The sequence below is a fragment of the Dermacentor silvarum genome, chromosome 1 (assembly GCF_013339745.2).
Source record: "Dermacentor silvarum isolate Dsil-2018 chromosome 1, BIME_Dsil_1.4, whole genome shotgun sequence".
Taxonomy (NCBI): Eukaryota; Metazoa; Arthropoda; class Arachnida; order Ixodida; family Ixodidae; genus Dermacentor; species Dermacentor silvarum.
Genome location: NC_051154.1, coordinates 203,715,772 through 203,859,950, shown reverse-complemented (window position 1 = coordinate 203,859,950; position 144,179 = coordinate 203,715,772). Strand labels below are relative to the sequence as shown.

The 144,179-nt window shown below is 45.3% G+C and overlaps 3 protein-coding genes across 3 annotated transcripts; all 3 read left to right on the top strand.

Moving 5' to 3' along the window:
* The first annotated feature begins 52,417 nt into the window (after positions 1-52,417).
* Positions 52,418-62,706, top strand: LOC119436661 (sulfiredoxin-1). The gene is made up of 2 exons (XM_037703618.2): positions 52,418-52,881; positions 61,965-62,706. The coding sequence occupies exons 1-2, from the start codon at positions 52,573-52,575 to the stop codon at positions 62,172-62,174; spliced, it is 519 nt and encodes a 172-aa protein (XP_037559546.1). The 5' UTR covers positions 52,418-52,572; the 3' UTR covers positions 62,175-62,706.
* Positions 55,730-110,426, top strand: LOC125941726 (uncharacterized). Its single transcript, XM_049659539.1, has 2 exons — positions 55,730-55,781; positions 101,725-110,426. The coding sequence occupies exon 2, from the start codon at positions 107,100-107,102 to the stop codon at positions 108,186-108,188; it is 1,089 nt and encodes a 362-aa protein (XP_049515496.1). The 5' UTR covers positions 55,730-55,781; positions 101,725-107,099; the 3' UTR covers positions 108,189-110,426.
* On the top strand, positions 80,003-82,924 carry LOC119436546 (sulfiredoxin-1). The gene is made up of 2 exons (XM_037703423.2): positions 80,003-80,364; positions 82,518-82,924. The coding sequence occupies exons 1-2, from the start codon at positions 80,092-80,094 to the stop codon at positions 82,725-82,727; spliced, it is 483 nt and encodes a 160-aa protein (XP_037559351.1). The 5' UTR covers positions 80,003-80,091; the 3' UTR covers positions 82,728-82,924.
* Positions 110,427-144,179: the final 33,753 nt, after the last annotated feature.

The following is a 144,179-nucleotide window of genomic DNA, read 5'->3' as shown; positions in this document are numbered from 1 at the left end:
TGCTCAAGAGATAATAAGGGATATCAGGTACCAAAAACTCATGTCTGAGGAGTGCATGGGGTGTTCACTGCAGCCTTTTCTCCTGATATACAGCAACTCCTCAACAGGGCAGGAAAAGACCAGAAATTAAGGCACGTACCTGCGTGCATTTGCGTTAACGCTGTACTTCTATGCTCCGTCAGCTTATGAGTATGTATGTACGCTCGAAGTTTAATGGAGCACTGCCAGCAAAGCGCACTATACGAGAATAGTGCAGTTCCATCAACGGGGATCCTGGCTTCACAGCTCAGTGGCTGTCTTTCTTGAAAAAGCTTGTCCAATGCCGCACGGAGACTCTGTACTGTACTTTGATTATCGATGACATGTCAATCAGGAAACATGTTGAGCCTGTGGGCGACACAGTGGTAGGATATGTGGACTTTCGGACTGGAATGCATGATGACAGTGTGCCTGAAGCTAAGCATGCGTGTCCGTATATGCTCGTTGGCTCGAACTTGCGACTTAAGTTGCCAGTTGAGTATTTTTTAATTGATTCATTCACAGGAGCAGTGAGAGCCGAGCAAACGAAACATTTTATTGAAAATCTAACGTCAATAGGTTTAGCTCGTAGCTTACACGCTACCCGCCATGGTTGCTGTTGTATAGGAAAGAAGATGAAGATGGTGGCGCTGTGACACAAAATAAAGAAGATGATGTTCAGGCATCGGATCCATCGTTCCTCTGTGTTCTAAATACAACATATTGGCGACGAGAATTCAACCCATGCAAGTGCAACAGTCCTGGTAATTTCTGTTGCATCACCACAATGAGCATTCTGGGATTGCAACCGCCACCGCCTTTCCTGCCTTCGCCTGGTCATCCGGCTGTCCCATATGGGACTAGTGGAAGCAAGCCTTTCACACGTACATGGTGGCTTCTGAAGCTTCAGAGCTTCCAGCCGAACGCCGAAAAGCTATCCTTCTCACATGCCTTGGTATAGAGGGGCAGCGGATCTTCTCTATACACTGAAGCCAGCGGACTTGCAGTCTGGCTCTGCTCCCGCTACTAGTCCTTCGAGCACAGGTGACACCGGGTCGACGAATGACGCGTATGACTCTGCAATCGCCCTGCTTTCGGATCATTTCAAGCATTCAGTCAACGTCATCGTGGCTTGACAACGGTTCAGTCACCTGCATGCTCAGCATGCAGGTGAGACAGCGGAAGAATACGTCTCTGCTTTACAAATCCTCATTGCAGACTGTAATTTCGGAAGCCTCGCTGATGAGATGCTACGTGATCAGTTTGTCTCGAAAACGACGAATCATCATTTACGTGAGCGGTTACTTTTTGAGGGCTCATCACTGACGCTCTCACGAGCTATAACAATTGCTAATCAGTACGAAGAAGCCGTGACTCATGCTAAGGAATTTTGCGACGATGCTTCAGTTCATCACGTCAAAACCGCGCAAAGCTCTTCTCGGTCTTCTGAACAACCAAATGAACGCACAACTTGTAATAAGTGCAAAGCCAAAGCATCTGAGCATCCCGTACAAGGTGCCACGAACCTTCGAGCTTGCTATCGTTGTGGAGCGACTGATCATCTTGCGAACAGTCCTGCATGTAAGGCCCGCAAGCACAGATGTCGTCGCTGTGAGAAGATTGGCCACTTAGATTTTATGTGTAGGTCGTCTCGATATTCAGCTAGAGTTCGACAAGTTGATGACGACGACGACGCTAGCTCCCAGAGTAGCGGAAAAACAGTTTGTGTTGGCAATGGAAACAAGCATGGCATTTACGCATCCGTCGCTGTGGAAGGTCACCCTATCTCGTTTCTAGTTGATACGGAATCTTCTGTCACTATTCTGACTGAAGAACTCTATCACCAGTTTTCTGCAAGCACTTACCCTTTGAAACCTACCTCAGTGCAGCTTTTCGACTACTCCAAGTCAAAGATAAGAGTTCGAGGATGTTTTGTCGCTTCAGCTGCGTCCCAAGAGAGAACTGCTAGCTTGTATTCTTCTGTATGTTGTATCTGAAGGCACCACTGTACTGGGCTTAGACGCCATTGCGGCACTACAGATGAATATTGAAGGTAAATCGCTTCAGTGTCTTGCATTGGCCTCCAGCACTCCTACATTGCCAGCTGAGCTACGTTCAGAGTATGAACACCTCTTTGACAAACAGCTCGGACTTGCCAAAGGATTCAAACACAAAGTTAAGGTTCGTGATTCCGTGCCACCCGTTGCCAGCAAGCTACGACGGCTGCCGTTTACCCTTCGTGAACAAGTGTCGGCTGAATTGCAGAAACTTGAAACCCAAGACATAATCGAGCGCGTTGACGCCTCTCAGTGGGTTTCTCCTATAGTGGTTGTTCGCAAGAAGGATGGTTCAATACGAATGTGTGTTGGTCTGCGAGAGCCCAATAAAGCTATAATTGTTGACAGCTTTCCACTACCACAGACAGACGAGTTGCTTCACAGCTTAGCTGGCGCCAAGCGATTCTCGAAACTGGATTTGGCGTCTGCCTACCATCAACTAGAGCTCGATCCTGAGAGTCGTGATCTCACTACCTTCATCACGCACGACGGGCTTTTTCGTTTTAAGAGAGTATGTTTCGGCTTGGCTTCAGCCCCGTCAGCATTTCAAAAGATGATGCATCTCATACTGAAAGGGTGCAAAGGTGTACTTTTCTACATCGACGACATTATCGTATATGGTCGTTCTCGAGAAGACCATCTTTCAAACCTTCGCATCGTTTTGCAACGACTTTCTAAAGCGGGCCTGAAACTCAACCAGAAGTGCGTTTTCGACGTCACGGAACTAACGTTTCTGGGACATGTGAACGGCAAAGGACTCTTTCCACTATAGCGTCATCTATCCAAGCGATGAAAGAAGCTCCGGCGCCTTCAAACATCAATGAAGTTCCCTGCTTGGTCTGGCGGGATTTTATTCTAAGTTCGTTCCCCATTTTTCGGATGTTGTGGAACCTTTACGGGCATTGCTTCGTGGCAACGAGCCATTTGCTTGGACGCCAGCTGCCGAATAGAGTTTTGTCCGTTTGAAATCACTACTGACAACTTGCAAAGTTCTACATTTCTTTGACCCGAACCTACCCGCCATCGTCACGACCGATGCCTCCGGGTATGGACTGGGTGCTGTGCTGCAACAAGATAACAAGGGAATTCTACAGACGGTTGCCTTTGCCTCCTGTACCTTGAGCCCACAAGAGAGGACGTACTCTGCAGGCGAACGTGAATCCTTAGCATGTGTTTGGGCCTGTGAACATTGGCACGTGCACCTTTGGGGTCGCCCCTTTGTCTTGCGAACCGACCACAGTGTTCTTGTCACCTTGCTGTCAACCAAAGGTGTTGGCCATCGGCCATTGCGAATTTCACGTTGATCAGCGCGACTTCTTTGTTACAACTACACCGTAGAGTACCGTAAGGGAAGCGATAATGTGGTGGCTGATGCGCTCTCTCGACTGCCTTTGCAAGGAGAAACCAATGAGGTTGCCGAAGATGAGTTTGTTTGCCTTCTTTCTCCGATGTTAACCATTGCAGAATTACAAGCGGAGAGTGCATCTGACAGTACAATCGCAAAAGTCATGGACTTTGTTTGGACTCTTGGCCGCAAAAAAAATCTCTGGAAGTGGGGCTAATGCCATATTTTTATGTACGTGCAGAACTATCCATTGTACACGACTTGCTTTACCGTGGTGACAGGATCGTAGTTCCAGGTATCCTTACTCGTCGTTTGATGGAAGTCGCACACGAATCGCATCCGGGGATTAGTCGTACGAAAAGCCGTTTGCGAGAGTTGTACTGGTGGCCTCGAATGGATAACCACTTAGAACAACTGGTTAAAACATGTGTTGTTTGCCAGTCATGTGACAAATCAGCACGGCCAACCGTAGCACCTATGCAACCAGTAGCTTTCCCTGACAACCCTTGGGAGAAGATTGCCATTGATATTATTGGCCCATTTGAGCAAGCTCCCATCAAATGCCGTTATGCAGTGACGCTCATTGATTATCACAGCAAATGGCCAGAAGTTTTTTTTTTTTTCAAGACAAGTTTCTACGGCGACGGTCAAGAATTTCCTGCTACAAGTGTTTTCTCGTGAAGGCTACCCGAGTGAAATAGTTTCCGACCACGGACCGCAGTTCACCTCGGTTGAATTTCAAGAATTCCTTCAGGAACGTGGCATACGCCATTGCTTTTCTTCTGTTTACCACCCGCAAGCAAACGGGTTTGTAGAAAGGTTCAACAGAGTCCTCAAATCTGTTGTCCAGATGGCAGTATACGAGCGGCGTGATATCCGTGTCGCCGTGACAGACTATTTGGGGGTCTACCGCTGCACACCTCACGCCACAACGGGAGTTGCACCCGCCGTTTTGCTGCACGGACGACTGCCACGAACACGCTTAAGCATTGTTGGATTACCGGATTCTTCATTTCACGAAAATCCAGCACAAGCGATGAAATGGCTGCGCCAACGTGTCAGACAAGACCAAGCATCTTCCAAACTTTACACAGACTGCCGTCGCGGAGCCCGGACAAGACACTTTGCCGTCGGCGACTACGTCCACGTGAGAAAGTCGTCAGTTCACGGGAAAATATCTTCGCGCTTTTCGAAACCGAAGCAGATTATTGAGCAACGAGGGCCAGCTTCATTTCTTTTGGATGACGGTCGAGTGTGGAACGCCTCCAAATTTCAAGCGATGCACCCAGAAGCTAAAGTTCACAGGCAATCGACCTGGTATTCTAGAATGGACTCTACCACTACCTGACGAGTCTCTTCAAGGTAGTGCATTTCCTGCGAGTGAACAACATGCTGACTGTCAATCTACGTCACGTCAAGAAATAGCTTAGTGGCTATGGTGTTGGGCTGATAAGCACAAGGTCGCGGGATCAAATCCCGCCCCCGGCGGCCGCTTTTCAATGGGGGCGAAATGCAGAAAACACCCGTGTACTTAGATTTAAGTGCACGTTAAAGAACCCCAGATGGTCCAAATTATACCGGAGTCCCCCACTACGGCGTGCCCCATAATGAGATGGTGGTTTGGCACGTAAAACCCTATAATTAATTTTTTTTCACTGATATTTGATGGCGCTATATCAAACATCATGGCCAAGTGGCCGAACTTTACATAAGCATCAGACTCCATCGCATTACGAAAGACTGAAACAGGGAAATGCGTGCTGAAAAAGGGAGGTCTGCTCTTACGAGGCTGATTATTTTTAAAGAGCAGTGATACAGACCCTTCACCGGTGTTCAAGCTTACAAGAACAACACCAAAAGAAACAAAATAAAGTTGATTGCATTGTTATCAGCCATTTGACATTTCACTACTGACTACTTCCCCCGTGGTGCTCGCGATAAGCGTTAAAAACTACCGCGGGGAGACGCAGTCAGCGCGGCGAGCGCGCCGGGGCTCCCGTTTTTTGCCTATGGCAAATGGCCGCCGCGCGCGCGGCGCGGCTTCACCGCCGCCCATTGGTAGGCATAGGGGACCTCCGCTCCAGCAGGTTTATTTAAACCTCCTTGGCCCCGCCTCGCTTCTGCCGATGAGGAGCCAAAAAAGGGGTTTGAGGAAGAACCAGCCCTTTGTGAAAGAGAGTCGTCTCCAGCCGCACTGTCAGTCATTTTTATTTCGTCGCGGTGATTAGTCTTGGTGCTCAGAAGAACGCAGGGGGGGACGTCGTCACCTCGATGATACATGCACGCGGTCTGGCACAACACTCCGTGGATGACACAGGATCACGGAGGAGGCGACCTCTTTTCGCTGCCTTGTGGAAAGGAGCCAGCAATTGGAGTGCTGGTCAATGGTAGAGGTCGTGCGGGTGGCGGCGTCACGTTTGCCACGTGCGGTGCACCGGCGACTGAACGAGACTCCAGTCGCAGGTTCTCGAGCAGGCGGATGGCAGCAGCCGTGTCTGACGATTCGTCAGAGAAGCCGCTGTCGTGTCCCCTCGACAGGTCTGCGCAAGCACACAAAGCGGGCGTTGTACACGTAAATCCGGCTTAATGCACCGTAAACGATGTGTACGGACGAATGGGTAGTCGACGAACGCAAGCATAACGGAGCGGTGTTGTTGTGTGCATTTGTTAGCGAATTACGTTGGTCGAATCACTGACCCTCGCTATATAGACGAACTGTGCATCACTCTCTTTGATGGCCTATAGGCTCTTCCCCTCTGGATCTGCCAGTGTTTGCATGCGTGTAAAACAATGCGCGGTGATGTTGTATCACACTGCTCTCCTTCAACGAACACAACACTCTACGCACGTCTAATGACATGCTTGTCGCCCGTTGTTTCATTACTTGTGCTGTCACGGTGCATCAGACAACTGAAAGCCGATGTTTCTCATATACAAGCCTGTCAGCTGACCGGACGTCCAGTCACGGGCAACATTAAAGGCATGTAATTAATAACGTAAGTAATCCTTTATTTTTTAGCCAACCGGACTCAACGCCACCTTTATATTTCATTTTGTTTAGAAAAGAGAAAATATGCGATAGTTAGTTCGATATTCGGAGATGGCTTTTCTCGAACATTTGCCTTCGATTCGATTCGGAAATTGAAACAGTCGAACACCCCTAATAATTTATGAACAGTCCTTTAGAATATAATACGTTGTCTACACAAACAATAAGTGCTATCAGGCCGATGCCTCGCGTTGGCATTGAAGAGTGCTGGGTACATGTCTTGCTGCCGGGCTAATCTGACGCTGCTCCACAAGTGCCCAAACACGATCGAAAACAATCGCTTTGTTAATGCAAGGGCAGAGGTTTGAACAAAGTGAATGTAGTGGTAAAAAATCACGGACAGCTTCATTTCAGTTATTTTTCTCGCTGCGAAATTTTTATGAATCCGTGACCAATACGTGTGCAGCTCAAGACCGTGAACAGTGCGTAAAAATGTGCCAACTAAACTGGGCCCGGCCCATATTCACAGAAAGCTCTTACACTGTAATTGTTCGTAATACCAAATGCTAGCCAATCTTTTATGCTGGAGATATTATTAGCGAAGGCGGGTAGCCGGTAGCAAAGAGGACCTACGAACGAAAAGCTTTGCGAATTCAGCCCTTGATTAAAGCTATGCTGATTTTTAATTCTGTTACTGTTAAAGCTGCTTGACATGCTCCGTCTGAACCCCCCCCCCCCCCCCCCCCCTTCTTCCCTCTTTGTGGGCAGCAAATAAAAAATAAGTCACCGACAGCCAGCCGGTGTTTTCCCGTCCGGTAAATGGCGCGTTGTTAACGAAGTGGAATACAATCCGCGCGGTATTGTACCGTGCTATTAGAGGTCTTGCGTAATCCAAGTTTAATCGTCAGCAATAGCTTCTCCGCCGACCCATTCAACTGATGTGATAAGGCGTTGCGCGTAAGTGATGAATTCCGTTTTTATGCGATGAAAGACAAAGTGCGCCTACGTTATTTGCGGTCTGATATCCCGGCCAACAGTTCCAGTAACGCCAAATCTATTAAACGTTGTTTGTAATGCACCGAGTCTTCCCTGTGCTAACCGTCTTCAGCAGGCTCAACCTCTATCCACTTTTCGAGAGTCTATTGCGATGGGCAACACATGCCCGCCTACAGGGCCGACATATACTCTGTGCGCCCACGACGATTTCTCCTGTGTTTCAAGCCACGGAACAGGGGCCGAATTCGCAAAGCGTTTTGTTCGCAAGTGTTCGTTGCCATTGGCTGGCCGTCTCCACTAATATTTCCAGCACCAGGAGTGGTTGAAATTTGCCCTTACGACCAATTCTAGCGTAAATGCTTTTTGTGAATACTGGCCCAGATGTTATGGCCGGTGGCATTGTGAAACACTGCGCACACACAGAGCACGTTCCGACAAGAAATTCGCGGTATCTCTCAATATCATCGATATCATCCCAAAGGTAGACTATGCTGATTTTCGATATCTCTGTGCAGCCCCGAATGCCACAGAGGAGCGAACGAGCCAGATATACTTAATCGACGCGACTGCTTGGTGTGCGTCGTGTTATACATCTAGCATTATATTCCGCACGGCGACTGGGATTACTGCGCGAAGGCCTCAGTAGATGGGGCCATTACTACTCTCTATATAGTTCATGCCTCGTTAATATGAATGAACTTAAATTTTCATTTCTATTGTGTATGTAATCAGTTATTTGTTTGAGAGGTCTATTGGCTTCCGTTATCATAGTTAAATCTCTTGACGACACGAGCGTGGTGCCAAGATATTCCTCGAGAATTACGCTCTCACAAGTGCCGTTGCTTAAAGGCACCGCAAAACTGTCTCCATGGTGAAGCTGTGCAGGTAGGCGGATCAGGGCATCTGCAACGATGCGCGATGCTCTTTCGATGACGAAGCTCTTTCTGGCTTCGTATGACCTTGATATATATGGCGTTGAGCAGAAGGAACCAGCGTTGAATCTATAGTGCACTGCTGCCAAAGTGGGTAGAGGCTTCTGCGGACTGAAGGTCGCATTATCAGCTTGAAGTCCAGATAAAAGGCACTTGTGGAATTCGGACACTCCAAACACAAATACCAGAGCCTGCCGCTCACAATGGGCATATTGCGCCCCCTGATAAATAGTCAGCGTGCGCGTCCGGAAGCCGACTGGCTTGGTTCCTGTGTTGATGCGGTGTTATGCAAGCGTGCACCACAAGATGTGTCCGCTTAGGAGGTATATACATCGTACACTGATCCGTGGACAGAAAGCTCTGAAAATCTTTATCTTAATGGCAATGACGTCATGTATATGCCTGTCAATGCATATGTTGGCGGCTATTGTACCTACGGCGCATTAATAAACTTAGTCATTTATAGACTCTAAGCCGCGCTCAAACGAAAATTCTGCCCCATTACTTACGCAGCTAATACCCAGCGGTATTTGTGGTCTTTGATGATGCAGAGAGAACTGCACACATTTCTTCCAAATCTCAAAACAAACAAAAGAAACCTTCTTCGACAGCCAGCAAGACATTAGCTACTGGGCTTCGGAGAACTGTCCATGCCCGAAGAATGCCACACCGTTGAATTGCTGATGGCCATAGTGGCCAAGTGCGGCCTGCGACATCTGCTCGATAACCTTATCATGCGATAGGACCTTGCATTTGTAGCACCATGTGAAAAGTCGAAGAGGAAGGCCAACACTTGCCGAGAAACTACGGGCGCTATAACGTAGAATGATTCCAAACTGTTTTGATTCCAAACGCCTGACGTCAAATTTACGTAACCACCGACGCAAGCATCGGGTGGTGACCCGCAGCGTTGTCTGAATAACCCAATTAAACACTCTCCTCGTTTGTAGCAGGTCACCTTTGTTCGCTTTCAAAACCAATAACATTGTCTACACTCAGCTGTTTTTCTTATCTAATTTTCTGACAAAAGGTGAGGAGAACGCTCTAGTGGAGACGGTTTCGATGGGGCCGAGCCAGCACAGTGAAAATAGATAACCGCATGAGGAGGGTGGTGCCGGCTTCTCCGATTGGTCCGCTTCGCCTTACTTAGCTTGCGGTTGCTGGTCCAAAATCGCGGCGGCGTGCAACGGAAGGATAAGAATGCCGCTAAAACGGATCCGCAGCAAGGAAGAGTTGGCATAGCGATGTCGCATGCATGCCGAAAGGGCTCGATAACGTTTTACTGCCACGCAAAAATGTTTATCATGCGCTAATAAATACTTTCTCACCGGCTGGTGCGAGTTGCGAGGGCCTGAGCGATCGGCGGGCAGCCATCATCTATTCCTGTCGGAACGGGGCAGTCTGTGGCTATTCAGAAAAATTTGCAGTTTTGTTCGGCATATTATTGCATTTTTTTTGCGTACACGTCACTTTAACGTAGTGAGTTTTCGCGGTTTTGTGAGGTCACATGGCAGACAGGCGAAGTGGGCTTAGCCAGAAAGCATTGACTAATAGCAGAGGGCTAATGGTGAAAAGGCGTCGAATCAGGAATGGTTATTTTTCTTTTGTGCGGTATAATCTTGCATAATCAGTGTGCATGTACACATTATATCAGATGGGGAGCTATCGCGGTTTTCGTGACGTCGCGTGACAGACAGGCTAAGTTGGGAGTGGCCCGAAAATGTTTGCACCAATCGCGGAGGATGATTGCAGAAATTGAAATCAAAACAGTTTGGAATCATTTTACGTTATAGCACCCTACGTTTCGTTATTCTCGTTTATAAACTTCGTGGTCGTGCACCTTACGTGACACCAGCTGTATGGTCTGTAATTGAATTTGTACTCGTTCTTCTAGATACATTATGCACACAATAGATTTCATGCACATATATGTATTGTGCGTGCATTGTAATTTTTGCGAAGTGTGCGTAATAGCGTATTAGTTGTAATAAGTGAATACTGTTCGGCAAGCTTGCTCTATACACAGAATAAGGTTCAGCGCATATGCATTCAACGTCTTAAGATATTACGCGAGCGAGCAGAAAAATACCTACGAGGCTGCTCTGGTAAAAAAAAAAAAAAAACAAGAAAAGAAAAAAAAAACCGGGCGTTAAGCGGAATGTACCTGAGCATGTATTACGCATGTTGCCTTGCGGCTATTTTAACTTAGTCACCGTGACACCATAGCGACGGCGTCATAAGAAAAACACAATATGCGATCGTTAATCGGCTCATTGCGATGCGCATTCAATTTATATCAATATATTCCTAAACTGCAAAATAACGAAGCCGCTCGACAGCAGACGTGACATGGCTGACGCAATACAACGCGAATCGCAGGTTTGAAAGATACTGGTGGTTTCACGGTCCTTATCAAATGTTTAATACCCAGTCCCCACGCTACCGCACCCGACTTCGTGCCACTTTGTGGATCTTATCTGCATTTCTCCTGGGAGGCGTGGGTAGTTCCCTCTTACGAATCACTAGAGAGCAGCTGATGATGCTCAAATAGGGCATGCGGGTAATAAAGCAGGGGATTTCTTATATGAATGTTACTTCTATCACGCTCTTGGAGTTACACAGGGACGACAGGAAGAAAACCGATAGCTCATTTCCTTTCTCTTCTCGTTTCCTTTAGTCATGCTGGTCCAACCTGCGGTCTCTTGGAACATTGATCGAATGGTGTGCAGAGTGGCCATTCTAGAACACCGAGGGCCGTACTTTGTAAGGATTCTTTTTCGTCGACTCTATTCATTCCTTGCATATCCATCCCGCCAAATGACCGATCCCGGTGATACGGGGTGCGCTGCTTCACCCGAACCAATAACGAAAGGTGAAAAAAAAAAATAGTCGCAGTTTCGCACGAAAGGCGAAGCATCGTTTGCGATAGCAAATTAGTGGCCGTATAAACTTGTAAACATAAGCATGCTAACTAAATTAACAAGCATGGTGCCACGCGTGCACAAGCAAACATGAACATATCTCACTCGATGACCGCGGTAACTCGCTGTGAAAACGCTGGAGGGAGAAAGCGCGGTAGCAGCAGCGAGCAAATTGACCATCGTGCTGCGTCTCGCATCAACGCGAACTAAGCCGAGAAAACACAGCGCACGTGGACTGTGTTCCCGTCGCAGACAGCTTTCAAGATACAGCGGCCCAGGCTGGCGCACGCGGCCGGCCGGGTAGCCCGGAATAGACAGTGTCATTACAGCAATTATGCATTTGAATTTTTATTGCGATAGCAATTATATGGACACTTCAACCGAATTTCTGCCGTCGGCGTCGCCGTCGCCGTCGCCGTGAGGTTCCCTATGATAAAATTTACGCCGCGCGCCGTATGCCCAAGCGGAAGCGTGCGGGGACGCGCGCTATCACGGAGAGCGAACGCACTCAATCTCCCACGCGCAAGCAAGGAAGCAGGAAGCCAGCGCCGGAAAAGCGGGGGGGGGGGGGGGGCACTTCTACTTTGCCAACAACCGCGCTCGTCGCTCGTCCGCACCGTCTCTTATCTCCACACGGCTCTGACCTTTATGCGCCGTGCATTCGCCGCTCAGTTTCCGTTGAAGCGATACACCGCACGTACCTTCCGCCGCTGCGGCGTATGGGCTTGCTGTCAGCGTTTTGACAGTCGTTGTCTGCAGTCATTCAGTGTGATCTATTCGTGTTTGTTTGTGCGCGCTCACACCACGCTTGTTCATTCAGTTAGTAATAGTCGGGTCACATTTTCCAACGCACGCTACACATGCAATGCTGCCCGGATCGGCAGTGCAGCGCTACAGGTGTGTCCCTTCGCACGCGCTGCCCACGGGAAGCGCTTCTCATCAACACCACCGTTTCACACGCGCCTTCTCGTGGTCATCGAGTCTCTCTTCATGTCTGTCTACTTACGCCGCAGCACACCTGCTTACTTAATCAGCTCATGTTTACTACAATTCATATTGCTGCCAAAGCCCCTCACCTTACTTCGTATGACATTGCTGTGTTGCTATCGCATTCATTGCTTCGCCCTTAGGGCGAAACTGTGACATTTTTTTTTGTGCAAGTAATGTCCGCCTCTTTGAGTAGACCAGCACATGAACTAGAATTGTGCTATCTGCCACAGGCAACCTTTAAAATTTTTTTTCAATGTGTTTGCTGAAACACCCCGTATTTATGGCCTCTGCATGCAAGAGGCGATGTTTCCATCCCTAATGCGTAAATGTTGCAAATAATTAGAAGAGCTTTTTAATTTATTTTTTTTGTCGCCAGTCGTTAGCATATCCTACTGGAAAGAGCATCAATATTGAGACACCTATCACTCGCGTGCTTTTCACACGCCGTAGATAGGTCACTGAAGTCTGCATATGTTTTTCAGGGTCAAAAATGCACGGCAAAGTAATTTAAAGTGAGGTGAACATACATCAACATATTCATTCTCTAGGCATAGGCTATCCATTTAGTTGGCTACCTCCTTCTCTTTAAAAAATATAATAAACTTTGTCCTGTGCATATATTTAAATATATTGTGTCTGTGCATGGTGTTGTCAGCGGAAATTTAAAAAAAATGATGTGAGGAAACACGGATGAGGTAACTGCCGCTAGTGCTTCTAAGGCGATTGTCCTCCTATTAGCAGGATTTGCCGAAATAAAGCGAAAGTATAAATTAAAATCCGTGCACGTCCGCGCCAACAATGCTGTCGTAAGCTTTTAACCACAACAATAGTGAAATGGTAGAGCCAACGCGCAAGAATCCTCAAATCATGTGTGTAATAGAACTCCGGTAATGACACTCTAAGGGCGCGGGGGGGGGGGGGGGGAAGGCTCTGCCCTCTCCCCCCCCCCCCCTTGGGAAAACTGCGGAGGGGGCTCGGGCCCCGGAGCCCCCCCCCCCCCCCCCGTAGTCGGCGCCTATGATGTGATGCCACCTAGCGAGCGAAAAAAAAAAAAAACGCGGTTGGCTCCGAGGTTCACATACATGCTTACGTTTCCACGCTCTCAAACGTGGCGCTACCTCTGTCTTTGAGCAAAGTGTGGAAAAAGGTGAGGCGGTGCAATTGTGAAAGTGGGTGCACTACCGTACCCCACAACTATGAAACCACAACAATGAAACTAAATCTATCGAACCAGAACCAATGACTCTTTTCATGCGGCGCTTCGAGCGCCTACTCTGTTCTACAGGAGAATAGGACCCCACTTACTGACTTGTTCTGAATAGTGCAGTCAAGTTGTCGGTTGCTGCTTGTGTACTACACGCCGCATATGGCAGAACACGGCGCTCATTGCTTCGCATCAAGTTCAGCGTGTGCGCTTCATTATGAGCTCACCAGGTATGTAATATCTGTATGCCTTGAGTTATAGATATGTTAGTACTACTAATTTACAGACTCACCCGTCGTGGTTACAAAGTGAATTTGGCGTTGCGCTGCAAAGTGCGTGATTTCGAAACCATATATCCTGACCGCGGCGGTCGCATTTCGATGGCGGCGAAATGCGAAAACGCTTGTGTACCGTGCATTTGGTGCACGTTAAAGAACCGCAGGTGGCCGAAATTACCCCGGAGTCCCCCACTACCATATGCCTTATAATCATATCGTGGTTTGGACATGCAAAACTTCACAATTGTTACTGTAGTGCTTTATTCCCGGTTATTTCGACGCCAGATTTTGGGCCGACGCGGAAAGCAAGGCGGCACGCGTTATAAGCGTCGACCAGCTGCATAGGACTGGTACTGCTTGCGTATTGCTGATGAATGACGTGCTGCTCTTTCAGTTATCACGCTTCAACCGTAAAGAAAGCATATGTATTTAAGAATAAGAAATTATGTTGCTTACTCGGCCGACATTGTTTTAGCTTCAATGAAGTGCGGTGACGCCAGCAGACATAGTGGAATGGCGCAGCCGGTGAATGAATTCGACGATCGCGCTTGCTGTGCCGCCGAGCTCTCTTCACTTTTTCTTCCTAGCACAAGTTAAATTGCTTGCAGTTTATTGTTCAAGTTCGTCAACCTGTCTGACTACCTTCCTACCATCACAGATGCCTTCACAGACTGCCTTCATACCAACACAGCGCGTGGTGACATTGCTTGTGGCAGTAGGCAGTCATACTTATGTCATTTATCTGCCCCTCATTAAGTGCATTGGTACTTGCATTACAGGTGTATTGGAAGCTTCAGCATAATGACAAGTGGCAGTGACACTGGTTAAGAGTCTTCAGACCGAAAGAAGAGCAGTCCAAAACCGAAAAAAAAGAAAATACCAGCAAAGTACAAGCAAGCTTGGGAGCATGAGGAAGCGTTCAAAGTTGGCTGCAACCAAGCAAGAAGGGCAACCGTTATGTGTACTGCAAGACATGCGATATGAACCTAATTGCCGGCAAGAAACTGTTGGAACAGCACATGAAATCTGCGAAACATGAAGAAAATAAAAGAAAGCTTATGTCCCAGCCAACGCTGACGCAAGCAATGCCTAGCATTGCTATCTCTTCACAGGTATAAGACGCTGAAGTAAGAATGGATACCTTTGTCGCCGAGCACAACCTGCCCTTTACAGTCATGGACCATCTGCCAAAGCTCGTGAAAAAAAATGTGCCCGGACTCCGATATTGCAAAGCAGATTGCCTGCAGCAGAACAAAAACATCAGTGATAAAAAAAGGTTGTGACAGGCGAGGAGAGCAAATTGCGGCTGTGGAGGCTACTTCGAGAAAATAAATTTTCAATCATGGTTGACGAGTCAACGAACGTCAGCTGCAACAAGCACTTGTGTGTTGTTATACGGGTTTTCGAAAAAGATAAAGTGACTGATGCCTTCTTTGATCTCATCCCTGTGACGGATGTGAGTGCCAATGGCCTTTATAGTGACCTTACTGGTACTTTTCAGAGAGCGGGTGTTCCTTATAAAGACAATCTAGTTGGCTTTGCTGCAGACGGCGCAAGTGTCATGATGTTTAGTAAACATTCTGTGATGGTACTGCTGAAGAAGGAGATTCCCGGCTTGTTCATACTTAAGTGCACGTGTCGTTCATTTCACTTGTGCGCATCGTACGCTTGTTCGAAACTTCCACGTGTCGTTGAGGATCTCGTGCGGGACGTCTACAGTTACTTCAACTCAAGTCCTGAAACAGAGGGCATGTTGAAGAAATTTCAGGCCCTTCTTGAACTGAAGCCGCACAAGCTTCTTCATCCAAGTCAAACAAGGTGGCTCTCATTGCTTGCTGCGGTCGAACGCTTTCTAGAGCAGTATGATGCCCTAGAGGCATATTTTGCATCTGCGGTTTCCATAGACAGGCTTTTGGCATCGGAAACAATCTACCAGAGGCTGCAAGATCCTCTGAACAAATTGTTTTTGAAGTTCCTCAGCTTCGTTCTGCCTCTCTTTAAGAATTCGAACAAACAAATGCAACGTGATGCTCCACAGTTGCACAAGCTCTTGAGAAGTGCAGAAGCCTGCGTGAGAACAATTATGGATTGTTATCTCAAGCGATCCTGCACACAGGGAGTTGAGGTGGCAAAAGTTGAATTCAAGAACCCCAAATGCTTTGCGTCTTTGGAAGACATGTACGTCGGCAGTCAAGCAACTGTATTCTTGTCATCCAGAGAATGTTCAGTTACCACTCAGCAACGTCAGTTCTTCCGCTTAAGGTGCCTTGATTTTTGCATTGAGAGTGTCGACCAAATTCTGAAGCGTATCCCCTTTCATGAGCCGATTTTAAAACATCTCGAACTCCTAGATCCTACTGTGTCCATGACGGGGAAGGCAGCGTCTCTTGCCAGGGGCGTAGCCAGAAATTTTTTTCGGGGGGGGGGGGGGGGGGGGGGGCAAGCTTCTGCTTTCCTCTACGTCAAGTGATCGATAATAAATATCGGTAGTTTAAGTATATACATGTATATCATGTCTTTGATATACATGTATATCAAAGACATGGGACCGCCCCCCCCCCCCCCTCGCGTGTGCGTGTGCTTGTGAAGAAATTAAGTAAAAAGTAAAGTAAGCTCAGTAAATACAGTAAGTACGACAGGTACAGTGGGCGTTTGGAGCAACGGTCTCTCATCGCGCCACTGAATGGACCAGTCTTCGAAAACGCATCATTGAGACGACCCGTGCGATCGGAGAAGACATCATTAATTGTTAATTTCCGTTAAGCGTACATGGCGTCGTCCTCGTCGGGGCGAAGTGCGTTTCACAAGTCAAGGACGGCTATACGCGTGAAAATACACGTGTGACCAGGCTATACCTACTCCCATAGCTATAGCTTGTTCGCTGCGTCTTTGCGCTAGAAAACTTAAATACGCGCAAAAACGCGTAAGGCTTTTTTTTTTTTTTTTCGAAGCTTTCGTCGCCCTACTCCCTCATACGAGAGGGTTGCATTTCCTGCGGCAAGTGCATAGACCGCTGTGTCTTCCGCTGTGTGCGAGCGTGCAGCCGTCATTTGCCTTTACGTCAACGGATTTAGAATTGTACAGAATATTTCACCGCACAGCATAGATATGGCATGTGTACGCATTTTAAGTAGTGCGTGCAAGTCATTTCTGCTTCACTTACGCAGGTGCAAACAGGAAGCGGCCTTGTACCTCACAGAATCTCGACTGATTGGTGTACTATAGTGATGCAGGAATGAACTCCGGTCTTGTTCAGTGCATAGTGCACATAATCCATTTCTCAGGACGCGTGAACTCCGATGAGAACTGTCAGCGCCTGTAACAAGAGTTTACTTACGCTGTACTGCGCACAGCAGTAATTCATGCTTGTCGGCTGTCTGTTTCGTGCATTCTGTTGCGAGTCGGTGGAATTTCACTCTGTCATCAACCCCTTCGTATGTACATTCCTGGTTTGGGATTCCACTACAAAACAGCAACTACCAGCCTTCCGTAATTGCTGGTTTGGGATTCAACAACACAAGAGTAATTACCAGCCTTCCGTATATAGGGGCGCAATCGCAAACAAGAGACGTTTCTCGCGCAGACTAAGATCCTGCGCGAGCGCGGCCTAACCGGCACCTTAAGGGACGCGCCGGAAATGTATATACCGGAGAATTCGACCACCTGGGGTTTTTAACGTGCACCTAAATATAAGTAAACGGGCCTCGAGCGTTTTCGCCATCATCTAAAATGCGGCTGCCGCATTTGTTGCTTCAGTTGTTGCGCATTTGTTGCTGCAGAATGCGGCCGCCACATTCTCGCCCAAAACTTCACAGAGTGTCAAAGCCTTGACAAACACCGTGACAGTTTTGTTCCATATGCAGACATGATTCGCTGTAAATTACCAACCCAAACGGAAGCGCCCAGGAATGAAATTGTGATAGTAGCACCGGTTTCATGAATTATGTCAGCGCGAAGCGACGAGAACAAAGGATGGGTAAGTGAGGGGGGGATATGCTTAAAATCGGATATATTGGCGGGTTTAGAAGTTAACCAAAGATCAGTAGGCCGGTTGGCATTGGGAGCACACGGTAATACGACAAATGAGGCAGTGCATGGAGACATGGGTTGGGCCTCTTTTGAAGTCAGAGAAGCACAAAGCAAAGTTAGTTTTGAAGAAAGGCTCAGGAACATGGATGAAAATAAATGGGCGGCTAAAGTGCACAAGTATCTCTACATGAAAAGCGTGGACACAGAATGGAGGAAGAGGTCAAGGAAGTTGGCAACTAAGTACAGGATAATCGAAACTGTAAATAGACAACCAGGGGTCATCAGAAAGAAAGTGAGAGAAATAGAGACCGTGAATTGGATGCAAAGAATGGAAACGAAAAGGACAATGGAGATTTACAAGAATGAGAAGAAAGAAATTAGAAGGGAAAATCTGTACGATAACACAAAGGGCAGTGCCTTGCTATTTGAGGCTCGAGCCGGTTGCCTAAGGACGAAAACATATCGGAACAAATATTTGGAACTAGATGAGACATGTGTATGCTGCAGTAAAGATCCAGAGACCACTCAGCACATCCTAATGGAATGCGACGGGATCCACCCAGCGAGAACCGTAGGTAACGTGCAACTCCCAGAAGCGCTTGGGTTTAAAGTGGAAGGAAACATAAACAGATCAGCCGTAGAGATCAGCAAGAGACGATTAGAGTACTGGTGGAAAAAAAGCAGGGAAAAGATGGATACGACCTGATCTCTTAAAATCATAGGCAGCGGTACAAGCTAAATTTTTGAAAAAGGTATACAAAAATGCGAGATAAAGAACATGTGTAGTATACCTGATTAAATCAAGCAGGCTAGGTGACTATTTGTCGCCACCCCGTTTCAAAGGGGATGCCAATAAATCATCATCATCATATCGGAACAAATATTCGGAACTAGATGAGACATGTGTATGCTGCAGTAAAGATCCAGAGACCACTCGGCACATCCTAATGGAATGCGACGGGATCCACCCAGCGAGAACCGTAGGTAACGTGCAACTCCCAGAAGCGCTTGGGTTTAAAGTGGAAGGAAACAAACAGATCAGCCGTAGAGATCAGCAAGAGACGATTAGAGTACTGGTGGAAAAAAAGCAGGGAAAAGATGGATACGACCTGATCTCTTAAAATCATAGGCAGCGGTAGAAGGTGAATTTTTGAAAAAGAAAAATAATGAGAGGTATACAAAAATGCTAGATAAAGAACATGTATAGTATACCTGATTAAATCAAGCAGGCTAGGTGACTATTTGTCGCCGCCCCGTTTCAAAGGGGATGCCAATAAATCATCATCATCACCACATGCGTTCCTTGGCCTTCGCTATCACCTCTCTAATCGGCTTTCCCGGAAGCGCGCTAACTTGGACTCGTTCGCCTGCACCTACCCTCTCTGTTATCGCCGGTTCTACTCTATGGATGTTGGAATCCCCAACAAAGACTACTCGACGCTTTTCTTCCCCCTCACCGCCGAAAGCTGCCCCCGAGGTCACAATGCCCTCCCCTCCTGTCTTATCCTTGCCCTTGGCTTTGTTCTCTTCCGCGGCTGCGTCAGTGGTATCCCCCTCGTGATTATCACTGACGGTTCCGCCACTGCCTCCCGGCGTGGCGGGTTCGGCTGTCTCTGCACTCGCATCGGAGCCAGCTCCATTCACGGTGCTCGCCTCGATGGGTTCACCATTGCTTTGCTGAATGGTGGCCCTCAGCTGCATCTCTACGTTAACTAGCTTTTCTTCTACCTCCTCCCTCTGTTTCTGCTCACTTTTTAGTTCCTTTTCAAGCTTTCCAACCCGCTTAGCTAGCTTATCTTTCTCTTGCTCGAGACGGTCTAGCCGCGACCCTAGCACACACATCCTACAGATAAAATCGGCACCGTTCGCTTCGCGTGCAGACTTAAACCGCGTTTCTTCCAACGCGTAAGAAAGCTCGCACTCCGAACAACGCACGCGTGGGTTTCCCCGGGTACCAACCATCATCTCGTACTATCAAGGCGTGGATGTGACAAAAAAAAAAATTTTACCTACTTTTACCTAAGCTCGAAGACCAAGAAAGTGAAAAAGCATGAAAATAAGTTATAAAGATTGCTTGGCTAGGCTAACCCTCCTACAAAAACAAAACAAAGAGGAACTATAAAATAAGAAAACTTATCTCTTTGGCACGCTGCTCCTGCTGCGCTGAAACGGCACCTCAACTCGACACGTCCGCTCCTGTCGGCGAGCGCATGAACTAGGCGGTACGGACGGTGCGCTTTGTTGCACTCGCCAGTGTGCGGGAATGAAAAAATATAGGAGGCTATGGTACAACCCAACGTTACTATAGACTAGTCTAGTAACGTTGGGCAAAACTCACGGTGTAAGAACATTTAGGTGTTGACCCTGCGCGCGCGCGAGCGTCCAGAATATGTTCGGCAGCGCGCGGGCGCACCGAGTAGCTCTGCTGCGACCTGATAGATGGCGCCGCGGTCAGCGGTCTCAGCTTAACGGCGCCGGCGGCTTGACATTTCTCTGCGCCTCCTAAATTTTCGTTCATAGTGGAGTGAGTAAAACTCAAAGCGCGAAGGAAATTCGTTATTTCAGATTAAAGGATAAGTATACCAGGCTTAATGCTTCGCTAACTTGAAGGTTCCTTGTGCAGGGCGTGAATGACATGAACACGGATCTATCGGGCAGCACTCAAAGCCCACTCAAGTTACGCTCGCGCGCACAATTTGTTTCGTGCGGTCTAGCCTTTCATCCAAGCATAAAAAAAACATATAAAGCGTTAGTTCACGTGCTACCCCTCGATCAGAAGAAAATAGTGACTGCACCGAAAAATGTATTTCATGCTTATCGCTGCTTCCATTCACACTCAGAAAACCGTTCAATCATCGTTGCGCGAATTCAGTGTGGCAGCGATATAAATTAAGAAATGAAACAGCGCATGCTCGCGATATGCAACGCACTAGAGCGAAGTGGCTGTTCATGGCTAGAACTTAAGATGAGAATGCACATCAGCTATGTAAAAATTCTTTCAAATGGGAATTTATTAGGCGGGACGAAGGCAGGCGTCTATCTTGGATTAGAGCATCACTAATACAGTTTACTGATGAAAACCTGAGCAAATGCCTCTTTTATTCCAATTCCACTTAACATAGACCGTGTATATTATTCATTTGGCTTTCGTCCATTGAGGACTGAGTGGCTCTTGCAAGATCCAAAAAAAGAGGTGACTTTCTTTTTTCTTAAATTGCATATGAGAATGTTCTAATGTAAGCGTGTTTGACAATGCATGCTACAGCCTGTCCACAAATACACTTACACCCACCACACAATAATCCTATAAACCTTTTATTTTATTTTGGAAAGACACAATACGAAAAAAATTGTGCATGAAGCAGCTCGATAATTTTAATAGGGGATAACCATCCCAGAAGCTTACGCTCTCATACACTCCCACAATGGAAAAGTGTTGAATAAAAACATGAAAGCGTGTAATATACACCGCACGCGCATTGTAAAAAAAATTCAGTAGCCAGGGGTGCTATGCAGGATGTGCCGAGTTTCTCGTTCGCACGAGTTTTGCCCGAGTTTGCTCGATGGCAGTCAGTGAACGGAGATAGCAAGGAAAGCGCAAGAACGGGCTAAAAAAAAAAGTCGAGATAAAGCCGCGTATGACAACATGAGCGCACCCTGCGCGGCGTTTCAAGCACAGAAGACTGCGCAACGAAACGCGCCAGCGCCGCGTATTGTTATCAACGTATTATCGCAATTTAGCAATACTGTCACTGTCCCGCTGTCTATCTGCACACTTGCCGTGAGCCGCTTGCCACGCCTTTCTCGGGCGCGTCAAGGGCGTGCCTCCTCTTTCGGGCATTATCTTCTATCCTCCGTCGAATGCGAACAGGGCACATGCTGTGCATTCTTGCATCTACACTTTCCTTCAATCGAATACTTTAAAATACAACAAATAATATAACGAACAATTTATTTCTTAAAGTATCGGTTTTTTGTTTTGAATGTTATAAATTTCTGATGGCAAACGGAGATCGAACGAATTATTAGATTTTGCACTTTTTTGCCGTGAGTGGCGACAGTGAGGCGACAGCTTACAAGCGGATACATTCTAGAGGGTCGCACACACGAGGGAGTTCATACGGTGACAAGTCGCCAGGGGCGTTTCAGTGTTATTGTCGATGAAACGATAAAATCGATGCGATAATGACGCATAAAGTCAGTCATGACAATGATCTGACTATTCCCCGTCTATTAGGGGAAGGGCAGCGCATCGCCGCGGCATGGCTGTTCACCGCAGGCCCTTCACTGAAGCTATAAAGGCCGCCGCTTTACCAACGAAAAACGAGACTAGCCATAGAGAGAGGAGCAACGGCTGTCGCTGCAAAATGGCTGTACGGTACCATGTTTATTTCTGTGCGCGAAGCCTCCGTGATGCATTGTGAAGAGCGAGCTGCCCAGCGTCACAATTAATTGCTTTTCATTGCTTGCCCAGTCAAGGTGCCTCTGTGCGCATATACGCAGTATTTTGAGTGTGTTGTGCACACCAAAGTGCTTGCCTATTGTTTGTGCTGTAGCTAACAGCGATCGCAGATGGATATCGTAACGACACCGCAACAATCGCATTTTGGCATGTGAGGGCTCTAGTGTGCAGTTATGAAATGAGACTTCGAACGCAGGAAAGTGTTGCAACTGTTTAGTGTGCAGTGCTTGTGATGAAGAAATATCATCGTAATGGGTCTAGAAAAGCGGGCGATGCCCGACGCTGACCGTGTTAGCGACACGACCGCTCCGATACATGACGATACAGATGACAGATCAGTCATCTCAAATGACAGCTGCGATACGTTGTCGTTGGAAAACACTACGCACTCCTCAGCATCATTGTTCACCACGGCGCATCGACACCTTGCCAGTAGCTACAGTGACGTGCCGATAATTATTTGCTGTGTGCTACGTCGCCACAGTGCAGGCAATGAAGCCATGTTGTGGGGCCATCACAGCCCGAGAAGATATACGCGTATGTATAAGCCAGCGATAGTGGGCGCTCAGTACATCACCGATGACAGTGCGTTGTGCGTTTTTTATCTCGGCGGTCAAGACATGTCAAGATTGTTGATGCCTCTCTGCTCAGCACCGGGTCACTGTTGCCGAACAATAAGTTGGGCGTGGCTCGACTGTGGTGGGTGCGCGCACAAGAGTTACATGCTTCGCGTGGGGCGTGACCTATGATTTTGATTGACAGGCGAACTCGTGCCAAACTCGTACATCGCGAAACCCTCCCCGAGTTGAACTCGGGAACATGGCAGTGGCAGCAGCAGCAGCCTGTGTCATCGTATCCAGCGGCAGAAAGCGTCAATAGACCGTCTGGACCCGTTCACCTACATAACGGACGTAGAGTTTCAACGTCATTTTCGCCTTTCCAATACGTCAGTGCGCTGGCTGTGTAGCGAGTTAGGCGAAAGCTCTCGTCTGCGGAGACAGCGTGGTGGGCAAATTATGCTTTCGGAGCACATATTGGTGTGACTAGGCTGCAGGAGGAAGAGTTCGTGTGATCGCTTCGGCTCTCTCCGGCTTCAAGCGCCGTGCGTCCACCGTGTCTCAGCGCCAGGCCAGGTCCGGCGGCATAATTGGAGTACTGGGGCACCTGCAAGCACCTAGGGTTCCAACCGGACTAGCCAACCTGTGGTTGGTTGGTCCCATTGTAGTGGTCACATTGTACAGGAATACTCAGAATGGACGCCAGGCTGCCTTCCGGTGCAAAAGGTGCCGAAAGCAGTCTTTGCAGTTACACGGTACCGCTGCACTGTACGGGCAGAGAGGCGAAGGAAGTTACTTCGCTAACACGGACCGCCTCGGCCGTCCGAACGTCCACCTCTTTAGGCGGCAAGTGATTTGGCTTACGTACTACGTGGGCAATAGCGTAGATGTGTGGCTGTTGAAGGAGATGGCCAGCTACTTGTTTCCTTTATCGAAGCATGCCATCGCCGACTGGAAGAACTACGACCATGAGGCCATGATGGACGAGCTGCTGGCGCGACCACCACTCGGGGGCCCCGGGAAGATAGTGCAATTTCACGAGTGCCTTCTTCGCGGCAAGCGAAAGTACAACCGAGGCCTCCTGATGAAGGGCGACAACGTTCCACCAAGCCGCCAAAATTACGGCGATGTTAAACGATCGTGCACCATGGGTCTTCGGCATGGTCTGCGCTACCACAGGAGTGCTGCGACTTTTCAAGGTCCACCGACGAGACGAAGGCATTATTGCAGCCAATGTTCAAGCACGGGCCTTTATTCGCAGTAACGTATGAGTCCCATAGAACTGTATTCCAAATTTAGTGGATGCTAACGAAGGCGAGCCTCAATCTGCACTGGGAGACAGTCAACCTCAGCGTGAAGTTTGTGGGCCCCATCACGAGCGTTTAAACGCAAAAAAAAAAAGAAATTTATTGTCAAAAAGTGAATTGCTACCTCGTCAGCGGTGGTGACAGGGTAACTGCACCGCTGCTGGAGTCATTCCTGGCATAGATGTCGTGGTAATCAATTAACCGCCACGTACGCTGCGAACATCATTTCTTGCGTTTGTTAGAAGCCACGGATCGCTCGGGCAACCCAGTACAAAGACTCTTTCCTGCGGTTGTTCAAAACCATCGCTCGGTGCTAGCCCGTCTGAAGGTGCACCACACAGTAAAAGAAAATAAAGCGTAGTTTTCTGACCCTTGTATGAGTGCTTCCCGGCATTCGTGAGTGCTTACACGGTAAGCCCGTGGCAAACCACTACTGCGCTAGCAGACGCTCATTCGTTTCGCAGCCTTACTTTAGCGCGAGCAACGAGAGATCTGTTAAAAGCCCAATGTGAAAACCAGGCGCACACCAATCTGTGCTCAGAAATGGGAGCGAAAGCAGGTAGCGAGCCGCAGCAATTCAATCCAGAGGAAAGAGAAGGAGCAACGAGCGATCTCTTAAAAGCCTAGTGCGAAAACCAGCGCACACCGATCTGTGCTCAGAAATTCTAGCGCAAGTACGTAGCGAGCCGCGCCAACCCAATCCAGAGGAAGAAAGAGGAGGGCGAGCGTCCCCTCGTGGTATAACGCGAAACGTATTAAACGGCAAATTAGTCTAATACACGTTCAGTGCACATCTTGTAAATGTTAAAATGCTTATAACCCACATTAATGTGACTAATATTATCATACTAAATACACTTATTTGATAACATGCTTGTGCCTATAATGCACTCGGTGGAACGACAGACAAGTGAAAGAAGGTGCGACCATGCACCGACCGTATGATCACGTGAGCCCCAGTTTGTCGACCGCCCATATGGCAACGCCCAAGAGATCATAGCCACCCAGAGTGAATCTAGATAAACCAATGAAACTTGAGGCGTGCCGACGGAAAACTTTGTCTTGTTACCATTAGTTCTTTCATCTTGGGGCGTCGCCAGAGCTCGTGAAGATCCCGAGTTTCGCCAAACTCGGCGCATCCTGCATAGCACCCCAGGATGGAACAAATTTGAATATCAAGCACACATCTGCACAGAAAACAGCAGTATTATACAGGATGCACAAAGATTTAAAAATATGCAAATGTCACGTAGCTGGACAGAACCATAGTAATGTTGTTGCCGTCCCTTGGAGATACTCAGATTTTTTACATTCCGCCTAATTACATAATTAGTCTTAACTAATTAATCAACTTCTCAAATATTATAATTAGATTAAAAGTGTCAATGAGAAAATTATAGAGCAACATGAAAGAATCCAGATACAGCTTTCTATTGCTCAATACGCGCTACATAGAAGTGTTTTTCCGAGCGTGAAAGACGCTCATGAATACACGCAAAGTGCCTCGAGCGGCCAGTCGTGCGGCAATTTTGCGTGTATTCGCGGGTTTCTTTCACGCTCGGAAAACACTTTTGTGTATCACGTATTGAGCAAGAGAAAGCTATATCGGGAGTTTTTCATGCTGCTGTACAATTCTCTCGTTCACACTTTTTATCCAATTATAGCATTAGAAAAGTTGATTAATCAATTATGAAAATAATTATGTAATTAGGCGAAATGCAAAAAAATAATCTGAGTATCTCCAAGCGACGGCAGACAACATTACCTTGGTTCTGTACAGCTACGTGACATTTGCATATTTTTAAATCTTGGTGCATGATAGTTAAACCACCCGGTGTACAGGGTGTCCCAGCTATCACGCAGCACGATTTAAAAAAAGAGGAAAGGCGCTACGCGAAGCAAACCTAGTGCGTATTGTTTCCAGTAAAGTGGAGTAGCCGCCAGTAATTTTTTCGTTACTGAGATTTAATTAGATAATTGTAATTAATTATCTAACTCGAGAAGCACTGTCCTAATTATCAAAGCGTCAATGAGAAAATTGTAGAGCAACATGAAAAACTCCCGATACAGCTTTCTCTTGCTCAGTACGTGCTATATAAAAGTGTTTTTCCGAGCGTGAAAGAAGCCCGCGAATACACGCAAAGTGCCTCGAGCGGCCAGTCACGCGGCAATTCTGCAGCAATACATGCAGCAAAATTTGCACAAACTGCTGTGGCACACAGGAGGTTCTCTCTTCCACAGCAGCTTTCGAGGTTTTTTTGACCATGTGAGGTTCTTTGGACAGTTCGGAAATAAAGTGGGAATCCTTTTATCGAGCTCCGCGTAATATGCCGTCGATATCGTATCCTCTGAAAAATGGTTGGCGCGGACATGGTCGGTAGGCATTAGAGTTCGGTCTGCCCTCAGATTTGCACGGCGCCACTGCTCTCGACGACCGCTGTCGGACGGCGCTTTGAATAAAGGCACACGCTCCGCACAAGTTCGGTATCCAGAATTGCAGTTTGGAACGAAGCACTTTCTAGTCATTTCAAACGCCCCTCAGAAGGCCGCTGCCACCTTGGTCGAGGGCCCGTGGCGACAATACCCAAGCACAAGCTCATGAAACGCATGCGAACAAAAATGGTGCCTTCAAAACAGCGCGGCCGCACATGCAAGCAGGAAGCCGAAGCAGCGGCAGCACGCGCCTTGCCGCCGAGACTGGGACCGCATTCCGCAGCGCCCTCTACGACGGCGCCGACCGAGCTATACAGTCGCTAGAATGGGGAAGTGTGTTGAACGCGCCGGCTCGCGCGTGGCTTTTTGGGAGGAAACCGCCGTGTGGCGCTGCCACACGCTTACACGTGTAATATATGATAATTCTATGATATATATATATATATATATATATATATGATAAATATCTATTATAATTCTAGGGGAAGCTCTTTGTTGTTTGAAGCCAGGACGGACGGGAGTATTGCGGACTAAGATGTACCGAGGCAAGTACCAAGGTATAGACACGTTGTGCGGTGCATGTGGAGAGGAAGAGGAAACGGCTGAACACCTCATACTTTTCTGTAAAAGGCTTAACCCTACAGTGCAAGACAACGGGGCTGATTTTTTCAAAGCATTGGGGTTTAGGGACAATGGAGGCAAAATAGACTTTAAGCGGGTAGAAATAACCAAACGGAGGTTATCTGATTGGTGGCAAGAATCAAAGCAGGGGTGAAATTTCCCCCTCCACAAAGTACAAAATATGTTAATAGTCAAGGCTAGGCGGCGTGCGCCATCGCCCGATTTAAAGGGTTCAGCCTCATCCATCCATCTATCCATCCACGTCGGCCGCGACGGCGGCTAGCAGCTGCAGTGCAAGGGCGCTGCGTGGAATGCGATCATACGCGCGCGCCGCTCAATATGCAATAACAACAACAACAAAAAAAGAAAGCTTCGTAATATACTCGCTCGTGCATGGCGGCAAATGACGATAGAGCGGCTATGCTAGCCATTTTGTAATTGAAAGGCGCCAAGGTAATCATCCGATTAAGCGCGCGTCGATGGTAGAATGTAGCTTGCTTTAGCCGATCTACTCCCGCTGACACCTTATCGAACGCTAAGCAAGGAAATTCCCAGTGGTAACTCGGAAGCAAACATTTTATTTTTGACACACTGTTTACGCAAACAACTCATTTTTGAAGAGTGGCTCACAATACGTTTAAAACAAGCCATTCTCAGTCATCGATGACGTTTTGCTGCGCGACGGACCTGAGGTGGTGCTTTTTTCTCACGAGAAAACAAAAAATAGTTTAAATTGTTCACAAACAGTTCAAACAGAACGTTATCAGCCTTATATGATTCTTTGCTTAGTGACGCGCCTGAGCTTCAGGTGCTTCTTTTCACGGGAAGACGCTCTCTCTTTGTTGAGTGTCTTCGTGTAGGAGTGCAAACGGGTGACCAAAAAGAGTTTTGTAACCAGGTTGGTAAGGCTGGGGCCATGCGGTGCACAGCCCAGTATGACGTCGTTTTTGTGCAGGCAGGAGACAAGCTCTTGCAAGCGGTCACTGTGCAGCTCGTTGTAACTGAACCACATCGGGAAAAGTGGTTTCAAGGCCGTCTATACAAATGAGAAGAGCTTCTCCGAAGGGTAAATGAGGCCCTCATTGACGCAGAACTTGGTGAACATCGCCACCTGTTCGTTGGCTTCGTCGGCGGCAACAAGGAGCTCGTCAAAGCATTCTTTGCACACAGACTTCAGGGTTGTTTTGAGTGCGACATACCCTGTCCCGCAGAAGACTATATCCGCGAGTTGCTTATCTTTTCAGGGCAATCATGGTCGGAGAGCATTGCGGATTCAAAAGGACTGACAGGTGCCCGCTAGTTGGTATGGCGTTATTTACACAGGAGCGCAGAAGCACACGGACGGCGAAAGAAACAAACGGGACACAGCTCTAACAACTGAGTGTTTGTCGCGTTAGGCGCCTATGTCAGTTAAACTTGCTGGGTTGATTTGTTCGTTTGTCTTCCTTCTTTCTTCCTTTTGTGCGGTGATATATATATATATATATATATGTTCTCGCGCAATAAACACCCAGTTATTAGTTAGCGCTATGCTCTGTCTGCGTCTTTCGCCGTCCGTGTGCTTCTGCGCTACTGCATAAATAAAGCATTGTGGATTTCTTTATCGTGTGAGAAGCTTCTTGAACCATCCCACTAACCAGCAGTGCGCTCCGTTCATGGTTTACATCCTCACTGCTGAAGAGAAGTGTCAGGTCGCCCCCTTCACAGTTGCCACTGCAGTGGTAGCTTTGACCAAATCGTAGAAACTAAGGCAGTTCAAGGTGATCAAAAATTTGGCAGCAGTACGATAGTAGCATCCAAGCACGAAACAATGTTTTCACGCCATGAATACACATATAGACTTGCTGCAGCACAAGAAGAAACGAGCATAACTTCCCACAGGCCAGGGCGGGCGGCGTCACTGAAGCAGCAGAGCCGGCGCGACTCGCATCGGGCGACGTGTCAACTAGAGATGGGTCGCTCAGGAGCGAGCCGGATCTTGTGAGTGGCTCTTTTTAAAGAGCGAGTGGGCCGTGGTTCAGTATAAGTGAGCGGTGGTTCTTTTCGAAAAAAAGAGCCGGTTCTCTCGCGTTCAGTGAGCCGTGCCGATGCGTTCCGTCAGAGACGGGTCTTCTACTGGGTGTGACTTCCGCGCCATTTTATTAGCGGTACGAGAAAGCAACTGCCCTCCCGCCCTTCCTCGCAAGAGCCGCCTTCACCCCCTCGCCATCGGCTGAAGAACGAAAGAACCGCCGCTCACTTACTGAACCACGGCTCCCTCGCTATTCAAAAGAGCGGCTCAAAAGATCCGGCTCGCTCCTGAGCGCTCACTTACTGAACCACCGCTCCCTCGCTCTTCAAAAGAGCAGCTCAAAAGATCCGGCTCGCTCTTGAGCGCGGCTCCCTCGCTCTTAAAAAGAGCGGCTCAAAAGATCCGGCTCGCTCCTGAGCTTTGAAGAGCGAGTGAGCCGTGGTTCAGTAAGTGAGCAGCGGTTCTTTCGGAGTGATGAAGCCGGTTCTGTCTCGTTGAATGAGCCGTGTCGAACCGTTCCGTCAGATACGGGTCTTCTGCTGGGTTTCGAGGTTTCGATTTTCTGACCGACGAATGGTGGCCGGTGTGGGCAGACTCGCGCTACTGGTACTCGCTCGCAGTGTGTGGTGTGCGCGGTTTTTTGTGCGTCCTATGGTGTGGCACCCAATGCCACCGAGGGGAGAAGTAAAGAAGCCTTAATTGGTAAAGGATGGTACCGTTCGTTGCCTGTTGCTGTTGGAACGATTTCTCACGACTCTCACCGATCGCACATCGTGCGCTGGTCGAATAACACTTCGAAGATGGTCTTCCGTAGTCTTGAAAGACAACGTACAGTTTACGTCCTGGGGCCGTATTCTGTAACGCTTCGGTTTTCGAAGGATTCGGTTTGCGTGCAGCGATTGGTCGCCGCCTGGGTGACGCCATCGCCTCAAGGCGCGAACGCATTTTTTGATGACGTCACGCACATGTCAATCACGCGGAAACCGAATTTGTCGTCTGCTACGAAGCGAAGCCGCGCGCGCTGCTTCGGTCTGATCCGAAGCGCGGTGTGCCGTGTGCAGAGCCTGTGCGTGCCGTGTGCACGGGCGAGATAGCGGCACTCGGAGCAAAATGACGGCGTGTGCGGTGCCAGTGGCGCCTGTTATCGTGCTTTTAGCGAGCCTCCGTGATAGACAGCGACAACCTCGACGTCGACAAGACGCCTTTGAGATGACAGACGAGGGATTCAGGCGACAACTCATACTCTCAAAAGAGACAGCGCTCCGACTGTGCGAGGAACTTGAGTGTGTATTTTGACCGCAACGCGAAGTTAGCGTACGACTTCCCACCTAGCGGCATAAATGGGTAAACCGAAGTAAACAAAATTCGTTAAGTCACTCACCGCCAGTACAACTCACACACGTTTCATGATGAAAAACGTAAACCTCATCAATACCATGAACAAATTATTTTTATTTACCAAAAAGCGCTCGTAAATTGCTATATTTTTACTCGGTTTGTGACGTTCACTGCCACAAAAAGAAACCTTCGCGCCGATTGGTCTCTGTCCTTTCACTTGTTTTCATTACGTCAACGGACCGCCCCAATGTGACGCCACCGCCAAACCGAGTTCTTCGAAAACCGAAGCGTTACAGAATACGGCCCCTGGTCTTCATTTGTGCTAATTAGTGTAGTCATGAAAATGTCGCCCATGACATCCACTTCAGTGCATTTTTTGGGCGTGTATCATTAGCACGTCATTAAAACGACGCCAATGATCTGTTGTGTTGTAATATCTTCATTTCTTTTTATCTTTTTTTGTCATTTCTTTTTTTCCCCTTTTTTTGTCCTGGCGCATGATGGCATGATCGCCAGCATCGCGCGTGCGCTCAAGAGAAAAAGAAGAAGAAAACGAAAGGTACGAGCAGCAGTTTTGTGGATCTTTCGTATGATGTTTGTATTGTACTTCAACAAATGATTTTTACATTCATTTTGCATGGCGTTACAGCTCACTCATATTATAGTGAACGTACGTATGTGAATAAATGAATAAAGTTGAAAGATAATGTACAATCATTTTGTGTTCTTATTTTCACGAAAGTTGATTTTAAAGTACCAGAAAAGCAGACAAGCTTCTGTAACGACGATGAAGTTAAATATTTTTTTCTTAAAAAGTACGTCGCATTCTACCTGTTGCAATATCATAAGCAAGTTATCCCCAATATCAGAAAAGAAAGTTTCATTACAACTAAAAATTCACGCTTTTAACATATGTAAAAATATTCTCTAAACATAGCGAAAATACTAATAACATGGTTATTAAATTATGCATATATCGTTTTTTTTTTCAAAGCCAGATGACTATAGAATATGCATAACACAGGTTACACGTTTAAGTGAACCGGTGAGCTGTTCAAATGAACCGGTTCATTTCAGTGAGCTGAGCCGTTCCGAGCTGCTCACTGAAGTGAGCCGTTTTGCCCATCTCTAATGTCAACGACATCGCGCGCCCCCTCGCGGCTCCCTACCGGCGGCTTCAATGCGCCCCGTAGGCGCTGCGTGCCGCTCATCACACTTCCCCATTCTAGCCACTGTAACCGAGCTGTAACCGAGCCGAACATAATCTGGAGTTCTGGACGCGAGCGGGCGGCGCTTTCGCGCGCGTTGTGGGGAGAGTGCCAGCACCTCTCTCTTACACCGAGGTACAACCTCCCCCGCCTCCTACCTCCCTACCATACCCCCGGAGCGTTGCGCGCGACGCAAGACGCCACGCTGCCTTCCCGCTTCCCTCGCACACTTCCACTCGCACATACAGCATACGGCGCGGCAACGATTTCATCGTCCTTGGACTTTATACGGAACCTCACGGCGACGGCGACGGAAGAAATGCGCCTGGAGTGTCCATAGAATTGCTATCGCAATAAAATGGAAAACGACAAGAACAAGCCGATCCTAGAATGTCATTTCTTGTGTATCCCTTAAGCAGAACGCGGTATAGTGCAAGGAAGTACAATAACACGGTACTGAACGAAGCTTCCCCAATCCCCTACAATGAGGCTACCAATAGCCCACAGTGCAAGCGCAAGATTGGTTTCATAAGACTCTTTACATCTTGTCACATCGTTTCAAATTGCAAGCATGATTCGTAAGCTGTTCTTAAATATAACTGGACGGCCGTTACGATTGCGACTTACCCCACGCAGGCCAGTCCGCTTCTCTAGTGACATCTAGGCCGGCCTGATACGTTCAAAGGCTCGTCCTCCAGGTCGTCACTTTCGACGATGGAAGCCCTGGCTTCGTCCGCTAGAGTGCACCGCAGCTCCGACACGCCGCTTGAGTCATCTTCAAATGCTGCGACCCATAAACGTTTGACACGTTTGACAACGGAGCGGTGTTGTTGCGTGTATTTGTTAGCGAACTACTTTGGTCGAAACCCGAGCCTCGCTAGACGAACTGTGCAACACTCCCTTTGATGGCCTATAGGTTCTTCCACTCTGGATCTGCCAGTGTTTGCATGCGTGTAAAACAATGCGAGGTGGTGTTGTATCACACTGCTTCCCCTTCAACGAACACAACACTCTACGCACGTCTAATGACATGCTTGTCGCCCGTCGTTTCATCACTTGTGTTGTCACGGTGCATCAGACAACTGAAAGCAGATGTTTCTCATATACAAGCCTTTCAGATGACCGGACGTCCAGTCACCGGCAACATTAAGGGCATGTAATTAATAATGTAATAATTCTTTTTTTTAACCAACCGGACTCAACGCCACCTTTGTATTTCATTTTTTTAGAAATGAGAAAATATGCGATAGTTAGTTCGATATTCTGAGATGGCTTTTCTTGAACATTTGGCTTCGATTCGATTCGGAAATTGAAACAGTCGAACACCCCCAATAATTTATGAACGGTCATTTAGAATATAATACGTTGTCTACATAAACAATTAGTGCTATCAGGACGGCTGTCTTGCTGCCGGGCTAATCTCCTGACGCTGCTCCACAAGTGCCCAAACACGATCGAAAACAATCGCTTTGTTAAGGCAAGGACAGAGGTTTGAACAAAGTGAACGTAGTGGTGAAAAATCACGGATAGCTTCATTTCAGTTATTTTTCTCGCTGCGAAATTTTTATGTATTCGTAACAGATGTATATACGTGTGCAGCTCAAGACCGTGAACAGTGCGTAAAAATGTGCCAACTGAACTGGGCCCGGCCCATATTCACAGAAAGCTCTTATGCTGTAATTGTTCGTAATATCAAATGCTAGCCAATCCTTTATGCTGGACATATTATTAGCGAAGGTGGGTAGCCAGTAGCAAAGAGCACCTACGAACGAAAAGCGTTGCGAATTCAGCCCTTGATTAAAGCTACGCTGATTTTTTTATTCTGCTGCTTGACATGCTCCGCCTGAACCCCCCCCCCCCCCTTTTTTTTTTTTTTTTTTTTGTGGGCAGAAAATCAAAAATAAGTCACCGACAGCCAGTCGGTATTTTCCCGTCCGGTAAATGGCGCTTTGCTAACGAAGTGGAATACAATCCGCGCGGTATTGCACCGTGCTATTAGAATTCTTGCGTAATCCAAGTTTAATCGTAAGCAATAGCTTCTCCGCCGACCCATTCGACTGATGTGATAAGGCGTGGTGCGTAAGTGACGAATTCCGTTTTTATGCGATGAGATACAAAGTGCGCCTACGTTATTTGCGGTCTGATATCCCGGCCAACAGTTCTGGGAACCCTTAAATCTATTAAACATTGTTTGTAATGCATCGAGTCTTCCCTGTGCTAGCCGTCTTCAGCAGGCTCAACCTCTATCCACTTTTCGAGAGTCTATTGCGATGGGCAACACATGCCCACCTACAGGGCCGACATATATTATGTGCGCCCTCGACGATTTCTCCTGTGTTTCAAGCCACGGAACAGGGGCCGAATTCACAAAGCGTTTTGTTCGCAAGTGTTCGTTGCCATTGGCTGGCCGTCTTCCCTAATATGTCCAGCACCAGGATTGGTTGAAATTTTTCCTTACGAACAATTCTAGAGTAAACGCTTTTTGTGAATACTGGCCCACATGTTATGTCCGGTGGCATTGTGAAAGACTGCGCACACACTGATCACGTTCCGACAAGAAATTCGCGGTATCTCTCAATATCATCGATATCATCCCAAAGGTAGACTATGCTGACTTTCGATATCTCTGTGCAGAACCAGATGCCACAGAGGAGCGAACGAGCCAAATGTACTTAATCGACGCGACTGCTTGGTGTGTGTCGTGTTATACATCTAGCATTATATTCCGCACGGCGACTGGGATTACTGCGCGAAGGCCTCAGTAGATGGGGCCATTACTACTCTCTATATAGTTCATGCCTCGTTAATATGAATGAACTTAAATTTTCATTTCTATTGTGTATGTAATCAGTTATTTGTTTGAGAGGTCTATTGGCTTCCGTTATCATAGTTAAATCTCTTGACGACACGAGCGTGGTGCCAAGATATTCCTCGAGAATTACGCTCTCACAAGTGCCGTTGCTTAAAGGCACCGCAAAACTGTCTCCATGGTGAAGCTGTGCAGGTAGGCGGATCAGGGCATCTGCAACGATGCGCGATGCTCTTTCGATGACTAAGATGATTCTTATTTTGAATGACCTTGTATGTGGCGTAATCCTCACGGCGACGACCACGGCGATGGCGACGGCAAGAACAGTTAAATAAACCGACCGAATGTGCTTTCTTGTGTTTCCCTTAAGCAGGACGCGGTAGTACAAGGAAGTGCAAGAACGCGGTACTAAACGAAGCTCCCCTAATCCCCTACAACTAGGCTAACAATAGCACAGAGTGCATGCGCAAGTTTTGTTTTATAAGACTCTTTACATCTTGTCACATCGTTTCCAATCGCAAGCATGATTCGTGAGCCGTTTCTAAATATAACTGAACGGCCGTTACGATTGCGACTTACACCCTCCTGGCCAGTTTTCCTCCAGGGTTACATCCAGGACTGTAGGTACATCCAAAAATGCAATCTCGTCATCCAGGTGGTCACTTTTGTCAGCAGTGGCTTCCCAAGACCAACTGCTGTCCGTGCAGCGGTGCTCCTCCAGGCCGCTTAACTCTTCTTTAGCTCCTGCGACCCGTAAACGTTTGACGCCAACGGTATACTATATCTAGCCCTGGGAGTGTTAGGCAACGCGCCCCTATCGGCTACGGCCACGGTTGGGAGTGGCTCAATACATAGCGTGAGTCCCGTCTTTGGCAGGCTTAATGCTATTGAGGTATATGAGGTAATGCTATATGAGGTAGCAAACGATTTTTTTTTTCGATAGTTGCCTGCTCCTACTGGTTCACATATACTACGTGCCGCCTGCGGTCGAAAGGATGCCCCACACCTGCTGTCTTCTCCACGAGTGGCTCTGGTAGGCAATCCAGCGATAGTGTTTCTGTGAACACCAGCTCGTCGTTCTGGTCGTGGACCTCGACGAGGTGAGCCGTGGGTTCCTCGGGCAGATGACTCTCAAGATGGCGTGACACGTCCCCGCAGCTTGGTTCTTTTCCACCGGCCGTCTCTCCATCACAGCTGGATGTCACTTGCTCTTTCACCTGGTCAGGATCTCCGCCAACCATTTGATCTGCGCATGTTTTTTTTTTTTTTCGATAGAGCATGTTTCACATCTGGTAAAAAATAAAGTTGTAGTCGACATGGTTTGTGAAGCAGGTAATTTACTCTGCTAAAACAAGAACATGACAATGACAAGTGTGGTGTGCAGTGAACATACAATAAATGTTGCGAAGTGATCCAATGCTAGGAAGGCAAGTCAATAGCAGTTGACATAGAAGACAAGATCTTGCGGGGTTGATTAGCGCACCACGTGGTTTGTTGTTCAGTTCCGTTTCTTTTCTTTTTTATTTGTTATTTGTTATCCTGGAGGGAAGAGATGCTCCCCCAGAAAACCTTGTGTTTCTTTATTCGATGCCAACAACTGTTGAGTCTCTTTAACTTTACCTACGCCCCCTTAACCGGCTTTAGTACCATCTTACTCTTACATAGAACCCTTTACTTAAGCTTTACTTCTATCATTTTACTTTCTTTCCCCAAGTGCTTAATATTAGTCCGAAGTCCACCGCTATGGTGTGGTGTGCCTCAAAATCAGATAGTGGTTTCGGCACGTAAAACCCCAGAATTTATTTCTTTTCAAGCGAGGAAATTCGGGAACTGGTGGCTGTTGAAGAAATTCTTCAGTACAGTGACCCATACAACCAAAGGGATGTGGCTGACACAAGACATGACTATACTGTTATTTCGAATGATTACGGCCACAATTCCGTCCTCATGATGACGCAGTGCCGAAGGTCTAGGATGCCCTTAAAATGTTTGTGAAAGAGGGTGATTGAGGAAAGAGAAATGTTTTAAAAGTTTGAACCTTGGATTTAGACTTTCATGCGTTCGTGATGACGAAGCGTGACAAGCGATTCACAGACAAGTCATCCGCTTTACTATTGCACAGCAGTGAATGCGAGCATGTATATAGCGCTTTGCGCTGCTAGTTCGTTCGCAGTAGCTCAAAAAGGCCTGTTATTCTAAATGAACGATCAACTTCGTGGTGGTGCGATGATGCTGATGTAGCTAATCAGCTCACGCTGACTTCGTCAAAATTAATAGTGTCTTGCTCTATTCAAGCAAACCGCACCTTCATTACCTCCGGTAAGATTCCAACAACCAAGACGTACTAGAAAATCGTCTCGTTTGCCAGAACCTATAGGATCGTGAGTGTTGATACACGTTCTTCATTGCAGCGGATGAAGAACGCGTGAAAGAATTTTATTCAGTTTGAATATTTACGATGAACGGGTGCCGCGATACACTTCAACTCAAGCCTGTCTAATTAAGATCATCAGGGACATAAGCATTATAGCTGCTTGTAACTCTAATACAACTAGATTCAGTAACGGCCGGCCCAGTGAAAGTTATCAATAACTAATCTTGTTATAATCGTGCATTATTTCCCTCACGACGTTGTCAGTGGAAACGCGATAGTCGTATCTCGTAATACGCCGCCGTTGGTGCATCCCATGTGTCACCTGGCATGGTCTTAGAGGAAGCAGCATGTCTTGATGTTACCTGGTGATATTCACAAACAGAAGCCAAATTGCTTGCTTTAGATTCTGTTGGTCGCATATAAGTGCGATGTCGCAGTGTTTCTCTATATTCTAGCTTATATCTTGCGCCTATCGTATTCTCGCCACATGGCTCATTCCCTCCTGGTTGCTAGTGAATGCACACACTTTCCCACATCTCCCAACAGAGAATCCTCAATTCCTGTCCCCTAACATCTTCCCATTTATTTGCCGTCTGTCACTCGAAAAGTGTTTCGTAGTGTATACATCCTTATTTTTCTTCTCCATCATGTCCTTAATAATGAGCTTGATATATATATATATATATATATATATATATATATATATCCAAAACGACTAAAATTTGAACGGCAAATGCTTTAGTTCTTTTTCTTCTTCTTCTTCGGATTTAACGGAAATCGCGATACTCTGCTTTAGGATAGCTTTATCAAAATTTACATTTGTTGCATCAGACTTGTACGTATCGATTTACATGTGATTAATTAGTTGTAACCAATTACATATTTTGGCGGTCTTGTAGTCAATCGATTACTTTTTTTACTCGGTAGCACTCATTGTAATTCAATAACCAATTACATGCAACCAGTAGCTTTTTGACGACGGAAGCTGCAACAGGCGACGCAGCTTTGGGCACTTGAATTTGGCGGAAACCATACAGTAGAACGCTTGTGATCGGTGCTTCGCTGCATCCTCGCGAACGCGCATGTTCCGACAGGCAAATTAGGGAGTTCAGTATTTGTTGTCTCATCTTATTACCGCTCCATCAGATTCTGGGTGGCGATTTGAACCAGCGCTGCCTCGATAGCGATGGCCACTTCGGATGCTGACGACAGGAAACCAACTACAGCTGATTTTCTTGCAGCTTCTCATTAGCCTTACCGAGAACGCCTCCTCCAGGCCTCAACATAAACGAAACTGCGCTTATTATATAGACCCCTGCGCTTTATGTGTATTGACCCTTTTCGCGGCGATACCGTGGGCGCTGCCATGTTTGATCACGTGGTGACGCGTGCATTGCTTGCCTCAACTGCCTCCGTTGCCTCCTTGTTTACAATGGAAGTGTACGACGCCGGCGCGGCTTAGAAAGCCTCTGTTTTGGGAGATATCGTAGACGGTAGCTAGGTGAACGACACGAAGCTTTGATCACAGCTTCAGAGAACATGTAAAATCGCTTTCAAAGCTCATTAAGCTTTGTCCTAACGGCGCGAGCAGCGTATAGGTAGCTTGTTCTAAAAGCGGGACTACATATGCATTTCAATCTATCCAAACATTCCGCTCATGAATTGAATCAGGATTAGTGTGTTTTGCTCTTTGTTCTTTATTTGGGAAATATTTTGAAGCAGCGGCTTGTCAGTTTCTGACTCAGTGAAGTTCCTCGGTGCAGCCCACTCTGATTATTTTCTGCCTAATCGCTCGCGGGTCTGCTCAGTTCCGATATATTTGTTCTTGCTGCGCGCAAGGCTTGGAGCTCAGCTGTTTTGTACATTGTAATACCTTGTAGCAAATATATATTACCGCTAGTAACTCTCTTACTCTTGTGAACCGTCACGAAACATTCAGCTTCGACCATTCGTGCGCCATCGGTGTAGTCCGTCATTTATTGTGCGTATATAGTGCGCAAATATTCAAGTGTGCGCCCATTCACTTATTCTTGATACGTCGGCGATAGAGTGGGTGTAAGTTTTCCAGCCATTTGGGATAGATGCGTGTAAATAACGTGCGCGAAGCTTACTATGACAGGAAGCGGCGCTACTCCCTTTGTCAGTGTTTAACGAGTGGTACTCACTCTTGCCGACGTTCTGTTGCTGAAGCCCTTTCTTTGAAGGTTAGCAATACAATGCTGGCAAATGAGCAAATTTTTGTATCCTCGAGGAAAGCCGTACATCCCGAAGTGCCGGTAACACGTTCGGACAGTTGCAGCAGTGGTCCGCGCACTTGGCCACACAGATTCATTCTATTCCTTAACATGCCAGTCACTACTTTTGCAGCCAACTACTGCACACATCTTCAATCTACATGATTCAATCTAGCATGCTAGAGAGCACAGTGCGATAGCGAAAACTCAGTTCCATTTCCGACAGCTGATCGCACAGAAGCAAGGTAAAAGCGGTAATGGTTTCGTATTCGTGCGCGGTCGCTGAGGAGACGTATGGCGCGCCGCCGTAAGCGTCATCTCGTTTCTCTAAAACAAACTGCTCCGCGAAAAGGGTCAATAGCTTATACAGGCGGGCGTCGAGGCACTGAGTAACTACAATCTTGTACGCAAGGTGTTACAACACTATCCTTGCCTCCAGCAGGAATATCAGCGAGTTTTCGGCGTCGCTGCCGATTTCTTCACACACACACAAAAAAAAAAAAAAAGCGAGGTAAGATGACGAAAATTTTGAACAGCAATTGTTAGTGAAGATAACTGTGAAGGGCTAACAAAGCTAACAATGTACCGAGCTAACGGCGTTCCTTCGTCGCGTACACCGTAAAGCCAGACTGGCGTTAAGAAATGCTGCATGTGCAACGCGCTCGACGGCACGGAAGACATCGCTTGCGGTGCCGCGGACTCCTGCGACGCATCCGACGAGGATGACTTATCGAGCAGTTCCCGACGATGATGCCGCTAGTGGCATCGACTAGCGAGGTTTAGTAGCCGCGGCTGACGATAAATAAGGGAGCGCCAGGATCAACGTTCTTCGTTTTTCTAACAAGATATGGGACCTATATTCGAACTGATATTTTTTTTTCTCGGCGAGTTCAATATATATGGGTTGACCTACACTTGTGTGCGACATATATTCGAGTAAATACGGTAATTGTAATCGGCAACTTTCGTTCTGGAACATCCACAAGTCTGCTTTGCACGCAATGTCAGCTTCTTTCTGGGGTTTTACGTGCCAAAACCAGTTCTGATTATGAGGCAAGCCGTAGTGGAGGGCTCCGGATTAATTTTGACCACCTGGGGTTCTATAACGTGCACTACAACGCAAGGACACGGGCGTTTTTGCATTTCGCCTCCATCGAAATGCGGCCGCCGCCGTCGGGATTCGATCCCGCGACCTCGTGCTCAGCAGCGCAACGCCTTAGCTGATTGAACCACCGCGGCGGGTGTCAGCTGCAATTTCTAGCGTTAAATGATGTATGCCAATTGGATCGGGGATATGGTAATCAAAAGACCTGACAGTGCGACGAATTGACCGCAGGATGTTAAATTTTAAGAGTCAAGATATACATTCGATAAGCAAGCACTCGGGCAAAGTGATTTTCAAGCTAAGTTTTAAATACAGTTCACGATAGCGAAGTGCCCACAAGACACCACTGCAAAGATTCTTCCTTCCTTTCTCTTTCTTCAGCACGGCAATGCGAAAATCTCGCGTATACCCCTAAAACTTACGGGCTTCTTGGCGTTCCTCGGGATCCATGATGCAGCGCTGTATAATGTGCCTTTCTTCCTGTGGTGGGTCTCCGAAGAGTAGGTGACTGCGTTGTAAAGCGAAGTCAGAAAAACGGAAAATCTGAATATAAAACACATCCAGAGACACAAATATGGGAGTGATATAGTGGCCGTGAATGGCGAGGCTGAAAACAATCCTAACAAACACGTCTGGCTCCCTCTCTTGCGCATGTCGATTCAGCTGCGTCAAGTTATACTTTATACGCTCGTGCATATTGCAGGCGCCTCTTGCGACCTTTGAGTCATCATGCGCCTTTGTTTTATCTGAAAACGTTCAAGGAGACTTTCCGTACACCCGACAACTTAAAAACGCGCATTTTGTTCTGGCGTAGTAAACTGATAAGGCACGTGACCAGACGTTTCCTGGAGCCAAAGGCTCGTTCCTGGTATCGCGTGCGCGAGATAGGTTGCACAAGTAAATATTCGAGGCGTTTTGCACCCGAAAAGCAAGGTACATACAAATAAGTGCGTAACCACCTTCTCACCTGCACTCAGCCTTAAGTAAAGCTGAGTTCGCTGGGAAAAATTGTTTAAAAAATGAGTGTGAGTTATTTCATTGACGGCATGTCTGTTTAAAGAATGTGTATATGCGACCAAGGCGGTGCGTTAATGGCGTCTGCAATGTAAAAAGTTGGCGCTGTGTGATCAGTAAGCGGTGAAGTTGAAGTCAACTCTCTCATTTCTGTTTCTTCTCGCTTGTCGGATTTTTTTTTCTCTTAAATTTTGCCTCGGCTTACGAGTATGCCTCTTCACGTAGCCCCTATAGCACTGACCAACAACGAGGCAACGCTCTGAGAATATAAAGCGAGCTCGAATTAACGCAGACGAGAACGGGCAGCCGCTCGACTTACAATTGAACTTTATTGGAAAATATCACATCCGTATATGCTCTATATAAGTCAAAGACATGCGCAGAATGAAGGCTAACGATCGAAGCACAAAGTGTGATCAGTGAAGTGTATCGGTCATGACAATTTCACTTTTTTTAAGCAGCTATAGGATTGAGCTCACTAATAAATGTGTCAGCACTCCGACTAATAAAGCGCTCCTACGTAGCAAGAATTAAGGTTCTGAGCTGGACCAGTTGGTTTACGTTTCATTCATTTTAAAACAGTGCCAAAAAAACACGGACAAGGGAGAACACGGGACGAGCGCTCGTCCCGTGTTCCCCTTTGTCCGTTTTTTTTTTTTTTTTTTGGCGCTGTTTTAAAATGAATGAAACGTACCGACTATCTCGCACCCAAACCGTTGTGTGGTTTACGTTCAATATCGGGAACAGCACCGACAATGGAACAAATGATTATACGGGCAGGAGATATGCACTGTCAGCTGGTTTCTCGCTTTCTTTTTCTTTTTTTGAGTCTAACAGTACGTAGCGCATCGCGTGCGGATATGTTTGCATGCGCCAACTGTATGACGCGGTTACCAACTTTCGAGTGGATGAAGTCGGGAGGGGGCGAGGGGCCATGGCTAAGACTAAAGTCACTGGAAGACTTTAGCGGCTATTGACCCTGTCAGTGTTAGGAGCCGCCAGTCTGTATACGTGCAACGGAGTTGGAAATATTTTTTTTTTATTTCTACCATGTCGTGGTGTATACATCAAGAAATGTGCAGTAGTTACCTGGCTAACACGGATACCAGTACAGATATGGGTACTGTGAAGAGTAATATGCTCTTCACAGGAATATGCCTGCAAGTGAAATGGAAACATGGCAAAAACGAAATCGCCTATATGTTAATGACAACGCAACAGAAGAGAAGAATGTGCAACCGAGTTAGCTGTCGGGCATTGAATGTGTGCGCGTCAAGATAAGCTCTTGGGGTCACAGCTTTATTGTTTACGCCATATATAGACCACCAGACACTACTCCCGAATACTTACAAAAATTAGAGGACGAAATGATCAGGCACAAAAAGAATAAGATTATATTGGCGGGTGACTTTAATTTACCGAGCATCGACTGGGATCGCCTTAAGGCGGTGGTCCCACTCCGGCGGCACGAGCCCCCCGTTTTCAGTACTTTTGGAGTAACCGTGGCGGCTCTTTTACTTAAGATATAAAGTTGTGGTATAAACCATAAAAAGCTTAATTCGTGTAGATTCCATCTATATATAATATAAGGAAATTTATTTATGTGATTTAGAAATAAATGTTCAAGAACAAGCATGAGATACATGGTTTTTGCGAACTGTGTCTCACTTGTGACCATATTTAGAAGAAACTACCGCACTTACTGCATTGCGGCTTGCTCTGTAGCTTTAGGACATATTTATCTAGTTCCTAGACGTAGCAAAATAATTTATAATTTTTTACTTTTTGGATAATTTGCTTTTGAAAATTGCCAAATATTGCAATCTTCTGTTGTAAACAGCCCGGCAACTACATGCTCAAGGAAGCTAAATTTTGGAGAAAATAGAGTTCAAGGAATTTAAATTTAGGACACAAAATTTCATTCATGTAACTTTATTAGTTTTAAAGCGCAGCTTCGTAGCTTTATTACCTTCCCGCAAAAATGGGCAAAAATAAAACCAGCATTCTAAATATTGGTTATTTTCGGTCGCAATATTAGGAAAACTAATAAAGTTACATGAATGCAATTTTGCGTCCTAAGTGTAAATTGTTTGATCTATGATTTGTCCAAAATGTAGCTTCCTTGAGCATGTAGTTGCCAGGCTGTTTACAACAGAAGATTGTAGTATTTGGCAATTTTCAAAAGCAAATTATCCAAAAAGTAAAAATTCAAAATTAATTTGCTACGTCTAGGAACTAGATAAATATTTCCTAAAGCTACAGAGCAAGCCGCAGTGCAGTAAGTGCGGTAGTTTCTTCTAAATATGGTCACAAGTGAGACACAGTTCGCAAAAACCATGTATCTCATGCTTGTTCTTGAACATTTATTTCTAAATCACACCAATCAATTTCTTTATATTTTATATAGTTGGAATCTACAAGAATTAAGCTTTTTGTGGTTTATACAACTTCATATCTTAAGTAGAAGAGCCGCGACGGTTGCTCCAAAAGTACTGAAAACGGGGGGCTCGTGCCGCCGGACTGGGACCGCCACCTTAATACTGGAAGCGCGTACAACAAGCACATCAACATTGTCTTCAACATTATGCTACATTATAACCTAAAGCAGGTGGTATGCGAGCCGACACGCGTGCAGGGCACTTGCAGTTCAATTCCCGACTTGGTATTTCTTAGCCAGGATTTTTCGGAATGTTTTGTTTGTGTTGAAGAAGGACTTTCCGACCACCGCCTGTTGAGCATTAGCTTACCAGTAAGTACAGATGGCGCAAAATTATTCCTCAGTGCTTAGCTACAAAGATAATTCTCATGCCGATGATGTGTCCATCATAGAGCACATGGAAAACTGTCTTGTTGATTTTACCATCACTGATGCCTGCTCCCTGTGGAATCGCTTCAAAGTTATGTGCCCCTACTGCATAAACATATTCATCCCTAGTAAACATAAGAAAGTTCGCAAACATACACCTTGGATGACACGCGATGTTATTCATATTAAACGCAAGGTAAAAAGGTTAAAGAAAAAACATGGGAATCCAGTTAAAATAAAAGAGGCGCAAAACTCTCTCGAACAGAAGGTAACTGCTGCAAAGAATTACTATTATAACACCTCTCTGCCTAACTTTATTAAAAATGATCCCACTAAATTCTGGAACCATATGAAGGAAAATAAGAAACCGATTTCACAGATAATAATTGAGGGCACATCAATAACTAATGACGAAGACATAGCACAGCATTTTAATGAGTACTTTCAAAGTGTATTTGCAGTGTCAGATGTGTGCATTACTATGCTTCCAGTGAAACAGGTATTTGATGTGTATTCTATTTCTTATACTGGAATTGTCAACATGTTGGTAAACTTGAAAACCAAAGCTTCTTGTGGCCCTGACGAAATCCCAAACATCTTTTTAAAACGCTATCCTGAACTTATTGCCGGCTTTCTTGTCAAAATTTTTTCTGCTTCTCTGCTGTCGGGACAACTTCCCGATGAATGGAGGGTGGCCAGAGTTAGTTGTTCCAATATTTAAAAAGGGGGATCGATTAAGATTACAAAATTATCGTCCCATTTCTCTGATTTCACAATGTTGCAAGCTCTTGGAGTACATTGTGGCAAACTATATAGAAAGGAATTCTTAGCTGAAAACAATGTGCTCACGGAGTTTCAGCTCGGCTTCAGGAAGGGTTATTCGACTGTAACCCAATTGGTATCAGTGATTCACTCGTCTTGCGCTAGCGTATTCCAACTTGCGCTAGCGTATTCCAGGCGCAAGTTGGAATACGCTAGCGCAAGACAGGGGTAATTGGAGATCGCAGGGAGAGGCCTTCGTCCTGCAGTGGACATAAAATATAGGCTGATGATGATGATGATGATGATGATGATTCACTCGTTTGTTTTATCACTCGACAATAGTGGTCAAACGGATGCAATATTTTAAGATTTCACAAAAGCCTTCGACAAGGTTCCGCACTACAAATTAATCTTACAACTTAGAATTATTGGCATACCTGACATTTTCATAAAATGGATTATTTCTTACCTGTCAAAACGAACCCAGTACGTTAAAATTGGTGAACACAGCTCGGCCACTCTTCCAGTCACGTCAGGGGTGCCCCAAGGTAGTGTCTTGGGGCCCTTACTGTTCCTAGTGTATATAAACGACATCGTTAGAACCATAACTTCCGGTGTGCAAATTAGACTGTTTGCCGATGATTGTATTTTGTACAGTGATATAACTTGTCAGATTGATCAGATTGTCCTCGAAAAGAATTTAGATAACATAATGAAGTGGTGTAATGAATGGGGTATGTTTATTAACGCTGATAAATCCGTATTTCTTCGTATTACTCGTAAAAAAAAAACACTAACTTTTTCTTATACGCTAGGTTCCTCAGCTCTGCGTGAGACTAACAACTACAAATACTTAGGTGTTACTTTGACTTCCACATTGTCATGGAACGTGAACATTAATGATATTTGTTCTTCTGCTTTCCGCAAACTCTGTTTCCTAAGACACAAGCTGAAAAATTCCCCTCCTAATGTAAAATTACTGTGTTATTTTTCATTTATTAGACCAAAGTTAGAGTATACATGTATAGCATGGGATCCTTAAACTAAGTCAAACATTGCGCGTCTTGAAAAAATACAAAGAAAGACAGTTATAGGTTAATATTTCATAAATTCGCAAGACTGGACTCTCCCTCTAAAATTAAGACAGAAAGTTTCATACCCACTCTTGAATCACGCCGAAAGCAGCTAAGGTTTGAATTCCTTTCCCTCCTCCTTAACAACAGGCTTGAAATGAAACCATCGACTTACATAACGCCTGCAATAACACGGCACACAAGACAGCATCATCCGGACTCACTAACACCCTATTATGCTCGAACTGATACGTTTAAATTTTCTTTTTTTCCCAGAACAATATCAGACTGGAACGACAGTTTACAGACACAGTGTGACTAAGTATTGTATAATTTTGTACTGGCTTGTTCCTAATTTGTTCTCTTTTTTGTATGTATTCTGTTGCCCATCTGCTTGGACCGAAAGGTCTGCATTATGTATGTAAAAAAATTACTTGTACTCATTAATTGAATTAAAGAAATGATAAATTAATGGAAAAATGAAAATGGATGAAAAAGCAACTGTCCGCAGGTGGGGAACGAACCCACGTCTTCGCATTACGCGTGCGATGCTCTCACCATTGAGCTACCGCGGAGCCGTTTTCCCATCCACTTTCTGGGGTATTTATGATTTACAACTAGAACTAACCCTGCGAGTGTTAGCCAGCGCCACCACTCACAAATCACAGGGCGGATGTGGAACATCCTTTCTGCCGCAGGCGTCACGAGCACGTGATCTTTTTGGGTGATGGCAACTGGTCAATAAACCCACATATGCTACCTGAAGGCATCATTGTTGCCGGATTCGAGCCCTCGTTATATAGTGAACGAGAAGAAAGGGAACCGAGGGGCCCGATTTTTAATACGCATATCATAAGAAGCCAACAAACAATAGCACCAAGGACAACATAGGGGAAATTACTTGTGCTCATTAATTGAATTAAAGAAATGATAAATTAATGGGAAAATGAAAATGGATGAAAAAACAAATGTCCGCAGGTGGGGAACGAACCCACGTCTTCGCATTACGCGGTATAGCTCAAAAACGGCTCCGCGGTAGCTCAATGGTGAGAACATTGCCCGCGTAATGCGAAGACGTGGGTTCGTTCCCCACCTGCAGACAGTTGTTTTTTTTCATCCATTTTCATTTTTCCATTAATTTATCATTTCTTTAATTCAATTAATGAGCACAAGTAATTTCCCCTATGTTGTCCTTGGTGCTATTGTTTGTTGGCTTCTTATGATTGTGGGGTGTAAGAACTCATGCGATTTTTTTTACAGTAAGGCATCAGTTGTAAGTCTAGCAGCCGCTAATTCGTGCGCGTTTTCAGTGGCACGAGCATCGAGTGACACTCTTGTTTCTGGCGCAGCACTTCCGGTTCACTTCCCGAGACGACCGGGGACAAAATTGAGAAAAAATGGAAAAAAAATAGTACCATACACAATTCATGCGTTTCATTATAGATATGATATCAGAGCATAAGTTTAGTTACAAGTTGAGTTACTGAAGTGTCTGAAATAATTAGAATTAATTAGCTGAGACGGACTGGGGACGAAATTCAAAATAAATCAGAAAAAAATGGGAAAAAAACAGTACAGTACAAATTTCATGGGTTTCATTTAGATATGATATCAGAGCATACGTTTGGTTACAAGTTGAGTCACTGAAGTGTCTGGACTAATTAGAATTAATCAGGTCAGACGAAATTCAATATAAATCAGGAAAAGTTTACTTACAGTTGAGTTACACGGCAGTGTCTGGAATAATTAGAATTAATTAGGCGAGACAAAATTCAAAATAAATCAGAAAAAAATGGGGAAAAAACAGTACAGTACAAATTTCATGGGTTTCATTTAGATATGATATCAGAGCATACCTTTGGTTACAAGTTGAGTCACTGAAGTGTCTGGACTAATTAGAATTAAATAGGTCAGACGAAATTCAATATAAATCAGGAAAAGTTTACTTACAAGTTGAGTTACACGGCAGTGTCTGGAATAATTAGAATTAATTAGGCGAGACAAAATTCAAAATAAATCAGAAAAAAATGGGAAAAAACAGTACAGTACAAATTTCATGGGTTTCATTTAGATATGATATCAGAGCATACCTTTGGTTACAAGTTGAGTTACTGAAGTGTCTGAAATAATTAGAATTAATTAGCTGAGACGACCGGGGACGAAATTCAAAATAAATCAGAAAAAATGTGAAAAAAACAGTACAGTACAAAATTCATGGGTTTCATTTAGATACGATATCAGAGCATACGTTTGGTTACAAGTTGAGTCACTGAAGTGTCTGGACTAATTAGAATTAATCAGGTCAGACGAAATTAAATATAAATCAGGAAAAGTTTACTTACAAGTTGAGCTACACGGGAGTGTCTGGAATAATTAGAATTAATTAGGCGAGACAAAATTCAAAATAAATCAGAAAAATAGAAAAAAAGTACAGTACACAATTCATGGGTTTCATTATAGATATGATATCAGAGCATAAGTTTAGTTACAAGTTGAGTTGCTGAAGTGTCTGAAATAATTATGATTAATTAGAAATCCCTGATTACCGCACACCAATGCACAGAACGCCAACTACGAGGCGCTAGTGCCACTGAGAGACACCTAAGTCAAAGATTAGGGTCGCCTACCGTTTTTACCTTCCAAATGTGTGCAAACTAGCCCGACAACACACTCTGTAGCGTAGTAAATTTTCTTTTATATTTAGGCGCACGTTTACAAGACATTTGTGACCTTTCCTTACGTAAATACAGCCCGCGTGATTGGCCATCACCGCGGTTATCATCCCCATATACCGTATATCGCTAGAACTAGCCCAAGCGTCTGCTGTTCGAGCTCTGGCCAATCAGGAAGCTCGTTTGAAAAGGGCACAATGCAACCTACTGTAGTACGAAGCTAGAGAGTAAGCTTAATTATATGCGTTTTTCGGGTATACTATACAGGGAGAGCACGCGATCGCGAAGGACGACCACAAGGCTCGAAATGAGAGGCACCTTGGGATCTTGTGGACGCTTGCCTGGTTGCCCGTGCTGTCTGACGACGACTGCAAGCCACAATAAACCCACTATGTCAGAATATTCTCCCGTATTCCTAACTTGTCGCTGGCTTTAGAAAAATAATTGAGACGGCTCATGAACATGCTCTATTGGCAGTGACTTTCCAGCGCTGGCCTCCGCTACACCTAGACTGAAACCTACCTTCGCTAAAGCTGACTTCTAGCTCCACGTCAAGCTGCAGATACAGGTCTCGTGAAAGCGCGTGTCGGACTAACGTTGTCGTCCTTGTGACAAGTGGCGCTCACCCACTATGGGGGACTGTTGATGACAATGTTGATTACGACCTCATTGACACCGAAACGTATACCCACTGTGGGGGATCCGCAGGACCGCCCATTGCGACTCTTTTTTTTTTTTCTTGCCGCGGGACTACAGGGACAGTAACGCATGGTCTATTGGTCTTTCAGTAAGTCAACTTTTTTTGTTTTTTTTTTTTTTTGCCGCCGTCTGCTGATTCACTGAATATTTTAAAAAATCTACCGAGAACTCCCTCTCACGCTAAAATGGCGGGACAAAGCTTTCAAATTCCAAGTCTATTATACCATCGATGCTTTAAAGAGCGTCACGACAAACCAACCGAAAACACATGAGCACTCTTTTAACCTCTACTAGCCTATGAGTCGTTGCTTTTACCGCACTGATTAGTTCATGCGTTCAATGTTCACAATTATGTGCGTGCACAAGCACGTTCATACGCTCTACAGTATCCATTGCTCATCTGCCCCACACTCACAATCCATAGAAACGTGAACAAGTGGTTTGATTTGTATTTGTTTTGTCCTGCCTATAAACACAGAAATGGGGGTCGGGTGAAAGAGGAAACGAAAGAAAGCTATTCTGCTGCCCCTTGAATTCATATTGGCATTGCGAACCAAAGACAACACACAGACAAATAAAATTAATGGAATACGAGCGTTAGTCCCGTACATTTCGTTTCTCTATACCAGCCATTTCGCATTATCTTGAGTTGGCGCTGCCAATATGAGTGCAAGTTCTATCAACCAACTGGTGCGTTTTCCTCTACTGTGCCATCCAATTTGAAAAAATAAAATGTAATAATGTCATAAATTCAAATGGAATGGTCATTTCTAAATCCATGGTTAAAAAAAATTATGAATTTGCCTTTTTCAATTTTATCTTGTTGACAGCATTACGAAATAATAGTAGAAATATAACGGGAAATTTCGCGTCAGGGCAGAATAATCAAGCAGACGCGCACTGAGCAACTATAGCGCACGCGCCTTACGTGTTCATTTTTCTCTTTTGTTATGCGTCTCATCCTATCACTTCATACTTCATCTTGATTGAAAGAGGTGCTGCAAGAATTCAGTCAGAAGCTTGGATAATTGCATATTTTGCTGCTTAAAATTGCGAATAAATCTGTCATCGTAACCTTATTAGTACAAGATTTCCCTCTCCACGGGGCAGGAAGTGCGTATTTATGTGTTTTTATTTGTTCTAAGGTATATTTTTTTCTATAATCACCTGGAGCTCACAGCGCAATTGAAAAGGCGAACATACCTTGTATGTCAAATCGAAATGTCTGGATTTCCTGATTAATAGACTTCCGCTAATTGACTTTTTTAATAGTTCACTTCAGAACACACGATGAACTTGCGAAATTGAAGCCCTATACAGTAATGAAGTCGTGACGTGCTTAGCAAAAATCATAAAAAGCACCACTTTCAAGATACCTGTCATTAAATTGTGCTGTGAAATACGTTGGCGTCACAGTCAACAGTTTCCCAAAAGCCTCCTCCTAGCAGTTCCGGAGGATATTAACTGCAATTCCAATGCACTTCATAGCAGATATTGCGGACGGGTACATCCAAAGTGAAGCTAGACTTCGGATTCCTACCAAGCATAGATGACTTCACTCTTATACCTCGCGATTTCAACACTTGTCCTAAAGTGAATAATTAACAAATTAAGGAGTAAATATTTCTTTTTGACCACCTGTACATTGTTATTTATATCATAAAGGCCGGTAGTTACCGCCTTTACAGAAATTCATCTGAAAAGGCGGAACACTATCGTCACAGGGAATTTTTAATGTTTGTCTGCAATAAAAGAAAATATGAATAAAAAAATTGACAGTCACTTTAGCATACGTCGAAGAAGGTGAAAGCGAAAGCCTGTGCGCTCAAGAGACATTCGTTAAATTACTTGACATTCTCATTCGAAGGTGTTGCTTCTTACTTGTTTTTTTTCGGACCTAAGGTAGAGGGTTCGAATGCCTTAATTGACTGCTACGCTAATTAATTGTGCTTTAATTAACCTTGCCGAACTTAACACCAAAGGTGGTTCGTTCGAGTGCCTGAATCTTAATTAACCCGATGGCGACGGTGATCCGCGCACCATCAAAATTATTGCGTGAGCGTTGCTTGCTTGACCCGCGCACCATATCTGAATTGTTGCGTGAGCGTTTGCATATAGGTTTAAAAAATTAAATTATGGGGCTTTACGTGCCAAAACCATGATCTGGTTATGAGGCACGCCGTAGTGGGGTACTCCGGAAATTTGCACCATCTGGGGTTACTTAACGTGCACCTAAATCTAAGTACACGGGTGTTTTCGCGTTTCGCTTCCATCGAAATGCGGCCGCCGTGGCCGGGATTCGATGCCGCGACCTCGTGCTCAACAGCCCAACACCATTTGCATATAGGTAAGACACGATGCTGGGTCGGCGTAGTAAGTGAATTACTACACCAAGTCGTCATCGTGTACGATTTCACTTCGACGACATGGTTTTCGCTCAAGGACGTTGAATGTCGACTGAACGATGAGACATATAAGGCTTTCGCCTTAATAAACAGGTCTATGCAAAGAAGACGAGTACAGACTAGAACACAAACTATACAGTTGTGTACGAAGTTAAGAGACACCGCCCCACTCATTTTTTTTCGCATATCCATTAGCACGTGTGGTCACCATTCGACGTACAGCACCATTATTTTAATTGATGCCGTGTAGTGCCTACTAGACGATAATTATAGAATGCAAACCGGTTAACTAGGTCGATTGAAAATGCGTAAGGACCAAACAAGCTTGGTCGCTCGCTTTTGCTTAGAGGCACGTAACAGAATAACATATCAATAGAAAATTTCAATGATACCACGTCAAAAAGACTGGTTGGCGCTAATTGGATCCATTCCGTACGTACAACGTGCTGCGCAGAACAATTGCAAGCGGTTGGTCAATCCTCCGCAGCAACCATAGGGCACGCTTTTTTTCCCCCTGTTTTCTTTTCGAATTATTATTATTTTGCCGAGAAAGACTACCAGCTCAAGAGAAGTAGTACGGCTAAACACTTGCAGCAGCTTTCTTTCTCTACCGTCAAACTACGCGCCAATACGTCAAACTAAGCGCGCTTTTACTGGCGTAACCGGCTTGCTGGTGCGCGACATCTGTTGCCACATGCGCAAAACAATACCTTGAAACACTTCGTCAAACCGACAGGCGGCGTCGCGGACGCATAAACAACTCTAAACGACGTGCGCGGAAAGTGCGGTCCTTGGCGGACGAAGGCGCGGCCTTTTTTCCTGTTTGGCCGGCTGTCGAGGCCTCCTCGTGCCGGGGAACCCCGGCCACGGCGGCCCAGATTGCGATAAGGCAAAAGACAACAAGCGAGAGAACCTGTCCCGGTATGTTTACACCAAGCGGCGCTGTCGCAACTCCGCCACTGCGCGCACTGACGTGTGGTGGCCTGCTTCGATTGCTGCTCCTCGGAGGCCAGACCGCCAGTCGCAGCTGGGCGAACCATCGGGCGCGCTGCACGTCTCGCGACCAGGCACACTGCGCGGCGGCGAACATGTCGACCGGACGGGCATCCGACTACAGCGTCCACTCGGCCCACATCGCCGAGGTGCACGACATTCCCATGGACGTCCTCATCAGGCCGCTCACCCCTGTGCTGGACGAGGCCAAGGTGTCCAGCCTGATGGAAACGCTCAAGGTGCGCCCACTCGCTCCAACTGTCAACGTCAGTCTCCGCGAAGAGCGAGTGCTCGTCATTTACACCCAGAAGGGCGTCAAGTGTGTTGCTGTCACCATTGCTATCGTACACGTTTAAAAAATTGTACACCCTTTCGGGTGTAGTTTTGTCCCACGACACGCACGACATATATTGTGTGCATTTCCGCTACTTTCCCGCAATGAATTCTATGCATGTCACACTGAGTGGAGCGTTGTATTCCCGAATTAAAGTACTAGAGGAAGAAAGAAAATGCGCGAAGAGTTGATGATATGGTTGTGTGACAACAGCTTGAGGGGTCTACGTATACTGTTTTGGTGGGGGGGGGGGGGGGGGGGGCAAAAGAGCTCCACCGCTCCAGTGTTATCGTCACTCATGTTGGTCGCTTTGCTGTGTGATGTGTTTGCGAGCAAGTGTTGTACACTGTATGCTGCAAAGACCAGCTTATTCAGTGCGCGTGCAGCGCAGCTAGCAGCGTGTTATTGAAATTTTCAGGTCCTGTCTCTTAGAGAAGCGACGGGTGTTTTGTCACCACCTCTTTGCAAAAGTTAAGTTGTGAAAAGTACTAGTTCGTAACTGGGATAAAAAGAAGAAAAAAAATAAAGGGGGGAGGGGTCTGAGCATTATGTAAAGCACGATACGAGTTCTGCTAAAATCCTGCCACTGACTCGGATCTGAAGAACAAAATGCGAGGTGCATCAGAAAAACTAGTAGCGTTTCTGTTATAATTGTTCGTATGTCAAAGGCGCGCACGTAGTGAGCAGTAGAGCGGGAACGACCTCTGAAAACTGCTGTGGATGACTGAAACGTGACAGTCTTGCTACTGTATTCTCTGCATGAGTAGATGTGAGCATCGTCTACAAGGATTTTAATTTCTGTGCTGGTTGCGTTGCACAGTTCACCGTGATATTGTATGTCACGTTCAACTTTGCTTTACGATCTGTACTCACGCTTGCTCCACACACCCCTTGCCCATCATCCTCTGCGCCACAGTCGTTTCTGCTCCTCCCCCCCCCCCCCCTCCTCCTCCCCGCTCCCACCCCTGGAAAAAACAAAAATAACGTCCTTCGCCCTAGAGCACTGCACGGGCCGATTTTTTCAGCAAGGGCCCGGCCCGGGCCTGTTTTTACGTTGGGCGGCCCGCCCGAGCCCGATCAAAACCTTTATGGCGAGACCCGGGCCCGGCCCGGGCCCGGAAATAATCTACGTTACCCGCCCGGCCCGGCCCGCCACCCCTTTACCTTAGGCCCGAGCCCGGCCTGAGCCCGACTCGAAACCCGCCCGAACCCGGCCCGAGACCGAAAAATAATGTTTTTCAGAGTTGAGACGCCCGAGAATAACTCGCTGCACGTTACATGCACACCACCAGAAAGCCCGAGCCCGGCCCGGATCCGCGGGCCGGGCTCGGGTCAAAAAGCACACGCCGTGCCCGAGCCCGGCCCGAGCCCGTGAAAAAAACTGTTCTACCCGGCCCGGCCCGGCCCACGGGCCGGGCCGGGCCCGGGCTTTCGGGTAAGCCCGAGCCCGTGCAGTGCTCTACTTCGCCCATTGTATCGCATAGTTCGGCAAGGGGAATAACATAGAGTATTTTTTTTTCTTTCAGACTACATGTTTCTATAAAAAAGGCTATGAGCGTAGCGGACGTGTCGTTTCTACATAAAAGTTTCTAGGGGATGGCGATGCGCTCATATTTTGCCCATGATTGAGAACTCGAGTCTCGGAAGACTAATTCGCAAAAATATGTTAACATTTTTATAAGAACCTTGGGGTCAGTTTTTTATATGACAAACATTAGAGGCAGTCACATTTTTATGCCTCCCCCCCCCCCCTTTTTTTTTTATCCATCAATATCGCACGTAATTCGGAATATTGGTAACCAAATTTCAACGTTCAATCCAATCAAACCGAGTGCGCCAAGTGCGTAGAAAAGGCAGCCTCGCCATCTCGCCATCACGTCAAACGGAAACGCCCCGCGACGGAAAGTGCGACGAAGTTTGAAACCGAACGTCGCGGCAGTCACATTTTACTTGGCAAGCATCCGCCTGTATATATACCATTATTCAACCGTGTATTGTCTTCACAGCTCTAAGTGCCGCTTGTATATAGCGTAGATTGTCATATTAACGTCTCTAACGTGCCTGTGGGCCGGCCGCAGCCATCGAAGTCCACGCCGAAATTGCTTGGCACTAGAAAGCTGCATGGACCCTCTAAGTGCTGTATGAGTCGGTCGAAACAAATCGCAGATTGCGAAATAATTCGTCATCGTAGCAAGGTGTATCGGTCCGGTGAACGTAGACGTATATGAGGTTCGCCGGCACTACAGAAGCGCTCGCTAGATAGGCCATACTTACGCCTTATTTGTACAGTCGCGATCAAAAGTTTGGGGACCACTGCACCAGCAAAAATTTTTAATATATTCAAGCGTAGCTCCGCGTCCTGGAATTGGTTTAATACATTGTATTGGCCAAACATGCGCGCGTACGCTTGCGCACTTGATTTCAGCCGGAATGCCCAGGCTGTGAAGCAAAAATTAAAAATTGTGGCACCTTTGGTCTCCAAACTTTTGATCGCAACTGTACATAGAAGACGTGGGGTCAATAAACGCAAAATTGCCGCGTCACTGGCCGCTCAAAGCACTTTGCGTGTATTCGCGGGCTTCTTTCACGCTCGGAAACACTTTTATGTAGCACGTATTGAGCAGCAGAAAGCTGTAACGGAAGTTTTTCGTGTGGCTCTACAAGTTTCTCATTGACACTTTTCATCTAAATATAATATTTGAGAAGTTGATTAATTAATTAGGACTAATTGTGTAATTAGGCGTAATCTAATCTGAGTATCTCCAAGCCACGGCAAACAACATTACCTTGGTTCTGTCCAGCTACGTGGCATTTGCATATTTTCAAATCTTGGTGCATGATATAGTTGGGACACCCTGTATATAAAGGTAAAGTTGATCCTTGTATGTGTTGCTTAGTGCCACGTATCTTGTCGCTTCTTACGTGTTCTACGTAGTGTGGTTATCCATACATCTGTATTAGTATGTTCTGTTACGTACAGCCGTTTCTCAGCACTTGACTCTTCATACTTCCTGAGAACGTCTGTCAGAAGGCGAGTAAATTTTACTTCCATAACAAAGTCAACTATGTATTTTCTTTTAAGGGCGGAAAGTGTTGTTAACAGAAAATGTACAAAAAAAAAAAAAAAGAACAGGGAACAGAAGAAAACAGAAAAGGCATCTAAACAAAATGTTTTTAGAAAAAATTTGGTGCAGATATTCTTCCTTCTCCCTACACCCGACTTAGTCAAAGACCGCTTAATTCAAAATACAAAAAATTGTTGCAGTGATCTCGTTATAGCGAGCATTTGCTGTATTACATGCTCAATAGTAGTTGTCTTGCGCTTGTGGGAGAACAAAGTCAAGACTGAAGCGCAAATTTTCAGTTATCAATTATTGCAAATTACCTGGGGGCATCGACTTCAGCAAGTGTCAGCAGGCGAAACTGTACACGCAAATTGCTCGAAATAATTTTCTCAGCTTTTCTTTTTTTTTTTCTATACGTGTATGTTTTTCAAGTGTAGTGCATTTATACGTCATTATATATAGTGCCAAAAAAAAAAATCCGTGAACTGATTGCCAATGTTCTTCGCTTGAAAGAAGATATTTTTCTGAGAAAAAATTCGTCGGCTATTGGTGCACGCGAATGTGTGATTACTTCGTATGTTTCTCCTTCGGTTGCACTTGGTATTCAGTGGGAAATTCGCATCCGAAACGGCTTAGTCTTGACGCACATACTGGCGAAGGAAGTATCTTCAGATCTTCGAGTAACAGTTTGACATTTCGCACCGGAAGGCAATGTGTTCGTATACCTTTCGATGCATCTATTGCAGTTCGGCAAGAAACTTTCTCCGTTCCGTTCGCAGGTCTCGCTGCTTTGTCTATAGTCAGCCACACCGACTTCCCTGTAGGGTTCGTACTCGAGCTTTCTGGAGTTAGGCACCGCTCTCCGGATATCGTTGTCTGTCCTAAAGATTTGACGGCGTGCCGTTCTGGCTAACGGTCTGACGGTGTACTCTGTCAACACGCCGTTGAGGTCGATGTACTCGTTGTGCGCGTTTGGTCGTTACTTTTAGCTCAAGATAAAATAACATGTCCTATCGCGCGCACGAATTTCGAGTGGCCTGTTTTGAACCGTATTGTCTGCACTTAGTCTTGTCGAGCCGAGCCAAGGTCAATCGGGAGGCGAAGTAGATAACCGAAGGTGATCGTGCAGCGCATTAATCCGCAATTTGTTGACTTTTGAGCGATATGCGATGTGCTTCTCCGCGAGATACCGTGCTTCTATTATTCGCTTTCTCAAAGATGCTGGGCACAGGCTCGACCTTTCGGCGACGTAAGACTTGTTTTCGAACAAGTGCAGTATTGTGGGCTATACTGCAGTATTCACCTTACCGTTTCGATGACTAGCATTTTTCATAAAGAAATTAAGGGAAGAAAACATAGACTGCAAGATAAAAAGAAACACAACACTATAGATTCAGTCAATGTGTCTATTATATACCTCGTATTGTTGCAATATTGCAAGAATTACCGACTGTGTTAGCTGAAACACCCGGTGTACTACAACGACAAATACTGCGTTTAGTGCGTGCGCTTGCGGTTTTAGGATATTTACGCAATTTGACGAGCACAGTATGTAACAGATAATTCTACCCGCCGTGATGGCGTAAGGGCTATGGCGTTGCGTTGCTAAGCCCGAGCGCGCGGTATCAAATCCCGGCCATGCACGGCGGCCGAATTTCGATGGGGGCGAATTGCAAAAACGTCCGTGTACCGTGCATTGGGTACACGTTAAAGAATCCCAGGTGGTCCAAATTTATCCAGAGTCTCCCACTACGGCGTGCCTCACACTCATACTGTGGTTTTAGCGCGTAATTAAATCCCCATAATTTAATTAATTTAAATTTTAACAGATAATTATAAAACCGTCGCGAGACGTCGCTCATGCTACATGCATAAAAGGCTTAAACCTCTGCTTGCGGCTACTAAAGCCGTTCACATGTTCCATTGGCCATCGAACCACGAGTTTCTTATTCTCAGATATGACCTACCGGCAATTAACGAGGGATTGTATATAAACATAATACGCAGTCTCAAAAAGTTGCCAGCTTTCTAACGACGTCTGGAGTTTCTCGAGCGTGTCCAATGGTCCAGGGGCAAACACTGCTGTCGATACATCGCACTGCTCTGCCATGTTCGCGACTTCAAGCTCCCGTGGACTCGTGTAAGCACGATCAAACAGCCATCTCAGTTGAACAGCTCCCAAGGCCGTGGGCGCAGACAAATAGACCCAGCGGTGATGGGCCGTTGCGCTCACTCCGTGTCTGGCGTCAAATGAGGCGTGCGTGCCTCAAATACTGAAACCTTGGTTGTTTCTCTTTGGTGCATGCAGGCCACGCGCTCGGTTGTTGCCTGCCTCAGGCGCAAGCGAACTTTTCTTTAATTTTTTTTTTTTTTTGTTAATCCAGACTACAAAGCCTCTCGGAACGACTTCAGCAAGCAGTACGAGAGTGCGGTTTCAGAGAACCTGCTTTCATATGCATAGCACTCTTTAGCGAACTAGACGAATGTATAACTTTTTTGTTACCCATTTTCCTCTGTCCAGCTTACATTTTCTGCTACGACCTTCACCAGACACTGAATACAATTATGTATAGGAGAGGTGTGCGGCCGGCGAGCATGCCACGTCAAGCGCAAGGTACTGCCTTGAGCAAACGTATACGGCCCATGCATTTCGCGATAAAGCCTAGTTTTTCTATTCGCCTATAATAATATAACTTGAAATTGATGACAGCAGTCAGTACATTCCATTGCGAACTTTCCAGTGCAGTCATCAGTTTAATTTGGTGCGCCTGAATTGCGAAGAAATTCCATTTCTTTCGGCGAGCCTGGGGTCCGTACACTTTTGCTCACGGGATACATTAGCCTATAATGAACATATGGTACAAACACGTCGCATCTGATTTTGATCAGAAAAAAAAAATCAATTGCAACCACACTCGGTGCTTGATGTGGTTGTCTCGAAGCGCATTTAGTCATTTGGAAGTTACGTCTGTGCATTTCATCGTACAACTTTTGCGGGGCAGCTCACAGGGTCTTCAGGCGCTGTACCCCAGGACGGAAGGGAGGAAGGTGTAAGGGGATGCCGCGGACCCAGAGCCACTGGAGAGACTTCCTTCACACAAATGAGATTACTATAGGAAGGGAGCAGGCACATAGAGGAATCAGAGCGCGTGTGTCCTTTCGTCCTGCTTTCAGAATGACATCATCTACAGTGATTTTTCAGAAGGTATTGGATCGCGGCACTCACCAAGCCCTCACGACTAAACTTGGTCGATCCTATCAACCTCAACTCGCTAATGTTACCACACATTACTCTCTCTCTCTCTCTCTCTCTCTCTCTCTTTGTATAGTTCGTTCTCTGTTCACCGTTGTCGATGGCCTTCAACAACTAAATTACTCTGGCATGTTACTCAGTGATCGTTTATCGGCCCGCTTGTTTTCCTTATATTTATGAATGACCTGCTATCGAGAATGACATCTATTGATCTCTTCACCGGCGATTGCGTAGTTTACCGTGGAATTTCATATGGTATAGGGACCCGACATTGCTGGTACGTGACCTGATTGTCAACGGAGCCTGGTATTCGCGCTGATCGATAGAGCCAAGCATTTCGAAGTGGTCATTCCTTGCCAGCGAACTAACGTCATCTGCAGTGTTCATTGCAAACTCAGTGAACATCATCAGCAGACTCTTACCAGCAACTTTGCGTTCTCTCTGCATGGATCGAGCATAAATTGAAGCTTGCAGCTGATGCCTCAAGATAACTTGGCTACGTAAGAGAACTATATAGTTGTCCCCGCCAAAGCCCAGAAGGTAGCCTACGAAACCTTAGTACCCAGCAAACTTGAGTACGCATTCTCTGTTTGGTGCCTCTATCAGGAATAATTCATCAGTACACCTAAATCAATCGAGGATAAATCCCTGCTTATTCCTTCGAAATATGGTAAACGTCTTAGTGCTTCTCGCACTAAATCCGCTGGGGAACTTCTGCTGTTAGATAAACGAATAAACGAAAATCACGGTTCACCTTGTTTTATATATTGTGTTACAACCTTCCTCGCCTACATGCCTGGCTCACTTGAGCTTACCCCTGTACGCAATTCGCAGTTTCATTCCCTCAACATTAAATGGCTTAATGGCTCAGCCTACACGCATTTAATAATCCATACCTTCCTGAAGCCATCACATTATGCAACAGCCTATGACGCTTTTGTTCTTGAGGAGTAACGCAGTAAAATTTAAGGAACTTTGTGACTAAATCTCGCATGTTTCTCTCTCCATGTTCTCTGTCTCTACGTGTGCGTGTGCGCGTGCGTGCGTGCCTGCGTGTAGGGGGCGGAGGGGGGGTGGGGGGGGGTGGATTTAGGTGATCGTATTTTTCATTACAACTCGAGAAAGTGCTGCAAAGAAGTTACTCTTGTAGAAGAGGTCGTCTCCTTGGCCCTATTTCACCGTTCGCTCACAGAAGGAATGCTATACGTGCAACTGTATTATGTATTATCTGTATTAGGTCCGTTGCTGTACTTGCTATACATAAACGACTTACCACAAGTACTAACCACTGCCGAAATGCTCATGTATGCTGACGACACCGCCCTAATTATTACCGGTGTTAATACTTCTGATATAGAAGAAAAAATGAATACAGAACTAGCCAAACTTGCTGATTGGTTTGCTGCTAACAAGCTTACCATAAATTCCAATAAAACAAAATGTATGGTATTCCACTCCCGAACTAAAACTAGTCCGCGTAATGATATTCTACTACGTATTAATAATTGCCCTATCGAACGTACTGACTCTTTCTCTTACCTTGGTGTCCTTCTAGATAGCTGCTTAAATTGGCAGCTTCAGATAGATGCTGTCTGTTCTAAATTAGCTTCAAGTTGTTATGCCCTCGTGCAAGCTCGTGAATATTTTGACGCTTCAGTTCCGCATTTTGTATTTTACTCTAGTGAACTGCCACCTTTTGCACTGTGTAGAATCCTGGGGTTTAACATATAATTCCTACCTTGAACACGTAAGACGCTTGCAAAAACGAGCTATACGTACGATAACTTTCTCGCGATACTATGAACCAAGCAAACCCCTGTTCTCTATGCTAAAAATCTTGCCTTTTGATTTTGTACGGGAATTAAGATTGGCCACATGTATTAACAATGTTATACGACACAACGAGCCATTCCCCATTTCGTTACTCTGCACCCCACTACGCCACACCAGGAACCAAACTTATGGTAACCTAAATATTCCGCCAATAAAAAACGCCTATGGCAAACGACTGCTACAGTACGCTGGTGCGAAAGTCTGGAATGGAATTCCGCACTAGATAAAGAAATCGCAGAACTTGCTGAGAGCAATGAAAAATTACTACTTCGAAGTAATTCTCTCTGCTTCCTAAACTGATAAATATTTACGTTCTATTTTTGTTAGACCATGTACGACTATTATTTATCAAGGTTTTCATGTGTTTATTACGAAGTGGCCTAATTTTCCTGTTCTCTTTGTTAACCTGTTGAATAGATTATTACTAATACCCATACAAGATGTTCTTATTAGCAAATCTAAGTACTATTATTACTCAGTTATTTTTGTGTGTTTTTTTTTGCGAAGTGTTGTATTTTCTTGTATTTTTTAACCAAATTGATTACACTTATACCAAATTGTATGACAGTTTCTTATATGTATATTTCTAAATGGGCCCCGTACTAGCCATTGGCTATGGGACCATACAGATTGTGCGTATCTTGTAAAATGAAAAGTATATGTGTAATAAATAAATAAATAAATAAATAAATAAATAAATAAATAAATAAATAAATAAATAAAGAAAGAAAGAAAGAAAGAAAGAAAGAAAGAAAGAAAGAAAGAAAGAAAAAAAGAAAGAAAGAAACCGCTCTACGACTCTAGATCGCTCGCTCTGTGTGCTCTCGCCACTCGCAGGACCCGGCCCAGCGGGACTCGGTGCCGCCCATCGACGTGCTCTGGGTCACGGGCAGCCAGGGCGGTAACTACTACTACTCGTTCGGCGGCTGTCACCGCTACGAGGCCCACCGGCGGCTCGGCCTGCCTACGGCCAAGGCCAAACTGTTCCGCTCCACCGTCAGGGACCTGCAGTCCTACCTAGGCGCCTCCACGCCCGACCTCAAGTGATGGACCCGTGTACCTTGGCCTCCGACGAAATCAGAAAGGCTTTTGCCCTTTTTCTCCAACATCAATGCGGCCGGACACGAACGTGCAAAACCGTCCAAAAGCGCGTGTTGGCATCCCGCGTCGCGGGTTTTCTCTTGTATATCCTGCGATGAGACAGGTTTGCCGTGGCACATTTCGCACGCTAGCAACGTTGCCTGAATGTTTTTTTTTTATTATTTTTTATAATGAAAAGAGCTTAATGCTTGGTTGTTGATATTTTTATGTTCGTTCTTATGCACGTGGAGCTTACATTATATAGAGTGTTTCTTGTTTTTCATGTGAACCCCTTCTCCTTTCGTGTTCATATCATATACCGCTTGTGCACGGTATGGGGCTTTGTGTTTGACGAAACTTACGACATTGTGTTTCATCGAAATTTTTTATCCTTGTTATTGACGTGCAAATTTTATTGCGCGTGCCAACCCTGCCGCACATGTCGCGATCTTTTATATTACTGTATTCGTATGACACTAATAAATTTTATCAAACTTTTCTTGAGTCTACGTTTGTTTTCCTTTTCATCTCTGCTGTTAGACAAACTAAATTTGGAAGAATTGTTAAGTTATAGTTTTTTGAGCGCCAATGCTTTCTATATTGAACTTGCTTGTGCATATCTCCTCGCGAGACAGCGATATAAGTGAAGTGCTTTAACGTGGCGTTTACTTTGCCACGTTTTAATCACAAATATGCAAAATATATTGCTGAAATTTCCGCAAGAGCAGCCACGGCTGTAGCGAAGGTGATGCTAAAAGTAAGAGGAAATACTGATCTTTTAATTAGCGTATTAGCTAGAAGTAGGCAATCTTTATCCCGTCTGTGCTACGTCGCTTTATGGGGTCGTATTTGTACGCGCTAACTATAACAACTATACGTCGTCTTCACATGTCAGCGGTCACCCACATACCTCCCATGCATTTGGTGCGCTTTTCATCGCATGCAAAATTTCATGCAAGTACGGTATAAGTACGGCCTTAATTATATAGCTCCCAGAAGGTTTTTTCTTAAATTTTTTTTTAAGCGACGCCATTCTAGAGCTTCCAGTACAGTAGTTTCAGTATTAGCCCTAATTTTCTGGTCTTTATTTAACTAACAAACATTAAATTGTTATACTTAAGGCAAATCCATGCGAGGTTTTTATAGCACAGTCGCAAATATCCCTTTCAAATTGCAGCGCGCTATCTTTAGCGTGGCTAATTTTTCCCGCGTTTATAAAAAGGCCACAAAATTCGAAACTGTATTGCGCGCCCCTGACGTTTTGAGCTAATCAGAGCTGACCATATATATGGAGGCATTTGACAGTGTCCAGAATTGCTGTCCTGCTCTCAAACATGGTGTAAACGAACTACTAGCGGCGAGAAATTGCAGTGGCGTCCTCTCGTGAGTGACGTCACGGCCAGGACGCCGCTCGCTCCGGCTCGCTCGGCTGCCGCGCGCGCTCTTTCGCTTCGTGCATGCTCGGAGTATTGGGCGCGCCAGCCGTAATTCCTCGAGGATAGTTAGGGTGGTTTCTGCTGTGACGCTTAAACTGCAGTTTCTTTTTCGAAACTGTGAAAATTTGCTGCTATAGGATATTGCAAGCTGTGTAAAGTTGCAGGGGTCTACTGCTATTGCAATGGTGAGGTGTGCATAATATTTCTTATTGGTGCATAAATATTGCGTAAGAAAATCGGCAGAACCAATCTCTCGATGACTGTCGACGGTAATGCGTTTCAATGCAGAGGTGTGCCGTGTCTCTCCATAAATTTTGCGTAAAAAGAATGTCGTCAAATTCTGCATGGAAAAATCTGTATGATGCTTCGCTTCAAACATAACATTCATTCAGTATTTAGTTATGGTAGACAGGTTTTAAACGGAACAGCAATCTTGTATTTGGTGTGAACTTTATATTAAATCAGTATGTTATAATATGATACTGCCTGCGAAGCTTTCCTCAAACTTCTTATTGCTCTGGTGAGTTGCTCTAAATGTGGGTGTTGTAGCTCGGGAACAAGAAGGCAGCTGTGACACGTTTCGTGGCGAACAAGTTTAATCTGATAGCCCAGCATCTTGCTTGGCAATATATACACACAAGTTGCGGTGCGTCAGTAGTGACGTCACCGCGCTTTGTCCTTTTATTAGATACAACAGTGGGCACTGTAATAATGCGTAAAGGGAAGAGCGACGCGCGAATTTTGTACGTCAAAAATTGCTACTACTTTCAGCGTTCTCCGAAACAGCCACCCAGAAAAAGCATTGTTCATGGTGGTTAACACGACTGCGCGTCATGTATATATGGTATAGCGATCACCTAAAAGAAAAGAGCCAAGCCATTACAAGCGATGGAACGTTTCATACTGGCCTGCAGTGGCCTTTATCAACCATATCCATGGCAGATACCTCCCCCAATGGAAAAGAACAGGCTGTTGTTATGGCGTTATCGCGAGGCACGAATTGTTGGCGTAACATTTTAGTGCACTACATTTCGAATTGAAACCATGAAGCAGTTCTTTACAGCGGCAATTGGAATGTATACAGTATACTCGAGGCACAAGAGTGCCGCTTAGGCTGCCTGGAACAGGAAAATCTAATTGCCGTCTACATCATGCATGATGTCTCGAACTACACTGGTGTTTAATTATACGAACTGAGAATTATTTGCTTCGTCAGTCCATAAAAGACCGGCTCGTATACACCCGCCTCATAAAGAAGACACTATATGCAAGCCTTATATGAATTCACTTGATTTTTAAATTTCCTTCGGTGAGTGCTGTTATCTTCCATGTGCCCCATAACACCAATGAATGAAGCTTCGGCTTCTTGCTGGCTGGAGCCTCACGGTCTAAAAGCAGTGTTGCCAGATGGCGCCGTGTGACATAGCCAAAACAGTCGAATATTATAGCCCAAAAGTAGCCAACCATGCAGTCGGACCTCGGTAGCTTGTAGCCAAAATATAGCCATGATTTCTGTCAGCGTAAAACGGCAAGAAAATGAGTCATGGAAACAAACTAATAACGTTTTTCTTTTTTTTTTTGTATTTGCAAGTAAAATTTTTAACTAAAGTTGTATATTCCGCCCACTTCCCCATGGCGCACACGTGAAATCAGACTTGAAAGGGGTTGAGACATCAAATTTGTGGCTTGCGCGTTCTTTGTTTCAAACGTTTTTTATTGCTTCAGGATCGAAGCATGATACAAGCTCGAAGATTCATATATTCTCGGTAAATAATTTAATATCGCAATATTTATGCGAACGATTTTCGGTTTCGGTTTCTGGGCGCCGACTTGGACAGTGATGTCACTGTCTAGGAAGCTTGGTCACGTGGGCCCACAAAGCTGTGACGCACGCACTGCTGCATCGTCTGCTCTCGCACACACGTTCTGTACCAGCGCAGGCAAACAAAACTACGCCGGACATTTGTCATGGCTAGCTGCGGCGGCTCCGATTCCGACTCTACGTCTATGTCCGATGCGGCTCACTGCACTCTAGGCTCGAGGCTCTGTAGGCTTGCCTGTGCTGTGGGTCACCGTGGGTCACCGCTTATTCTACGTCACTCTAATGGGGTATGACGTTACTAAAACTTTCGTTACGCTTCCAACAGAGTGACGTCAGTGTCAATCGCGCTAGCGATGGGTCTCGATCGCGAGAACGAGAATTTGGGCACTTTTTGGAAGCGAATTAAAACATATTTTACACGTTTTCTGTGTCCAACACTTCGTGTTGAGTGTCCTTGAATACAGAGGAAGCCTACAGCGGGCTTCTTATAGCCTGAAAATTTGGTGTCTCAACCCCTTGAAGCGAGCCCGCGAATACACGTAGAATTGCCGCGCGACTGGTCGCTCGAGGCACTTTGCGTGTATTCGCGGGCTTCTTTCACGCTCGGAAAAACACTTTTATGTAGCACGTACTGAGCAACAGAAAGCTGTATAGAGAGTTTTTCAGGCTGCTCTACAATTTTCACATTGACACTTTGATAATTAGGACAGTACTTTTCGAGTTAGATAATTAAATATAATTAGCTAATTAAATCTCAGTAACTAAAAAATTACTGGCGGCTACTCCACTGCACTGGAAACAATACGCACTAGGTTTGCTTCGCATAACGCCGTTCCTCTTTTTTTTTAAATCGTGTTGCGTGATAGCTGGGACACCCTGTATATACCAAAGTATAGCGTGGAAAGGCACAAATGTATGACTAAGATGACTTATGGGTCATGGCATTAGTAACTTGACATATTTGCATTCACGTCACAATTAACGATAACAATATTACGTGTGGTGCAAACCCGCATTTTTCGTCCAGAAATCGCCCTGATGGTGTGGGTGTAACGATAAGAACGTAGTGAATGCCAATCTCGATCTCAACGTGTCGAACTTACCCATATATCATGAAGAACTGAAAGCACAGGTAAAGGGCAATAATAGTAATGATAATTTCTGAGGTTTTACATCCAAAAATCACAATATGGCTGAGACGCCGTATGGGAGGGCTCCGGTAATTTCGACCGCCTGGGGTTCTTTAACGTGCACCTACATCTTTGTGCACGGGTGTTTTATGCATTTCGCCTCCATCGAAATGCAAGCCGCCGTGGCCGGGAATCGAACCCGCGTCCTCAAGCTTAGCAGTCCAACCTACCAAAGCCACTAAGCTACCACGGCGTGTAGGTAAAGGGTACGCGAGAAATATACGTGGCAAAAAAACAATACAATCCAAAATAAATGAAGCGCTAACAGTGCAACTTTGTGTACGTACGCCTCATTTCATAATTACGTGCGAACGTCAGAAAACGAACGTGATGCATTACGGGTGTGCAACTCGTCTTTCGCCTTCTTGTGTTGCAAGAGCGAAACACTAAGCGAATTTTAACAAGAAAGTAAATTTAGGAATATTTATTGCGTATGCTCGCTGGTTGGTAAACAGCAAATACACTTACTGATAAATAATTACGTACTTGTAGTTACGGAATGAAAGAGGCAACTAATCACCGGAACACAAACTTTTCATGTTTTACTGATTGAAGGTAACTATTTTAGGGATATGTAGAATCAATAGCGATATTTGTAGTGCATCAAAGACAGTAATCTTGAAGACTATTTTCCACTCAATATAATGCAAACACAAGCATCGTCACGCGCCATGAATGCTTGTTAGTTTACGTAAAAAATCACACGTTACGCAATAACTATGGTATAATGAGAAGTTACATGTTGGTAATTTAAGAGAGGATTCACGGATTATTAAAACAAGGCTATTGCAGTAATAACTTTTGCATAACAAATGAGTAAATGGCTAGGCCAGTAATAGCTATCTATTCATTTCAATGTAGAAAAATATATATTTGTTCACCTTTTTTATGTTTGTTTACCTATATTGGCTGTAATGGCTTTTCTTTCGAATGTCTGAATTTGAAACAAGCTTCGCTCACGGTGAACCTTAAGGTACATCGTGCGCGAAATTTGTATTGAAGAGATAGCGTACAGTAAGAATTGCCCGTGTGCGCTATCTCTGAAGCGAAATAGGCCAACAATATTGCGGCGTTAGGGCCGTCTTTGCTCCTTCTCTTGTTTCCCTTACACCTTCTCACTGCCGTTCTGTTCATAATAAAGTACTGTCGAGGCTAAAAAATTCATGAATGAATACATATGCATATGGCTCTAAACCACTACTGACCGTGAGTGAAAAGCGCGTAGTGGTGAACGAAGCGGTCACTGCACGTGCGTAAGTATTTCACTTGACTTCGCGAGTAATTTACCTTTTTCGTTACTCTTATTCTTGCAAGCATGGTGCTATTAACCGCGTACCCATGCGAATACCGTTTTTTACGTTCTTTCCTTGTGCGGGCTCATTTAGCGCCTTTCTACGCACGCACAGTTACCGCATTACCGTTCCCGAACTCTAGCACTGGAGCTAGTCCGCGCTGATGAGTTTGACGCGTTAGTTTTTGCATTCTCTTGCTGCTGATGAGAGCACCAAGATGTATGCGGCTGTTTCATGACCTCATGACACGCATGTCATGACCTATCATTTATGTTCGTCGTACACTCTTGTCATACTATGCCAATTTTGGTACATACCAAGCTAACGAAATGACCATGAGAGCACCAAGACGTAGGCGGATAGATAGATAGATAGATATTCACAAAGTGGTATATGATCGCCAAGAAATTATTCGCGTTTAAAAAGTATATATGCGCATCATGTCCGCTACAATCCGGTACATACAATATCCAAAGAAACTACTAGGCCAACCGTGGCTGCCACATTCACAAAATAATAATTTATAAAAGAACGCTGGGACTACACAAACTACACAATTGCACCGTGTCACCCAGCACGTATCTACAATACCCGACGTGGTTTCTTGGTTCACATCATATAGGTTTGGTTTGGTACATATATGTATAGCACAACCCACTACGGGGGATTGGCCATGAATCGGGTGTCAGTGGGTAGAAAATGGAAGAATACTTAAATAGGATTTTCTTATTTAAGAATGAGATATGAAATGAATTCTAATGGTTAATATCAATTTTCATGGCATATTATCTTAAAATTTGAAGTTAATATTTTTGTTTTCATGTAGGCTTGGTCCACAAACTGCAAATATCCACCATTTTCTTCGTCTGTTGCGTTCCTAATATTGGGGATACTTAGAGCTTCGATAGAAATTTTTATCAGCGCGTCGACATAGGCCGGCGTCATGTGACATTTACCTGATGTTAAGAGCCTGTTCATGGTGGAAAAGCTTCTTTCAATGGCAGCCATTTCGACGGGAAGAAGCAGTATCTTCCTTTGCAGCTGATGACAAAGCAGGGAACATTCTTTTTCTCTCGACCTCGCACGCAAGCATTAGCAGTGCTTGCTGTGAAGCCAGCTCTCCAAGATACCGTCTGTAAATTCCACTCATTACTTAGTCTAGTCGTTCCGAGCTTAACGATAACAGAGCAATGTGCCACATTGTAAATTTTATGACTAAGCACAAGGGTAGTGCTCGTACTGTACGTATTGTGCATAAGAGTACGTCGACTTAAAAATGGAAAAACAGAAAGACCAAACATCAATCTCGCATCTCACTCACGCGTAAGCGTTTACAGCGACCTCAAGGATCCTCCGCTACCTGCAGGTCGCGGGGTAGCACTGTCGTCTGCGCGCTGAACATCAAAATTGGGCCTCAAAATTAAGGCCACGTAGCGTCCACCTCTGCAAAGAGTAAATATTTATGAAAGCGATTGCCACAATGCGTGGATTAAGCGAAATTTTTTCCAGGATGAGTGCCTGTCTGAAAGAGGAGAGGGGGGGTGTCCAGATCATCTTGGGGGGGGGGGGGGATGTTAGGGTCGTGGTGTTAGGGGTGTGTGTATCAATCCCTGCCAAACGCTGCAGCACTACGCGCCGCGGGCGCGCCAAAAAAAAAAAAAAAAAAAATGCCGTGCTTCTTTCCGGGCCTTTCCGGTATCCCCAAGGTCATCGTGACGTCACCAGGGTGCATCTGGTGATGTCAACGGGGGCGACGATGTCGATTGGTTGAGCAAGAACCTACGACTACCAGTTAGTCTGCTAGCTGTTACGCGCGCTCCCTGCTCTTTATCGTCGTGTTGCTCGCTTGTGCGCCCTTGCGAATTGGTAATTACAGCCCGCAACGCAAGTGTCATATCGGTCATGTTCCAACACAGTCGTGCTTAGCGGTCTGATTAGCTGTGCGAACAGAGTCCGACATATATATATATATATATATATATATATATATATATATATATATATATATATATATGTGTGTGTGTGTGTGTGTGTGTGTGTGTGTGTGTGTGTGTGTGTGTGTGTGTGTGTGTGTGTGTGTGTGTGTGTGTGTGTGTGTGTGTGTGTGTGTGTGTGTGTGTGTGTGTGTGTGTATACTACCCTTAATAAAAAATGAATGGAAACTTCGTGTGACCTCGAAAGACTGTTCACTGAAGTGACGAGCTTATATGATTATTTGCAAGACCTCACAGTAGGAGACAATTCAGTTTTACAGCCTGAGTTCCCTCGTACCACCAAGAGAGTGGCATCTCTCGGATGAGCCATATGAAAAGCGGATTCAGTTAAACACGTTAGGGAGTTATATTTGTTTTGTGCGCATTACGGTCGCACAAATACACATTAATGAAAAAAACCCATGTAACGCCTTCTAAATGTTTTATTACAAAAGATAGAATCAAGAAATCTTTTCCTGACGAAAGGTCAGTTATTGAGAAGACATAACATATATAACAATTTCTGAACACAACTTATGACGAATTATTAGCTTAAGTATAATGTGATTCCATAACGCAATAGTTTCATTACATTTGAAATCATGCCTTATGCTACTCGTTTCGTTTATTTTCCGGAGCCAGAATAAAGGATTATAGAATAAAAGTTATCAGGTGCCCAAATAAGTAAACATATCAATAAATAAATAAATAAATAAATAAATAAATAAATAAATAAATAAATAAATAAATAAATAAATAAATAAATAAATAAATAAATAAATAAATAAATAAATAAATAAATAAATAAGACAGCGATATCTCAAAAGCGCGAAAGGACTGGATAGCAAATATAAAGGAACAGCATGGAATGTGTTATTGAGCGGCAAATGCAGCATATGACGAATAAACATCACTAAGGAAAATGCACAGCATGGACTGGGGAGTTTTACAAATAGCGCAACCACGCGTCTTTTCTTACCCAAATGGCCTCACTCTGCTTGCGCTGTTATGTACCCCATTTTCGTTCTTTTGTGTAACTTTTTGCGTTGTTTTCTAAGCCAGGTGGTTTGCTTTGACTTGTAAGTTGGTGCCTTTCTCCCCCCTATTAAAGACATCAGTTCGTTGTCTGATGCGATGATTTCACCATCATTGAAAAAGTGTTCGTTCGGGCATTTGATCTGGAAATGAAGTCGTCGGCAATCTTATTCAAACTGATTTTGCGGGAGAGTTCTTTGTGGGTGTGCAAAATTGCCAGATGGCTCAAACGGGCTTGTCCAGTCGTCGATAGCAAGTACATTTGCAGTCGCCGAAGGCAAGAAAAGCACCTCTCGGATGTGGTCGACGACAACGCTAGTCTAGTAACGTTGGTCGACGAGACCGGTACAGTCAACGCAATTTTTTTTTTTTTTTTAGCTTGGCCATTTCCGGCAAAAGGTTTCGCAGGTGTTCACCTTTGCCCCCCGTAAACATGTACACGACGCCCTCGAATGTGTGCAATGATGCCGACCTTTGCTGGCTTAAAATGTCAATCAGCATACCTCTGTGCGAAATCAGGCGTCCTGGTTCAAGGTCGTCACCGTAGAACGCTATCACCGTAGAACTTCCCTATGGCAAGCTGCTTAATGTGGGACTTATGCTGCCACATATCAGGTTGATACCTGTTGTTTAACGAAGACAGCACTGTGTCAAGTACTTCATAGAACCTCTGGCAGTACATGTCACTCGCTGATGGAAACACGTCAGCTGAGGAACCTTCTTGATAGCGGCGTGGAGTCTTCTTTTGCCTAGCAGCTAGAACACACGGGTCCTCAACTCCTGTTTTTCTTGCCTCTGCCATGCATACGCGGGTCACGCGCTTTATTTTGGAGTTAATCTGCGCCGAGTTCAAGCTTGGGCCATCCGAGATGGCTGGTCCTTCGTGTGCGCTGTCTCCCGCGCGCGCCTAGAGTTATGTTCCCGCTGGTGCTTATACGATGTAAAATACGCTTCCTTTTCAGCGTCAGACTGGTTCTGGCGAAGTACCGATAAGCGAGGTGCCCACTGTTGGTTTTGTCGTTGGTGCTCATGCTGTGTTTGTAGCCGGTGCACATTGCAACATCCGCAGCCGCGGTAGAAGGGAACTCGACGCCTGTTTTCTATTTCTCGTTTTATTGCGACAGCAATTGTATCGACACTCCAGGCAAATTTTCGCTGTCGTTGTCGCCGTGATATTCCATATAAAGTCCAAAAGTCATACGAGTGAGCGACCCATACACTGTGAGTGCGAGAAAAAGCGTGTAACACTGAGCCGAAAAGAATGATGGCTTGATCGACATTATCTTCCCACGCTGTCCATATTCGGTTTAGTTGGAGGTCACGTGATCAAATGCGTGCATGGGGAGGAGAGCACGCGTCTTCTCATTAGCCCTGCCGCAGCTGCGAATAACTGTGTGCGGTTGACGCTTACGCGGCCCGCGTGCCGTATCCAATTGTTGGTAATTATTGGGGGGGGGGGGGGTGCAATGATCAAGGGCGATCATGGATGGCTGCTAACTTCTTGCACGCTGTCTTCTTTCTTAGGCTGTTTTTCCGCGCCCCAAGTGTTGCAGATCGCATAGCCTAAGTTAAGAGACAGGGGTAATTGGAGATCCCTGACACAGGCCGTCCTGTATAGTGGACATAAAAATATGCAGATGATGATGATGAATCTAATTTTCGGAGTCGCGGTGAATCGCATGGCTGTACGGACCGTTCGTCCCCGCTGCCAGCGTTCTTCATAATGCCAGCGTTGTGATAGCCACTGCTCGTGGTCATCCAGCGCGATATTTACAGGTTTACATGGTCGGTGCATTGCACGATGTTTGTTATTTTAATTAGTAAGTAAATGTTACTACAATTCACATAGGCGATATAACCGACGTACAGACACATGTGAGGGCTGCACTTTTTTGCCGCAATTTTGACGAGCCTTACATGGAACCGGGCCATTTTATTTAATTTTTCCAACTACGAGTATAAAATCCGCCGTAAACCTCCGCGATCGGCTTCTCTCGCCATCTATAGTCGTGTACAACTTCAGAAGGCAGTGAGTGACGTTTGCCCCTCAAAGGCGGATGCACACGAGCATCCACCAATGGGCGCGCACTCTAGACTGACGTCATGCATGAGCCGGACGGCCGGTGACTCCGCCGACAGAGGACATGGCAGCCCGCGCTTCGAGCTGGGGCGAGTCGGATCAGCGGGAGTATTTCTTTAGTCGTAGTGACAATCGGCTGCTGCGCTTCAGTGATAGTTGCGACGCGCAAAAGTACGCTGCGCGGGAAAATTCGCAGTGGAGCGCGATCGGAATCAGCGGTGAACGAGATTGCTTCTCGGTTAGATTTTTTAAAAACATTTGCTTTGAAGTTGGGGGTGCGGCTCTTACACGGATTTATACGGGAAGAATCTTCCTTCGTGTAATTTTCTTATGCTTCGCTATCACTAATACTGCTTCGCCTTTGCGGCGAAACTGCAGCCTCTTTTTTTTTTTTTTTTTTTTTTTTTTTTTTATTCTGAGTCCTAGTAAAAGCTCTGCTGCGCATGACTGCTATTGATTCTGATTTCGAGTGAATCCGGCTTGGCGTCCACCTCGGTTACTAAGTTAATTATATATATTTATGACATCTGCATGCACTTTGCAATGTTTCCATCCCCAATAAATGTTGTAAATTATTATAATTTTTTTTTTCATGAGTCGCTAGCATTACCTACAGGAAAGAGAAGCAATGCTGAGACACATATCATTCACGTGCATTTCACACACCATTGATAAAAGACTCTGCCGAAGGGGTCACTGAAGTCTGCAGGTCTTTTTCAGTGTCAAAAAAGCGTGGAAAGCAATTTGTAGCGAGTTGAACATACAGCAACATATTCATTCTCTAGACATAGGCTATCCATATCATTAGAAATAATCGTAAGTTGGCTGCCTATTTCTCTTTAAAAATACCATAAACGTTGTGCTGTGTACACATTGAAATAGAATGTGGAAGTTCATGGTGTTCATGCTGGAAATTAAAATAACATGTTGAAGTGAAAAAATACGGATGAGATAGCCGCCGTTGGTGCTTCTAATGCGCTTGTTTTCCTATTGCCAGCATTTTCAGAAATGAAACGATAATATGAATAAAAGCCATGCTCGTCCGCGTCAACAATGACGCAATTAGCTTTTAGCCACAGTAACATTTTAAGGGAAAAGGTAGAGGCAACTCAAAAGAACCCATAAATGATTTGGGTAACAAGACATTTTAGGAGTGGGGGAGGGGCTTCGGCATCGCCGGGGGGGGGGGGGGGATTAATTTATTTACTTTACTTTACAAAATTTTACTTTACTAAAAAATGGGAGGATAGTTATAGGGTGATAATTAGAAAAAAAAATATTTCGATCTCTCTTTTTAAATACAGGCGTAGCTTTTCCTTGTTTGAGACTCGTTGGAAAAACGCCAGTACGAAATGCAGTGTTAATAATATCACAAAGGACAAAAGATAACTCACGAGCAACAAGTTATATTTTAGATGGATAAATTGAATCTTGGCCACAGCCTGTGGTCTTCAGACCTACTATAGTGCGAAGAACTTCATCTGTTGAAGTCGGTTTTAAGAAAAAAGAGTGAGGCGAGCGAGACAACCTAGGCAAGTTAGTGACAACGGATGCAGAGCTCTTGAAAAACGATTCATTAAAAGAATTGGCGAAAACTATAGGACTAGTTAGAGTGCTGGTGCCGTTCGTAAATTCTGTCACAAGCGCGCACTGTTGACTTAGATTTGAATTTTTTTTTATTACGTTCCAATTCTTTCTGCAGTCATTCCCATTTTCGAGCACTTTATTTTGGTAGTAGTTTCTTTTAGCCTGTTTCAGTAAGACGGTGAGAGTTTGTGAACACAATTTAAAACTGGTCTTAAGGCGAGGTTAAATGGCTGGAGTTTTACTTTTTTGTAAATATTATCTTTTTTATTTATACTGCGCAGTAGGCCTCTAGTCATCCACGGGTTTCTAGGGGTAGAGTACCAACGAGATATGGAGGATACAGACGTACATGAGTTTATAATATATGCTAGTTTCTCAGTTAAAGTAATGAATGCTTTGGTAACACAAGACTCTTCAGATAACAGCCCCCAGTCAGAGCGGGATACCATATCCACAAATTTCACAGAATCAAAAGAACGCTTATTAACCATTTTATTTTTACATTTCGTTTGACTTTAATTCAATAAGATAAAAACCGGATAATTGTCCGTCAGATTAAAATTGACCACACCAGCTTCTTGATCAGACATGACGTTACTAAGTATGTGGTCAATAAGCGTATTCCGACCCGAAGGAGCGCATCGTGTCGGAGAATCCAGTAGAGATTCCAAACCATGTCCAATGATCGAAGCACTTAGAGTACTGGACATAATAACTATCGTTAATTTTTGTAATGTTAATGTTAATGTCCCCTATACAATAATTACATTATAATTTTTCGTAACAAACCAGTTGAGTATACTATCAAGTTCACCACAAAAATCATCGTAAGATGATGATGTGGAACGGTAAATTGAACCAATGATAGTCCTTTTGTTAGATGGAAGAAATTCATCATCAAATTCAAGCCAAACTGATTCGCATTTAGCCATGGAAAATGTGGTATCAGCACGCCGTTTATATGATTATGCGTTAGAAATAAATATTGCCGATCCACTGTGGCAGTCAACCAGACGATGAAAAAATAGGTGGATAGCAAAATGACGATGTCGTCAGCTAGCGACTTCCGGTTCCAGGGTTAGCGCTTCTTTTACTTCGTTCAGCCTTGTCAGCAGTTTCTACAGTGCGATTTCCCGCTTCGGAAAGAAAACACGCTTCATGCAACGTGATTATGATTGGCTGCTCCGCATTAGGGTGCGCGAACTCTTCCGTGAAATGAAAAAAAAAAGTTTCTTTTCCATGAAATGAAGCGCACAAACGTAAATGGGCAGTTGCCGTCAAACGAGCGACCGTGAACGGCGAGCTGTGGGTACCGAACGTAGGAGCCAGAATATGTGAAGATCATTTCGTCACAGGCAAGTGTTTTGGCGAATAAATTCGTCTACTAACGTTCTTGTACAAATACCCCCTTTTTAACAATCAGGTAAATACACACAGGTGCACCCAGCAAGGATCCTCAGCACATTGATTATGTGCCGTCTTCATTCCGGTACAACGAAAAGGCAACTGAGGCTGCACGAAAGAGGGAGGAGAGGTAACGTCAAAATAATTCGTGCACTTTTCAGATACTTAAATCAGTGCTTTCTCTCTGCAGTTATACACGACATGCGTCTCTTGAGAGAGAGAGAGAAAAAAAAAACGGGAGACTGCGAGGCACAGCAGCCGACGACATGGCGCGCGCTGGGCACCGCTGCAGACAAAACAGCGGACGAAGCGATCGACTGCACCGTTTGTTATGGGAAGCGTCAGAAACAGCCACTTATTAGGTTGACTTACCATTTATTAAAAACTACTTCTTAAGTTAACGAACGTTTATTTGCGCTCGACAAACGTTTTCGCTAGGTAAACGTTTCGACGCGACACAAACACGTTAAGACATGAAATGCCTGCCACCTAAAAATACACGAGTCTAAGTCGCTTCACGAGTCTATATATATATATATATATATATATATATATATATATATATATATATATATATATATATAAAACAAAGCGCGTGAAGCATGGGCATGAAGTGACGGTGGCATAGAGGGCGTCGTGGTCTCGAACCGGAAGTTGTAGCAGAATACGCCGTACCCCACAATCCCTTGCGATAACCGAGATTTTGCTATCCACCTATTCTGTATGATAGCCCGGCATAGAAAATAGGTTATCATCAACTACAGATAGCCATGTTTCTGATAGACATATGAGTGAGAAGCGGTGATCGGTTAAAGTAAGAAAATTAACCATATATCATCAAAATTTTTGGGTAAGCTTCGGACATTAAAATGTATGATGGAAAATCGATGTTGGTCACGATTACATGTGCGTTAATGCTACTCTGCACCAGCGCTCGCCGTCGCGCGAAAGCTCACGCCGGCGCGTCTAAGCATGCATGTGCAGATGTTGCAGGAATCGCACGCGTCGAAGCGCGGCGCGAGCGCGGATAAGATCTGCTCCACACGTGGGACAAACGCAAAGCGCGCCGGCAAGCGTACGTCTAGTTTTGCCTTTATGAGCATTCTTGACATGAATTAAACTATAGAGCAGAGTTTTCGAGAAAGGAAACGCAAGCAAGGTAGATGACGATTATTGTTGAGGGACAGGCGCTCCAAAGGGTGTAAACGTTTTTTAGTGAATAGTCGCCATCTGTCTTGTACTCTTTCTTTCTGTCTTGAAAACTAAACCTGCGTTCGCTACTTTTCTCTCAAGATGATATATAGCTGATATTGTACATTCTTCATGAGCTGGAAGTACCACGCGCGCAGTGTTAAAGGGGCCCTGAACCACGCCCCTCGGGCTTGGTGAAATAACATAGTCTGCGGATAGCATACGCTGCTGTGAACATTTCAGCTGTCGTATATACGCGGTGCGTTGAGCTCGCAAGCGGAGCGCGAAGTCACCTTTCTCTCAACTACTCTCTTTTCAGACAGAATCCATGTTCCTCACTCTCTTCTTGACGTTTTATTTCGTAATGAAGCGGATTCCCATACGCGGCTGCTGCTATTGGTAGCTGCGGTCGCTACGTAACCTGGATACCGCGGCCGCCGAGGCCGCCGCGGCTTGCACGAGTCCACCGGCTAAGCGCACTGCGGCTCACTGAGGACAAAGGCGTTTACGCACACGTTTAGCGCGTCGTAGGCACCACAATCGGACGTCGTGGCGTCTACGTTAACATCCAAAATGAAATTTTAACTGCGCGCCACGGTAACATTTAGACGGCCGAGCGTTGTGGCCATGCCCCACTCTGCCGTAATCTTCGCAGTGCAAGGCATTGAAGAAGGAACGGGAGCACAGCGGATACCATGTTTGATTGCCAATAACTCCGCTTCTGCTGAACGCATTGAAGTACTTTTTGTGGCAAAATATTTCTGAAATAGCCTATTTTCTCTTCAAATGCCTTTCTCCATTACAATAAAAAGTGGTTCAGGGCCCCTTTAAGGAAAGCCCGAAAAGCACGCAAGATAGATGACGATTACTGTTTGGGGACAAGGTAAGCCCCAACGGGTGCTAACTTTTATGCTGGAAGAAGTTTTTCCTCCTTTCATGGGCGAGGGGCTAATACGAGGGCACGCTTTCTTTCTTTCCTTACAAACCAGGCAAATAACAGTGGCAAGTATAGAATCCACCTTTAGCTCGGCTCTGTCAGAATAACAAAAACCAATCTCGAAGGCCATGCTTTTGGGCACTGCAAGCGCCGCAGATGATTGCTAAGGTCAAAAACTCATCATAGTCGCCGTTTTTTGGACATCAGCTCTTATATTGAGCCTTCTGTCAACCATGAAATAATATCTTGCTGTGAAATTTGAGCAATAGCAAAACAGCTGCAAGCTTAAAACAACAACGCAATGCAAGTGTTCAAAGCGCGACGTTCATTACATTTTTTTTTTTCGAAACTAAAATCGCTTCCGGTGCCTGCATTAATAAAGAAAAGGTACGTTCGATTCGCCTGCACCGCCTGAACCAGTTCACAAGGTGCTGCATGCACCCTGCCATTCGTTTCAGCGGTGCAGCAATGGTGCCCGCTGAACCACGCCGTTCGTTTCAAAAGGTGCAGGGAAGGTGCAGAGCTGGTTCAGGATTTTGCTGCACCCACTCCACTGTCGGTGCCGCCTTGGTGCAGGCGTACAGGTGCGCGGCAATAGCGCAGCAGACGACACAGCACACGGGCGCGAGCACCGTTAAAACCCCGCTTATGCACGTCTGATGTATCTACGCAAGTGTGGTGTGTATTTACGCCCCAGAATTCGATCATATCTGCAGTTCAGGACCTCTCAAACTTACGCACTCCGTGCACATTAGTCGGACATAACATAACGCCTGCACAGCGTCTGCACCTTGACATTCGTTTCGAGTGTCGCGCTGTGCTTGCACCACAGGAATCGAGCTGCACAATTTCTGAACTTCTCGTGAACCGCCGTGAACTGGTTCACAGTGGTGTAGGCGAATCGAACGGACCTAATCGTCTTTTTGTTTTTATGAGGACGCCGTCATGGCAGGTAGACCAAAGCATCACGGTAAAGACATTTTCCGGTGCCTGAAATCGCTTTCGGCGTCTGATTAATATTTGTTACTTCGAAGGGCTCCGAGGATAAAGTTTCTCACTATATTATATATAGTAGGGTTACTTGTTTTATATACACTGGCTACACAAGTGTAGCTAGTCTAGAAAGTCGCATTTTTTTTTTTTTTTTTGCTTGGTGTAGAAAAGTGTAGCTCCGCCCACCTACACGAAGCCATTTTTTATAGCTGTAGTGTAGCATGAAAGCTAAACTTTCTACACCACGGTTTCGTGAAGTGTAGCAGCAGACGACAAACAAGCAGGCTGGCGTTGCAAACGCGTGGCGCCATTTTGTCTGCGACTGTCAGCGCTGATACAGCGACAATAGCGAATATTCGCTGCAAGGATGGTAACGAAGTGCTTACGCGACTATGTGTCACAGAGAAAGGTGAGCTAATCTTCCAAGAATATAAAAATATCTTACTCACGGATGATGCGGGCTCTCAGACTCCGCGCTGTTTTATACGCATTGACAGGTTGTCTTCGTGCACCGCGCATTCGCGATGTATTTCGCTGCAGTTTGTCAAGATTTGTTGATGAAAGGAAACTCGTACATTGGCGTTTAGTTTCAGGCAAGGGCATAAATGCAGCCAGTAAATGCGAAGTCAGGCGAAGTGCAGAGTCAGGCGCTTTTCGTCTGCTGATGCAGAAGACGACGCGCATTCTGCTCTGATTGGCTACAGCCCAGCGAGCCAAGTGCAGCACACGACGTCATAGCCGCTACCCGGCACTACACTTTCCTACACGAGCCTGCACGAAGTGTAGGAAAAAAAAAATTGCCCTATAATTATGGTGAGAAACTCTATGGGTCCGAGGGAGCCGTCGCTGTAGGTCGGGGTGTGGACATCCTCCATTTGGCCAAAAAAAGCACAGCAGTGGTTGCACGTCTGGCAACGTGCAACCATTGTGACCGAAGCATCAAAATGGCAGAAACCGACTTGATGGCCGGAGGAGCGGATGCGTCCGGTAAAGCAGTTTTGTATCTTGATCTCAACTCTTTGGTTACAGCTGCTGGGCAAGGCAGTACGCAGAATATTGTCATCGTTAACGGCGCTTATGGTAACGCAAACATTTCTAGTGTGCATAGCGCTAACATCGCTAAAGTACACCAAGTGCCTCTGGGTGACATAACGCGGCCTATTCCTGTTGCTCACTACGATGAAGACAAGGTCAGAGGAATCGTAGAGCTTCTTAAGGTCAGTGATTGAAAAATTTTAGAATTTTACTGCCAAGTACTTCGTACTTGGCAGTAAAGTAAAGTGTAATCTTGCTGCACATAGTGCTTTGCACCCAGTGCGATTACTCCCACGTGTTAGCTGTTTAACGGCGTCAGCTATTAGCGCGCTTCGCCGCGGTCTCATCTTACAAACGTTGCATCTTACGACCTGTCCAGATTGTGTGGTGTTTGCGAGGGGCGAATTTCAGTGAATCTGCTTAGACTGCTGAATATTGGTCGGGGGTTAAAACGTTGCAGATAGTGCTGTGTGAGCATTTGTAAATGCTGGGGAAGCGCTCAAAGGGCGCTTTGTAAACTTTTAAAGCGTGTAGTAGAAAACTTTGCTAGCGTGGGAGGGCGTACACAGGTCAACTTTCGTTGACGTCACGCTGCGGGCGTCACCAGCAGATGTTATGTTCGTAAACTGCTTACAAAAAATCTTCACAAGGCAACAGAGGCGTCGATGTGCGTCCGGAGACGCTGGTAACGGGGACTATACATTTTTAAAAGAAATTTTATGCTTGTGATGACTAAAGCGCCAGGTTTCGCCCCCTGACCTGAAGCTGTTCATGTATGCTTTTTTACTGTTTCTTGTTTTTGAGCCGATGAATCGCTTTACACTAGATGTTCACCATCATTATTCTTTGGCGTACTGGCGCGAAAGACGTACTGGTGTAAGCTGAATAACGCTTGACCATAATAACTGAAAATGTATTTGATAGCAGACAAAATTCACCCTTATTGGTTTGGTTCTGAGTGTCTGGAGTTGTTTAACGTGCGGCTAAATTATTGGGCATGCTCTTACAACAACCACGTGTAACCAACAGATAATGGACGTAATCGTGTGGTCTGTTAGCTTTGTGCAGTTGTGACTAGAAATAATTGACCCCCCCCTTCCAGATTCCCAAATTCTTGTCGCTTATTCTGCGTTTTTTCGTTCTCCTCCCATCAGAATGTCGCCGTTGCTACTAAGGTTCAATCCTGCGAACTTGTGTTCAGCACTGCAATGCCACAGCCACTGTGACCGGTCTGAAAAGGAACATGAAATGCTATTATTGGGGTTTTGTAACACATGCATTAGCAACTGCAGTTCCAGCCAGAGTTTACATTATCAGCTTTTGACATTTAATGATCTTACACAGTGTGCCCTGTCACTATTATAGTATTTGTGTGACAAACATATTGAGTACTATTCAATGTCTGCTTTTGCAGTGAAGCAACAGGGCATGTCCTGTGCTGGAAATGCTGCACCCAAAAAAGTGGAGGTCATTTATAATTATGTTTGTCCCTTTCCAACTGTCATAGTAAAAAAAAAGCCTTGAATTCCCACACCAGCACCTATGTGGTACCACAGATTTTGATGCACCTCCTTGGAGTTACTAAAATTTTTAAACAAGAAGGATCATGTTGCATTTGAAAATATATAAGAACGAAACCTGATTGCATTTGGCAGATTTTTGTCCACAGAAGTGACTGAACTAGACAGTACTTTGAAATCTGCTACCTCCCACTGACATCATGGGTGCCATGGCTCGAGCTTGAAATGCAAAAATGCAAGTGAAATTCATTCTCTTGGCTAACACTCAACATTTTTTCTGCCAAGTAAATGAAGAAAAGGTTTGAAAAAAAGCTTTGTTAGTCTAAGCTGGGAGGGTATTCTGCAAGAGTCCACCTGGTGGACTGCCCACTTCGGCTATTGTGTTTGGCTCCAGCGGCACGAGCGAGAAGGAGCCAGCCAGTCTCCTTCTCGCTTGTGCCGCTGGAGCCAGTCGCGACAGCCGAATTGGACAGTCAACTAGGTGGACTCTTACAGAATACCCCCCTTGTTTAATGTTTCTTTAATATTAATGAATCCCAGTTGGTCAGAATTTCCCAATAGCATTCCGCTGTGGCATCCCTCATAGCCCCTTCGTTACATTTGGGAAATTAAACCTGTTAGAATGAATTGAAGATAATTTTTCCGTAGTTGCCCACTAGAAAAAAGAAGGGGGGGGGGGAGACATCGATTGGCTTTTTTATTCTTTTCACCTCCTTTTCCAGCAAATAATCACTGGAATGAATATATTCATGCTGTTCTGTTTATTACTCTTATTCTTACGTCCTTACAAACTTCACCTGCATTTTCTGATGCAGAACCCAAACACGAAAGACCATGTCGCACCTGTGGACATACTGTGGATCAAGGGTAGTGAAGGTGGCAACTACTTCTACTCTTTTGGTGGCAACCACAGATTTGAGGCCCACCACAGGCTTGGGTGCACAACCATTCGGGCCAAACTCATTCAGTCAACACCTGCAGCCCTCACTCTCTACTTGGGAGGGTCAACGCCGAATCTCAAGTGATTGTAGTAGTGCCTCTTGTCGGGCGCGACCTTGTGCCAACAGTTATGAATTGAATTGTGCCTAATTGCCATTGCTGTCTCAATCGCCATTTCATCTGTACAAAGCTCACATCATGATGATAAATGAAAACAGCAAGCTTCTTTTATTTATCATCTGCATGTGAGGCATCCCATTAATAAATGTATAGAGATACAAAAGACATATCTTGTTTTCTGTGTGCCCACGAGCATCATTGCGTAAGAACTGTGTGGGCAAGGTACTCCACAGAGTATTCAGACCTTTGCTTCAGAACCTAGGTTTCTTGCTCATTACAGGTACTGTTTTAGGTTCAATAATTTGCACAATTTGCAGTCATGGAGCAAAAATTGCTGAAACGAGATTTGCAATACTTGGGGTATTAATGGCAAGGGGTGTGCAAATAGTAATTTTTGAGGCCAAATTGAATACGAAGTGAAAAGCGCCAGAACAGAATCTAATCGAATACTTTTCAACATTATTATAAAACTAAGTTCACATCCTTGTACTATATTCAGCTTAGTGAGCTTCTGTGATTACATTGCACAATATGATTTATTGTTGATTAAATGCGCAAATGGCGCATTAGGAACAAATAAGCCGTTTCTTCACATATTCAGGGCTCTCTGTGAGTGTGAATGATAGTGGTTTAGCTGAAAAAGCATGGATTCCTGAGCTGTCTTCTATAGCATGTTTCATTATGTAACCTTGTTTATTTTTTTTATTTACAAGTACCTTACAGGCCTCGCAGAGGCATTGTGTAAGGGGGGGGGCGATACAAAGTAAGAACAAGTAGGAACAAATTGGGTTAACATCAAAGCCAGTAAGAACAAGCAGAACAAAATGAACAACAGCAGAAAAAATGTCCAAGTAAAAAACTAGTGATATGTATGTCACATGAATAGGCAAGTTTGAAACACGAAATAAATTCAACAGCGTGTTGGACAGATCGAATGAAGCGTAGTGAAACAGACTACGCAGTTTACCGGTACTAGTTGGGATAACAAACAGAACCTAATGCAACAGCATCACTTTGAAAAAAAAAGGGGTGGGGTGGGGGGGGCATGAAACATGGGAAGAAATGGACCATCTAAGCATTATCAGTGAAATGGTTGATGAGAAGCTCGCGAAACTTATTGTGATTACGCTGAAGGGCGATACTGTTTGGAAGATCATTCCACAGTCGTATGGCACGCGGGAGTGACGAGTAGTTAAAAGCATTAGGGTGGGTGCCGTAGACACGGGCGTAGCTGAAGTCATTGTGTAATCGGTGCGATAAGTGAGAGGAACGTTGTAATTGTGCTAGCAGTGATCGAGTGCTAGTGACATATTTATGAAAGAGAGACAAAAGCGCAATGTCACGATGTAATGTTAATGGATAGAGTGAAAGTTCATGCTTTAGCTGGGTTACACTGGACAAGTTGTTATAATTCTGTGTGATAAAACGAGAAGCCCTGTTCTGAATAGCTTCTAACTTCTGTGTTAAATATTTTTGGTGAGGTGACCAAATGGATGATGCATACTCTAACTGGGGTCGGACAAATGTTTGGTAGGCCTGTTTACGTACGTGAGGAGTAGTGGATTGTAGGTTGCGACGAAGATACCCCAATGATCTAGAAGCATTAGCAGAAATGGTAGTTATATGGTCGACCCAGGAAAGATTTTGTGTGAGGTGAACGCCTAGATATTTATACCATGTGGTTCTAGCCAATGTTTTGTTATTGATGTTGTAATAAAAGAGCGAACGAACTGATTTACGGGTAAATTAGATAATTTTACATTTTGAAATGTTAAGAGTCATTAGCCATGTTTTACACCAGTTGTTAATGCGATCCAGGTCACTTTGGAGGGATTGGTGATCATCAGCACTTTTTATGGAACGGTAAACAATGCAGTCGTCAGCAAATATACGTATACAGGATGATATGTTATTTGGCAGGTCATTAATGTAGATTAAGAATAGTAGAGGACCAAGGACGCTACCTTGCGGCACCCCGGATGTAACATCGGAAGGAGGAGAGAAGTAATTATTGACAACGGTGAACTGCCGGCGGTTAGAAAGAAAGTTACGGACCCATGACAAGGTTAGCGAATCTAATCTAAGCGCAGAAAGTTTTGATATTAGTCGGCAATGCGCTACGCAATCGAATGCTTTAGAAAAGTCTAGGAAGATGCAATCTATTTGTAAGTTATCGTTCATGTTGTAATGAAGGTGAGTAGTGAATTCAAATAACTGTGACTCACAGGAGAAGCCTTTTCGAAATCCATGCTGATTTGGGAAGAAGAAATGATTTGATTCTAGGTGATCATAGATATGCGATGCGATAATGTGTTCGAGCATCTTGCAGCAAATGCATGTTAGTGAGATGGGGCGATAATTTTCGTGCGAATGTTTATTACCACTTTTAAGTACGGGCACTACCTTTCCTATTTTCCAATCAGTGGGCAGTTCACTTGTTGATAATGACTGTTTGTAGATGTGAAGTAAGATGACGCTGGAAACTGAAGTGGTATTTTTTAGTATTTTTGAATTTATTTCGTCGACACCGGAGGACGAAGACACTTTAAGGTTATTGATCAGGTGCACAATACCATTAAGTGTAATGTCGACAGGTGCCATGTAGTGGTAATCAAAATCATTGACGTAAGGGATGCTAGAATTATCTTCTTTGGTAAAAACAGATGTAAAAAACGTGTTTAAAGCAATGGGGATGTCAGCATCCGAATATGGGGTGTTGTAAGCATTATGTATCGAGATATCGTTTCCCAGGCTACGTTGACCTATCGTTTTCCAGAATTTACTAGGATTATTTTTTAGTAGTGCGGGAAGGTCTTCTGAAAAATACTTATCTTTGGCTTCACAAAGGGCAGAACAGTATGATTTCAGGTAGTTTTTATAATTAACCGATGCATCTGGCGTACACTCGCGCTTCGTGGCATCGTACAGTCGCTTTTTTTCTCATATGCTGATGTTTTCTCGTAAACCACGGATTAGTTTTATCGTTAGATATTGTGATAAGTGGTACATGCTTGGATACTAATTCTGTGAGCTTGTCTCTAAAAAGAACCCAGTTGCTTTCAACAGACCTGTTATGAAAATGGGGCATCAAGATGTTATCATAAAAGACTTGCAGTTCGGCATTAATGCAATCGTAATTAGCTCGGTTATAGTCGCGAATCTGTTTTCTCGTTACACCAGTGAAAGGAAGGGGAATGTTAATGGTGATTTGAAGTAATTTATGGTCGCTCAGTCCATCTGAGTAAGTTATGTTACTGACTGTATCAGGAGCTGTTGTAAAGATGAGGTCTAGTATATTCGGACCGCGGTTAGGTTGGGTAACTACTTGAAATAGGTTAAAATCTTAAGTCAAATCAATGAGGCCTGATGAAACAGTACATGGGGATGATAGCAGTGTCCAGTCAATCTGCGGAAAATTGAAGTCACCGAACAGATAAGTGATATCTGCGTGGAAGAGCTCAAGTGCTCTCGCAATGGTTTCACGCAGCTTGTCTGAGAAGGAGTGATCGGAGTTCGGTGCTTGGTAACATTTGCCTATCAATAGTTTGGTGGAAGATGTAAAATTTGGCTGCAGGGTAAAATTTATTGCACTTTTGATCCATTTTTATGTTTTGATGATGCACATATGATGATTTAAAATATTTTAAAACATATTTGTATTTAGGGATAGAGACAATTTTATTTGAAGACCCAATTGCATAGGGCGAAATTCTATTGGTTATGCAAGAGCTTTGAATATTCGCATACCCCTATTTGTCCTTTATGATGAATGTTGCCTGCAGGCAACATACCGCAAAAAATATTTCTTTTTGCTAAGTTTCGCTATTGAGTATGAAGTTTCTGGCTATCTTTGGTCAACACTGAATGGCAGCCAACAAGCATCATTTGTTGGTTTAAAAAAGGAACACAGGACGAGGTAGAAGTTCGGCAGGCAACTCACTTTCTTTTGAAAGCACAGTGAGAGGAGACAGGCCAATGCAAGATCTCTGGCTGCAGTGGTGTCACACGTGATGTAAACCAAATGAAATGTGCACCGATGGTTCACTTATGACGAGAGCTGTCTACAAAATTCCAAACGAAGCCATAGAGGGCTTGGGGGAAAGCTTCGTTTTCTGCCCGGGGTTTCCCCCATTATTACTGAAAAACTTTCCGCAAAATATTTTTTCTTTTTGTTGATTATGCTTATTATTGATGTGTTCTGCACATTTAGATAGAAAATAATTTTTTTATATGTGCTGTCATTAAAGGGTTAATGGCGATTAGGTAGTATACATTATCTTCCGAATCTCCACTGCTTTTTGCATAAATGAAACTTTATAACCTCAAAGATGCATTCTGAAACATTATATATCAGGAGTTTCATAAGTCTGAGAAATATTTTGAGAAATAGTTTTTGTTTGTGGGGTGTTGGTATATTTGCAACCCTGAGAAATGAAGGCGGTCAAATTGGGTGATTTATGTCCCTTTCAGGTCATTACACTCACAATTCAACAATATCAAATACTACAGAACACTAATGCAAATAATGATCTTGAGAATGTGTGTGTGTGCATCTGGAGACATTTCCGATTAGACCTGATTTGTGGAAAGAAGTGAGGTACGAGGGGCATTCATAAAGTTCGTATTATTGGCATGAAAAAAGAGAGACAAGGAAACGAAATTTTATTGGAAGTTTATTTGTTCTCTACATAATCTCCTCACAAAGTCACGCACTTCTGCCAACGATGCATGAGCTGCCGCAGTCCCGTGCTGTAGAACGCTTCATTTCGAGAGTTCAGGCGATGACTGCTTGAGCGATGACTTCTTCGTCATCCCGAAAATGTTTCCCGCATAGTGTGCTGTTCATGCGAGGAAAGAGGAAGAAGTCACTTGGTGCGAGGTCGGGTGAGTATGGTGAATGAGGCAAAATTTCGTAGCCTAAGGAGGCTGAATGCGTTGCCGTCACACGTGCTGAATGGGCCGGTGCATTGTCATGGAGCAGACAATCGCCTTTCGTGAGCTTTCCTCTACGCTTCTCCTTGATAGCAACTCGCAATTTGGTGAGAAGCTCGCAATAGTACTTTGCTGTAATAGTTTGGCCTTTGCTGGCATAATCTGTGAGAAGAGCACCACGGCAGTTCCAGAAGATGCTCAGCATGACCTTGCCTGATGACGGCACAATCTTAGCCTTTTTTGGCGCAGATGAGTTTCCGTGATTCCATTGTTTGCTTTGAAGTTTAGCTTCAGAGACATAATTATGCACCCAACATTCATCCATGGTTACAGGCGTTCAAAAAAGTCGTCAGGGTCACTCTCGCAAAGCTTCATTTTTGCGGCAGCTTCCTTCGGCAAGTCTTTTTGCACTGGCGTCAGCAAACGCGGTATCCAGCGCACGGCAACGGCAAAGGGGTTGGAGAGAGTGTAAAGAGAGAGAGAGAGAGTGTTGTGGAGATGCATACAGGCCTAATGGCCTTTATGCAGTGGGTCTACACAGTCTCGCCTTGCATGAAGCATTCAGCAAACCTCCCTGCCCTTGATTTTGTTTTTCCTGTTATGTTTTAGCTCTTTCGTTACCGTGAGAAAATGAGCCACTCTTTGTAGGTTTTTGTAATTATTTCTTGTAATAATAATTATCATGGTTACAGTGTCATGCTATATATTAATACAAAGCTAAATAAATGTACTTTCCAAGGATGTTACCTTTAAAAACTAATATTAGCATGTAACGAGTCATAATATTTATTAAAAACAAGATTTATTAAAAATTGCATAGAGCACTTCCAATGTGGGGTTCATAACATAAAAGAAGAAAAAAAGAAAAATAATCTGAATTATACAAAATGTCTGCAAATCAATTGTCTATAAAAGAGGAAAGTTTGAATTATATAGCTCCATACAGCAAATGAGTTACAATTTTATTTTTCTGCCTACTGGAAACTGCCTTGTTTCGTCAGGTGCCACAATTATATTTTTTCCCTCTACAAATTTTGCAAGCACAATAATACAGTGGATATTGTCGCGGCTCATGGGAGACAAAGAGCGAGAGCTGTATTTAATCGAGACAATTAGAACAAGCGCTTAGTTCAGGATTGTTCTTCTCTAGCCCTTCGCTCGCGCACTTGAGGTCGTCGTCTTTGTCGTCAGCGTGGTTGGGCACAGATAGGGACACGGCATTTGCCCCTCTCCAGAAGGAGCATCGTCCCGATGCTCGGCAGGCAGCACCAGGTATCCAGCAAACCAAAGAGTGTCCATGTATGCATTCAGAAAAATAGGGTTTCATGCACACCACGTGCAAAGTCTCAGGCCGGTCCTGATGGCGCCTTGAGCAGGATGGGCTGTCAGGAACGACTTCATAATTGACGTCGCTAAGGCGTCGTAGAACCTTGTACGGTCCGAAGTATCGGCGTAGAAGTTTCTCAGTGAGGTCTCGGCAGTGTACTGGAGTCCAAACCCAGACTCTTTGGCGGGGCTGGTAGACAATGCTTCAATGGTGTTGATTGTAACGTTGGGCATCACGGTCTTGCTGCCTAGTTATGCGAATGCATGCAAGCTGTCTTGCTTCTTTGGCGCGCTCTGTAATATCAGTGGCGTCAGTCTCTCGGAATCACTGAAATCATGAGGCAGCATAGCATCCAGCATTGTAGTCACTTCTTGACCATGGAGGAGACTGAATGGTGTCATTCTCGTCTTGCCGAGCCATTTTATAAGCAAACGTTGCGTAGGGTAATATTTTGTCCCAGTTTTTGTGTTCCACATCGACATACATGCACAGCTTGTCTGCGAGAGTCTTGTTCAGGCGCTCCGTAAGCGCATTGCTTGCGGGTGATAGGCTGTCGTCCTTCTGTGCAACGTGCCACTGAGCGTGAGTGCAGTTCACAAAAGTTCAGCCGTGAAAGCGGTTCCCCTGTCAGTTACGATGACCGCTGGAGCACCATGCCTCAGGACGACATTTTTGATGAAGCATTGTGCGGCCTCGGCTGCTGTGCTGCTCAGAAGTGCCTTGGTTTTCGCATATTGTGTGAGGTAATCTGTCGCAACTATGATCCACTTATTTCCGGTAACAGATATTGGGAATGGGGCCCAAAAGGTCCATCCCAATTTGTGCAAACGGCGTTTCCGGCACTGAAACGGGTTGTAATAGTCCAGCAGGTTTTGCAGGGGGCACTTTTCGGCGCTGGCAGTCAAGGCACGCTCAAACGTAGTGCTTCAGCTGTGCTGCGAGCCGTGGCCAGTATCACTTTGATCCGTGCTAATGTTCTTGTGTAGCCTAGGTGGCCTGAGGTACCGTCATCGTGACAGGCTTGCAAGATTTCATTGCGGAGAGTTTTAAGGACGACTAATAGATATCTCTTCCCTGTTGAAACGAAGTTCTTCCTAAAAAGAACACCGTTGCGCATGCAGAATGATGACAGGTCCCTTGAGAACACTCCAGGCATGTTTGTGGTGCGGCCCTCTAAGAAATCAATTAGTGAAGCTAGCTCCTGGTCCTCTTGCCGTTGTTAAGAGATGGTGGCCGCATCAACAACTCCTAAAAAGCCTTCGGATTTGTTGTCATCTTCACCTGACGACTCGATCGGCGATCTGGAAAGGCAGTCAGCATCTAAGTACTGCCTTCCCGATTTGTATACCACTGTCACGTCGTGCAGATGGATTCTTCATGTTGGTCAACCAACAGAGTGAATGGTGGTCACTTATGACTTGAAATGGGCGGCCGTATATGTACGGGTAGAACTTGGTAACAGCCCATACTACAGCCAAGCATTCCTGCTCTCTGGTGGAGTAGTTCGACTCTGCATGTGACAGTGTTCTACTCACGTAAGCAATGACTCGCTCAGCACCGTCTTGCCACTGAACAAGGACGGCGCGTAGACCCACGTTGCTGGCATTGGTGTGGATCATTGTCGGTGCATCCACGTCAAAGTGGGCAAGAACAGGCAGCGTTCGTAGACGGTGCTGTAAATCGTTAAATGCCACCTCCTGCACCCTGCCCCTCACAAACGTGACATCTTCTCTTGTTAGGTAGGTGAGCGGTCAGGCAATGCGTGCAAAAATGCAATAAATCGCCGGTAATACGCGTAGAGGCCCAGGAAGCATCTGACTGCCTTCTTGTTCGTAGGCCTTGAAAACTTTGCGACGGCTGCGATTTTATCAGGATCAGGTCTGACACCCTCGTGACTTACAGCGTGGCCCAAAAACTGTAGTTCTTCATAGCCAAAGTGGCACTTTTCTGGTTTTAAAGTAAGCCCGGCAGACCGTATGGCTTCAAGAACTGACCGTAGCCGTCGGAGATGTTCATCAAATGTGACAGAATAAACAATCACATTGTCTAGGTACACTAAGCAAGTCTTCTACTTAAGGTCTGACAGAACAGTATCCATTAGCCTTTGGAACGTGGCTGGGGCGGAGCACAAACCAAAAGGGAGAACCTTGAATTCATAGAGCCTATCGGGCGTCACAAAAGCAGTTTTTTCGTAATCCCGCTCATCGACCTCTATTTGCCAGTATCCACTCTTTAAGTCCATCGATGAGATGTAACGTGCACGCTGCAGCCTGTCGAGGGAATCATCTATGCATGGTAAGGGATACACACCTTTTTTCGTAACCTGATTGAGCTTGCAATAATCTATACAAAACCGCAGGCTACCATCCTTCTTCACGAGTGCCACGGGCGATGCCCCAGGGGTTTTTGATGGCTGGATGGCATCATCTAGCATTTTCTTGACTTGCTGCTGTATTGCTTCACGCTCTTTCTCAGCCACGCGATACAGACGCTGTGGATGGGTATTGGTGTGTCCTCCATAATGATGCAGTGTTTTGTCAGTGGTGTTTGACGCACTCGGGACATTGTAGAAAAGCAGTTCTTAATATGGTCAAGCAGGTCCCCTGAGACTTTGTTTCTGTTGTGGCTCTAAACCTGTGTCAACGTCGACGACGGGTGCATGTGGCATCGTATCGGTTGTTGTTTCCTCTTTGACAGCAAAGCAGTGTTGAACGTGGTCTAATTCATGAAAGTATGCCACAGCGATGCCTTTACTGATGTGCCAGCGTTCATTGGTAAAATTTGTCGATAGTACAGTATAGACCACTTATAACGTAACCGTGTATAGTGCAGAACTGGCTACAATGTGGCCTTTTCCGACTCCCATTTGCCCTCCCATACAACTCCATGTATACGCATACCGCTTATAGTGCAGCCGCATGAGATGAAATACCGGTTATAATGCGGCTTCCGCAGGAAAATCTCGCCGACAAGGGCGGCAGCGAGCAAGCTTCTCAAGGTGCGTGCTCCCGGCTGACGTATGCATTATTCAATGCAATCAAACTCTCGTTAATTCGAACTTACTTGGCCGCACATCAGTTAATTCGGACAACTTTCGGAGCTCGGTGAGCTAGGAGTGCCGCAAATGTGCGACGCAAAAGAGCAAGAGCGGCGCTAGCGTCCAACCGAAACGAAGCGGCGGAGTCCGCAACGCCACAGCCATCAGTTGAAATCGTACATGAATAACAGTGACGCGAAATGCTTTGAACCTATTTCTGTCTTTAAAGCCTGTATTCTTGCATTTACCGCCGCGCATAACACTGCGTTGGCCGCGCGCGGGCTTTCGGAACTGTGTAGTCATCCACGGATCGCATCGACAGTGGCCGCGGTTTTCTCCGCAGCGGTTGTAGCGAACAGTAGTTTCGTTTTTACTCGGTACGCGCATCGGCCGCGTGCCTAAAAAAACTGCGTAGCCGCTATCGATGATCGCATAGATAGCGACCGCGGTTTCGACTGCAGGTGTTGCAGCGAATAGTAGTTAATTCGTCCAGACTCGGTGCGTGCGTCGGGCGCGTGCCTTCAGCACTGCAAAGTCGCCGTCCGTTCATAATCGCGTTGATAGTAGTCACGTTTTTTTCCGCAGCGGTTGCGGCAAAGAGTTGTTTCGTTTTGTTTTGACTCGGTGCAAAGCTGTTGAGCTTGAAAAGCAACGGCTACATCGCGATTGTGTTTTCGCCAGCTCACTGGCGAAAACGTAATCGCGATAGTACAAAGCATGTCTACATGCTTAGTTTACATGTTTTGCATACGTGCAGGGCTTGAAAATCGGTGTTTTGGTTATAGTGCAGTACCGCTTATAGTGCAGATATTCGCGACTCCGGCGACTTACGTTATAAGAGGTCTACACTGTACCTCTGTACGACCACCGATTAGGCTGACGATACCCCGAGCGATGGCAACACCTTGATGCAACACAAGTGCATTTAATTGTTCAGCTACACTATCCTTGTACACTGTTATCTGCAACTGGCTGCATTAAAGTGGCGGTATGTAGACGTCGTCGTCGGCGACACGTATTGATGTACGTTGGCGCTCTTCGTCGTAGCTCGTGTCTATACTAGTTGATAAGGTTCTCGCCTTCCCGTATGTTCATCACGGTGCCATATTCCCGCAAGAAGTCCATTCCAAGGATGAGTGATCTGCAGCACTCTTTTAAAATCATAAAAGTGGCGACAAAAGCTGTATTTCATATCTGGAATCGTGCTGTACATTTGCCTGTAGGGGTCATTATCTGGCCCCCGGCATTTCGAATATAAGGGCCCGTCCATTGCGTTTTGACTTTCTTAAGCTGGTCTGCCAACTGCTCACTCATTATCGCAAAGTCTGCGCCAGTGTCAACTAGAGCTGTCACGTCGTGCCCATCAATCGTTAAGAGTAGGTCGGCACTCATAAATTCGTCGGCGTTCCGTTGCTCCGGGTTGCTGTGCTCGTTTCTCAGTTACAATGGGGGATTTTCGGCAGTTTGACGACTGGCAACCTTCCCCCCGGAGGTCGCTGCTTTCAGTTTCCCCGCGGGCTTGGAGAGCGTCCTCTTACCACGTCGGTGAAACTGCGACGGTTCAGCAAAGAATAATGTAAAGGAGATGGCGAGCGTGACGGGAGATTAGCGGAGCTGCCTTGTTCCCCAGTGACACTGTCGTCGAAGCGTGTATGTCTCGCTGGAAACTGTCGTGGAGTGGCAAATGACATTTCCTGGATGCCATCCTGGCGATGAGGGCAAAAACGATAAATGTGCCCTGGTTCTCCACAGTGAAAACACAATGGTCGGCGATCGGCAGTGCGCCATACATCGGTCCTGCGAAGCTGGGGTCGCCTGAAATGCTCCCTCTGTATCCAGGCAGCAATAGGTGGCTGCTGGTTGTACTGCAGTACTGGCACGTTAGAAAGTGGGCGATGGACAGCGTCTGCATAGCTGTATGCGCGCGGCTCTGGACACGGTTCATGTAGTGGCTCAGGCAATACCAGTGCTTGCCGCATTGCTTGGCAGACAACTTCAGTGACAGAAGCAACAGTAAACTCCTTCGGTGTCGCAGTTTGCTTCGCAATCTCCTCGCGCACAATGTCTCTTATCAGTTGACACAGCGAGGTCTCGTCTGTTAGTGCCAGGACTGCGGCTCCTGCAGGTGCACCGTTAGTCAGGCGTTCGTATTGCCGGCAACGCTGCTGGAGCGCCCGCTCGATTGTTGTGGCTTTCTTAATGAATTCTTCCACTGTTGTAGGTGGGACGCGCACAAGACCAGCGAATAGCTGTTCTCTGATGCCGCGCATGAGATGACTCGGCTTCTTCGAATCGGGCATGTTGGGATCCGCGCGGTGAAACAAACAAGACATGTCCTCGGCAAACATGGAAGCACTTTCGTTGGGCTTCTAAATGCACAACTCGAGAAGGCGTTGTGCATTATCTCGGCGATCAGTGCTTCCGAAGGTATCCAGTAGCCGACGGCAAAACTCGACCCATGTTGGCACATGTGCCTCGCTGTTTTGAAACCACGTCCTTGCGCTCTCTTCAAGGGCGAAGTACACGTTGGAAAGCTTCTGGTCCGGACACCACTGATTGATCTTGGCTACGCATTTGGACTGGTCCAGCCAGTCTACGGCGTCTTCATACGTGTTACCGTGGAAGTTGGTGGGGGCTAGAGTGTTTTGAACGGTCACCTGTGTTGGACTTGCAAGCGCCATTTCCTGAGTCGGTGAGGTCGCTGACAAAGCTCATTGTAAGAGACCGAATTCCAGGCACAGACCTTGCAGGTGGCGGCTTGTGCGGTGTACAGGTGTCTCGACGCGTGGATGATGTCTTGAAGGGCTGGATGCAGGGCTGCTTGCAGGAGTCGTCCCAATCCTTAGGTGATGATACGATACCCAGCACCTCCACCATTGTCACGTCTCGCGGGAGACAAGACCGGAGAGCCGTATTTAATTGAGACAATTAGAACAAGCGCTCAGTTCAGGCTTCTTCTCTAGCCCTTCACTCGCACACTCGAGGTCGTCTTTGTCTACCCGCCGGGGTGGCTCAGTCAGCTAAGGCGTTGCGTTGCTGAGCACGAGGTAGCGGGATCGAATCCCGGCCCCGGCGGCCGCATTTCGATGGAGGTGAAATTCAAAAACGCCCGTGTGCTTGCGTTGTAGTGCACGTTAAAGAACCCCAGGTGGTCGAAATTAATCCGGAGCCCTCCACTACGGCGTGCCTCATAATCAGAACTGGTTTTGGCACGTAAAACCCCAGAAAGAAGAAGAAGAAACGTCTTTGTCGTCAGCGTGGTTGGGCACAGATAGGCAGTATCAATAAAGAGAAAGTGAGCTGTCGAACCTTGGGTATTTTAGGAAATTATGCTAAATAGCAGCTCAGAAAAAGTAGCAGCTCAGGACCACCAAACAGCTGATGACGGTCCTGGCTGGTCTTGTGAGCCTCTGTGGTTTAAACTAAAATTTGACGATCTGGGGCTCGATCAGAGATTTTTGTTCGTTTCGCGTTCTGTTCAGTTGCTGCAACGTCACAAAGTGCCAGTATGCAAAATTTGTGACAACGGGAAAGAGATATCAGCCAATCGGCATCCCGTGAACTCCCCGGACGTTTGTCGTCCGGGGAGTTCGTCGTTTTTGCAACATCAAAATGACAACACGCTCCTGTCAACTATTTTGATAACGAGCACGTCGTCTGTTAGGAGCAGAATGCGACGAAAGATGGGAAGTTCGAGTGCTCACCCGCTTGCTACGATAACGGCTTCGCACGGCACGTCTGGCGGATTGGATCCAAACAACGGCTGTGGAATGGTTCACCACTTGCTGATTGGCTGCTCTCTCCCTCTCACTCACAAATTTTGCATACTGCCACTTTGTGATGTTGCAGCAACTGAACAGAACGTGTTTCGAACAAAGATCTTCGATCGCGCCCCTGGTGTCATTCTCAGAGTCACTACTGCTGGAAACAGCAGAATAATCACTTGCAGATGCGACAGAATCGCCAGAAAGATGTCATTGGCGCGATGGTGCGTCCACCTAATCGTCTGCCATCGCCGTGTACTAATGAAGCGAACCGCACTCTTTGAGCCACTGTTAAAATCGAGGCTACTCAGGAAAAAAACAAATTACTCAGGAAATAAAACAATCCTAAACATTAGTGCTTAGAAAATGTGCTAGATGGCACAGCTAGTCTATAGGAGTGCCGTTATTTCTTAATTTCCGTGCGGTGCCTTTGGGTCACCAGTGACCCAAGTTCAGTGGGCGCGGTAACAAAAGAGTTAAAGACGAATTCTTGCACTAGCTTGGTATTGATAAGTATGGTAACATTGTGAAAAAACAGTGTAAACATGGGACAACAGTTAAAGGGCGCAAGACACAGTGCTGAATGCCAACTGATGGTTTATTGCAGTGACCACTACATATGTACCGTGTTTTTCATGGAATGCGTTCGAAATTTCTTGTAATTAGGGAAGCTGAGATAATTAAATGATTCGCTCTAGATTAATTTTATCACAGAGACACACCCTTGAAAATAATTCAATATAGTAATTAGACAAGTAATTATGCAAATTAGCTTAAGTTTCTTAACAAAAGAGGCGCACGATTGGTTCTAATGGAAGGCTTGGAAGTGTGCCGTGCGAGAAGCTTCATGCTCACCGTCGGGCGAGCATGAAGCTAGCGCGATCGCAGCTTGATAAGGACGGTAGCTTTACGGTGGCTAAAAGGGGGAGGTGAGAGCAACGGCGGTGGCGGAGTGTTGAAAGCAATCACGACAGCAGCAGCGGCGCTGCAGTTGCCAGCAACATCGCTCCCCGGGTGCGGAGGCACGGTGGTTTGTGCCACGGGTTTCGAAGCGGTTGTTTTTGTTCGCAATTAGCGGTCGCATATTTGACATAACTAGCGTTAAGCTAATGCATACCGTACTTTGTTAGTAGAGGATACAATAAATGCCAAGCAGCTATCCTCTGATGAGTGCTCAAATGTTAAAAGATGCATTCGCTTCAAGCACGTCTCCGTCGGCGCAAAGATTTTTTTGTTGGTCTCGGTCACGCGTTCTACGTGCCTTCCCGAATCGTCGGGAGTGAACAAAAGTTATTTCAGCTAATGCGAAGAATATTATGCTAGTGGTGTGGGTAAAGAAAGCTGCACCGATTTCTAGGCTCGCAGTGAAGAGCTCCTTAGGTCATATATTACTGCGACGCACTGCATCCTGCTCATCAAATTGGCTAATACCAATATATGATGCTTTAGGAAACCATTCCACATAGGAGTTAAGTAAACAAGCTTAATTTAGTCACCAGTGTGATGAACTAGAATGGTGGTGACCATGAAGAATACTCAAAAGGACGACAGACAGCACTTGATTATATGATTCAATATACAGGGTGTCCCAACTATCATGTAGCAAGATTTAAAAATATGCAAATGCCCCGTAGCTGGATAGAACCAAGGCAATGTTGTTTGCCATCACTTGTAGACAATTATTTTTTGCATTCTGCCTAATTAGATAATTCATAATTAATTAATCAACTTCTCAAATATTATAATTAGATGAAAAGTATCAATGAGAAAATTGTAGAGCAACTTGAAAAACTACCGATACAGCTTTCTGTTGCTCAATACGTGCTACATAAAAGTGTTTTTCCGAGCGTGAAAGAAGCCAGCGAATACATGCAAAGTGCCTTGAGTGGCTAGTCGCACGGCAATTTTGTGTGTATTTGCGGGCTTCGTTCACGCTTGGGAAAACACTTTTATGTAGCACGTATTGAGCAACAGAAAGCTGTATCGGTAGTTTTTCAAGTTGATTAATCAATTCAGACTCATTATGTAATTAGGCGGAATACCAAGAATAATCTGAGTATCTACAAGCGACGCCAAACAACATTGCCTTGGTTCTGTCCAGCTACGGGGTATTTGCATAATTTTAAATCTTGTGGCATGATAAAACACCCCACATGTATATGATTCAACTGGGGTTTGAAGTGATAGCATGGCAACGTGTAAAAATGTTGTCACCACAAGGAGGCGCAACTGCACAGTGTGAATGCCAACAGAAACGAACATGGAGCAAAAAGAACCGAACAGAACCATGCCAACCAAGTGCACTCGCTAGCTCCAGCAGCAGCCAAACTACAGCGGAGGCATCTTAGCGTCGACATACGCGCCACCACTCGGCATCATGAATCACTGCAACACGCGCCGCGCTCTCCGACGGCTGCGTTGCACCCACCTCCCCCTTTTAGCCACCTACAGCTTGATGTTCGCCCAACTCTGAGGTGCGAACAGTCACGTCACTCAGGAATGGCTGTGTACTAATGGCATGACATTTGCGCTCTTTGGCTGTTCACTTTCGCTTTTCCGTGTGAAATTGACCGGAATTAATTAGGCTGTAAAAAATTTGCAGCGTCAACTTTTTTACTTATTGAAACTGTTATGAGCTCCCTGGATAGCGCTTTCAAGTCTTCCATTGGGACCATCTGTGATGCTCTTGTCTAATTACTAATCAAATCATTTTCAAATGTGTGCCTCTGCGATAAAAGTAATTCAGAGGAAATCGTTTAATCATCTCAGCTTGCCCAAGATTAAGGAAGTGCGAACGCATTTCGTGTTAAACCCGGTATGTACCAGTCAAAGTGTAAAAAAAAGTAGCAATAGAAAAGGAAAAAAAAAACCTGTGAACACATACATCAGCTGTTAATCTTTAAGATATGATATCTTTTTCGAAAAGATTGATGGCTGCTTATGCATGATAATCATTCCTGGTTAATCTGAAATCTCTCTCGAACCTCCCATGATTGCTCCTAAAATATGTTTATGGGTAAAGAAGTGCTAGCATCCACACAAGGCACAATGCTCTATCCTGTGTATCCTGTTTTACAAGTGAGCACCACTGTAATGCAGTGTACGATGAGACTGAGGAATGCTACATAAATATAATCTTAGCATTCTAATACACGAGAAATGGATGTATAACCTCATATTAAAACTTATATAAACCTGGAAATGAACTGTAATGCACTGGAAGCTGCATTTAAGTAACCAAGGAAGTAATTTTCGGTTTATCTGAAAAGCATTGTAAAAGAAGCACGTAAGTACCACTCTGAAAAGAAAAACAGGCATAAGGTCGCAATGAATCATCTGCCAACCAGTGAATACGTTTGTACGCTGCCATGTTACACTTTGACACATCTCCTGTTTCCTAAAGTGAAAAAAAAATCACTCTGAATGACAGAAAGCTTTTACACATGTGACCCTGAGCAAACGCTTTACCAGTTCGCCCTCTAGCAACCATCGTCATCTTCCTCAGCCGCTTTTTATACAGGGTGTTTCACGTAACTTGGGCCAAACTTTCAAATATGCAAATGCCACGTAGCTGGACAGAACCAAGCTAATGTTGTCTGTCATCGCTTGGAGATACTCAGATTATGTTTTGCATTCCACCTAATTAGATAATTAGTCTTCATTAATTATTCAACTTCTCAATTATTACAAGAAGATAAGTGTCAATGAGAAAATTGCAGAGCAACATGAAAAACTCCTGATACAGCTTTCTGTTGCTCAATACGTGGTACATAAAAACGTTTTTCCAAGTGTGAAATAAGCCCCCGAACACACTTAAAACTGCCATGCGTCTGGCCACTCGAGCCGGTTTGCATGTATTTTGACACTTATCTAATTATAATAACTGAGAAGTTGATTAATGAAGACTAATTATCTAATGTGGCAGAATGCAAAATATAGTCTGAGTAAATCCAAGCGACGGCAAACATTACCTTGGTTCGGTCCAGCTACGTAGCATTTGCACATTTTTTGAAGTTTGGCCCAAGTTAAGTGAAACTAGAGGCTTGGGCTAGTTGGTACATAATCGACAGAGGAACAGCGCGAAAAGACGAAGGACAAAAACAGGAACACACATCAGAGCTGATGTGTGTTCCCCTTCTTGTCCTTCGTCTTTTCGCGCTGTTCCTTATGTCGAGACCGTATACGGCGCTCTCCGGGCGCGTGTCTCGTGCTACAAGGTTAAAAAAAAGGAAGAATAAGAGAGCTTCTTCTGCTTCTGCCATCAGTCCGAACGGTTCTCAGGTCTTTTGCTAAAGGCGAGACTGCCGATCTTCGAGGTGCTACAGCCGAACGGTCGTTGTTGCTACAGCACCTCTTGCTGAATTGTAAGCGATGCGGTCGGCCAGCTCGGCATGATTGTCGAGGGACATGTCTTCTTGTGTGGTAGCCAAGGCGACCTCTAAATTCTGCGGCAGGCGCCGAATGAACAGTTCACGCAGCAGCAGGCTGTTTGCGTCCAGCCTACAGTCGCTAAGAAGCCGCCGCATACAACATAGAAGTTCCCACGGTCGACGAGCTCCTCTTTGTTGAGAAGCTGCTGAAGCCGCCTGCACGCAGACACTGACTTGCGATCCTGCATTGTTGATTTGAAGTGGTCATAGGGTGTGGTGTCTCGGGGTGAGTCCACAACTTCTTGGTACTCCTCAACCACCTCTGTCTGTAGAGAGTACTGAGACAGCATGTAGAAACCACGCGCGCTGCAGGGTAATGCGCCGAAGGTCGAAGATGGCCTCCACCTGCGTAAATCAGGTTGCAGAATTTTGTGGCAAAAAGGATGGCTGGTGAATCTGCAACGTGGCGAGGCACTCTGCGCTGGTCGTCGGTCGCTCGTTGGTGGCATCGTCCAAGACGTGGTGCTCGCCGTAAAATCACGTCTGGGTCACCACGTTATAGCGACCGAGGTTAGGTCCACTACAACAAGGTGTGTCAGCGAGCGGAAGATCAGAGAACCGTTTGGGCCGATGGCAGAAGCAGAAGAAGCTCTTTTATTTTTTTCCCTCTTTTTATAAGCTCGCAGCACGAGACACGCGGCGGAGCGTGCTATATATAAAAGGCGGCCGAGGAAGATGACCATGGCTGCTAGAATCCCTACTTTCACATCCAAAAATATTTGGTACACAGTCCAGGCAGAATTCCATTGATGAGCAGCTGGGGAGCACACCACTTAACATTATGCAGTCCCTCTGGTAATGAAACTGTCGTACATGCTGGTACTTGAAATGTTTTCAATGTAGACACACTTGCTGCCCTGGACAAGTACGCCAGATATTTGCACTGGTGCTTCATTTTGTCGAAGTGGACACGTATCGTGCACTACGCTGGTAGTTGAAATGTTTTGAATACAGATGGAGTGGCTTCACTAATACTTGCCCACATACCACCGCTGGCATATACAGGGTGTCCCAGCTAACTTTAGCCAGAGTTAAAAATATGCCGCTACACACTAAGACGACGCGACCAAATGCATGTTGCTGACTATTGTTTACAGTAAATCGCAGCGCAAGTGATAACGGTTGCTGGCGTGAATCGCGCAGCCAACGCCTGCATCACTGCCCTGTCGCCTTTTAAGCGGCAACACACCCTGCTAAATGCTATGTTTGTTTGTACGCGGAACGTTTGGGGGCACTGCAATCGCGACGCACAAGGGGGCATGTCGCATGGTATGTTTTGTATTTTGAGGGCATCTGCAGTAAGCGGGAAAATACTAAATAGATAGAAAGTTAGAAACTGCTTAATCGGACGTTTTGCAAACAACTCTACAACTTTCTCATTGGAATTTCTTGACTAATTATGCAATTAAGCAGAATACAAAAATAGTGACTTGCACCATACAATAGTAAGGAACATGGATTTGGGCACATTAGGGTGCATCGGCATATTTTTAAACTCTGGCTAAAGTTAGCTGGGACACCCTGTATATGCACTTGCTCTTCACTTGGTAGCACCAGTGGTAGCACTGAAGTCTTCCCTCTAGGTGTGCTTGCTAGATAAGTAGGGAAGCCTACACATTCTTTCAAACTATTGCAGCTTGTAATGAAACATATAACAGCACAATTAAGCTACAATGTTAAAGACATACTAAATATTATGACTTACCAAAGTCATATGTACACAAAATATGCAACTACAACACTGTATTCGGATCATAAAAACAAACATAATGAGGTCAACTATAAAAAAAATATTGCGGGAATTGTTTTGGACAGGCTGCTCAATGAAATGAGCACATATGTAGATTCTACATTACATGTACCAAGCATTTCAAGTTAAATTAGCGACAGCTTATGAAATATCATTGTAAATTGCGTTCACTCGCCCTTCCTGTGCTAGCAATCCGATTGCTTGCATTTCCTAAGCTATTTGGAGAGCGCCCTTTAAAGCAGACGAGGAAAGATGTCCCAATGTATGTTCATGTGTTCTCGCACACTTTCACCAGTGGCCACTGTGTTGATGCCAGTGGACTGAAATGAGAACGATCAGTTGGCACATTGCAAGGGAGCAAGAATAATTAAAACCGCTATGCGCTTAAAGCATTATCATGTTTTAGGTCAACTGCTCACTACCATTCAAGACACCACATTCAGTTACCTTGCATTGGTCCGATACTGCTGCGTTATTGGTTAATCGGTTAATCGTATTTTCTACTTAGACCTCCCCGCAAGGACTAATTTATGCAACTAATCATGCACGAATCAATACTGCCCTTCCATGGTTAAAATGGCTGTGTAAATAACCCATCACATGGACTCAGCCGCCAATGCTATGCACACTTGCACTTCAACTTACTTAGTGCACTGACATGCCTAAATAGAGGTTCCTCTGCTCTGTCTGATGTACACTAGGAAAATTTGTTGCACAAGGACCAAGAAGCGCGGCATGCCCTGTTGCGTGAAGTTTACGAAGAGCTCACTCCGTGCGTACACATGGCACACGAACGAACTCGGCAGGCGGCCGACTGAGTGCCGCTAAGGCCGCGCAACGTAGAGTCCGACACCAGTCACAAACTGGAAGTAATCGTGACTACCAGGAGTAACAGGATATTTTACGCCAAGGGGATTCACGATTAATGTTTGCAGTATCTACTAGAGAGTTATGCAGCGTATATGCGGTATCCATTCGCGAACTAGAAAAACTATAACAAGAAGAAAGCTACAATAAGCAGCGCAATATATTGCAACCATTCCGAGGTGCCAAAGAAAATCGAATTTGCCTGTCTCACATTGGACACAAAGTTCCTCTAAATATCATAAAAAAACCAATCACATGAGAGAAAACAGGGAAAAAAAAAATCGGAACCTGAATCACAAGCGATAACAGCACGGTGTGGTGCACGCAATATTCTATGGGTGCGCTGTAGCACAAGGCAAGGAAATAGGACGGGCACTTGACCTCATCTCTTGCACTACCGTACCAGTAATGAATCATTAACATAGAGCCTGTATGTCAGTTCTCTTGTCTGCAACATTCCACAATCACGGCTGTCTAGGGGATATAGGCAAAGTGCACAGAGACAGCAATTCCCGTCTTTCTTTCAAACTTGCTAGTTTCACCCATGACGGCGGATCTCGATGCCAGGCACACGAAAGCAACATTTATTCTGATGTTCGTCCTAATACTCAGCTTAACGCCTTAATTACAACATCACTGAAAAGGCTCCTCACATAGCGATGAGAATCAGCTTGAAGAGCAAATTAGTGCCCTCCACTCGGCGCTCTCCAATGCAAAACTCAGCTGCTCTACAAATTAAAACCATACAAACAAATCACTGCACATGCCAGCACCAAGTAAGACCTCAAAACACTGGAATACTTGCATGACATAGGACAGCACAACCGAAAACGGGCAGAAACACACAACAGCCCAAACCAAGCGCAATTACAGAACTATGCACAGGCCGGTTTCATGCGGGAGCCGGCAGCCGCGGCCACAAGCTTGGTCATGTGCACCGTGGTCATGTGACCGATGTGATGACGGTATCGCCACCTTGCGTAAGGTTGGCTAGTGTTGATGGGTTGTTCATAGCTTCAGAGATTTTTTTGCCGCGCAAATCTCGGAGGTCATGGGTTGTTGAAGCCGTGGTTGAAGCGCGCGGTGTGGTGTGTGGGCTTGGTATGCACGTCGTGCGCGTTGCGTGTGTCTATTTATCCGCTGTGAATCGCCCCGCGCCAGACACTGCCCTCTCTTCCGTTGTTCTTTTCGCGCACTGGCTCGTTTGTTTGATGCCACTCTGTCTCAAGCACGAGCGTTGAGCGGGAAGTTGCCACTGTGCGTTTCGCAGGCCTTTCATTACCGCACCCTCCCTTCCCCCCCCCCCCCCTTTATTTCGGATGCTGTCACTGCCCCATCATTGTGGTTGCGGTGTGTTAAGAGACGATCGGCGCTTCTGAGCAGGCGCAATCACACCACGATATGCGCCCAAGCGTGCTGAGCCCTCACCGTTTGACTTCCAGCAATATTAAAGCGCATAGATTTCTGTGTCTGGTTGTTTTTATGGTTGATAAGATGTCAGCGGTCGGCCGGCGGACTGTTGATTTGCAAGGAAAACGTTAGTTAGTTCGCTCTCGCTAACTATATTTCCCTCGCATCTCTCTCGTTGTTTCGTTCGCTCACCTATGATGGTTTCTGCACATTCTTTTCTATACATTGTGCTCACATTAGAATTCGCCGCAACACTTTCTGCAGAATGTGCATGAAATAAATGTAGTGCTTTTACAGTCCGTGCAACTTTAAAGGAATGAAAGACAGTTTACAGCACAAGTGAATTGTATGCTGTGGGCACATAGGCAGAGGGAACAACCAGTGCTCCCTGCCAAGGCTAAAATATTGCCTGCAGTTGAATAGCAAAGCGAGTGCAAGCATGTCAAATAAATTACCTAAAATATATAGAAAACTTGGACAACCTGGACAATCTAATTTTCTGTTGCACCCAACGTAAATACGGGACATTTTGGGACAACAGGGTTGCTGAAAACTAGGTGCAACCAGTTTGGTGGATGCGTGTACGTAGCTGGCACTAACATCAGGACATATTTCAAAACCAGGACATGTCCCACGAATTCCAAATCTACTGATAATGCCTGACTGCATATGCTCCAGAGTGCTCATTATGTGAATGAACTGCTTATTTGTTCCTAATGCTTCATTTCTGCTTTTAGTAAACAATGCTTCACAATGTGCAATGTAGTGACAAAAACTTGCTAATGTTGTGACTATGAGGATGTAAACATTGTTTTATCCTTTGTCTACATGCTTAGAGGCGCTGCTGAGCATTTGCGCCCATGCCATGTAATGAGGGAAGTAGTTTTTCAGGTTTGTAAGAAACCGGTTGACAAAAAGAACTATACAACATATTGTATCATTAGAATTTTGTTGGGCCTGACGAAGTTATATTAATGGTGAAAGAGGCTGTTCATTATTCGAAAAGTGTTTGATTACCTTCCGGCTTATTCGATTCGTATTCTGTCTCAGAATTTATTTATTTTCGTACTTTAGGTGCCCAAAGGCATTACAGAGAGGAGTGAAGTTACAAAATGTTAGAAACAGCATTTTCAAAGACAGCATCAGTGATGGTAGCAATGGAAGAAAGAAGGCGGTTCCATCCACTTCTGGTCCGAGGGATTAAAGAATAAAAATTAAAATGTTTGTTAGTGCAACATCTGGGGGCAACACCCACTTTGAAGTGATGATCACTGACACAAAATATAGTTCGGCTTAAGCAGGAGTTGATATTTAAAAGCTTGTGGCACAAACATAAGCGTTTGCCCACCTCTAGTTTACCGCTCATTTTAATCCTCTCCATATTGTCTTTATTGGATCTGTAAAGTGTAGCAGCTTGTGCCTTCATAAGTTCTTGCTACTATGGTGGTAGCCTTTTCAAGCTGCCCCTCTTTGTCCATCTCCATTTTCTTTGACAGTGTGCAGTCCCTGATGCCCTCTACAATCCTCTCATGGATTGTTTCACTGCGGAGATAAATGAGGTTGCATACTTTTGCCAAGTGATACAGTTCAATGATGGACTCCTTGACTTCCTTGGCTTCTGTCTGTTCTCTTCTGATGAAATTAAGTGCCTTGTTCATAGATGATGGTTCTCGTATGTCTCTAGAATGATATAGTATGTCATATTCTTCTCCTTTGTCAACATCACTGGAGAACACCTTGTACCTTTTTTCAAGAGTAAACGTGGGTATGGGCTTATTCCACCTCACATTTTGTAGAAAGTCCACACGCGATGCGAAGACACTCAAAATGCCATTTCCACTGCGGCCACTCACTTCGGTTTGTGTTATTGGAATTCCTCGGAAGGTTAACATTGGAAACGTGATGCATCACTACATAAACTGCAGCACTGCCATGTTCCTCTTTCACAGGTGCTGCCTTGCCCAGGCGTCTTGCTTGAATGTTTTACTGAGTGTTTTGACTCATTTTGTCTACTTGCACTGTTGTTAAGCGGGGACGTTGAGCTTAATCGAGGCCCAGGGATAGCAGAGCAACTCGAAGAAATTCTCCAACATCAAAAGGCTTCTTCATGTGAACTAAAGTCTATCGGAGTTAAGCTAGACTTACACATAACCGCGACAAACGTGAGACTGGCTTCCATTGAAGTTAAACTGGAAGTGCTTTCACAGACAGCTAAAGGGATGGAGACGTGAGCAATCGCTTAGGGAACTAAAGGAAGTGATTGTTTTACTATGGAGAAATGTGGACTACATTGAAAATTATTCTCGACGAAACAATCTGCTCGTGTATGGTATTCAGGAGTCTGAAGCAGAGATGGTAAATAGTCTTAAGGAACATATTCTTACAGAAATTTTTGAACACAAACTTGAAATAAAAGTAGAGAGCATAGAGAGTTAACACCGCCTAGGAAGAAAAGTGATAGGGAAAGCACATCTGGTGATTATAAGGTTTTTTGACTTCACTGAAAAGGCGGAACTTCTCAGAAATGCTTCGAAGCTGAAGGGAACTCAAACGTACATTTCGGAAGACTTCTCACCTAGGCTAAGAAAAATTGGAAAGCTGCTCTGGGGGCTACTGCTAAAGATAAGGAGCCTGAGGATAAACTGTACCTTAAGTATGACAAATTAGTCATTAACAAAGCGCATGGGATGAAAGAAAAAAATCAAAGGTTTAAAGTACCTGATGCCACTTCACGCGGTATTGATCACAGCTTTGAGAGTGGTTTAGCGAAAGCCTCACAACAGGGGAAAAGTGCAGGTCGGTCCGCGAAGGAAATGCGCCAATGCTTCTAGTACTTGACAAGCCACAGGTTCAGAATCACCGAGGTCTTTTTTTTTACACCCACGGTTCTCCGAATCAAGCTAAGCATAAACCGCCATCGGCTAATATTAATGCTCGAAGTCGTCTTGATGGCAAGACGACCCCATCGCCAGATACGTGCCAGTTACGTGTGATATCCTTGAACGCTAGAAGCACTGTAAACAAAATAGATAGCTTTGAAGTTCTGCTCTTTTCTTACGATCCCCACCTACTGGGGATTTCCGAGACATGGTTACAAAGTGGTATTCTTGACGAAGAAATTGTGCCACAGGACTACGTCATATACAGACGAGATCGTGGCTCACGTGGTGGAGGTGTTGCGGTGATTGCGAAACGAGTAGTAAATGTAACGCTGCTTGAACAAATTGATCAGCGTGAAAGTTTGTTGTTGCATGTAACTGCGCATGGTTTCACTTTTTTTCTTTGTGCTGTATATCGTGCACCTGATGCAGCGGATTCTTTCATGTATAGTCTATTTGACCGCTTACTACCTTACCAAAACCGGAACTTAATTATTACTGGTGATTTTAACTTCCCAGCTATTGATTGGGATAAACGGTATTATGGCCTGTCTGCCTCATGTAATATTATTCTAGGTCTGATGTTTTCTTTAAACCTTAAGCAAACCGTTCATGCATACACCAGAGAGACATCTGTCCTAGACCTCTTCTTTGTTAGTCAAACCTTTTTTGATGGAGTGCTTAGTGTTCAAGCTGGAATCTCGGGCCATCGTCTGTTATTTTTCTGTTGTGTTTCGCCAGTTGTTTGCAGGATGCATCCGGTTAAAATGATCAAGGACTGTACACGTGCTGACGATAACGCAATCATCGACTCTTTACAATCACAGTTAGATGACCCTTGCAGCGATGACCTTGATAGTTTATGGCAGCACTTTAACAATACAGTACAGTACAATATTGAACATTTTGTTCCCCTTAGAAAGGTTCGTATTAATCGCCGCTATCGTTGGATAAGTCGTGAAATTATTCAGATGAAACGCAAAGTGAAGCGCTGTAGGAAGAAAAAAATACCTTGTCCACAACAGTTCTAGGTTCTAAAAGAAGAACTTGCCTCTAAGTTAAAATTAGCAAAGTCCTGTTATTTTGACACGACGCTCCCCGAATTTATCAGAAGTGATCCCCAAAAATTTTTGAATTTTCTGGGTCGCAGGACTGACCACTTGACCAAAATTCGAGTTAATAACAGAGTTGTAACCGACTCCACGATCATAGCGCAAGGTTTTAACTCGTATTTTCAAAGCGTGTTCCTTATGGAACGGGCAACCATAGCTAGAAATCCAGTTGAAGATCCTGGTGACGTACCAACTATCTCTGTGAACGGTGTTGTGTCTATGCTGCGTAAACTCGAAAGATAAAAAATCTGCAGGCCCCGATGGGCTTCCAAATGCCTTTCTCAAGCATTTTGCAGCACAGGTATCTCTTTTCCTAACGAGGATCTTTCAAGTTTTGTTACTTTTGGGTGATGTGCCGGAGGACTGGAGGGTGGCCCGCGTTGTGCCAATTTTTAAATAAGGGGACAAGCTAACCATTTCTAATTATCGACCAATTTCAATCACTTCCTCTTGTTGCAAGTTGCTTGAACACATAGTTTCTGGTTATCTTAACTCCTATCTTGCTGAAAATAAAATTTTATCACCTGTGCAACATGGCTTCCGGAAAGAAATGTCCACTGTGACACAGTTAGTTACAACAATTCATGATTTTTCTGTTGTGCTTGATAAATCAGGGCAGATTGATGTACTTATTTTAGATTTCCGCAAGGCATTTGACACAGTTCCCCACAGTAAACTTATTTATAAACTGGAAAGTATTGGCGTCCCTACTTACCTTGTTAATTGGATTAATGCTTATTTAAAACACAGGACACAGTACGTAGAGGTTAATGGTTGTAAATCTGAAGTGCTTCCAGTTATGTCAGGTGTACCCCAAGGAAGCGTATTAGGCCCGCTGCTCTTTCTAATTTATATCAATGATTTGCCAGCTGCTATTTCCAAAAATGTCTGTCAGGCTTTTTGCAGATGACTGCATTCTTTTTAAGAGCATAAACGAGCATAATGAACATTACCTCTTACAAAACTCGCTGTTAGCCGTTCATCAATGGTGCCTTAAATGGAATATGCAACTTAACCTAGATAAAACTGTCATCTTGCAAATTTCGCGCAAAAAGCAGGTTTCTCCTTTCTCTTACAGCCTTCTAAATCATTCTATTATGGAGGTCAGACATCATAAATACTTAGGGGTTACGATAACAAACGGTTTAACATGGTCTGGGCATATTGCAGACATTAGTTCCTCATCATTTTCCAAGCTGTGCTTTCTGAGGCGGAAGCTTAGAGGCACTCCAAGTAAGCTTAAACGTCTTGCATACATAACATTTATTAGATAAAAATTAGAGTACGCGTTGGTCTTATGGGACCCGTTCATAAAGGAGGACATTTACCAGCTTGAGATGGTGCGAAGGCTAGCAATTAGGTTTATTTATAACAAATACAGAAGGCTTGATTCACCTACGACACTAATGAAAACAAATAACATCCCACTACTTCAAGTACGTAGGAAAATGTCCCATTTGTTGCTCATGCATAACATTTTAGCACATAAACTAAACATTTCGCGTCCCACAGTACTTAAACAGCTATCATCTAGACGAACACACTACACAGGAAGTCATTTACTGCAACCAATTTTTGCAAGAACTGAAACCTTGGGACACAATTTTTTTCTCGAGGACCGTTTCCGACTGGAACTGTCTCCTGGGGGCCATTTTCCAGTCCCCTAATTTTGTTAAAGCTCTAGAAGAGCATTTGTTTGAGTGAATGAGTGCTGTGTATGTGCGTATATGTGTATATATGTATAAATATGTATATGTGTATGTGTATACATATTTTTCTGCTTGTTTATTAGTGGCAATCTCTTAAACTGCTGTTTCTTTCTTTTTTTCTTTTTGTGTCACAGTGCATTTTCATGCCTTGTATAGCCGCTCCTGCATGGGCCAAAACTGTTGGCCTGCAGTATTTTGAAATAAATAATAAATAAATAAACATATACTACCACAATGTTGTGTGTTTGGAGAGCAGAAAACTTTGCAGACATTCAATCTACAAGTCTATTCAATGTAGTGTCCCTTGCCAGGTGCTTAGAATGGTTGATTTTAACAAATTGGCTACCAAATATTGCACGCCCTGTGTGGCCTTCCGTCCGGATTCTTTTTGTCCTGTATACACACCACATTATATAATGTTCTATGGTAATGAACGCTGAAAAATACGAACAAATAATTTTTGTTTACAATATGAAGCAGCACTTATCAGTTCAGACTGCCAAGGACAGATTCATTTTTGTGTGAAAAGCTTGAAACACTCAGGCATGTGGAGAGCAGCACTGCACTTTTCACATTCCTACCTGTGTTCACTTTTATTTTTTTCGTTTTTGCACTGTACACTTTGCACTGCCATGATTAATTTTTTTGCCAGGGTTCAGCAGAATCTCTCATTGTAAATACGCCCACTGCACTGCTTCATGTGCACAGAACATGATGTCAGAATGCTGTCAGAACACGCATTCGAACATTCTACAGATATAGGCTACAAATTTAAAAACAACATCTAAGCACCCCTGAAGAGTCTGAGGACATCTTGTGACATCTATTAGCAACATTTCTATGTTTGTCCAGCATATATTGGCTTTTGCACCGTGTGCGAATAGCTTTTTAAACCAATGATACCTCCCACCCCACGAATAGCTGGCTTTGGCATAATGGCCTCTGTTCTTGCGCCCGGTGGTTTGCCAGCTTTGGTAGCCAATCAGTGAGACCAGTATGTGAAGTATTTCTTACAATTCTGGCATTCAGTCAACATTTGTAAACATAAGAAAGCACTTAAAAGTAACATTTTTTTTTTGTCACTGTATTTCTTTAATGATGCAGGGAATGCAAGAAAATGTGTTAAAACTACAGCTTCGACTTGAATGAATTCACACCTTCAAAGAATATGAGCCACAGTTGAATCCTTCTGTAGTGGATGGACATGAGGACTGATGCTTTAAATAGCTTCAATGTGGCATCTCTTCTTTTTTTTTTCTGCTGTAGGCTTGTTTGTAATCCAACTTTTCACATTTTCATCTAAGTTTTCATCAAAGCATCAACAAAACTTTCTTGCCAGTGAGCTGAATCAAAGATAATGCCAGTGACTTTTTGATGAAAAAAAGTAAGACAACTTTGGATCACACTGAAGAGAGCAGGTAACATGATAATTGTGATAGATACAGAGCTGTATTTATCCTTTGGTATATCAGCCTGAAGTCGGAACAAAAGCTGCACCTTGGTCAGCAATGGGGGACAATGACTTCTCATACTTAGAAACCCATATGTCAGTTCAATATCTGTCTTGCTTGCTCTTCTGTCATAAATGAAGTGCATAATGAGAAATATGACTTTCAGAAATGACAACCCACTGATTGCAGAAGCAAAACAAATTGTGTCATTTCTTTACTAACACCTGTCAAAATGCACTGACTGCGTGTGAATGCGTGTTGGGACCAACTGGTATGAGTGGTTGCAATCTTGTACCGCATGCTTTGTGCATAAGCTTATACTTCAAAAAACAAATGTAAAACGCATGAAAAACAAATGTAAGATGGGCATGACGACATCCCTTTTTTTGAAACCACTTCCAGTCCTTTCCAGTTAGCTGCTACTATTTGTCACCATTTGTGGTGACAAATAGGTGCTTGCATAACTTCCAGAGCTGGTGCTCGCATAACTTCCAGAAAGTACAACACTATTCGTGTCGCGCATACGATTTGGTTACACAAAGTCCAGGCGAGAACATAGACAACTGATATAATCAACGATAATATTCGACTAAGTTCCAAATCACGCAGGTGCGTCTTGCGCTGAGAGTTAACTTCAAGCTGTTAGCGGGTGAAATACGGTCCCCGGAAAAAGGATTAACAACTACACATGTTATTATTAACTATATTTTTGTTTTATGGTATAACTAATCCAGTGACTTCCGATTGGGCCTTATTGGGATCAATTGACATATGGAGCCCTATCAAAACCAACTGGCATTTAGAGTTAATTTCAGTGTAAATTCAAACAAGTATGCAGTACCTTAATTTTCTACTACAACTAATATCAGAAAGGTTTATCTGTAATTGTCCTAATGCATTGACAGTGGGCCTAATGGGCATTAGCTTATCCACAAGCAGGCCTGTAGACAGGAATTTTTTTCGGGGTTGGGGGTGGGGGGGGCACTTGCTGAAGGCCTGGACTATTTGAGGAAAGCACCTATTTTTCAGTAATTATTTTCGGTAAACATCGCAGTTATGTGCCTTTTTAAATGCTATTTTATTAATAGTTTTATATTTTATTGCGATAGCAATTATATGGACACTCAAAAGCAGATTTCTGCCGTCGCCGTCGCCGTGAGGTTCCGTATGACGTCAATGGAGATGAAATCGTCGCCGCGCGCCGAACGCTGTATGTGCGAGTGACTGCACGTTCACACCGAAGGCGTACCCGCCAAAGCGGGCAGGCGGGTGCGCGCAAAGCGTCGAAAACCTCCTCGCTGAGCGGGTATACCAGGCGGAAAACGCGGCGGCGAGCCCGATCGCTCTCGGACCGATTTTTTACGCCCCGCCGGAATTCCCACTTTGCCGCAGCCAATCAGAAAGCCAGACGACGGTGGCGCTGGTGTATCTCGGCGCGAGATCTGCGCGCGGGCGGACGACCGGCGCCACGAGATGGCGACACGTCCCCCGCGAAAGCGCTTGATGCTCCGCCTCCTCGGCGGCGCGGGCAACCAGGCAAGCCGCCTGGTCTGAACAAGCCCGCGCGCTCGCCGACTCGCCGCGTTGAAAACCCGCTTGGCCGCTTAGACGCTCCGCTTTCGGTGTGAACGTGCCTTCAGGGCGAGGGGCGCGCGCTTTCACGGAGAGTGAACGCACGGCGGAGAACAAACGCGCGCTCTGCGCCGTGCTCCCTTAAGGGCTGCAGAAGTAGGCGTCTCTTTCCTCCTTTACAATCACCATATATGTAGAGCAAACGCGCCTTCTTCCGACGCGCGAGAGGCCGTGGGGGAGGGGGGAGGGAAGGGAGGCGATGTTTAGCTGCGGCACCAGAGGCTCCGGCAACAGTCACCAACGCCGCAGGCATTTTGAGTGAACGCGGGCAAAACGCCGACGGCGTCGACAACAGTTCTACGTGTTGCCGGTGCTGCTGCATGTCCAAGTTTATACAGCTGATAAAGCTAATATCATTACTCCGTATAGCTCTCTACAAATTTGCTATCGCAATTTATGCTTCGCCTTTCAGGTGAAACTGCGACAACTTTTTTAGTTTTGAGATGAATCTACCTAATGGTATAATATTTTTATACCGACAATTCGTCTCAATAGATTTTATTAATAAAAACAAAACCGTGTTACTCAGAGCCAAAAATAAAAAGACGATGAGGGGAAATCGGGCGCCGACTGTCACCGAATCTCTGTTTATTGGGCGCCAACTGTCGGGTGCGGTGTCCTCTGCTCTTTGTGATGCTCCGGGTCGCTTACGCGGCGACCCGTTAAGCCGATGTACTTAGCGCCGTAGGACATGGGCACGGAAAGATCTGCTCAGTCTGGCACATGGTGAGCAGTTGTTGACAAGCTCCTATGTGCAGCGGGGTGGTGGGAGCCCTGCTGGAGAATCCCCCCCTGGCTACGGGCCTGTCCACGAAATTAAGTACTATTATACCGTGTATGCAGAAATACAAATAACTTTGAAACTGATGTGCAGCTAATATAAATTACCTATCGACTAATATGTACCCAATGCAATTTATTATGGACAGACAAGAAACTAATAAACAATTATACTATAATAGACAAATATAAACTCCTGCCAGACTAATAAGTATATATTAAACATCAAATACAAAAGCTATTCAGACTAATACAAATCTGTATTGGAATTTTTGATAGTATTGCCGTCACCAATGGCTGACTATATCAAGCCCTGGAAGAGGTGGAACAGGTGTACTTACTGCCATAGGCGGAAAGTTTTCATTTTTCCGGGGGGGGGGGGGGGGTGCTGGGGCCCGACCAGCTTTCCGGAACCTACCCTTGTATGTATGTATGTATGTATGTATGTATGTATGTATGTATGTATGTATGTATGTATGTATGTATGTATGTATGTATGTATGTAATTATGTATGTATGTATGATGTATGGATGTATATATATATATATATATATATATATATATATATATATAGCCTTTTCTAACAATTTTCTATTTCTCGCTTTATGGCGAAAGCAATTATATCGACACTCCAGGCAAAATTTCGCTGTTCTCGTCGCCGTGATGTTCCGTATGAAATCCAAAAGCCATATAAATGAGCGACCAATACACTGTGGCTGCGGGAAAAACCACGTAACAGTGAGCCGAAAAGTATGGCGGCTTGATGGGCATTATCTTCCCGCGCGCTCAATATTCGGTTTAGTTGTAGGTCACGTAATCAAACGCGAATGGTAAGGAGAGCACGCGTCTTCACCTCTACCCCTGCCGTAGCTGTGAATGACTGTGCGCGGCTGACGCTTATGGGGCCCGCGTGCCATATCTTATTGTTGGTAATCATTGGTGTGTGCAATGATAAAGGTCGAGCTGCAGGGATGGCTGCTAACTTCATGCGCACTGTCTTCCTTGCCGGGCTGTCTTTCCGCGCCCCTAGTGTTGTAGAGTTAAGAGACAGAGGTCATTGCAGACCACTGACAGAGGCAGTCTGTAGTGCACATAAATATAGGCAGATAATGATGATGAATCTAATTTTCGGAGTTGCGGTGAATCGCGTGACTGTACGAACCGTTCGCCTCCGCTGCCTGCGTTCTTCATAATGCTTGTGTTGTGAAAGCGTGTGCTCGAGGTCATCCAGTGAGGTATTTACTGGTTTACATGGTCCATGCATTACACTATGCTTGCTATTTCAATTTTAGGTGAATGTTTACTACAATTTATATGGCCACTATAACTAACTTATAGACTCGTGTAAGGACCGCACTTTTCTGTCGTGATTTTGACGGGCCTTTCATGGGACCGGGCCATTTGACGTCATTTTTCCAACTACGAGTATTAAATCCGTAGTAAACCTCCGCGATCGTCTCCTCTACATCCAGTAGCGACGCGCGAAAGTACGCTGCGCGCGACAATTCGCTGTCAAGCGCACGGAACACGATTGCATCTCGGTTGGATGTCACTTTTTTTTTTTTAATATTGGCTATCAAGTTGGGGGTGTTGCCCTTAGACGGGTGCGATCCTTACACGGATTTACACTGTAAGAATGTTGCTTCGTGTAATTGTCTCTACTTCGCTATCACCAATACTGCTTCGGCTTCCCGGCCAAACTACACTCTTTTTTTTAGTACTTTGAGTCCGAGTATAAGCGCTGCTGCGCATGACTTCTAGACTTCTATTTATTCTGATTTCGAGTGAATCCGGCTTGGCATCATTTCGGTTACTGAGTGAATTCTATATACGAGGTGTTTCAACGAACACTTTCAAACATTTTTAGAGGTTGTCTGTGGCAGATAGCACAATTTTAGCTCATGAGCTTGTCAACTTGAAGAGGCGGACAATACTTGCATAAAAAATTGAAATGCATAATCGACTAATTAGCAAAATTAGCCAATTAAGTTTTTAGCTAATCACCTTATGACCCATGCTGCAATTTACAAATTCTAGCCGTGGAGTTCGGATCCACTTGGAACTAATTCTCAGGCTGGCACCAGTGTCGAGATATTAATTCTCTGACTTTGCGGAGAAATGCATTGGCGTGTAAGTTACTTTCTTAACAAAACGTCGTTTTATGCATTGAAGCACAAAAGTACGATATAAATTATATGAATAGATATATAAACCACGATCTGATTATGAGGCACGTCATAGTGGAGGACTCTGGAATAATTTAGACCACCTGGGGTTCTTTAGCGTGCACCTAAATCTAAGTATACGGGTGTTCTGACATTTCACCCCCATTGAAATGCAGCCGCCGTGGCCGTTCTTTGATTCCGCGACCTCATGCTTAGCAGTCCAACACCATAAGCAACCATGGCGGGTAAGCACAAAAGTAACTGGAACGCCAATGCACATCTCCGCAATGTTCGGGAATAATAATCTCTAAACTGGTGCATCCTGAGAATTAGTTCCTAGTGCATCCGCCTTGCGAACTCCACGGCTAGAATTTGTAAATTGCAACATGGGCCATAAGTTTATATGTTAAAAACCTGAATTTGAATTTTTGTTAATTTTTGTTAACTTTTGAATGAATGAATTTTTTTGTGAATTTCTGTTAATTAGTCGATTATGCATTTTAATTTTTTTGGGCAAGTAATGTCTGCCTCTTCGAGTAGGCCAGATCATGAGAATTGTGCTATCTGACACAGGCAACTTTTAATAAAAATGTTTGAAAGTGTTTGCTAAAACACCCCGTATTTATGACCTATGCGTGCAAGAGGTGATGTTTCCACCCCTAATGTGTAAATAATTAGAAGAGCTTTTTTTTTGTCGCCAGTCGTTAGCCTACTGGAAAGAGAATCAATATTGAGACACATATCACTCACATGCTTTTCGGACGCCGTTGAAGAAGACTCTGCCAATGGGGTCACTGAAGTCTGCAGGTTTTTTTTTTTTTTTCAGGGTCAAAAAAAGCATGCAAAGTAATTTGAAGTGAGGTGAACTACATCAAAATATTCATTCTCTAGGCCTATAGGCTATTCATTTAATTGGCTACCTCCTTCTCTTTAAAAATATAATAAACTTTGTCCTGTGTATATGTTTAAATATATTGTGTCTGTGCATGACCTCAGCGGAAATCTAAAAAAAAAATTGTTGAAGTGAGGAAACACAGATGAGGTAGCCGCCGCTGGTGCTTCTAATGCGCTTGTCCTCCTATAGTCAGGATTTGCCGAATTAAAGCGAAAGCTGTCGTGCACGTCCGCGCCAACAATGATGCCGACAGCTTTTAGCCACAACAAAAGTGAAAAGGTAGAGGCAACGCAAAATAATCCTCAAAATATGTGGGTACTAGAACTCCGGTAATCACACTTTAGGGGCGGGAGTAGTGTGGGGGTGGGGGTGGGCTACGAATCGCCCGGGGGGGGGGGGGGGGGGGGGGCTCGAGCCCCGGAGCCTCCCCGTAGTCGGCGCCTATGCTACTGCTGTTGCAATCAGCAAATCAATGCCATATTGTCCCTCGACCAAGCTGCGTGTCAGCTGTACTGACCTGTACTGTCAACTATACTAATGCAGAACAAAGCAGTACTGCCGACACTGGAAATTGGGCAGAGTGCTCTCATTACTCCCAGAAAGAGACGGTGTCATTCAAGCTTGCTCCATCTATCTCATTTCTGGGAATCCAGGCCGCGGCGGCCGCGTTTCGATGGAGGCGAAATGCTAAAACGCATGTGTGCTTGCGTTGTAGTGCACGTTAAAGAACCCCAGGTGGTCTAAATTAATCCGGAGCCCTCCACTACGGCGTGCCTCATAATCAGAACTGGTTTTGGCACGTGAAACCCCATAAAGAAGAAGAACAAGGCATACCAACAGACCTTGGCCTCTCTTGGAAGATTTCTTTAAGGGCTCAGTCTTCGATGGTCGCGTCCGGATGTAGAAAAAAAAACTCATTGGCCGTATGCTATATGTGCGAGTGAGACGTGCGCTTTCAGGGGGAGCGACCGCACGGCGGAGAGCAAACGCGACTTCTTCCGTGGCGCGAAAGGCCGGGGGGGGGGGGGGACGGGAAGGAGGGAAGGGAGGCGACGTTTAACTGCGGCACCAAATGCTATCTTGCGGCCGCAAGGGGAACTGGCGACTCAATCTCCCACGTGAAAGGAGGAGAGCGGGAAGGCAGCGCGGGAGCGAGGGGTGGCGGCTTCTGCTCTGCGAGCAACTTGTACTTTGCGCGGCGCCGGGCGGTCGCGCGCACCGTATTTTGAAAGCGATCTGCAACACGGCTCCTACCTTTGTATGCGCTGTGCTTTCGCCGCTCATTTTCCGTTGAAGAATGGTTGAAGCGATAGACCGCATGAACCTTCGCTCGCTGCTGCTCGCGCGCTTGCTCACGCCAGCGTTTTGACAGCGGTTGTGTGCCGTCACACAAACAACGCGCAGAACTGTTGTCGACGGCGGCGGCGTTTTGCCCGCGTTCGGACCGAACGCGCGCGGCGTTGGTGACGTGTTTATGAAGAACGTGCCAACCTTTGCCGTACACCCTATGGCGGTGTACCGTAGCGACGATAAGGCCATGGTCCCTGTTATCCCTAAATAAATGCACCGGATCATATATATTTCTCATTGTTTAATAGTTCAAATAACCAATTACACCATCACATCTTAATAGTCATAATTGGAAATACATAATTCTCACCTCAGTACAGCTTCGCTGGTCTTCCATTTGCACCCCAGTGGAAGGGCTGACAGTTTTTTTAGAAAGGGGAGCTGCTTGACAAGAATGACACTCATGACATGTATGTCATGCATACCATGATAAGAATGCCATGTCATGAATGTCATGTTATGCCATGACATGTCATGATATAAACATCATCATCACTGAAGTGCGAGAAGAGCCCGACTGCATGACGCGTTTCGCCGTTGGCAATGCGGTGTGTCACTACATTGCTTCAGTGCTTATCGCATTAACGCCGACAGTGAGGAGGGTGGAAGGCGCCCAAGCGTGGTGGAGCGGGCGTGTGAGCAAACAAGCGAGAACACAACGATGGCTAAAGATGGAGAAGGCGCAAAGCGGTGCACCCGTGCGGCATAATCTGTGCGAACGCAGCAGCGGGCGTTTTTACGCGCCCAAATGGTATTCTGGCGAAACGCTGCCGAGTTGTGATCTGGCATCGTGCCAAAGGGGAATACACGGAGACAAGCGGCAGCACGCATCGGATTATTACATGAATGAACATTGCATAGGATGAACATAAGGGCAAATGATTGCACGCACAGAATTGAAATTCTCGAAAGCTTTGCTTCGCACATTCCAACACGTACACCCATGTGCAAAAATATACGAACCACAAGCTCGCCGGAAAAAAAAAATAAGAAAGAATTATTCGTAATTCAGACGCACAAACTGGGATTGAAAAGTGCACTGAAAAGTTGGCGACGTCAAGCTAGGAATGCAGTCCTCGAAGGTTACATTCATAGGCGGAGAAGAAAATCGGCTTTATCGGGGAATCGCTGGTCCATATACTTTTCTTCAGGGGAGTACGTACATTGCATTTACATTATTTATTTATTTATAAAATATTTATTTATTTATTTATTTATTTATTTATTTGCTGGGTCTTCAATTAAGGTCCCATCATTTATAATTGTGGTGGTGTTACTCACAGAAGGGCCATTCTACGCCAACTGTCCCAAAACCCGCGCGCTCGACAACCCTTGATTTTCTTTTTTAAAGAAAGAGAGAATAAGTGCGGCAGTGAAACTGTTTCCTCAAAATATTTCTAGTGAGGACATACTTCTTGTACCTTTGAGGGTCAGTTGAATTTTCTCAGATCGCGCCAAACGAGGTGCAACAAAAGTAAAATTACGAAAAAATCGAGTCGTATTGTTGAAATTTCATTCGAGAATTCGCTACTCGAAATTATCAAATCATTTCGATTATAAGGGAAAACAGAACTTAATGGTGTCCCGACGAAGAGGCGCATGTGGAATTGCGGATTGCTCAGAGCGATTCTGCTGGGGGAGAGCTGTGGTTGCTGTGCTGATCGAGGCACTTGTTCCCGAGCGAACTCATAGGGCCCTAGACAACATCTGCTCAACAATTCCAAGTCATTCAACAACAATGGCCGGCTTTTAGACTAACGCATTTATTGTCTCGGTTTCTTATCAACTGGCCAGTATATAGCTATGTTTGCATCCCTTATTTCAAACAATGTGCGGTGCTGTAGTATATCGCACTTCTCTCCTTCAATGAACACGCCCACAGCACGTGCATCTGGGGACGTGCTGTTTTCTTATGGCGCCCGTCCTGTCGAATGTGTTTCTCGGTGTGCGTCCGGTTTGCGCCGTTCATTTTTCCTGAGGAACCATATAACTGAAAGCATTTTTTCTCGTTTACAAGCACCTCAGTTGTACGCACGTCCAGTTGGGAACGATATTATATGCATGTGTAAATTAAGTAATGTATATAAACATAATTTTTTCTTACCACACGGCAGCCGTGCAAACTTCCTGTTTCACTGTGTTTAGAAATAAGAAATTCGGAGCACGTTTTTTTCTCGAATATTCGTATTCGATTCGGAAATTTCACTGTTCGAACACTTCTAAATATATCATAGTTAAAAGACATGGCTTGTTTAGAAAGAAGAAAACAATTTAGGTGCTCATTTATAATGTGTTCCCTGCTTTTAAAATTAAAATATAGCAATTTCAAAGAGCTATATAAATATGTTCAGGCACGAAAGGCCAAAAGAACTTTCCTACGAATGTGTACAAAACATATTCTGTAATTTTATTTGTAGCTCAACGTTACGCAACGGCCCCGGAAAACCACGCTGAACTTTCAAAACACAGAATAACTTTGTCATATGTTTAGGTATTAAAAGAACACGGTAGCGCTTGCTGTAAAAATTTGAAAGGTAGTGACCCTCATATAGAAGTATATCAACTATTTGTACAGGAAGCTTTAGAAGGGGGATTTTTCTTTTAAGGAAGAAAAAATATTGTTGAAGTTAGACCCCAACATTGCAAAATCTGGTCGTAACTTGGATTTCTCCGCACGGCTTTGCGGCGCGAAGTACTAACCGGACTGATGCACACGGTACTGAGATATGGGTGCTGGATTCGTTGCGCGCTAAGGGCTCAAAGACGTGGTGTGGTTTTGCTTGGAGTACCTGTTTCCAGCAAGATTTTGTATTTTGTATTTTATTATTTGCGCGTGTGCGCAGGGAAAAAATATAACGAAAATTTTCCGTCGCAAGTGTCGCAGGCATTGCGCCCGAACACTGATATAATCTCGACCGGGTGAGGTGGGTCGTCACCGCAGGAATCAGGAGACGACGATGAAGGCGGACATCGTGATGATGAAAAATAGAAAAGATTGTATTCACTTCATTGGTACATGGTTTTGACTCTATCCGAGTCTCGAGCGGTTCTGATTAACTCGGGGGCCAGGATGGCCTTAAATCCCCTCGTGGTGGCCGATGTTTCCTTCGGGGAAGTCCTCTCTCCGGTGGTCAAGTTGACGACCTCCTCTCCCTCGGGTCCTCCTTCTTGGTAGCTCGCCGTTTTCGTCTGCTCCGTAGAGGTGAGAAGCTTTCTCGGGGATGAAGGGGATTATCTCGTCACGGGAAAAGCGCTGGGACTTGCTTCCCACATTGGAGAGATACAGATTCCAGGAAGATCATAACCTGCCGATGACTCCTTCGGGGAACTTGTGGAAGTGTCAGACCTCTGTCGGGCGGTCAAGTTGACGACCTCCTCTCCCTCGGGTCCTCCTTCTTGGTAGCTCGCCGTTTTCGTCTGCTCCGTAGAGGTGAGACGCTTTTTCGGGGATGAAAGAGGATTATCTCGTCACGGGAAAGGCGCTCGGGCTTGATTCCCACATTTGACAGGTGCAGTTCCAAGCCGATCATAACAACACCCAGAAGAAAATTTGTGCGAAGGTGGCAGTTCTTACTTGGACTGGGGAATGATGGAGGAACCTTGATTGGGCGTGTTTTGTTATATCTTAGAAAAAAAGAAGAAAAATGAAAAAAAAAGCTAAAGCATCACGCGTCAATCCTAGTCATAAAAAATAAAAAAAAGGATGAATGTTGGGAATAGCACCCTAGCACGTGATATGATGAGATGTGTTTTTATTCACCCCGCGCGGATGCGCTGGGTTCGCCTTGTTTGTCAGCTGCGCTAGGGTGCGCTCTTAGAAGTTGTAACGCGTGGCTAAGCGTGCGGACGATCCAGAGCAAGCATTGTCCAATCACAACGGCGCCAATGTTTCCAGATATCGAAGCCGAGTACAGAAGGCCTCAAATGCTGCTAGCAGAAAGCAAGCGGCACGGGCTTGAGGAAGTGGCGCAACTCCGGCGGCCGGTGGCCATGATACTCACACCTATAGCACCCACGTATGGCGTGCTGTTCCTACGATTGAATGCGCGATGTGCGCATTTGACGAGTGAAAGAATGGTAGATAATGGCGTCAGAGGAGGTTGCATTGCGGAGGTTGACTGCCTGACCTCACGCTATACCTCCTAAGTTTTTTTGTTTTTTTTTTATGAGAATGGGCGCTGTATCCATCCGGAGGCGAGTGCGGCTGTAACGCTGATCTCTCTATATATAGGCCCTAATTAGCCTACCTGCGAGGGCCTTGAATTATAATGACAGTAGGGAAAGAGTATGGAAACATTAGGTGGATAGTTAGGGGAACACGTACTATATTAAGATACTGCTGGAAGATTGGTGGCGCAAAGGTAGCGAAAAACAAAGTGCAGGAAACATTGCATTTTATAAGGGGTGTTCAAATATTGAAGATTTCGAATCTGACAGAAATATCCTGGAGAAAAGGCGCAGTTTCGCTATAAAGGCGAAGCATTGATAGTAGCAAAGTATTACACTATTACACAATGGAACGTATCACAAAGGCAGTTAGGACAGCACGGCGACAATGACGGCGAAATAGCGTGCCTCATGTATTCGTTAAAATGTTTCATGTGATGAAATAAGGATATAATGTGCAAAATAGAAATTGCAAGTGGAGGAATTTGCACTGGGAGCCTATTTGCAAGTGAAGGAATTTGCCCGTTAATAATCCAGATACATATAAAAAATTACCGCAGTTTCGTGACTATCCCCTTCAGTCACGAATTATGATCGACTGTCGATAAATGTATGAAATTGACATAATGTTATGCCAAGGTGCTGCAAACTCCATTAAGAGCAAGTAAAGGTGGCGGAATGGCTCGTTCTGCATTTTATGATGAGTCAGTATTATTGCAGAGTGATTAAGTATCTAATTATTGTGCACTCAGTAATGATACGTTTCTTTATTAAAAAAATTTAACCACTAGCGCGAATTACTTGCACAAGTTAATGAGTGGTTCCAGGCATTACTCGAAAGAAAAAAAATTATTTCGCAATTGCTACAGGAACGTCCACGTCACACCTCCCGTCAACACTGTAGTGCTTTCTCCAAAGCGATCTTAGGTAGCGGTAGATCTCCCTCAGAAGTAAAATGAAGGTACTTGAGGTAAGCAGAACGTTCAGTTTACCCTAAGCTTAACTTTCGTGGTTTATTCCTTGCCACAACTGCACATAAATGGCAAAAATAATCCGCGTCCACAAATCTGTACATTGAACATAGTGACTACACAAGATTTAATGCGGCTACGAAGTTTTGTGGGTATAGCCTGCTATCGAAAATGATATTATTTCTTCTAAAGGGAACTCAACATAACTACACAACACCGTGCGCCGTTTTAGTGATACAAACATTGCATGTGTACTCCGCCAGACCCAACTTCAAGTTTACTCGAGATTAAATTCTGCAAGTGGGCCAATATGAAGACATGTTTTGTTAGGTCAGTGTACGTGGGCGAGTGCAAGTTCTAAAGCAAGAAATTAACCTTCGACGTGCTCGCTGAGTCAACTAGTGATCCCCTTGCCCAGCAAAGGTACCTCCTACTGTAGAACCAACGAAGCGCTCACTTAATTGAAAGGTTGTTTATATCATGGAGGAATCAAACAGCTTATACAAATGACTGAGCTTCATTGTACCATAATATATTCTATAGTTCATTTCAGGCAGAGTTTGTGGCCATTTCTGTCTTAATTGGCTTTAGAGCAAACAGAAAACCTTTGGACCTATATATATATATATATATATATATATATATATATATATATATATATATATATATATATATATATATATATACCCGGGTGCGCGAGGTATTTGAGAACACTATTCCTTATCGCCATAGACACCAGCAGGCTCATCATGTCTATATCTAGGCGCGCGGCTTCTTGCTTTTTGACCCTTTATCATTCATACTGCGCAGTTCAAAGATGGAAGCGTACAGGTTGACGCAGGAAATGAAACGCCATGCAGTCCTCGTCGCCCTGGCCGCACACCACAGCGGCTTGGAAATTGCCACCTTTAAGAACGTAGCGAAGTCTTTCGTTTACAAGGTGCAGACAGAACTGATGTGTTTTGGCGGCGAGGTGGCATCTGGGGTGAAAAGGAAAAAAAGCACAGTCCGTGGTCAGACGTCAGAACCCTTGATTTTCTCCGGCGGCTGCAAGTCATCGTGAGTGACGACCCAGGGAAGTCAGTGCGGGCCATTGCAAAGGAGCTCCAAGTCGCAGAGTCGACTGTCAGGCGCGCTGTGCACGAGGACTTGAGGTACCATTCTTATGTCGTGAGGAGGGGGCAATGCATGTCCGATAAAACTCGGGAGAATCGTCTGTTCCGGTCCAAGCGCTTGCTAAGCAAGCTGAAGAAACCCGAGGAGCCTGGAATGCTCTGTTTTTTTTTTTTTTAGATGAAAATAACTTTGACCAAGACCAAAAAGTTAACTGCCGTAATGACAGGTGGTTTTGCCAAAGCGTTGATGAGGTGCCTACAGTGATGCACTCAAAATATCCGTCGTCTGTGATCGTGTTAGCCGTCGTCAGCTACGAGGGTGACATCATGCCGCCGCACTTCTTTGCAGAAGGACTCCGCGTTCTTCTTTTATATTTTTTACGAAAAGAAATGCTGCCGCGTACGTAAAGGTGTTTGCCACCGTTGCAATTCCCTCGATAGAGACTGTTTCGAAAGAAAGACCTTGCGTCTTTCAGCAAGATTTGGCTCCCGCCCACACCGCCTGCGTCACCCAGGAGTGGCTGGCTGACAACTTCTACAACCACGTCACTCCCAACTTGTGGCCTCCTATAGTTCTCCAGGTTTAAATCCGCTCGACTACTATGTCTGGGGTGTCGTTGAGAGAGAGGCCAATAAACAGCCACATAATACAAAAGACTCGCTGAAGGCCGCCATTGTTGACTCAATGGCCAACATCTCTAAGGACCACCTGATCCGTGCATGTAGCCGTTACCGAAGCCGAATGGAATCGGTTATTACTGCAGATGGCAGATTCATTGAGTAATTGTGGAAATAAACCGCAAGAGAAGTATTTCTCAAAGTTTGGTGAAAATATGTCTATTTTTGCTGCAGATATTCATCTCTGCCTCTTGAAGCCAACATTGTGTTCTCAAATACGTCTTGCACCCGATATATATATATATATATATATATATATATATAACCCACAATTTGTACTAATTTAGGGTATTGCGTGCTGCCTTGAGGACACTGGACGAACATGTTGAGGGGGAAAGGCGGACATAACGTGGGCAAGACAAAGCGTCTCATGGCATCGGAGAGCCGAGCAGCGTAGATGACAGACGGTCAAACAGCTAGAAGTCCGATCATACAATAAGGAACCGTCCGACGCTAAAATAGTTGCAGTGTTTATTGTAGTGCGCCATTCCTTTACAAAAATCACTGTCGTCAGAAAGTCTGTGCCAATGATGATAACTATATATTGCCCTGGCGGGTGTATAAATAGGTCAGAAATCGAAAGTGCACATACAGCAATGTAATTATTAGATAGCTCATTACAGTGAGTCACAAATCTTTAATAGGCTGATAAGTTTGGTGACCCCTACCACCACTTTGTTTCAAGTATAGAGTGTACTTCTCGTAGAATGTGGTCGGGGGAGTGTGCCTGCGCGGCTGTAGTACACTCTAACTAAGGCTTTTCCAACGAAAGCATCTGGACATCACCATAGTGCCCTCTGGACGGTTGTGAGTTTGCATGAATCCCTGCTGAAATACACTAGTGACAGCGGCTTTTTGAGAAGAAAATTTCCTCCTTTGCGCACGCGGGTATTCTGAAGCCTTAAATCATTTTATTTTCGTGTTGCTGTAATGTCCTTTGTGGTAGAACACTGCTACGTTATCGGCTCGGTTCCCCAAATGGGTAGCAGGAATACAAATGGCCGATGCTTTAAATCAAAAGAAATAAAATCCAGAATCAAAAGAAAGCGTGAATTGTCAACAACGACGACAACAATAACAAAGTGCATTTGGCCCAAGGGGGCAGACGCACGTTGTTGTTGTCCTATGTGTTAATTGTGCGAGGAGAGAAAGCGCATTTATTTTAGTTGACAAGGTTTGCGTGTGCAGTAGCCTAACTTTTTTATTGTTCTATCTGGTGCTTACTGCTGCAAGCAAATATGGCAGGCGCCTCGCTAAATGATGTGGACATAGAAATGCGATATTGATGCGATGCGAAAGTCGATGAAAAATGGAGCCGTGGTAAGCGCATAATCTTATGCTAAGGTCGTTAGAATAAAAAGGCGCTTTGTTATCATCACGAGCAACCGAGGATACGCTACGCAAGCGAATAGATCTGAAGAGCAAGTTTTCGGTTTGACGGCCTGTGCAGGTTTGCAGGTTTGCAGACATGTTATAGATATCATCTGCTGGCGACTTGAGACGATAACGTGTAACTGTCGAGAAAAGAAAGGGTTTTGCTCACTCAGCTCTCAACAGCTAGTGCGTTCGTTCCTCTGCCGCTGTCCGCGCGTTTGACCCTGCAAATTTTCCAAGCGTGAACCAACTATCCGTGAAAAAAAAAAATCCATCATGTGAAGATGGAAGAGCAACGAAGCTGTTGGTTTTTGCTTAATTATATTTTATATTTCTTACTTTGGTGGTTATGTTAAATGGTCGAAAAGACACAACACATAACTTCGTTGCGTCGCCGTGCGCCGTATGCTGTGTGTGCCAGTGAAAGCGAGTTTAGGCGACTAGATTCACACCACCTTGGACCATCGGCCGCAGCACGTTGGGCCGTTGCGCGTTCGGCTTCTCGTCGCTTTCGCATCCATTCGCGCTGTTGAGCGCGTCGGCGCTCCTTGAAGGCGCGCTCTTCCTCTTCGGAGCGAGCGACACGGGTATATTACCCATGCCGAGTCCAAGGGGCAACTGGTGACGTCGCTAGGGAAATGGCTATGTCAAGAGAAAATGAGACACAGCTATAGTTTGGTAGACTATTACGTGCTATCACTGACGTTCCGACACGCATCGTCATAGACTAGCGTTTGGGCATCAGCGTTCATCGCTCCGGTGCATCGTTTTTGTCTCTTAGGGTCTCACGTGTGACAAGGGTAGTTCAAGGGCGCGTTACAGGTCCCCGAGCCCACGGGGGTATATGCCATTGAGCGCGGTCCCTTCCTGCACCATCAGCAGTATCGGCCCACATGTTGATTTGTTTTTTGTCAACATCTCGGACACATTTTCTTCCAGATCCTAGCCATAGACTGCTTCGTCGTAAAAAGTGCATATATATATATATATATATATATATATATATATATATATATATATATATAGTCTGAACAATGACACGAAGGACGGCATAGGGGAAATTATTTGTAGTTTTTAATTGAATTAAATGATAAATATATGGAAATGAAAGGGATGAAAAAGCAACTGGCGGCAGGTGGGGTACGAACCCACGTCTTCGCATTACGCGTGCGATGCTCTTACCAAATGAGCTACCGTGGCGCCATTTTCCCATCCACTTTCTGGGGTATTTATGTCTGTCTACTAGAACTAACCCTAGGCGTGTTAGCCAGCGCCACCGCTCACGGCCATGGCAGTGGATGTAGAACATCCTATCTACCGCAGGCGTCACGTAGTATGTGAACTTCTTGAGTGAAGGCAATTGGTCAATAAACCCACAAATGCTCCCTGAAGGCATCAAAGCTGCCGGATTCGAGACCCTCGCTATGTAATGAGCGATAAGAATGGAAACCGAGGGGCCTGCTTTTTATTGATCAGAACATAAGAAGAAGCCAACGAACAATTATAGAAAGGACAGCATAAGGAAAATTATTTGTAGTTCTTAATTGAATTAAGTTCAGACACCCGCCTTGTCAGATGTCTCACAAGGCGGGTGAAGTTGTTCAGAAAAAATCACTGAAATACCTCGCATGTCCCATCATTATGCATTTCAGGACATCTCACGATTATTTGTCCGCCCCCACATATCGATCCTAGTTCCGACCAGTGAGCCGTCGTACCGCTGTCGTCATCGTGCCGATGTCAATCTTGATAAATAAATAAATAAATAAATAAATAAATAAATAAATAAATAAATAAATAAATAAATAAATAAATAAATATTTTTGGGTCGTCCTGAAATGCTCCCACACCTTCAGGAAGAAGCGAAGCTGCCTTGCGCATTTTTCTCGTCGGTAAGCTGCCTTTTCTGCATAGCGTCAACGTTCACGGTGAAGTAAAGTTCCATACAGGCAGTAGAAACAAGGAAGAACTCGAGAAGTGCCTATGATTTGATCAGCCGTGGCATAGGAACTCCCATATTCTCAAATAAATATTTCAAAAACATGATAGCGCTTAGAGGTGATTGGACGCGGAAGGGGGCATTGCGTTGTCTAAAGGAATTACGTGCTATTGTATCCCAGCTGATGTTTATTGTGGCGCTTTTACATGATGTAAAAACAGAAACTACTGCTGCCAATTCATGCGAACAGCCAACAGTAGCCGAAAACCTAATAATTTGTACCTAAATCGCGCACCTGATGGTATAACTTTGAGTGTAACACTATACTATGTCGTATGGTCGTGTTTTCGTTAATAATTACGTAATTTCGGTAAAAGCGTTCACCCCCCCCCCCTTCCCCTGCACCCTCGCACTTAAGCTGTTATACTTCTACTACAGTAAAGCGATCACTTCATTTGAGTCGAAAGAAGCCAATGAAATCACGTAGACATTTGCTGCTATAGCCTGAGCTTGAGTGCTTCCACGCATTACCTTCGAGCATGCGCTTAGCTTTTCATAACACTCGGTGGTGCGAACGCCTAGCAACCTGCCTGTTTCTTTGTTGATTTTGCTGTCATTCCGAACCAAGTATATATATATATATACAATCTGCCGTAGCTAGAGCAATCCTGCTTGAAGAAGAGATGAATTGGTTGAGAGATCGCGATGTTTTATTTGCCATTTGACGAAGTTCCTCTAAGTAACTTTAATTTAGTTGCGTGCTTGAGGCACGCGTTGAAACTGCGGTATTGAAGCGGAGCTGTTAAGTCATACCCATTTAACCGAAATCGCGAGGCTATAGTACCAGTTTATATCCGTCACCAAAATGAGCTATACGACTTGCGTTGACTTTCTAGTTGTCAGTTTCCCAAAAGGCCTCCCTCGCAAACTTCGGGGGCAAAGCTATATAAACGGAATTGTTGAGCGGTCCAAAACACAACTCCACTCGGCACACCCAGAATTAATGATGTGTCAAGAGTATTTCGGACGTCGTTCTACCCTTAAGAGTGTGTATATATGTTTTAAAAGCGTGCTCTTCTACTACGCGATTTTAATCGTAGAGTTTCCTACAAAAATTACTACACACCATTCTGTCGCTGCGATCTTTTGGCTACTACAACAGCTCAGCTACCATGCCATGCATGCATGCGAAGGCTAGGTGGTGCATGTATTTGTTTAATACTCTTGCTTGTGGTTTCAGATGTTTTCGTGGTGCTCTATGAGTTCATAAATTTTCTAGAAATCGTGCATTTTTCTGAACGCATGCATGGGACAAGTTTCTGCTTACACACACGCATAATCATTGCGAATCGTTCGTAATGCAACCTTTTCTTGAAAATGATGCAATTTGCGAACTCATCAAGCTATTTGAAGCTGTGAACAAGGACGAAGTTTAGGGAAATCCATCTTCTGCCCATCAGCGCTCTGTTCGTTTACTTCGTTTCCATCCGCTGTCTTCCTGTCGCCGCGCGGTTAATCATCATTCTCACGCTGGCCGAACTTTCATATACTTGCAGCTTCTGTATAGACACTAGCAACGGAGTTCCCCCGAGCAGTTTTTGTAGTAATATCTAGGCTCATAATACCACGCCGAGAAGACCTGCTAAAGCAAAATAACGGTGCTGTCGTCACGCGGCAACGTGGGCATTCTTTTTTTCGGTGAGAACCATATACTGAGATGGTGGCCACATTTATTGCTTAAGCTGCATAAATTGAAATATTAGTCATGACCAAAACTTCCGTGCAACAGCATTACGCGATATACTTGTCGCATAGCGAGGGCAGAGCGAGCGCTGTTTTACCTGCACCGCCCCTCCTTTTTTGCACGTATACCATGTGTCCCACGTAACTTGTGCCAAAATTAAAAAAAAAAATATGCAAATGCCACGTAGCCGGACAGAACCAAAGTAACGTTGTTTGCCGTCGCTTGGAACAAGTTAGACAATTTTTTTTGTATTTGGCCTAATTATACATCATTAGTTATTATCAATGAATGAACTTCTCAAATATTACATTCAGAGCAAAAGTGTCAGTGAGAAAATTGTAGACCATCCTCGAAAATTCCCGATCCAACTTTTTGTTGCTCAATACGTGCTATACGTAAAAGTTTTTTCCAAGTTCCGCGAAACACGATAAAGTGCCGCGCGAATGGTCGCACGGCACTTTTTTTTATCGGGGACGCAGCCGCAGTGGGGTACATACGTGAAACGTGTTTTGCGTGGTTCTGAATGTGTATAGGTACTATATAGGGCGCAGAAATGACAGCTAAATATACAGGTGACATTTATTCACGCATTACAAAGCTTACATGCCTAACTTATGATACCGCTGGTGAATATCCTACGGTCTAATCTCGCAGTCGTGCTCGCTCCCTATATTCATAGTGGGCTTGCCTTGGTCGAAGGTAGTGAACGCGCATCGGCATCCCTTTGTCTTGCTACCCGAGTCTCTTCACGCCATTTCAGCACGCGTCGAACGCGGGGGCGCCATAGCCCAGCAAGCGTAAAGGTTCTGCAAAAAAAATCGCGCACTTCTAGGCCTTCATCACTCCTGATGAGCACAGGTTTGAGTTTGATGTACTATACCTACCATGGATGAGCGAGCTCTTCCAAACGCGGCTACTCCCGCTCGGATCGACAAACGTGCTGCCGAGTTATGCATGTCTGAACGTCGAGGGAGAGGACAAAGTGAGCTCCCATTGCGTCGTGCGTGGCACGACAACGGCGCCATCTGTGCACGTGACACATGCTTGATCGATAAATGGCTCCCCCCCCCCCCCTCCCCCATACACAACGATACCAAAGTAAGGAGCGTGGGTAGTACGGTTGCAAAGAAATAAGCGACAACAGTATAACATGTTTTCGTTACGTGCAGCTTTAGAAAGCGACCCCGTGTAAGCGTACCGAACTGAAAGACGTACCACGTAAAAAGAAAATAAAACACCGCAGTATAGGGCCGAGACAATGTAACGATTCTGTTCCCATGTCGTTCCTTTTCTTCGTCAGTGGTCCGAGTGGTGCCCGCCAACATTATCACCTGGATCGGCCTGCCGACAACGGTGGATAAGAAAGGAATATAATCGAGCGAAAGGAATCCTTACATCATACGGGCCTGCTTCGGGGAGACCTGGCTGCGTTCTGCAGCCTGTAACTTAATCTTCTATTTTTCGCTTACAGCTGCGCGAAATCTGTAGTTGGCTAATTTCAGCGGGAAGATGATTTTGCTGTTGCTCCAATATATTTATCGCTAACGGGCGCTTTCGCGACTCACATACACGTATACCGTCATCCAAGCCCTTTTCTCGACAGGTGTTCCATTGTCGTTGAACGCTCTCGTATCGCGAGCCGAGGGCGCGCCAGTGCATGACCGGCGACGGCGCCCCACGCCTCGATCGGCCTGTAGCACGATCACCGGAAAGACCGTCCCAGTTGGGCGCAGCGTTTCCTTCTGACAACGCGCACCTCGGGAACTCAGCGTGCGCACCCTCATTTAACGTATACCGCCTGTTTAGGGCAGGGCCAACGCGATGGCGAAGGAATACTGAAAAAAAAAAAAAAAAGCCTACCACACCGTATACGGTATACGGGGTATGTTAAGTATTACGGAAAGGCTCCACCATTCCAGAAATGTATACCCTGCAAAAGGACCTTAAATTATGAGTTCGTTGTTTTCCCCACTGTATACCGTGACGTAGAATCGGCACGTTGTGTGTTCTCCGTCTCCTATATTTCCTATTTTTATTGCATAATATTGAGCTCCACTCGCTCCCTCTCATTGAATCACGGTGCACTGATTTAGAAGCGGACGTCGACCAATCAAGGGCCGAATTCGCAAAGCTCGTTTAGGCAGCACGTTAGAAAGGCTCGTTATACTTACTGGCTATCTTGGTCAACGTTTATAAAAAGTATCTATAAACGTTGGTGCCGTAAAGTATAACGAATTATAACTAATTAAGAAGTGAATTAGTAAGTTTTTGTGAATCCGTTGAGTATGTGTTTCGATTTCTCGTGCAACTAATGTCCGCCTCTCTGAATAATCTATCTCAAGGACTAGAATTATGTTATCTGCAACAGGCGATTTTCTTAAATTCCGGAAAACTTAAGAATGATCATCCCGTATAAAAAAAAATAAAAGAAAAAAGAACAGGACATCGACTATAGCCGTTCGCGACAGATAGTGGCGTCTCCCGTCTTCTTTGTCCATTTGTGGTATTCCCCGAGCGATAAAACGCGCACAAGTTTGAACGATAACAGCTTTTGCCGAGCCTCGGAGGCATCATTAATTGTGGTCGCTCGCTCCACGCAGCTGTAACAGATATGTACTGCTGTAGCCATCGAGTAACATACAAGTAATCCGTGTGTTACTCTATGCTGCAGCTACAGCGCAGTTACTACTGCAGTTACGGCGCCTGCGGGCGTCGCCTGCCGCTGCCCGCGGGCGACGGAAAGGACTTCGCTGCTGCTTTTATTGCTGATGTCAGCACGCACCGAGTCGCAGACGTTCGACACGTGCAGCCCCAGCATGGGACTCCCCGCTCGCGTCTCTCGTCTTTCCTCCCCGCCCACACCTGTCTGCTGTCCCCCTGTACATTGCTAGCGCTAGTCAAGCGCATCGATCGAGACTGGGTTACAAAAATTCGCTCTTTCTACCTGATACGCACGAAAAAAAAAAAAAAGAAAGAAAGAAAGAAATTAAACAGCCGCACGTCTTTCACTTTCCGGTTCAGAGGCCGGATTAGGAAAAGTTCTTTTCTTTTCTTTTTCTGTTTTTCTTTTGTAGGAATCATGGGCCGAATACATAAGACTTGTCGTTCGTAAGTGGTCTTTGCCATTGCATGGCCGCCTTGGTTCAGCGTCAGGATTGGCTGCAATTTCCTCCATATGAGTGATTGCAGCGTAAGAGCTTTTTGTGAATACAGGCCCATGGACCGAATTCACAAATATATATATTTTTTCGTAAGTGCTGCTTGCTATTGGTCGGCTGCCTTAAATTAATATGTCCAACATCAAGATTTGTTGGCATGTGCTCTTATACGAACAATTATTGCAATATTAGCGCATGTGTTGCGTGCTTCCTTACAGTGCGTGTTTTTGCTTGCGCCATTTTCTTGCAATATGTCGTACCAACAAGGCCGAATCCCCCCGTTCTTATGCGTAATAGCCCTATTTTTTTTTCTGAATATACAGGTCCATGTATGTCGAAGGCCGGTGCCTTTCCTATATTATCTCGTTCGATATCAGTATAGTGGGCGGCAGTGCTGCGGATTTCGCTATTTTATAGATATCTTTAGCTACTTCTGTGCCCCTCTGGCAATTGAACTCATTAAGCTACCGGTAACTCATTTTTGCAAATATATCTATCCCGAGAAACTTTCGCTACTTCGCTACATATAGATATAAAATGCTGAGTTAAAGCCGGCATTTTGTGTAGATATGGGCTAGTACCCACAAAAACGTTCTTTCGCATAAAACTGTTCGTAAGAGCAGGTGCCGGCTAATGGTGGTGTCAGACATATATTATTAGCGAAGGTGACCGGCTGATGTCAAGCAGCATTTGCGACCTAAAATCTTCGTGAATTTGTCCCCTGCTCATCAGTGATGAGGGTGGTGTGAACGTTACTGAAATATTGGCCTCAGAGCCAATATTTCAACTTTGGTTTCATCTCCCACGTGATAGAGCCTAGGCCAGACTCCATGACGTAAGGGAGGACGGAGGTATTACTTATTACACTTGGTCAAAAGCAAGGAACGTTTAGGTTTAATATAATTTTTTTTAGTGTTAGTCCCCGCAGGTTCTAGCCTTTAGGGGTGCCGCGCCAGCTAGAGACCGGTATAAGTTCATCTAATTTTTTCTCTGCTAATGTAAATTCTAGGCTAATTGGAGAATAAAAGCTCGTTGTTTCAGGCTGAAGTATTATATTTGGCGAGTATTGATATCATGATCTCTCATACAATTTGCCAAAACTTTCAGTTTTCGTTCAAAAATCAGTGACACGAAGAGACACGTCGAACAGTATCTATAGCACAAAATTGTCCTTCTTAATGCCGCAGGAAGTGGCAAGAAAGCAGTTCCCGTTATCCGCTATACATATGCTAATGTTCAGATAGCGACGGCTGGCTTCAATTTTTATGATATTTCTACTCCAGAATTTTTAAAAAATCTCCTTGGTCAAAAGATGTAAAATTAGTGCTGCTGCGATGCAATGACGCTTCGTAAAACAAAGTCACGTTTACAAGTCTAGCTTCTTTCAAGCTACTGGGACCGAATTCACAAAGTTCGTCGTACGTAAGCGCCGTTTGCAGTTGGCCAGCCCCGTTCGCTATTAATATGTCCGACATGGTGATTGGCTGGCATTCATTCTTACGGATGCCTCTAGCGGAAGTGCTTTTTTGTGAATGCGGATACTGGGGCCGTATTCACCACGCTTTCCGTTCGTAAGAGCTATTTGCCTCGAAGGCAGGCCGCCTTCTATAATATTATGTTCAGCATGAGGATTGGTTAGAATTCACTTTTACCAACAATTCTAGCGTAAGAGGATTTTGTGAATATGGGCACTGATCTGTGATTTAACCATTTGTTTAATTACTTTCGGGATCGATTATAGCTGTTTTTTTCCTCTGATTTTCACTTGACAACTCTGCTAGCCAGCTATCGTTCTTACGAGCCTTTTTACGTTAATTCTTAGGAGCTTTCTTACGGAGAGTCTGGTCCCAGCCATGGATTTGAATTCGGCTCGTTCCCTGCCAAATAGGGGTAAACGTACGATGTTCGACGTGAGTTCGGCGTCAAGCCTTGACTTACAATGCTAGAAACTTATACTCCAAGAAATACTAACCCCTCCATGGGCACAAATACACGGAACCGAAATTCACAAGGTCGCGTTTAGGAGGCGCGCGTGTTTCTTGCAGTTCTCTGCACAATGAAATGTATTTACGAAGCCTTCCACGCTACAATTTCAGCAACCGCAGTTATATATACAATATATAACAATCAGTGCACTGCAACAGTGTTTTTTGCGGGCTGGTGATAGGTTCGCCTATATTTGGAGACCACACAAAGTTGCAGGTGTAGTTGCTTCGCAGTTTTCGTGGGAAAAGAGAGCGCTTACAGAAAGCATGCCATGACATCGCATAGTGTATGCAGGGATATTGCATACCGTGATAGAGGAAACGAGAAACTAGAATACAAGTTAAACGCTTATCAAAGTATTGATAATCACCTCCTCTGCCACTTCTATTTCATATTATCACGACAGAAGTTAAGTGCTAAGAATTGGGATTTGCCTAATCCGTCTGTCCGTCCATTCCATTACGATGACTGTTGTCGTCATCGACGTGTGTTTGTCGTCGTCAGGCCTCCTCGTCATTCCAAGTTTCACCATCGCAATAGGGCAAATAAAATATTGAACCCGTCTCAGTGAAATGTCATCCGCGTAAATGGCATTTCGATCTGGGTGCTGGGAGGATCAATGGCCACGATTGAACACTCATTACAGAACGCGCTAGAAACCATAGAGGGATTCCTCTCCGGCACGGGGCTCGATCTCTCCCCGTCCAAATCTGAATTCTTGCTGTACAGACAATCTAGGCAGGGAGTCAGAAACCTCGAGCCTCTGGAAAGTCTCCCGATAGTTATCAAAGCCAAAAACTGGCAGCCAATACCGAGGGTAGACTCGGTCAAAATTCTAGGTCTGCTCATCAACGCCAAGGGTTGCAACGCGACGGCTCTCAATAAGCTCTCTGGTCAGGCTGGAAACATCATCAGAATGATCACCCGCATCTCCAACCAAAGAGGCGGGCTAAAGTAGGACAATCTTATCAAAGCTTTCCAGGCCTTCTTCCTAAGCCACATTACCTATATAACCCCCTACCTTAATTGGAGCAGGGCAGAGAAGGCCAAATTAGACGCGCTTATAAGAACGGGCCTTAAACGTGTGCTGGGACTTCCCCAGTCCACGAGCACGGAACGACTACTGAAGCTAGGGCTCCATAACACGATAGACGAAATTATAGAAGCCCGCTCGGTGGCCCAGGTTTATAGACTATCGTCCAGCAAGGCAGGAGTTAGAATACTAAACGAGGTGGGCATTCGGCCCAGGCACAACCCGGATTATAAAGTCTGACTACCTAAAAACGTTACTTCCCTAATCAAGGTAGACCCGATTCCGCGCAACATTCACCCAGTACACAACGAGGGTAGGAGACGCGCCAGAGCTCAGGCAATCCTGAAACAGATCACTCGACAGGGACTACACGCTCTATTCGTAGACGCCGCTAGATACGACGGCGAATACGCGTTCGCCCTATCGTAGTGGATGCGAAAGGCAATCTGGTGAATGCGGCCTCTGTGCGCACCAATTCTGCTCACGAGGCGGAGGAGGCGGCTATTGCCCTGGCCATACACAGCGCACATTCTCCACTCTTCGTCTTCTCGGACTCCCGTACAGCCGTTAATTAGGTCCTTTTCGGCGGCGCGCGTATCGAGACGGGCGAATAGAATTGCGATAAACAAGATGACTAATTCCGGTCAAATCGGCACGGAAGCATATTTCCACATTTCATGGTTCCCGGCCCACCTGGGAGACTCGATAGAACCGCATGGCTGCAACCCCAACGAACGGGCTCACCGGCTTCAGCGCGCGATTTCACGACCCGCGCAGCCGTCAACGGCCCTCCTCGTAACGAGGCTTGTATCCAGAAAGACCCATTGTGCACCTTTCACGAAATCGTCTCACACTACCACTTGGAAAGGAGGTGGTTCTCTCCTCCTCACCCAAAACGAAATAAACCACAAGCTAGCACGTACCCCACTCCATGGTCCCTTAGCAGGATAGACCCACACTTCCCGCAGTCGTGCCCCATGCAAATGCGGAGCCGATTCATGCTCTTTCGATCACATGCTCTGGCTGTGCCCAGCCATAGGAAACACTATGCTTGCCAGAAAGGAACAGTGGGAGGAGTTCCTAAGAAGCGACCACCACCACATCCAACTCCAGACAGTCCAGAGGGCCCACGACATCACAACGGGATTTCGCCTCCCGGTGCCATCGTGGGCGGAGCCACCGACTTGACCTGAGGGAGCCTTCGGCTCCCCCTGGCCAGTTTCTCAGGACCAATAAAAGTTCTTGTCAATGTCATCGTCTCACTGAAACAATGTGGTTTTGGGAATCAGGTGCGCTAACCACTGCGCTATCGCGCCACGTTCTTTTCTTTATTACATGAGAGTAAAATATTCAAGAAAAACAAATCACTACATAAAATTGAAGGTAATGCAGTGCAGAGTGATTTACTTTCACTCAGAAGTCAGGCAAGCAAGTGCAAGCGTCCAATGAATATATCTAGACTGGCAGTGATTCTTGAGCTGCATACACACTGCGAATGTAAGCAGCATATTCCGGAAATAACGACCGAGTGTTACGTGGTGTTTCCGCATGCCTATCGCACGTTCTACTGCGCCAGAGTCTATGCCAAGTGACATAAACGCGTCATATGGTGGGTCACAGGGATTTTTAAAAAGGTAGACGACGAATTGTTTATGGTGTGATATGTAAATCGTTTTTAAGCGTTCTTTGAAGAATGCTTAAAGTATACAAAACAGTGTTCACCTGTTTGAGCACGTGAACGAAAACGGCACTTCGTCGACCACGGCACGAAACAGCCTCTTTTCTCCAACAATGTTTTGACAGGAAGGGTTGCCGAATGAAACTTAAAGGGCCCCTCACCAGGCTTGGCAATTTTAAATAGACAAGTGCAGTCTATACAATGCGCTTACGAACGCGTCTGCAAAGTATTAAACTGTTGCGCGCAGCGAAAACAGCTGAAATTTCAAACCAAACGCCGCGTGCCCTTCTCAGGGAGCCGCGCTCCTAGCCGGAGGGTCGAGGTCAGACGCACAATTGCAATTAGAGGCTACTGCAGTTATTTGTTTGATCTATTGCTTCACTAGGTGATTTAAAGTTAAGAGAACTAAAACCTACAAACCGAATGCCTGCGAGTCTTTGTTTTACTCCGTGCCGTACTAAGAGGGACGTACTTCCGTTTCGTCTGCTTGTTTCCACGTCGTTCAGTCGCTTACGCTGAAAACGAAACTATCTGTCATTTTCTACCGGGTTCCAGCGCGCGATCGTACTCTTTGATCCGTTTGCGTCTGCCTAAGTGCTCGTGTGGTGATGACTTATCCGCTAGTCAGGTTCTCGTGCACAGCGCGCAAAATTGTGCGCTGTGCCCCGGCCAAGCGAGACAAACGCGAAATCTCGCGCGCGTGACCGTCACCGGAAGTGCGCCGCGCAGCAAAAACGCAAGACAGAAAGAAATGAAAACAAAACAAGCAAGACGGCGGGGCCCGTGAGGTATCTGTCACGCAATCCCCCGGCTCCGGTATGGGAGAACACGGCGAAGGAATTTCGCATGCGGAGGCTAGAAGGGGGCAAGAGGAGAGAATGTCCATATTGGCGGTGAAGCTCACCTCCTGAAATCATGGGTTCGCGGCACTTCACATATTTCTATCTCTGCTATTACTGAACCAATTTGAAAAATTCTTGCGGTAGAACGTTGGGCACGTGACAACTCCCAGCGTATAAACAAAATTTGCTCTGTGGCCTGGTGAGGGGCCCTTAAAGAAGAAAGCTTTAATCCGTGGAGGAATTATCAACTGGCCGACACGCTTAAGTACATGTTAGCAATAGCATTCCTAGTAAGGTGCACGATAAAGGGGAACGGGCGATAATGTGTTTACCAGTGTAGCAGAAATTTCTTTGGGAGAGTTAGTAAAAAAAATGTCGCAGTTTCGCCCGAAAGGCGAAGCATCAATTGCGATAGCAAATTGGTAGAGAGCTATTCGGAGTAGGGATAGTAGAGTAGTTTTATTGGCCGCATAAACTTGGACACATTCGCTTTCTAACTGAATTGACAAGCGTGGTGTCATCGCGCACAAGCAAACATGAATAGATCACACTGAATGACCGCAGACAACGACTGTCAAAACGCTGGCGCGGCTGCTGCAGCGGGCGAAGAATCGTGCGGTCTATCGCTTCAGCGGAAACTGAGCGGCGAATGGACAGCGCATAAAGGTCAGAGCCGTGTGGAGACACGGCCGGGCTCGACTGGCGCGCGCGCGCGCTCGCTTCTTAAGAAGCGAGTGCGCGCGCCAGTCGAGCCTGGCCGTGGTGGAGATAAAGAGACGGTGCGGGCGACGGCACCACAGCCAGTGAAAGCGTATTTGTTGGCAGAGTAGAAGCTGCTCCCCCCGTCCCTCCCGCGCTGCCTCCCCGCTTTGTTCTTTATTGCGATAGCAATTATATGGACACTTGAACCGGATTTCTGCCGTCGGCGTCGTCGTCGCCGTCGCCGTCGTCGTCGCCGTCGCCGTCGCCGTCGCCGTGACGTTCCCTATAGATAAAATCTTCGCCGCGCGCCGTATGCCCGAGAGGAAGCGTGCGGAGACGCGCGCTATCACGGAGAGCGAACGCACTCAATCTCCCACGCGCAAGCAAGGAAGCAGGAAGCCAGCGCCGGAGGGAGCAAGGGGGGGGGGGGGGGGGCGCACTTCTCTGCCAACAACCGCGCTCGTCGCTCGCTCGCACCGTCTCTTATCTCCACACGGCTCTGACCTTTAAGTGCATTCGCCGCTCAGTTTGCGTTGAAGCGATAGACCGCACGTACCTTCGCCCGCTGCGGCTATGCTTGCTGCCAGCGTTTTGACAGTCGTTGTCTGCTGTCATTCAGTGTGATCTCTTCGTGTTTGTGCGCGCTCACACCACGCTTGTTCATTCAGTTCGTAATAGTCGGGCCACATTTTCCAACGCACGCTACACACGCAATGCTGCCCGGATCGGCAGTGCAGCGCTACAGGTGTGTCCCTTCGCACGCGCTGCCCACGGGAAGCGCTTCTCATCAACACCACCGTTTCACACGCGCCTTCTCGTGGTCATCGAATCTCTCTTCATGTCGGTCTACTTACGCCGCAGCACACCTGCTTACTTAATCAGCTCATGTTTACTACAATTCATATTGCTACCAAAGCCGCTCACCTTACTTCGTATGACATTGCTGTGTTGCTATCGCATTCATTGCTTCGCCCTTAGGGCGAAACTGTGACATTTTTTTTTTTTTTTGCTTTCGCGTGGGAGATTGCGTTGCCAGTTATCCTTGCGCTGGGTTGCAAGATAAGCATTTGGTGCCGTAGCACAGCGTCGCCCCGCCTCCCTCCCCCCCCCCCCCCCCCCCATACCCCCACGGCCTTTTGGGCGACTATCGCGTTTGCTTTCCGCCGTGCGTTGGCTCTCCGTGATAGCGCGCGTCCCCCGCGCGCTTTTACTCGTACGGCGCGCGGCGACGATATCGCCCTTGGAATCTATACGGAACCTGACGGCGACGGCGACGGCGACGACGACGCCGACGGCAAAAATCCCGTTGAAGTGTCCATATAATTGCTATCCCAATAAAATATCATAAAAAATTGACCCCTTAGAAAGTAAATGTAGTCGTATCCATCGTCTTCGCCTCGGTGCACACACACGTTCAAGTCACACAAACAATTGCTCGCCCTATGCAATTATGTTCGTCCGTCTGGCAACGCTTCGCAGAAGCCCGAACGATGCTTGATAACCAGCCATCAGCAACGCTCTGGTCGACGAAGACGACTACTCGTCTGTGACCATGTACTTTTCAACCAATCCGGTGTGCCCAATCCCCCTCGAGGATACGAGCCATGTTTTGAGGCAACGACAACGACAGCATATGGTCATTTGCGCTGGGTTCAAGCATGGCTTTTCCAGTTTTTGTAGGCATACCTAAATAACCTAGGATCCTGGTTGGATAACTTACACATGTCGCAGAATGTTAGTAAGTGTGCGGTTCTAGTTTTCACCATAACAGACTAGTTTTCGCCATCACATATTCAGGAGTCGGAGAATCAAACGAGATTCAACATTTATGTCAAGTTTTGTGTATGCGAAGGGTAACTATTTTCCAAGCTATTCAGTAAGGCTGCACTTTCGTTTCGGCATTATTCCATGTGCTTTCACCACCACATGTGGGACAAGTGAGGCGGCGTAGTCAGTGAGCTTTAGCTTGACTACGGCAGCTACAGCTCGTTAGCCACCGCAGTGAGAATTAAATTGTAGGTGCATGCTTGGAAGAAGTATTCAAGCTGTTAAACTGGGAATGTGCGAGATTCAATGAAGAACACTTCAACACATTGACGCATTTCCGATGCTCAAGCCGACTCGTATTTCCTTTTTCATAGCTCAACGAAGTATTGAACGAGATCTAGAGCCCCTGTCGGCTCTAGCGCATTCAACCAGGGCCGGTATTTTGTAGCGATGCCTTATGCTTTATTCTATACTAGTCTTATCATCCACCGCTCACGGCCGGCTGATCCCCTTGATAACGTGAGTGGAGCGTCGCTCTGACCACCGACCAAGCGCGAAAAGCGCGAAAAGGCATTAGCACCGGAAAGGCATCGCTACAAAATACCGACCAAGGCCCGAAGAATCGGAACGAACATGCACTTAGTGTATGAGTCTGATATCGCGCTTAAATGTCGCCAGTAAAAGCGCAATTCTGGCCAGTCACGCGACGGCACGCCAATTGTGCGCTTTCCGAACCGTTATAGATCGTCGATGCAGTTGACTCACTTCCGACAGTATTTCGCTTTGCCGCCTGTATTTCGATTCCTTTTGAAGGTAGCGCCACCGTGCACACCCGAGAAAGTGAACAGCCCATTAGGCACCACTTCCATAATGATCCCTAGACCTTCCAGGACATGCATTTCGGGACAATTCGGGGTTCGAAGAGGCCAAAGCTGGACACCACCCCAGAAGTAACTCGTGGGGCCACAGCTGTAAAAGCGGGCCCGGCTAAATCGGGACGTTTGGGCCGGTATTTTGTAGCGATGCCTTTCCAATGCTAATGTCTTTTCGCGCTTTTCGCGCTTGGTCAGTGCTCAGAGCGACGGTCCGCTCACGTTATCAACGGGATCAGCCGGCCGTGAGCGGTGGATGATAATACTAGTATAGAATGAAGCATAACGCATTGCTACAAAATACCGGCCCTGGTTTGGTTACCTTACCCAGAATGGATGTGCTACTCTGGCACAAGGGATGCGAAGACAAATGTATTAAACCGAACGTTTCTTTGTCTCTTCTCCCCTCTTTGCGGGTGCTAGCTGCTGAATTCTGTTGTCTTGCCGATTATACCACATGGACCACTGAATGTTTGCCACTGAGGTATGTGCAACTGGGTGGGTGGCCTAAATAGACAAGTATAGGAACAAGGGGCAGGAAATGAAGAAGGTGCCAACCAAAGCAGAATGTGGAGAAAGATGCAAAGGGAACTAAATTTGACTAGAGCGCGCATTGAACGAGGAGCGTTGAGCTAACAGAGCAGTGAAGTTTGGCAACAGAAGCAGCGAAGTGTGAAAAAGAAAGTTTACAAACTGGAACTAGAGCGTTCATTGAACGGGAAGCATTGAGCTATATTAATAAAATGGAAGAAGGAGAAATGAAAGTAGACCTTTCGGTAAACATCACATATGCGTGGGATCCGCCGATATCTTTAGATACTTGTCGTACTGTTCCGCACCCATGCACCTTTCATCAACATTCTTCCCTCGACAAGCATCATGCACGCCTTCGTACTCTTGACGAATATAGCTAACATTCTGTGCTCGTGTCATCCACTACTGCCGCTGCCTCCACTCGAACAAGCTTCGCGTCACTGAGATTCCGACGTTGCGTTGGACCTGCGCGTTCTGAATGAGATTGCTGACTCACTGGTCAAGGCGTCCCTTGAAGATTTCAGTCCTTCCGGTGGTACCGGTGGTACCGTCGCAGTCCTTCTGCTGCTACCATCGGCTACCTACTTCGCTGCGGTTTGATTCCAAATGCGTACAGTTGAGCAAGCGGTGTCTAAAACCATATTGACTGCTTCTCCTGAGCATCGGCAGCTCTTATATTCCTGGCTTAGTGACTTTTTCAGTACGCACGGGCTTGAAGTAGTTCTCTCCAAATTACGCTGCCGAGTTCTCTGTCTGAATCTTTACCTACACAGATTTGGTCTGGTGAACTCTCTCTATGCGTTTTCTGTAAGGGGGACGATTCGATAGATCACTTCTTTTTGTCATTCGCAAATTGGCCTAAATTTGACAGTTCCCGTTACTTTTTCATTTGGAGCTTCGACTCTCGGATATACAGCAACAGGGATGTTTGCGCCGCCGTCGAGGACATTATTATCGATTTCAAGTGGTTGCCCAGTAAATGGGGTTCATTTATTAGTACAGCACATTTTAATTCAGGCTCACGTGATTCATTTCTTTGAATCGTTCACATTGAATTTATTCTTTCTCGTAAATCTACAAGTGGAGTTTCATTTCTATATTAATTAGCTTTATCCGCCAGAGTCTCGGGCAATCCCCCGTGTAGTGGGTATGAGTCACTAGCTAAGAGCGAAATGATAAGAAGAAAGAACAGCTCGTCTTTCGACCAGGCTGGATTCGTGCCGGCGGTTTTCTACTCAACGAAAACGATGTTTGTAAATTCCGCTCCGTAATGTATAGGGCTGCATTCATGCTGTGCTGTTCTACTCTCACTTGGACCATTGGTATTAGGATACAGTCACAGGAACGTTTGCTGAGTCATTTATAAT

What these genes read in the sequence shown, in the direction of transcription:
- LOC119436661 (XM_037703618.2), top strand. Translation starts at nt 52,573, where the DNA reads ATGTTTACACCAAGCGGCGCTGTCGCAACTCCGCCACTGCGCGCACTG. An exon ending in GCCTGATGGAAACGCTCAAG is followed by an intron (nt 52,882 to 61,964) that starts GTGCGCCCACTC and finishes CGCCACTCGCAG; the next exon opens with GACCCGGCCCAGCGGGACTC.
- LOC119436546 (XM_037703423.2), top strand. Translation starts at nt 80,092, where the DNA reads ATGGCAGAAACCGACTTGATGGCCGGAGGAGCGGATGCGTCCGGTAAA. An exon ending in GAATCGTAGAGCTTCTTAAG is followed by an intron (nt 80,365 to 82,517) that starts GTCAGTGATTGA and finishes TTTCTGATGCAG; the next exon opens with AACCCAAACACGAAAGACCA.
- LOC125941726 (XM_049659539.1), top strand. Translation starts at nt 107,100, where the DNA reads ATGCTTCTAGTACTTGACAAGCCACAGGTTCAGAATCACCGAGGTCTT.